Source organism: Pristis pectinata, chromosome 28 (genome assembly GCF_009764475.1).
Source record: "Pristis pectinata isolate sPriPec2 chromosome 28, sPriPec2.1.pri, whole genome shotgun sequence".
In the NCBI taxonomy this organism is placed as follows: Eukaryota; Metazoa; Chordata; class Chondrichthyes; order Rhinopristiformes; family Pristidae; genus Pristis; species Pristis pectinata.
This window is the reverse complement of record NC_067432.1, coordinates 31,167,079-31,311,257: the sequence shown is the minus strand read 5'-3', so window position 1 is coordinate 31,311,257 and position 144,179 is coordinate 31,167,079. Positions and strand designations below refer to the sequence as shown.

Below are 144,179 nucleotides of genomic sequence, written 5' to 3'. Positions count from 1 at the left end.
ATAAAACCCTTTTCACATAGTGTAGCAAGGTGAAAATTTTTTCTTTAAATAAATACTTATAATTTTTAGTAATTGACACCCCCAGATAGGTAAAATGATTTCTTACAATTTTAAAGGGAATGTTAATATCAAATGGTACCAAGTTATTCAAAGGAAAAAAGTTCACTCTTGTATAAGTTCAATTTGTAGCCTGAAAAATGACTAAAGCGAGAAAGTAAAGCAAGCACAGGAGGTAGTGAGACTTCAACATGAGATATAAAAAGTAATAAATCATCAACATATAGAGTAACTTTATGGTTAATACCTCTTCTGGAGATACAAAAGATATCTTTAGATTCTCAGAAATAAATAGCTAAAGGACCTAAGGCCAAATCAAAGAGCAAAAGGCTCACAGGACGTCCCTGTCTGGTTCCATGCTGAAGTTTAAAAGGTTTAGGATTTTGAAAATTAGTAAGAACTCGAGCAGAAGGGGATAAATAAAGTAATTTAATCCATTGGATAATATCAGGCCCAAAATTAAATTTCTCTAGGGTTTTAAATAAGTAATTCCATTCAATCCGATCAAAGGCCTTCTCAGCATCTAAAGGTATCACACATTCCAATATTTTCTTAGAGGGAAAATAAATAATATTCAATAAATGACGAATATTAAAATGAGAATATCGATTTTAAATAAAACCAGTCCGATCATCGGATATAATTGAAGGTATTTTCCAATCTACGAGCTAGAACTTCAGATAAAACTTTAACATCCACATCAAGTAGTGAAATTGGTCTGTATGAAGCGCATTCTGTTGAGTTCTTATTTTTCTTAAGAATGAGTGACATAGAAGCTTCATAAAAAGATTGTGGTAGTCTACCCAATTTAAAAGAATCCGAAAAGACAGCACATAAATGAGGTATACGTAAAGAGGAAAATTCTCCAGGAATTCCATCCGGACCCGGGGTCTTTCCAGAATGTAAAGATTGCACAGCCTTGGCAATTTCCTCGTATGTAATAGATTGATCCAACTGTTTTCAATTTTCAGTGGAAAGTGTAGGAACATTTAATTGGTCAAAGAAGTTATCCATTACAGTATTATCTTTCAGAAAATTAGAACTGTAAAGTTTAGAATAGAATTCTCTAAAAGTATCATTTATTTCTAAAAGATCAGTTGTCGTTTCGCCATTGGTTTTCGAAATTTCTTTAATTGGCTGTCTAGCTCTGGAATTTTTTATTGGTTAGCCAGTAATTTACCTGTTTTATCCCCATGAATATAAAATTGACTTTTATCTTTTAAAAGTTGACTTTCAATTGGATAAGTTAAAAGAAGATCATATTTAGTCTTAATTTCAACTCGCCTTTTACATAAAACCGGATCCGAAGCATATTTTTGATCTAATAGTTTCAATTGATCAACTAAATCAGCTCTTTCTCTCAGCTTTTTTCCTAATGCTTGCCGTATAAGAAATAAATTGACCTATAATAAAGGCTTTGAAAGTATCCCAAACGATAAGACTAGAAATCTGTTCCGACGAATTCTCTTTAAAAAAAAGTGTTTCTCCATAAATTGGAAAAAAATTTTATCAGATAACGTTAGGTTAAAACACCAAAATCTATTTGTGAGGGAGCCCAGGGAAATTTAAACAGAGAAGCACAGGAGCATGATCTGAAAGAGCAATCTCTTTATAGTCACAGGATCGAACTGAAGAAATCATTTGGTTACCAATAAAAAAGTAATCAATACTGGAATATGTATGGTGAACATGAGAGAAAAAGGAAAATTCCTTATCCTCTGGATGCAAAAAAACCCCATGCGTCAATAACCCCAGTTTTCATTAAAAACGATTGAAGAAATAAAGCTGATTTATTAGGAACTGTTAATTTAGTAGATGATTTTTCTAATTTGGGATCTAACCAGAGATTAAAACCTCCTCTCAAGACCAAACAATAAAAGTTCAAGCCTGGTAGAAATGACAAAAATCGTTCAAAAGATCCTGGGTCATCTGTATTTGGAGCATAAATATTAGCCACTGGTCTATTATTTATTTTCCCTGATATTATAACGAAACAACCATTAGTATCAGTTATGACCTTATGTTGGTCAAATGAAACTGTCATAAGAATTGAAACCCTTCAAGATTTAGCTTGAAAAGAATGATGAAATTGAAGCCCATTCCATCGATTAAAAAAACGTGAAATATCACAATTGCGAATGTGAGTTTCTTGTAGAAAGATAATAGAGGCTTTATGTTTTTTAATATAGGCAAAAATCTTTTTTCACTTTAAAGGATGATTTAAGCCTTTCACATTAAAACTAAGTAAATTAATAACTCGATCCATCATAATATTATTTCGATGTAGGTAAAAAAAAGAATGAAGAATGAAGAAATACCGGTAAAAGGTACTACAGTAGAATTACAGATAAAGTAACTAGGCAGCAGATTTGGCTGACATCCCAGAACAGCTTCCGAAGAAAAACCCCCACCCCCCTCCCAACACCCAAAGAAACCAGTTTAGAAGCAGCTGGCAGCTACCTACAGACAGTATAACCCCAAATTATCTCTGCTAATTAACTTCAAGGTTAGTAAAGTTCCAACCCAGACATAACAATGAGATAAACAATGAAACTACAATTAACAAATGTAAAAACAAGTGTTCATAGTCCAATGCAATTTAAAATGTTGCTTTTTCTTATTTCAAGCTATATTGAAAAAAATGATTGACAAAAAGAACAAAACAGAAAAGAATAAAAAAAAGAATCATCCCAAAATTAGTAAGTGGTTACTAGAAATAAAACCCGAAAGAAGAAATATAGGAAAAAGTGTTCATAATGAGGAATGTGAAATCATTCAGTAGGAGTTTCCAGAAAAATCTGGGCTTCTTCCGATGATCAAAACCATTTTTGCGAGCCATTTATAAGTATGATCCTGAGTCTTGCCAGGCATCAAAGTGATGGCTTGTACCCTTTCTGATACAGATCCGACATAACCTTTTTGAATTTAACCCGTTCCTTCATAACCTCTGGTGACTAATCTTCAACGATTCTAATTTGACAATCTTGGAAATTAATCATCCCTCGACGACGTGCCTCCCGTATTAGAAGCTCCTTAGTGTGAAAGTCATGGAGAGAGATGATAATTGATCTGGGTTTAACTTGTGTAGGAGGTTTGAAAAAAGGTATTCTGTGTACTCAATCAAACTTAGGCAAAGATTCTAGAATACCAGGGAATAATTGAGCCAAAAACTTTGCGAAGAATTCCGTAGGTTGATTACCTTCAGTCTTCTATGGTAATCCTAGAATACGAAGATTGGATCTTCTGCTCCTGTTTTCTAAGTCAATAATGTCAGTGCCCTCCATACCACCTCAGTGGGCCCCATACCGCCTCAGTGCTTCTCTGTACCGCCTCAGTGGTCCCGATACTGCCTTAGTGCCCTCCGTAATGCCTCAGGGGCCTACGTACCACGTCAGTGCTCTCCGTACTGCCTCAGTGCGTCCCGTACCTCCTCAGTGTCCTCCATACCGCCACAGTGTGTCCCGTACCACCTCAGTGCCCTCCGTACCACCTCAGTGCGCCCCATACAGCCTCAGCGCGCCCCTTACCGCCTCAGCGTACTCCGTACTGCCTCAGTCGGCCCCGTACCATCTCAGTGCCCTCCGTACTGCCTCAGTGTTTCCCCAACTGCCTCAATGCCCTCCGTATCCCCTCATTTCACCCTGTACCACCTCAGTGCCCTCCATACCACCTCCGTAACCTCCGTGCTGATTCAGTGTGCCCTGTACCACCTCAGTGCCCTCCGTACTGCCTCAGTGCATCCCGTACTGACTCAGTGGCTCCCGTGCCACCTCAGTGCACCCCATATCCCCTGAGTGCGTCCCGTACCAGTTCAGTGTCCTTGGTACCAAGTCAGTGTGCTCCGTACTGCCTCAGTGCGCCCCGTACCGCATCAGTACGTCCTATACCGACTCAGTGGCTCCCGTGTCGCCTCAGTCCCCTCCGTACCGATTCAGTGGATCCCGTGCCATCTCAGTGCCCTCCGTACCACTTCAGTGCACCCCGTATCCCTTATGTGCAACCCGTACTGCCTCAGTGCAACCACTCGCGCCTCAGTGCATCCTGTACCTCCTAAGTGCACCCCGTACCACCTCAGTGCGTCGCGTACCACCTCAGTGCACCCCGTAATGCCTCAGATCATCCCGTACAGCTTCAGTGTGACCCGCACCTCCTCATTGTGCTCCGTACCGCCTCAGTGCCCTCCATACAGCCTCAGTGTGCCCCGTACTGCCTCAGTGTACTCCGTACAGCTCAGTGCATTCCGTACCGCCTCCGTGACTTCCGTACGGCCTCAGGGCCCACTGTACCGCCTCAGTACACTCCATACCACTTCAGTGCACCCCGTACCACCTCAGTGCCCTCCGTACTGGCTCAGTAGGTCCCGTATTGCCTCAGTGCCCTCCGTACAACCTCCGTGCCCCCCGTACTGCTTCAGTGCGCCCAATACCACCTCATTACCCTCCATACCGCCCTGGTGCCCTCCGTACTGCCTCAGTGCATCCCGTACCCCCTCAGTGCCTTCATACCGACTCAGTGCGTTCTGTACAGCCTCTGTGCCCTCTGTACCACCTCAGCGCTCTTTTTAGCGCCTCAGTGTGGTCAGTACCACCTCAGTCACCTCCATACCGCCTCAGTGCCCTCTGTACCGCCTCAGTGGGCCCCATACCGTCTCAGTTCCTTCTATACCATCTGTGCGGCCATATTGCCTCAGTGACCTCCGTACCGCCTCAGTGCTCTTCCGACCACCTCAGATTCCCCGTTCCACCTCAGTGCCCTCTGTACTGCCTTACTGCTCTCCATACTGCTTCAGTGCACCCCGTACCACCTCAGTGTGTCTTGTACCACCTCAGTGCCTTCCGTACCACTTCAGTGCACCCCGTACTGTCTCAGTGCCCTCCATACCACCTCCGTGCACTCCGTACTGCTTCAGTGCACTCCATACCCCCTCATTGCCCTCCGTACCGCCTCAGTGCGCTCCCTATCATATCATTGACCTCCATACCGACTCAGTGCATCCCGTACTGCCTCAGTGCTTTCTGTACCGCATCAGTGTCCTCCGTACAGCATCGGTTCACCCCATATTACCTCAGTGCGTCCCGTACCGCCTCAGTGTGTCCCGTACCGCCTCAGTGCGCCCCGTACCTCCTCAATGCACCCCGTACCGCCTCAGTGTGCCCCGTACCACCTCAGTGCCTTCCGTACCACTTCTGTGCGCCTCGTACAGCTTCAGTGCATTCCGTACCATCTCCGTGCCTTCCAGATGACCTCAGGGCCGTCTGTACAGCCTCAGTACCCACCATACCACTTCAGTGCACCCCGTACCGCCTCCGTGCCTTCCTTACCGCCTCAGGGCACCCTGTATCACCTCAGTGCCCTCTGAACAGCCTCAGTGCATCCCGCACCACCACAGTGCCTTCACACCGCATCAGTGTGTCCCATACCGACAGAGTGCCTCCGTACCGACTCAGTGCGTCCTGTATAGCCTCTGTGCCTCTGTACCACCTCAGTGCTCTTCTTACCGCCTCAGTGTGCCCCGTACAATCTCAGTGCCCTCCATACCGTCTCAGTGCCCTCTGTACCGCCTCAGTGGGCACTATACTGCCTCAGTGCCCTCCGTACAAACTCAGTGCATTCGTACCGCCTCAGTGTCCTCCGTACCACCTCAGTTCTCTTCCTACCGCCTCAGTGGGCCCCATACCGCCTCAGTGCCCTCCGTACCACCTCTGTGCCAGATGTACTGACTCAGCACCTCCCGTACCACCTCAGTGGGCTCCATACCGCCTCCGTGCCCTCCGTAATGCCTCAGTGTATCCTGTAACACCTCAGTGCCTTCCATGCTGCCTCAGTGAGCCCCGTATCCCCTAGGTGCATCCCATACCGCCTCGTTGCCCTCCATACTGACTCAGTGCGCTCCATACCGCCTCATCGACCTCCCTACCGACTTACTGTGCCCCGTACCACTTCGGTGCATCCCATATCGCCTCAGTGCCTTCTGTACCGCCTCAGTGCCCGCCGTAAAACACCAGTGCACCCCATACTACCTCAGTGCGCCCCGTACCAACTCAGTGCCCTCCGAACTGCCTCAGTGCGCCCCATACCATCTCAGTGCCCTAGGTACCACCTCAGTGCATCCCGTACCGCCTCAGTGCCTTCCGTGCTGCCTCAGTGCGCCCCATACCGCATCAGTGCATCCCATACCGACTCAGTGGCTCCCGTGCCGCCTCAGTGCCCTCCGTACCGCTTCAGTGCACCCCGTATCCGCTAAGTGCATCCCGTACCGCCTCAGTGACATTGGTACCAACTCAATGCGCTCCGTACCGCCTCATTGCCCTCTGTACTGACTCAGTGCACTCCATACTGCCTCATTGATCTCCGTACCGACTCAGTGCACTCCGTACCACGTCATTGATCTCCGTACCGACTCAGTGCATCCCGTACCGCCTCGGTGCGTCCCGTACTGCCTCAGCGACCTTGGTGCCAACTCAGTGCACTCCGTACCGCCTCAGTGCACTCTGTACAGCCTCATTGCCCTCCGTACTGACTCAGTGCACTCCGTACCACCTCATTGATCTCCGTACCGACTCAGTGCACCCCGTACCGCCTCGGTGCATCCCGTATCGCCTCAGTGCCTTCTGTACCGCCTCAGTGCCCTCTGTACAGCATCAGTGCACTCCATACTACCTCAGTGCGTCCCGTACAGCCTCAGTGCACCCCGTACCGCCTCAGCACCCTCCGTACCACCTTAGTGCACCCCGTTCCACTTCAGCGCCCTCCGTACCGCCTAAATGCGCCCCTTTCCAGTGGGAGAGGGTAGTGGATCTCAGCTCACTGTGTGTGGGGGTCCCAGTGGACGAGGTGAGGTGATCTCAGTTCACTCTGTGCGTGGGACCCCAGTGGGGGAGGGGGGTGATCTCAGCGCACTGTGTTTGGGGGTCCCAGTGGGGGAGGGGAGTGGATCACAGCTCATTGTAGGTGTGGGTCCCAGTGGGGAGGGGAGGGGATCTCAGCTCAACGTGTGTTGGAGTCCTAGTGGGGGAGGGGTGGGGATCTCAGCTACTGAGTGGGGATCCTAGTGCGGTAGGGAGGGCTTCTCAGCCCACTGTGCGTGGGGGTCCCAGTGGGGGAGCGGAGGCGAGGGGATCTGAGCTCACTGTGTGTGGAGTCTCAGTAGGGGAGGGAAGGGGATCTCAGCGCACTGTGTGTGTGTGGCCCCACTGGGGGAGGGGAGGTGATCTCAACTCACTGTGTGGTGGTCCCAGTGGGGGAGGGGAGCGTATCTCAGCTCAATGTGTGTAGGGGTCCCAGTGAGGGATGGGAGGAAAGGGGACCTCAGCTTACTGTGTGTGGGTTACCCAGTGAGGGAGTATTGGGGTTCTCAGCTCACAGAGATTGTGGGGTCCCACTGGAGGAGGGGAATGGATCTCAGTTGTGTGTGTGGGGGTCCCAGTGGGGGAGTGGATTTGATCTCAGCTCACTGTGTGCGTGGGTCCCAGTGTGGAGGGGACAGTATCTCAGCTCACTGTGTGTGAGGGTCCCTGTGGGTGGCCAGCAAACTGGCAGGAGTTGGGGGCGAAAGTCTCCGCCCCGCTGGGGTGCTGGTCGGGTCTGCTCTGGGCGATCTCGTACCGGGGCAGGGCGCTGGTCATCAACCAGTTGGTGGCCTCCATGCTGTGGTACCGGCTGGCGACGCTGGTGCCGCCCAACGTTTTCATCGCCACCACCCAGAGGAGGTCGACGCACTTCTTCTGGGGCGGCCAGAGGCACTGGGTCTCCGCGGCGGTCCTGAGTCTGCCATTGGCGGAGGGTGGTCAGTCGCTGGTGTGCGTGTGCACCCAGCTGGTGGCCCTCTGCCTCCGGGTGCTGCAGAGGTACCTGTACACGGAGCAGCCCCTGTGGTGGCACGCGCTGGCCACCTACTTCCTCTGCCGGGGATGCTGCCTCCGGGAGGAGGCGCGTCTCCCAGCGGCAGGCGTCAGCCGTGCCGCTCTGCAGGAGCTACCCGGGTTCTACCGGGATCTGATGCAGGTGTGCGGTGCGGTGTCGTGCGGCAAGCGCGTGGCCACTCCCCCTCCAGTCGCGGCGGGTGCCAGGGGGTTCCCGGCTGCGCTGGTGCCGGCCCTGCCAGAGTTGCTGGTCGGGCCCAGGGCCCGGCGTCTCTTGCGGGAGGCGGCGCGGCACAACCCGAGCTGCCTGGCGGACACACTGAAGGTGCCGTTCCGCGAGGCGCCGAGGCAGTTCTTGTACGGGCTGCTCCTGCACACCTTTCACTTCCTCACCCTGGTCTGCCAGCTGGACACACCGTGGCAGTCCGTCTTGCCGGTGGGCGGTGAGGGCGGTCCCCGGTGGGGGTCTGTCTATGCAGGAGTCCTCCCGCTGTACTTCGGGGACCTGGGGTGGAGGGTGTTGCACCGGGCCGTGCCGTGCAACCGATTTTTGAGCCAGTTCACTGACACCCCGGCCACCTGTCACTTCTGTGGCCGGGAGGAGACGGTGTACCACGCGTACGCAGAGTGCGAGAGGTTGCAGCCCCTCTTCGAGTATCTGTGGGGGCTGCTGCTGAAGTTCTGGTTGCACTTCAGCCCGGCGCTGTTGGTTTACGGGCACCCGGTGCGGCGCGGGGAGGGGCGCGTGGCGGATCTCCTGGTGGGTCTCCTGCTGGGCCTGGCCAAGCTGGCCATCCACGGGATGCAGCGGCGGGCAGCCGAGGGTACCGGCAGGTCTGCCTGCCTGCCCGTCTTCCGCGCTTACGTGCGCGTACGGGTGCATTTAGAGAGGGAGCACGCAGTTTCCGCAGGCACCCTAGCTGAGTTCCGCGCTCGATGGGCCCCTCAGGTGTGTCGTGGACGGTACGAACGCGATTCTTATTTGAAGTGTCGCGTGTCGCGTTAACGGGTGTAGCGTCGCGTGTGTGTTTCGTTAGTATTAGTTTGCATTCTCTACCGTAGTATGTTGTTGCTTAGTTTCTTCTTTTCTGTATTAGATGTAGTGTATTGACACTGGTTGTGTTTTGTAGTTCTTTTAGTGAATAAACGTTTATTATTAAAAAAAAAGGTCCCAGTTGGGGAGGGGTGCGGAGGGGATCTCAGATAACTGTGTGTGGGGTGACAATAGGGGTGTGAAGGGGATATCAGCTCACTGTTTGCGCGTGTCCCAGTGAGGGAGGGTTGGGGATCTCAGCTTATACTGTGGCGGGGGGGTCCCAATGGAGGAGGGGAGGGGACTCAGCTCATTGTGTGTTTGAGGTCCCACTGTGGGAGGTGTTGGGATCTCAGCTCACTGTGTGTGGAGGTCCCAGTGTGGGAGGGGAGAGGATTTCAGCTCACTGTGATTGTGGTTCCCAGTGGAGTAGGGTGTGCATCTCTACTTACTGTGTGTGGGGTTTCGTAGTGCGGGAGGGGAGTGGATCTCAGCTCACTCTACGTGGGGTCCCAGTGGGGGAGTGCAGGCGATCTCATCTCACTGTGTGTGTGGGTCTCAGTGGGTGAGGGAAGGAGATCTCAGTTCACTGCATGTGTGAATCCCAGTGGGGGAGCGAAGGGGATCTCAGCTCACAGTATTTGTGCAGTCCCACTGGGGGAGGGGAGTGGATGTCAGCTCACTGTGTGTATGGGTCCCAGTGGGGGAGGGGAGTCGATCTCAGCTCACTGTGTGTATGGGTCCCAGTGGGGGAGGTGAGTCGATCTCAGCTCACTGTGTGTGGGTCCCAGTGGGGAGGGGAGGGCATTTCAGCTCACTGTGTGTGGGGGTCCAAGTGGGGGAGGGGTGTGAAGGGGATCTCAGCTCACTGTGTGTGGGAGTCCCAATGGGTGAGGGGAGTAGTTCTCAGCTTACTGTATGTGGGGTTCCCAGTGAGGTAGTGAAGGTGATCTCAGCTCACAGTATTTGGGGGTCCCTGTGGGGGACAGGAAGGGAGCTCAGGTCACTGTGTGTGTGTGTGTGGGGGGGGGGGGTTCCCAGTGGGGGAGGGGAGGGGATGTCAGAACCGTGGGGGATCCCAGTGGGGTAGGGAGGGGATCTCAGCCTCAATGTGTGTGTGTGGGTCCCAGTGGGGGATGGGAGGGGATGGGATCTCAGCTCTGTGTGTGGGGTGCCAGTAGGGGTGTGAAGGGGATCTGAGCTCACTGTGTGTGGGAGTCCAGTGGGGGAGTGAAGGGGATCTCAGCTTACAGTGTGTGGGGATCCCAGTGGGGGAGGGCCACGGTGGGGATCTCAGCTCACCAGGTGTGGATTTCCCACTGGGGGACGGGAGCGGATCACAGTTCACTGTGTCAGGGGGTCCCAGTGAGGGAGGGGAGGGAAGGGGACCTCAGCTCATTATATGTGGGTGTCCCTGTGAGGAAGGGGAAGGGGTCTCAGCTTACTGTGTTGGGGGTCCCAGTGAGGGAGGGGAGGAATCCTAGCTCCCTGTGTGTGGGAGTCCCAGTGAGGGAGGGGTTGGTATCTCAGCTCACTCTGTGCGGGTGTCCCAGTGGAGGAGGGTAGAGGATCTCAGCTGACTGTGTGTTGGGTCCCACTGGGGGAGGGGTTTGTATCTCAGTCACTGTTTGTGGGGGTCCCAGTGTGGGAGGGGAGGGGATCTCAGGTCACAGTTAAGGAGATTCCCAGTGAGGTAGGGTGGGGATTTCAGCTCTCTGTGTGTGGGGTTCCCTGTGGTGGTCAGGAGGGGATCTCAGTTTACTGTATGTGGGGTCCCAGTGGGGGAAGGGTGGGGATCTCATCTAACTGTGTGGGCATCCCAGTGGGGTAGGGCGTGGATCTCAGCTCACTGTGTGTCCGGTTTGTAGTGGGGAGGGCAGGGCTGGGGATCTCAGATCACCGTGTGTGGGTTTCCCAGTGCGGAACTGGAGGGGATCTCAGGTCACTGTGTGGTGGGGTCCCAGTGGATGAGGGGAGGGGTTCTCTGCTAACTGTATTTGGGGCCCCAGTGGGGGAGTGGAGAGGATCTCAGCTCACCTTGTGGGATGGTCCCAGTGAGGGACAGGAGGGAAGGGGATCTTAGTTCACTGTGTGTGGGTGTCCCAATGGTGGAAGGAAGCGGATCTCAGCTATCTGTGTATGGGGGTACCAGTGTGAGAGGGAGGCGGATCTCAGCTTACTGTGTGTGGGGTTGCAGTGGTGGAGGGGAGGGGATTTCTGATCACTGTGTGTGGGAGTCCCAGTGGGGGAAGAGAGGGATCTCAGCTCACTGTGCGGGGTCCCAGTGGGAGAGGGAAGGGGATCTCAGCTGACTGTGTGTGTGCGTCCCATGTGGGAGAGGTAAGGAAATCTCAGCTCACTGTGTGTGGACATCCCAATGGGGGAGCGGTGAGAATCAGTTAACCGTGTGTGGGGGTCCCAGTGGAGGAGAGCAGGGGGTCTCAGCTCACTGTGTGCGCGGGTTCCAGTGGGAGAGTGAAGGCAATCTCAGCTGACCGTGTGTGGGTTTCCCGTGGGGGACGGGAGGGGACCTCATGTCATTGTGTGTGGCGGTCCCAGTGGGGGAGCGAAGGGGATCTCAGCTCACTCTGTGTGGGTCCCTTTTGGGGGTGTGAGAGGGATCATCTCACTGTGTGTGTGTGTGTCCCAGTGGGGGAGTGGAGGGGATTTCAGCTCACAGTGTGGGAATCTCATTGGGGGGTGGGAGGGAGATCAGTCCACTGTGTGTGGTGGTACGTGAGGGGGTGCGGAGGGCAGGGGATCTCAATTCACTGTGTGTCGATCCCAGTGGGGGAGGGGAGGGGATCTCTGCTCACTGTGTGGTGTCCCAGTGGCGCCCCCACCACCCTCACACACACTGATCACCATCACACACACTGATCACCCTCAGACAGAGGCACCTCTCACCAAAACACACCCCTCACCCTCACACACACACAGCCCTCACACACCCCTCACCCTCACTGACCGGTAACTCACTCCCCCTCCCGCGCTCACCTGCAGCGACCGGTAAAAACGGCCTCCCATGGGGCACGCGCAGATTAACCTGCGTTGCGACGTCACCGGGTGCAGCGGGCGGGCGGCTCTTCAACCGATTGGTCCGGAGAAACGTCAGTCATGGTGGGGGAGGAGCCGACGAATGTAGGGGTTGGGGCGTGGGGGGCAGCGAGTTTGTGGGTAGCAATTTGGGGGTAGTGAGCGTGGGGGCAATTTGGGGCTAGAGGCAAATTTGGGAGTAGGGAGGATAAACTGCACCAACCCAGCACTGTGTCAGAGACGGTGAGAGAGGGACCGTCCACAGGATAAATCCCCTTACACCACCTCTCCCATCCCAGGAGATGTCTCCGGGTGCCCACGGTCTTCCACATTCTGCTTCATAGCCGCTGATCCCTCACAACGCTCCCTCTCCCCCACGCCTCTCGCACCACCTCTTCCTCTCCTTCCACTTCTACCTCACACCTCTCGCTCTGCCTCCAGCTTTACCTGACCCTCCACCTCCCCATCCGCCATACCTCTCCCTAGTCACACACCTCTCCCAACACCTCTTCCTCCCCTTCTTCCTACCCCCACACCTCTCTCCCCTCTCCCTACCCCGACACCTCTCCCTACCCCACCTCTCCCTCCCCCTCACGCTAGCCCCACACCTCTCCTTAACCCGTCACCTCTCCCGCCCCCTCGCCTTACCCCGTCACCTCTCCCGCCCCCCTCCCTCCCTCCCCTCTCCCTACACCCACATCTCTCCCTCCCCTTCTCCCTACACATCACCCTACCCCCAAACCTCCCCCTCTGCCTCTCCCTACACCTCTCCCTACCCTCTCCCTACCCCCACACCTCTCCCGCCCCCCTCCCTACCCCCACACCTCTCCCTACACATCACCCTACCCCCAAACCTCCCCCTCTGCCTCTCCCTATACCTCTCCCTCCCCTCTCCCTACCCCCACACCTCTCCTTCCACCTCTCCTTACCCTGCATCTCACCCTCACATCACATCTCTCACGACACCTCTCGCTCCCCTCTCCCTAACCATAACACCACCCTCCCTACCCACAAATTATCCCATCCTCCATCCCCTACCAACCACCCACCCCGCTGCCCTCAAATTACCTCACCCCCAAATTACCCCCAGCACCCATATTCCTTCCCCACGCTCCGCACACGCTCATGCGGCGGCTCCGCCCCCACTATAACTGACGTGTCTTCAGACCAATCGGGTGAAGATCCGTCCGCTGCGCCCTGTGACGTCACAGCGCAGGTGAATCCGCGCGCCCCCTGTTGGAGGCGGTTTTTACCGGTCGCTGATGGTGGGTGGGGGAGGGGGAGAGGGGGGAGAGGGGGAGTGAATTACAGGTCGTTGAGGGTGAGGGAGGTGTGAGTTACCGGTCGGTGAGGGGGAGGGGGGAGGGAGAGTGAGTTACCGGTCAGTGAGGGGGGATGGGGGAGTGAGTTACAGGTCATTGAGGGTGAGGGGGGTGTGAGTTACCGGTCGGTGAGGGTGGGAGGGGGAGTGAGTTACCGGTCTGTGAGGGGGAGGGGGGTTGTTTTTGAGGTTGAGGGGTGTGTGAGGTTGACGAGTGTGTGAGGGATATTTGAGAGTGAGGGGTGTGGGTGTGATGGTGAGGTTGTGTGTGTGTTTGTGTGAGGGTGAGTGGGATGTGTGTGAGGGTGTGTGAGGGTGACGGGTTGTTTGTATGAGGGGAGGGCAGTGTGTGAGTGCGGGTAAGGATGTGTGTATGAGGGGGAGGGATGTGTGTGAGGGCGAGAGTTATGTGAGTGAGGGGGTTGTGAGTGAGGGGGTTGTGTGTGAGGGTGAGGGGGGTGGGTGTGATGGTGAGGCTGATTGTGTGTTTGTGTGAGGGTGTGGGGCTGTAGTTCAAGGTTAGGGGTGTGTATGTTCGTGAGGGTGAGGGGTGTTTTGAGGCTTTGGCGTGTGTGAGGTTGAGGAGTGTGTGAGGGGTATTTGAGGGTGAGGGGGGTAGGTGTGATGGTGAGGGTGTGTGTGTTTTTGTGTAAAGGTGAGAGGGATGTGTGTGAGGGTGTGGGGATGTGAGTGTGAGGTGTGTGTGAGGGTGAGGGGTGAGTGTGACACTGAGGGGTGTTTGAGTGTGGGGGAGGGCGGTGGGTGAGTGCTGGTGAGGGTTGTGTGTATGATGGTGAGTGGGTTGAGAGTGATGGCTGTGTTTTTGAGGGTGGGGTGTGTGATTTTGAGGAGGGTGAGGGGGTGGGTATGAGGGTGAGGGGGCTGTGAGTGAGGGCGAGGGTTGTCTATGTGAGGGTGAGGTTTGTGAGGGTGAAGGGGGTGTTGTGAGGATGAGGCGTGTGTGAGTGAGTGTAAGTTGTGTGTGTGTGTTAGGGTGAGGGGTGTGTGAGGGCGATTGGGTTGAAGGTGTGGGTGTGAGGGGAGTGAGGAAGAGGGGATGAGAGGGTGTGGGAGGTTTAGGGGTGTGTGAAGGTGTGAGGGGGGTTTGTGAGGGAGGTAAGGGGGTGTGAGCGGGCTGAAGGTGGGCGTGGGAGAGTGGGGTGTGAGGATGAGGGTGTGTGAGAGTGAAGGGGTGTGTGAAGATGAGGGAGTGGTAGTATGGGTGACGGGGTGTGTGAGTGAGAGGAGGTGTGAGTGTTGGGGAGGGTTGAGTATGTGTGAGGATGAGGGTATGTGGTCGAAGGGTTCGGGGGTGTGAGTCGGAGGTTTGTGTGAGGATGACAGTGTGTCTGAGGGTAAGGGTGTGTGTGAGTGAGAGTGGTATGCGGTGTGAGTGGGCTGAAGGTGGGGGAGTGGGGAGTGTGAGCATGAGGGTGTCTGAGGCTGAGGGTTTTCTGAGTTAGGGAAGTAAGCGGATGTGATGGGGCTCTAGGGTGGGGGAGGGAGGTGTGTGGATGAGGGTGTGAGAGAGTGAGGGTGGGTGAGAGGAGGGACAGTGTGAGGGGGTGGCGGTAAGGGTGTCGGGTTGTGTGAGTGATCGGGGGGATGGTAGGAGTGTGAGAGGATGTGGGTATGTGGTGGGGAGGGTTAAGGGGTGTGTGAGGCTGAGTGGCTGTGGCTGTAATGGCACGAGGGTCTGTATGCAGGTGAGGGGGGATGTGGGTGTGAAGGTGAGAGGGAAAGGTGAGGGTGGGCTGGTCTTACCAGAGGGAGGGCCTGAGGTGGGTCCGAGGCGAGGGAGGGTCTTTGGGTGAGGGAGAACCCGGAGTACGAGGGACTGAGGGTGAGGGATGGCCAGGAGGAGGGTCAGGAAGGGGAGGGTCCTGCGGTGATGGGTGGGCCTGGGGCTTGGGACTGAAGGTGAGGGTCTTGGGGAGCAGGACGTTCCGGAGGAGGAGGATGGGGGTCTCAGGTCGGGAAGGCCTGGAGAACGAGTAAGGGGGCAAATTCAGTTTCACAGGGAGGGGGAGTTGAGGAAGTGAGAGCATGGCAGACTATTATCCCTGGAATGAGCTGATGGAACAGATTGACTGGGGAAGGGGGAGTGGGGGGTACATTTCCAGGTGGGTCATTGGGGCAAGTTACTGACGTCATCACCCAACACTGACACAGTGCTGGTGTGGGGGGATTTATCCTGTGTACGGTCCCTCTCGCACCCTCTCTGCCCATTATATTCCTGTACACACAGCCCAGTGTCCTGCTGGAGGAGGAAGTGAAGGGGCCAACAGACTGGCTGTGATGTTGGCCTGATCTGGCTGGTGTTATGTTATAAATTCTAAATAACTCTTACTAACTCCCGTTTCACTCTGCTGATCAACGCTGGCCGATACATGAAGTCATGTTTGTTAGATGCAGCAATGGATTTTACTTTTCAGAGGCACAAGTAACAGACTGGAAGTTGATACTGAGCAATGTATGGAAACAAAAAGGGAAGATTGGGTGAGTGTTGTGGAAGGATGTGCTACTGCAAGAGCAGCAGATAAGAGAGAGAGAAAGCATAGACGACACCTTTAAGGAAGAGACATGATGTTTCCTGGTTGTCAATTCCCTTCATAGGCTCATCCCTGCTGATGTCTGCAACCTTCTCCAATTGCTTTAAGTCTTCGAGTTATCTGAGCTCATCCAATTCTGGCCACTTGATAAATCCACAAACTTATTGGCTTCACAAGTGGCAATTGTGCCAAGGCCCCATATGCTGTCTGTATGTCTTAATCCCAGAGCACAGGTACCAATGTCCAATGATGACACATCTTTGAAAAAATAATGATCTTGTTCCTTTTCCAGCCCTCTCTGTTCACAATGCAGTTGAGTTCCCAGCACTGCCATGTTGCAGGAAGTAGGTGTGGAGCATAAAATCTGTCATACAGCACGGGAACAGGCCCTTCGGCCCAACGAGTTCATGCCGACCAAGATGACCATCTCTGCTTGTTCCTTTTGGCCTGCGTTTAGCCTATATCCCTCAACCTTTCCTGTCTGTGTACCTGCCCAAGTAACCACATCCCCTGGCATATATTGCCCCTCAGGTTAAATATCTCCACGTAAACCAATGCCTTCTGGTTCTTGATTCCCCAACCCTGGGAAAAAGACTGTGTGCGTCCATCCTATCTATGCCTCTCATGATTTGATACACCTCCAGAAGATCACCCCTTTTACTCCTACACTCCAATGAATAGAGTCAGAGCCTGCTCAGCCTGTCTCTATAACTCGGGCCCTCGAGTCTTGGCAACATTCTTGTAAATCTTCTTTGCACACTTTCCAGTTTAATGGCATCTCACCTGTAGCAGTGCAACCAAAACTGAACACAATATTCCAACTGCAGCCTCACCGACATCTTGTGCAACTACAACGTAACGTCTCAACTTCTGCACTCTCTTTGTCCCTCCCAAACACCCCTCTGCCACCCCAAGCCCTCTTAAGTGCACGAAAGTCTGACTTCTGCTCCTTTGTCTTCTGGTCTTCTGATCGACCTGTCCAGCTTCCTCCGAAGTGCAAGTCATGGAATTTAAATAATTTTCAAGGAAGAAATGTGTCAGTGTTGGTCAAATGGCTGTATACTGGACAGTGTGTTTGGGGAGGACATTCACAAGATAAATCCCACCAGGTTCCATAATCGCAGAATTTGTCAGGTGCATACAAGGGGGTTTCTTGAATCAGTATGCACATAGTCCAAAGAGAGGAGAGGCCATGCTGGACCTAGTGTTGGGAAATGAGCCTGGCCGGTTGACTGACCTTTCAGTGGGAGAACAGTTAGGGAACAGTGACCACAATTCCTTATGTACTAAAGTAGCTGCAGATAAGTCTGGACCTTGCAGGAGAGTATTAATTTGGAGCAGGGAAAATTACGAAATTGGAAGGTATTGGTTTATTATTGTCACTTGTACTGAGGTACAGTGAAAAGCTTGTCTTACAATCCGATCATATAGGTCAATTCATTACAAAGTGTAGTTACATTGAGTTAGTACAGAGTGCATTGATGTAGTACAGGTAAAACAATAACAGTACAGAGTAAAGTGTCACAGCTACAGAGAAAGTGCAGTGCAATAAGGTGCAAGGTCACAACAAGGTAGATCGTGAGGTCATAGTCCATCTCATTGTATAAGGGAGCTGTTAAATAGTCTTATCACAGTGGGGTAGAAGCTGTCTTTAAGTCTTGTGGTACGTGCTTTCAGGCTCCTGTATCTTCTACCCAATGGAAGAGGAGAGAAGAGAGAATGTCCTGGGTGGGTGGGGTCTTTGATTATACTGGCTGCTTCACCAAGACAGCGAGAGGTAAAGACAGAATCCAAGGAGGGGAGGCTGGTGTCCGTAATGCGCTGGGCTGTGTCCACAACTCTCTGCAGTTTCTTGCAGTCCTGGGAAGAGCAGTTGCCATACCAAGCCGTGATACATCCAGATAGGATGCTTTCTATGGTGCATCAGTAAAAGTTGGTGAGAGTCAAAGGGGACAAACCAAATTTCTTTAGCCTCCTGAGGAAGTAGAGGCGCTGGTGAGCTTTCTTGGCCGTGGTTTCTACATGATTTGACCAGGACAGGCTGTTGGTGATGTTCACTCCCAGGAACTTGAAGCTCTCAACCCTCTCGACCTCAGCACCATCGATGTAGACAGGTGCATGTACACCGCCCTCTTTCCTGAAGTCAATGACCAGCTCTTTTGTTGACATTGAGGGCAAGGTTGTTGCCATGACACCATTCCACTAAGCTCTTTATCTCCTTGCAGTACTCCAACTTATCGCTGTTTGGGATACAGCCTACAACGGTGGTATCATCTGCAAACTTGTAGATAGAGTTAGAGCAGAATCTGGCCATGAGGAAGTGAAGGGTTAAGAATTGCAACCATACCTATAACTGGCAAACAAAATATATATATGCATTTATATTTCTTTAGCAAGGACCACTAGTTAGGTTGGAATGTTAAGTATGTTAACTGCCTTTGTTTCGGGTAACAAACCATTCTGATATGTCAGACGGTGGAGATACTGAGTGTAATTAACATCGAGGTGAAGACTTGGTCTGAACAATGAAGGGTGATACCTACCTTTGAAAGCCTTGATTATAACTCAATTATACTAAGACAAAAGGTGTGATAGCTGTCTCGGGACTGTTTGCATGGGATGTGCGTGACAATTCCTGTATAAATGTCTGTCTGCCCTTTGTTCGGAGAGAACTCGGGAAGCGACTCTTAGTGAGTGCTGAAGAGAATTCTCCTAGCGGTGCACTGCTAATAAAAGTATTTGTTCGAATCGACCTCGTGGCACTGTGTTATTTACAGCAGACGGAAAGGGAAACTGATTTCGGGACGACAGCCACACAGTCATGAGTGTATAGGGAGTAGAGTAGAGGGCTGAGGATGCAACCTTGTGGGGCACCAGTGTTGAGAATAATCGTACCGGACGTATTGCTGCCTATCCTCACCGATTGCGGTCTGTTTGTTAGTCAAGGATCCAGTTACAGAGTCCTAGGTCTCAGAGTTTGGTGACAAGCTTACTTGGGATTATTGTATTGAAGGCAGAGCTGAAGTCAATAAAAAATAGTCTAACATAGGTGTCTTTACTGTCCAGATGCTCCAGAGCTGAGCGTAGCGCCAGGGAGATGGCATCCGCTGTAGACCTGTTTTGGCGATAGGCAAATTGCAATGGGTCCAGGTTGTCAAAGCACTTCATGGTGGTGGATGTCAGAGCCACTGGTCGGTAGTCATTGAGGCACGTTACCTTGCTTTTCTTTGGTACCAGGATGATGGTGGTCTTCTTAAAACAGGTGGGAACCTGAGCTTGGAGCAGGGAGAGGTTAAATATGTACACAAATACTTCTGCCAGCTGATCAGCACAAGATCTGAGCACACGGCCAGGGACACCATCTGGGCCAGGTGATTTCCTCATGTTCACTCTCCAGAAGACTGATCTTATGTCCTCCACTGTGATCACAGGTTCAACTTCATTGGTGGCTGTCAGGGTGGATGGTGACAATCCACTTCCCTTCTGTTCAAAACGCGCATAGAATGCGTTAAGTTCATCTGGAAGGGATGCGCTGTTGTTAGCTATGCAGCCCGACTTCGTCTTGTAGCCTGCCATAACTGATGGCTGGTCAGGGCCTCTATTTTGAGCCGGTATTGCCTCTCAGCATCCCTGATAGCTTTCTGAAGGTCATACCTCGGTTTCTTGTACAGACCAGGATCACCAGATTTATGTGCAGCAGTCCTCTCCTTCAGTAGGGTGTGAATCTCTCAGTTCATCCATGGTTTCCTGTTTGGGAACACCCGTATTATCTTCTTTGGAACACAGTCCGCCACACACTTGCTGATAAAGTCTGTGATGGTGGTGGCATACTCATCAAGGCTGACAGCTGAGTCTTTGAACTTGGACCAGCCCACTGTCTCAAAGCAGTCACGTAGGAGCTCATCTGTTTCCTCAGACCAGCACTGCACGACTCTCTGTACCGAATCCTCCTGCTTCAGTTGCTGCTTGTATGCAGGGAGGAGGAGCACAGCCTGGTGGTCTGATTTCCCAAAGTGAGGACGAGGGGTGGCTCGAAAGGCATCTTTGGTTGTATCGCAGTGGTCAAGGGTGTTGGCGCCCCTGGTGGAGGAGATGTGCTGATAGTATTTTGGTAACACACTCTTGAGGTTCCCCTGCAATGATGAAGAGGGCCTCAGGATATCCTGTCTCAAGGTTGTTGACTACGGAGTATAGCTCATTGAGTGCAGGCTTCATGACTGTCTGTGGTGGGATGTAGACTGCCATCAGGATAGCTGAAGTGCCTCCGCTAACCGTATGATTGCCTTTGTTACCTTAATGTCCAAACAATCCATTTTGCTTAAATGGAAGGATCCAATACGCCCTACTACTTTTCAATGGTTCTCTCAAACTATATCATGTTTAAACTTGGAAAAGGTTAGGAGTGGTACTGTTGATCCTTCGCTTAAATTTGAGGGTTTGGAGTCCATTTATTCAATATTTTCACATGATATAGATCCCCTTGTAATAACCTTTCAACTCAGAGGAATGGAGTTGACGACATAATATTGCTCTGTTTCTACTGAGAAATTTTAGTCCAGTTTTTTTTCCGTATATTTTTTTTGATTTTTTTTTTCCTTAGCTTAGTTTGGTTTGATATACTGTTTATAAATTTTCTTGTTGTTTTGGGGATTTTTTTCTTTCTTTTATATTTTATAATAAATCTTTTTCTTTCCTTTCATATTATATTCATTCACTAAGAGATCATTGGATTTACAGATTTTTTATGCACTTTATTGTTTTTTATGATTATCCATGCCATGATTATTCTCCTGATGTCTTTGTATTACATGTACAAACATTGATGTTATATATTAAACTGTATTAATTTGAAAACTAATAAAAATATTGAAAAAGAAAGGGTAGCTGAAGTGAACTCCCTTGGCAGATAGAATGTTCAACACTTCACCGTTAGATATTCCAGGCTGGGTGAGCAGGAGTTCACCAGGACCGTCACGTCCGAGCACCATAAGTTACTGATTAAGAAGCACTCCTCTGCCTTTAACTTTGCCTGAGGATTGAGAAGGTTGTATAGCACAGTCAGGTGAGGCAGGTATGAGCCACGTTTCAGTGAAACATAGTCCCTCAGTTCACTTTGGTAGGTCAGTCTTGCCCTTAGTTCATCAACTTTGTTCTCAATGGACTGGATGTTAGCTAGTAGTATGCTTGGGGGGGGGGGGCGGGGGGGGGTCATGTATCCACATTGTTTCAGCCTCGCCTGCAGCCCAGCCCTCTTGCGACGTTTCTGAGATATGTGGCGGAGACTCTTCGTTCTTGAAGTAGAGCCACCAGGCAAGTTATTGTTTAGGGTCAGACCTGTAAGACCTGGAGTGGATTCAGTTGGACTGGGTGGTAAGTACCTTTTCCTTGCTAGACTTTGAGGACCTGGAGCGGATTCACCTGGACTGGTAGGTGATTGCCAATGAACAGACTTGGAAGACCTGGAGTGGATCTACCTGGACTGGGGGGTAAGCTTGGAAGACCTGGAGTGGATTCTGCTGTCTTGTGAGGTAAGTTGTTGCTTCCACACAGGTTTAAGTGACCTGAAGTGCCTCATCAGGTAAGTGCGGTCATCTAGGGGGGCATCGGCATCGGGATTCAGCCCCGAGTGCTCCGTAGGGTTAGGTTTCCAATCTGGAGGTGCCCTGATGTTAATTGGGAACAGCTGTTTTCGGGCAAGTCCACATCTGACATTGGTATTGGTTTATTATTGTCACTTGTACCGAGGTACAGTGAAAAACTTGTCCTGCATACCGTTCGTACAGATCAATTCATTACACAGTGCAGATACACTTGAGTTTCTCCAGAGTGCCCTGAGTTGGCGCGTGGTGGACTGAGGCAGGACGGAGTGGAATGAGTTAGTACGGAGTGGACTGAGGTAATACAGGGTGCACTGAGGTAGTGTAGCGGGTTGTACCAAGGGCATTGAGGTAGTACTGAGGGCACTGAGGTGGCGCAGGGTGCACTTTGCTATTACCGAGTGCATTGAGGTAGCACAGGCTGCGTTCTGGTAGCACAGAAGGCACTGTGGTAGCATAGAGTGCATTGATGTCGTACAGAAGGGTTTGATGTAGTACAGGATGCACTAAGGTACTGCAGCGTATAGCACCGAGGGCACGGAGGTAGGACGGTGCATTGAGTTTGTGCAGGGTGCGTTGATGTTATCCAGTGTGCCCTGAGTTTGTACAGAGCGGATTGGGTAAGTACAGGGTGCATTGAGTTAGTTCAGTGCGCACTGTGGCAGCGCAGGGCGCAATGATTTGTGAGTGTGTGTATGCAAGTGAGTATTTGTGTGTGGGGGTATATGTGTTACTGTTTGTGTAGGTGTGTGTGGGGGGTGAGTGAATGCATGTGGGTGTGTGTGCATGGGTGAATATGGTTGAGTGTGTATGTGTGTGTGCATGTGTGTATGCACGTTTGTGGGTGAGTGTATGTGAGAGTGAGGGTGTGGGTGGTTGAGTTTGTGTGGGCATGTGTGTGTATACGTGTGGGTGTGTGCGTGAGTGTGGGGGTTTTTGTGTGTGTGTGAGACTGGGTGTGTGAGCATGTGTGTCTGAGTGTGTGAAAGTGTATATGTGTGAGTGCGTATGTGTCTGGATGAGTGTGTGAGTGAATGTGTTGTGTGCGTGTGTGAGTTCATTTGTGTGGGGCGGGATTGTGTGTGATTGGGTCTATGTGATGTGTGTGTGTGTTTGTGGATGTGTATGCATTTGGGTGTGTGGGTGAGCATGAGTGTGTGTGAGACTGAGTGTATGTGTGATTGTGTGTGGGGGGGGTTGTGAGTGTAGGTGTATGAATGTGTGGGAGTAAATGAGTTTGTGTGGGCGGGTGTGAGTGTGTGCTTGTGGGTGAGTGTGGGTGTTTGGGTGGGTGTGAATAAGTGTCTGTGGTTGTGTGAGTCCATGTGTGTGTAAGTGTGAGTGTGCGAGCTGGTGACTGCATGTGAGTAGGGGTTGAGTGTGTGCGTGTATGTGTGTGAGTGAGTTTGTGGGGCGGCAGTGTATGTGTGGGTTTGTGTGTGAAGGTGTGTGTGCGTTTGTGTGGATGTGTATAGGTTTTTGAGTGTGTGTGTGTGCAGGAGTGTGTGTCTGTGTTTGGGGTGAATGTGTGAGGGGGAGTGTGTGTGGGTGTGGTTGATCATGAGTGAGAGTGACTGTAGGTGAGTGTGAGTGGGGGGTGTATGTGTTATGGTTTGTGTAGGTGTGTGAGTGTGTGTGGGTGAGTGAATGCATGTGTGGGTGTGTGTGCATGGGTGAATATGGTTGAGTGTGTATGTACAATGGCATGCAAAAGTTTGGGCACCTCTGGTCAAAATTTCTGTTACTGTGAATAGCTAAGTGAGTAAAAGATGACCTGATTTCCAAAAGGCAGAAAGTTAAAGATGACACATTTCTTTAATATTTTAAACACGATTACTTTTTTATTTCTATCTTTTACAGTTTCAAAATAACAAAAAAAGGAAAAGGGCCTAAAGCAAAGGTTTGGGCACCCTGCATGGTCAGTACCTAGTAACACCCCCTTTGGCAAATATCACAGCTTGTAAATGCTCTCTGTAGCCAGCTAAGAGTCTTTCAATTCTTGTTTGGGGGATTTTCGCCCATTCTTCCTTGCAAACGGCTTCTAGTTCTGTGAGATTCTTGCATGCACTACTCTTTTGAGGTCTATCCACAGATTGTCGACGAGGTTTAGGTCAGGGGACTGTAAGGGCCATGGCAAAACCTTCAGCTTGTGCCTCTTGAGGTAATCCATTGTGGATTTTGAAGTGTGTTTAGGATTGTTGTCTTGTTGTAGAAGCCATCCTCTTTTCATCTTCAGCTTTTTACAGACGGTGTGATGTTTGCTTCCAGAATTTGCTGGTATTTAATTGAATTCATTCTTCCTTCTACTAGTGAAATGTTCCCTATGCCACTGGCTGCAACACAAGCCCAAAGCATGGTAGATCCATCCCCATGCTTAACAGTTGGAGAGGTGTTCTTCTCATGAAATTCTGCACACTTTTTTCTCCAAACTTTCCTGCGTCCTCACCACAAAATTCAGCGTCAGAAGTTTGCAAAGGAACATCTGAACAAGCCTGATGCAGTTTGGAAACAAGTCCTATGGACTGATGAAGTTAAAATAGAACTTTTTGGCTGCAATGAGCAAAGGTATGTTTGGAGGAAAAAGGGTGCAGAATTTCATGAAGAGGAGAGGAGAGAGAATATCCTGGGTGGGTGGGGTCTTTGATTATACTGGCTGCTTCACCAAGACAATGCAAGGTAAAGACAGAGTCCTCTGGGCTGTGTCCACAACTCTCTGCAGTTTCTTGAGGTCCTGGACAGAGCAGTTGCCATACCAAGCCGTGATGCATCCAGATAGGATGCTTTCTATGGTGCATCGGTAAAAGTTGGTGAGAGTCAAAGGGGACAAACCAAATTTCTTTAGCCTCCTGAGGAAGTAGAGGCGCTGGTAAGGTTTCTTGGCTGTGGCTTCTACGTGATTTGACCAGGACAGGCTGTTGGTGATGTTCACTCCCAGAAACCTGAAGCTCTCAACCCTCTCGACCTCAGCACCATTGATGTAGACAGGTGCATGTACACCACCCCCTTTCCTGAAGTCAATGACCAGCTCTTTTGTTTTGTTGACATTGAGGGAAAGGTTGTTGTCATGACACCATTCTACTAAGCTCTGTATCTCCTTCCTGTACTCAGACTCATCGCTGTTTGAGATATGGTCTTCAACAGCGGTATCATCTGCAAACTTGGAGTTAGAGCAGAATATGGCCACACAGTCATGAGTGTTTAGGGAGCAGAGGGCTGAGGACGCAGCCTTGTGGGGCACCAGTGTTTGAATGTGCGTTAGTGTGTGTGAGTCTGAGTGTGCGTATGTGTCTGGATGTGTGTGTGAGTGCGTGCGTGGGTGTTGAGTGTTTGTGCGTGGATGTGTCTGTGGGTGAGTGTATGTGTGCATTTTTGTGTGCATGTGTATAGGCTTATGGGTGTGAGTGTGTGTGGGGGTGAATGAGTGGGGAGTGGGTGTGGGTGAGTGTGTGTGTGACTGTGGGTAAGTGCGTGAGTGTATTTGCGAGTGAATGTTTGTGTGGGTATATGTTACTGTTTCTGTAGGTGTGTGTGGGTGAGTGAATGTGTGTGTGTGGGTGAATATGGATGAGTGCATGTGAGTGAGCTTGTATGTGTGTGTGTTGGTGAGTGTGGGAAGTTTGAGCGTGTTTGTGGGTGTGCGTGTGGGTGCATGTGTGTGTGGGTGAGTATGGGTGTTGGGGGGATGAATGTGTGTGTGTGAGTGGCTCGGGGATGATGTGGGTGTGTGGGATGTGAGTGGGTCTGTGGTTGTGAGTCTGTATGAGTGTGAGTGGGGGTATTTGTCGGCGTGTGAGTATGTGTATGTTGGAGTGTAAGTATGTATGGAGTGAGTGTGGGTGTTGGTGTGTATGTGTGGGTGAGTTTGTGTGCGTGCCTGTGTGTCGGTGAGTGTGGTTGTGTGTGGGTTTGGGTGTGTGAATTTGTGTGTGAGTGTGTTTGATTGTGTGGGGTGAGTGGGAAGTGTGAGTCTGTGGGTGTATGTGTGCGTGTCTGTGGGTGAGAGTGTACTTGTGGGTGTGAGTTTATGCATGCATGTGTGTGAGCGTGTGTGTGTGTTTTTGTGTGTGTGTGTGTGGGTGTGTTGGTGAGGGTGGGTGAGTTTGTGTGTGCATGTCTGTGTCGGTAAGTGTGGTTGTGAGAGTGTGTGAATGTGTGGGTGTGCGAATATGTGAGTGTGTGGGGGTGAGTGGGAAGTGTGTGTTTGTGGCTGTGTGTGTGCATGTGAGTTTGTACATGTGTGTGTAAGAGTGCATGTGTTGTGCGCGTGGGTGTGAGTTTGAGTGCGTGTGTGTGAGTGGGTTTGTGACTGAGCATGTGTATATGTATTACTGTGTGTGTATGTGGGTGTGTTGGTGAGTGTGGGTGAGTGTGTGTGTGAATGTGTGGTGTGTGTATGTTTGGGTGTGGCTTTGCGTGGGTGTGCGAATTTGTGTGTGGGGGTGAGTGGGAAGTGTGTTTGTGGCTGGGTGTATGAGTGTGGGTGAGTGTGAGTGTGCGTGTGGGGGTGAGTTTGTGCATATGAGTGTTTGTGTGTGTTGGTGAGTGTATGGTGTACGAATGTGTGCAAGCGTGTGTGTGTCTGAGTATGTGTGAGTGTGCGTAAGTGTCTTGATGAGTGTGGGAGAGTGAGTGTGTGCGAGGGGTGAGTGTGTGAGTGGGGCTTGACTGTGTGTGAGTGTCTGTGTGTGTATGTATGTGTGATTGTGGGGGGTGTGAGTGAGTGGGTGTTTAAGTATGGGTGTGTGTGATTGTATGTGCGTGGTTGTGTTTGTGTGGCAGGAGTGTGTGTGAGTTGGTGTGTGTGAACGTGTGCGTTTGTGTGGATGTGTGTGGGTATTTGTGTGCGGGAGTGTGTGAGTTTGAGTGTGTGTGGGGGGAGTGGGTGAGCGTGAGTCAGTGTGTGACTGTCAGTGTGTGTGTGAGAGTATGTGTGATTGTGTATGTGTGTGGAGGGGGTGCAAGTGTGGGTGTATGAATGTGTGGGTGTTTGTGGGTGTGGGAGTGTAAGTGTGTGGGGGGTGTGTGCTTGTGGGTGTGTGGGTGTTGTGTGTTAGTGTGTATGGGTGTGTGAATATGTGTGGGTGTGAGTCTGTGTCTGGATGAGTGGGTGGGGGCTGAGTGCGTGGATGTATGTGTGTGTGAGTTTGTGGGGCGGGAGTGTGTGAGTGGGTATGTGTGAGGTTGACTGTGCGTTTGTGTGGATGTGTTTAGGCTTTTGGGTGTGTGTGCATGGGGGGTGAATGTGTAAGTGGGGAGTGGGTGTGGGTGAGTGTGTGACCGTAGGTAAGTATGCCTGTGTGTGTGTGGGTATATGCATTACTGTTTGTGTTAGGTGTGTGAGCATGTGCGTGAGTGGATGTGTGCGTCTGGGTGAATATGGATGAGTGTGTATGTATGTGTTTGTGTGTGCATGTGTGTGTATGTGCATGTTTCTGGGTGAGCGTGTGAGTGAGGGTGTGGGTGGGTGAGTTTCTCTGAGTGTCCCAATGTGATTGTGTGATATTGGGTTTGAGTGTGTGCGATTGTGTGTGGGTATGTGAGTTGGTGAGTGTGTGTGAAGTGAGTGATAGTGTGTGAGGGGGTTTGTGAGTGTGTCTGAGTATGTATGTGTGTGGGGAATGTGAGTGTGTACAGGCCTGTGTGTGAATGGGTCTGTGTTGGGGATGAATGTGTGTGTGGGGGGATGACTGCGAGTGGGTGAGTGTGTGTGTGGGGTGTGTGAGACGGTCTGTGTGGGGGGGGGGACTGTGTGTCCATGAGTGTGCATGGGGGGTATTTGTTGGCGTGTATGTTGGGGTGTGAGTGTATGAGAGTTTGCGTGTGTACGTGCATGTATATGCATGTGTGTGTGTTGGTGAGTGGGTGAGTTTGTGTGTGCGTACCAGTGTGTCAGTGAGTGTGGTTGTGTGTGTGAATGTGTATGCGTCATGTATGTGTGTGGGTGTGTGAATTTGAGTGTGTGTATGGGTGTGAGTGCATGGGTTTGAGTGTGAATATTAGTGTCAGTATGTGTACGCGTGTGTGTGTGCATGTGGGAGTGTGCATGTGTCTGGATGAGTGTGAGAGAACGTGTGTGTGAGGTTGGTGCGGGTGTGAGTGGGGGTGAGTGTGTGTGCATGGGTGTGAGTGAACGAGTTTGTGTGTGGGGCGCGAGTGTGTGTGAATGGGTCTGTGTTTGGGGGTGTTGGTGTGTGGGAGGGTTTGTGTGTGAGTGAGTGATTGTGTGTGGTGTGTGTGTGTGTGTGTTTCTGGGTCTATTAGTGGGTGTGTGTGGGTACATGAGTGGGTGAGAGTCGCTCTTTCATTTTGTATTTGTGCGTGTGAGGGGTGTGAGAGTGTGTGTGTGAGTGAATGTGTGTGGGGGGTGAGTGCATGTGTGGGTGTTAGTGCGGGTTAAGTGTGTACGTATGTCTTTTAGTGTGTGGGGGGATGACTGTGTGTGGGTATGTGTCGGCCTGTGAGTACGTGTATGATGGGGTGTGGGTGTTTGAGTTTGTGTGAATGGCTCATTGAGTGTGTGAGAGTATGAGTGTGTGTAAGATGGTATGTGCATGTATATGCAGGTATGAGTGTGTCTGGGTGTGTGTGAGTTTGTGTATGTGTGCCTGTGTGTGTCAGTGAGTGTGTGAATATGTTTGTGGGTGTGTGTTTGTGTGGGTGTCTGTGTTTTTGAGTGCTTGAGTTGTGTGTATGGGTGTGAATGTGTGTGTGAATATTTGTATGTGTGCATGTTTGTGCATTGGTGTGTGGATGAGTGTGTGTGGGATTTGAGTGTGTTTGCAGGTGTGTGTATGTGTGTTTTAGTGTGTGGGGGATGAATCTGTGTGTGGGTTGTGTGTGGGTGCGTGGGAGTGATTGTGTGGTGTGGGTCGGTGAGTGTGTTTGTGTGAGTGTGCGTGAATGAGTTTGGGTGTGAGTTGGTGTGTGTTTTTGTGTGTATGTATGGGTGTGTGTGTGAATATGTGCATGTGGTTGTGTGAGTCTGAGTATGCGTGTGTCTGGATGAGTGCATGTGTGAGGGGTTGAATGCTTGTGAATGGGGGTGTTTATGGGTGTGAGTGGGTCTGTATGTGTGGGGGGGGGTTACACGTGTGTGTGAACATGAGCGTTTGTGTGGTTGTGTAGGCATTTGAGTGTGTGTATGAGTGTGTGTGTTACTTTTAGCGTAGGTGAGTGAGGGGGTGGGTGAGTGTGTGTGGGTGCATGTGTGTGGGTGTTTGAGTGCGTGTCTGGGTGTGAGGGGGGTGAGTGAGTTTGTGTGTGGGCCAGGATTGCATGTGTGTGGATCTGTTTGTGTGTGTGTGTGAGTGAGTGAGCATATTAACTTGCTGAAAATCAATTTAGTTTATGTATTTGATGCTGTTGAGTCATTTGGTAGCATTTATTTGAAAGTCCAACTTAACCCTGAAAAGTTAATGCCAATGGTATCACAAAACTTCCAAATCAGCCAAAACAGTGTTTTCAGTGGACAATTCATTGCATTGCCACTTTCTACAAGAAATCTATGCAGTAACTTGTTAAAATATACTTTATTTTCTGTATTTGATGGTGGCTGAGGGGACACCTGATAGACATTTTTAAAATTATGAGAGAATCTTTTCCCCAGGGTAGAAATGTTAAACACCAGAGGACATGCTTTTAAGGATTTGGGTGGGGTGGGGGGGGGGGGGCGGTGTGGGGGTGAGGGGAAGGGGAGTTTAAAGGTGACGTGAGGGGAATGGGTTACCCAGGATAGCAGTGGAAGCAGGCAGTTTGATGATGGAGTTTAAGAGGCTTTTAGACAGACACATGAATATGGAGGGATATGGATGATGCACAGGAGGAGAACATTTAGTATAAATTGGCATCAAGAGTGGCACAACATTGTGGGCCAAACTGCCTGTCCAGTGCTGGACTGTTCAGTGTAAGAGCTGCAACATCTGCCCTTTGTTGGTGCATTTAGTATTTATTAAGGCTTCCAACATTATTTCAGAGTAAAGCAGTGATTTCTTCCACTAACCAAACTGACTCACTGTATTTGTTGATAATGATGCTGCCTCCTGCACCCTGGAAAGATCAAATGCAGACCAGACAATTGCTTTGTAGTGTACCTCTCTTGCCTTCAAGAGTGCCCTGCGTTTCAAGTCATCCCTCATCTAATTCTTTGAACCTCTTCTCCTACACTGGTCCAGTGAAGCTCAAGGAACAACATCTCATATTGAATTACATTACCTCAATGTACTGATGTGATGAAATGATTTTCACTGTACCTCAGTACATGTGACAATAATAAACCAATTTACCATCCAGCCAGATTCCTGCCTTCCAGATTAAACAGTGAGTTCAGGAATTTCAGATAACGAGCAGAGTCTGAGGAAACAGATGAGCTCCCTCGTGATTGCTTTGAGATAGTGGACTGGTCCATGTTCAAAGACTCAGCTGCCAGCCTTGATGAGTATGCCACCACCATCACAGACTTTATCAGCCAGTGTGTGGCGGACTGTGCACCAAAGAAGATAATACGGGTGTTCCCAAACAGGAAACTATGGATGAACCAACAGATCCACTCCCTACTGAAGGAGAGGACTGCTGCACACAAATCTAATGATCCTGATCTGTACAAGAAATCAAGGTATGACCTTCGGAAAGCTAACAGGGATGCTAAGAGGCAATACCGACTCAAAATAGAGTTCCTGACCAGCCGTCAGTTATGGCAGGGCTTACATGCCATAACAGGCTACAAGACGAAGTCAGTCTGCAGAGCTAACAACAGAACTTAACACATTCTATGCGCATTTTGAACAGAAGTGAAGTGGATTATCACCATCCACCCTGATAGCCACCAATGAAGCTGAACCTGTGATCACAGTGGAGGACGTAAGATCAGTCTTCCAGAGAGTGAACACAAGGAAATCACCTGGCCCAGATGGTGTCCCTGGCCGTGTGCTCAGATCTTGTGCTGATCAGCTGGCAGAAATATTTGCAGACATATTTAACCCCTCCCTGCTTCAAGCTCAGGTTCCCACCTGTTTTAAGACCACCATCATCCCGGTACTGAAGAAAAGCAAGGTAACGTGCTTCTATGACTACCGACCAGTGGCTCTGACATCCACCACCATGAAGTGCTTTGAGAGGTTGGTCATGGCACGCATCAACTCCAGCCTATCAGACAACCTAGACCCATTGCAATTCGCCTATCGCCGGAACAGGTCTACAGCGGATGCCATCTCCCTGGCCCTACACTCAGCTCTGGAGCATCTGGACAGTAAAGACACCTACGTTAGACTTACCATAGAACCATTCAGCACAAAACAGGCCCTTCAGCCCACCATGTTGTGCCATCCATCAAACCACCCTCACACTACCTAACCCCTTCCTCCCGCATATCCCCCCATCCCACACTCCTCCATATGCCTATCCAACAAGCTCTTGAACCTGTCCAATGTATCTGCCTCCACCACCACCCCAGGCAGTCCATTCCATGCACCAACCACTCTCTGGGTGAAAAACCTCCCCCTGACATCTCCCCTGAACCTCCCACCCGTGAACTTAAAGCCATGACCTCTCGTCTTGAGCATTGGTGCCCTGGGAAGGATGCGCTGACTGTCTACTCTATCTAATCCTCTCAATATTTTATATACCTCTATCATGTCTCCTCTCCTCCTTTCCAGTGAATAAGGCCCTAGCACCTTAAGCCTCTCCTCATATTCAATACTCTCTAATCCAGGCAGCATCCTGGTAAATCTCCTCTGCACCCTCTCCAATGCCTCCACATCCTTCCCATAAATGAGGCGACCAGAACTGAACACAGTACTCTAAGTGTGGCCTAACTAGAGTTTTGTAAAGCTGCATCATCACCTCGCGGCTCTTAAACTCAATCCCGCAATTTATGAAAGCCAACATCCCATTGGCCTTCTTAAGTGCTCTTTCCACCCGTGAGGCAACTTTCAATGAACTGTGAATATGAACCCCCAGATCCCTCTGCTCCTCCACACTGCCAAGTACCTTGCCATTTACCCAGTACTCTGCCCTGGAGTTTGTCCTTCCAAAGTGTACCACCTCACACTTCTCCGGATTGAACTCCATCTGCCACTTGTCAGCCCAGCTCTGCATCCCATCAATATCCCTCTGTAAGCTCCGACAGCCCTCCACACTATCCACAACACCGCCGATCTTAGTGTCGTCCGCAAACTTACTAACCCAGCCCTCCACCCCCTCATCTAAGTCATCTATAAATATCACAAAAAGTAGAGGTCCCAGAACCGATCCCTGCAGGACACCACTAGTCACTGCCTTCCAATCCGAGGGCACTCCTTCCACCACAACCCTCTGCTTTCCACATGCAAGCCAATTCCTAATCCACACAGCCAAGCTTCCTTGGATCCCTTGGCCTCTGACCTGAAGAAGCCTACCATAAGGAACCTTATCAAACGCCTTACTAAAATCCATGTAAACCACATCGACCGCACTGCCCTCATCAATCTTCCTGGTCACCTCCTCAAAGAACTCTATCAGGCTTGTGAGGCAAGATCTTCCCTTCACAAAGCCATGCTGGCTGTCCCTAATCAGCCCATGATTCTCTAGGTGTCATAAATCCTATCCCTTAGAATCCTTTCTAACAGCTTACCCACCACAGACGTGAGACTCACCGGTCTATAATTCCCTGGCCTATCCCTATTACCTTTTTTGAACAAGGGGACATTTGCAACCCTCCAATCCTCTGGCACCATCCCTGTGGACAACAAGGACTCAAAGATCCTTACCAGCGGTTCAACAATCTCCTCCCTAGCCTCTCGAAGCAGCCTGGGGAAAATCCCATCAGGCCCCATGTCTTAATATTATTTAACAACTTCAACACATCCTCTCTCTTGATATCTACAACCTTGAGAACATTACCCCTACCAGCACTCCCTTCCGCGTCATCAAGACCCCTCTCCCTGGTGAATACTGAAGAGAAGTACTCATTGAGAACTTCTCCCACTTCTGCCGCCTCCAGGCAAATTCTCCCACCTTTGTCCTTAATCGGACCTACCTTTACCCTAGCCATCCTCCTACCCTTCACGTACTTGAAAAAGGCCTTGGGATTTTCCTTAACCCTACTAGCCAATGCCTTTTCATGTCCCCTTCTAGCTCTCCTCAGCCCTTTAAGTTCCTTCCTCACTACCCTATATTCCTCATGGGCCCTGTCTGAACCTTGCTGCTTATACCTCATGTATGCTACCTTCTTCTCCCTAGCAAGTCGTTCCACCTCTCTCGTCACCCACGGTTCCTTCACCCTGCCATTCCTTCTCCGCCTCACCAGGACATATTTATCCCTAGCATCCTGCATAAGATCCCTTGTTTATTGACTTCAGCTCTGCCTTCAATACAATAATCCCAAGTAAGCTTGTCACCAAACTCTGAGACCTAGGACTCAACACCTCCCTCTGTAACTGGATCCTTGACTTCCTAACAAACAGACCACAGTCAGTGAGGATAGGCAGCAATACCACTGGCATGATTATTCTCAACACTGGTGCCCCACAAGGCTGCGTCCTCAGCCCTCTACTCTACTTCCTATACACTCATGACTGTGTGGCCAGATTCTGCTCTAACTCCATCTACAAGTTTGCAGATGATACCACCGTTGTAGGCCGTATCTCAAACAGCGATGAGGCGGAGTACAGGAAGGAGATACAGAGCTTAGTGGAATGGTATCATGACAACAACCTTTCCCTCAATGTCAACAAAAGAGCTGGTCATTGACTTCAGGAAAGGGGGTGGTGTACATGCACCTGTCTACATCAATGGTGCTGAGGTTGAAAGGGTTGACAGCTTCAAGTTCCTGGGAATGAACATCACCAACAGCCTGTTCTGGTCAAATCACGTAGAAGCCACAGCCAAGAAAGCTCACCAGTGCCTCTACTTCCTCACGAGGCTAAAGAAATTTGGTTTGTCCTCTTTGACTCTCACTAACTTTTACCGATATAGCATAGAAAGCATCCTATCTGGATGCATCACGGCTTAGTGCAGCAACTGCTTTGCCCAGGACCGCAAGAAACTGCAGAGAGTTGTGGACACAGCCCAGTGCATTACAGACACCAGCCTTCCCTCCTTGGACTCTGATAATACTGGCTGCTTCACCAAGACAGCGAGAGATAAAGACAAAGACCCCACCCACCCAGGACATTCTCTCTTCCATCAGGTAGAAGATACAGGAGCCTAAAGGCACCTACCACCAGACTTAGGGACAGCTTCTACCCTACTGTGATAAGACTACTGAACGGTTCCCTTATCCAATGAGGTGGACTATGACCTCATGATCTACATTGTTGTGACCTTGCACCTTATTGCACTGCACTTTCTCTGTAGCTGTGACACTTTGTACTGTTATTGTTTTTACCTGTACTACATCAATGCACTCTGTACTGACTCAATGTAACTGCACTGTGTAATGAATTGACCTGTATGATCGGTTTGTAAGACAAGTTTTTTCACTGTACCTCAGTACAAGTGACAATAATAAACCAATATCAATATAGCTATACAGCATGGAAACAGGCCCTTCAGCCCAACTCATCCATGCTTACTAATGTGCCTACTCTAAGCTAGTCCCATTTGCCCATGTTTGGCCCAAATCCTCTAGGCCTTTTTGATCCACATACCTGTCCAAATTCCTGTTAAACATTATAATTCTATGTGCTGCTACATCTTCCTCTGGCAGCTCGTTCCTGCACTCACCACCCTCTGTGTGAATAAGTTTCCCCTCAGAACCCTTTAAAGTTGTTTCCCCTTTCACCTTAAACCTACGCCCACTAGTTTTAGGCAATGCTACACTGGGAAAAAGACTGCAACAATCCACCTTATCTCCCCCACTTGTGATTTTATAAAATTCTATAAGGCCACCCCTCAGCTGCCTAATTTCAGATTTCCAATATCAACAGTATTTTCTTTTTTTAATTTCAGGTATTGGTTCTTTTGTTTCCACCTCCACTTGTTCCATTGCTATCCTCTTCATACTGTATTGCTGAATCTTTTGTTCTTTCCTCACCTTCAGACTTTTACTGCATCTCAAAACTAGTTTCCCTCAAACTTTTTCCCAACCTGATGAAAAAGTTAATTTAAGATTTTAACTCTGGCTATGTACCCATAAAAGTTGTCAGACATGCTGTATATAATAAAAACAGAAAGTGCTGGAAAGAAAACACATTACAGGAATTTAACCACATTAGAATTACATGGTTAGACAATCTCTCAATAGTTCCAATTAGAAGTTTCCAATTCAGATTTGTGGATGACAACAACGTAGACCATTAAAAAAAAGAATCAAATCTAAAACAAATGGACCTTTTTAAAAGAATTAATGACAACAAAAGAGCAGTAGCTGCTGAATTAGAGAAATATCAACTAATTGCTTCCAAAGGAAGTTATCTTTTAAAAACAGAACACTTTATTAGCAAAGTATCATAAAAGAAACATTTTCCCCAAAAACACCCAAATATACAAATTGAAGAAACATAAATCATAGTTTGTAATACAAAAATAGATTTTAGAAAAATCTGCAAATACATGATGACACATACAACCTTTACATCAGGTAAAATTTAACTAGCAAATTAATGAGTCAAAGAATAGCGCCAAGTTACTCAAAATATCTGCACAAAAGGTTCAGTGGCATTAAAACATCTAAAAGATTAAGGCAGTAGCTTTTGACTAATGAAAATTAAGGAATGGACTATCAAATCCACTGTCATGTTGAACATTGCCTATATTTTGCGGCATGGATGATGGATGCTTCTTTTGAATACAGTCTTTAGTTAGGTACAAGATACCTGTCTCTGTCCTTGTGCCCAACTGGTCCCTGTTATTTGTTGCAGGGACAGTTTCCGAAACTTCTTGCACTTGTTCAGTGTGTAATCTTGAAATAGCTGGGATTATTTTCTTCAAAAAACAAGCATTTTCATCATCAGAAAGAGAACTAATGTCAGAGGCTGCAGAGGAAATGGAGGGACATACTTGTGCAGTACCGTTTGGCATAGAAACTGATTTATGTTGCATGTTTGTAGATGAAAGGGGTGTAGACGTACCACTTGACTTTGAACATTTAATTGGAATACTATAATCATCTAGATGACAATCTTTTCTGTCTGTCTGTCTAAAATTGAAAGTGTCCATTTTACAGGAGTTAGAAGCTTCAGGGTTGAGGACACAATTATCTTCATCTCTCTCAGGAGTTTCACAGATGTCAGAAGATGCCCTGGTCAAAGCTTCAGGGCAGATATACTCTTCTGAGTAATGCTTTGAAGATGGGATACTATTCTGATTGCATGCCATTTGTAAATGTACAAATTCTTCTGAGGGTGTGAGCCTATTCTGTCTGTATGTCCTTTGTAACGGTGCTCTGTCAGAAAGACTATCAATACAGCTGAATATATGTGCTTTGCCAAGAGATGTATGGGATAGAAACTTGGCTGAATTTTGACAATGGGCTACACTAGTAGCTTTGGGATACTTTGATTCTGACATGGCATCATCTGACAAGGAAGAAGCATCCTTGAGGGAAATGCCAGGTATTCCTTTCTGTTTATGAACATCATGAACGTTGAATTTTCGGATTCGGCCTTCGCTGGAGGAGGATTTCTTGCTTTGGTTTCCCTGCATGTGTGCAGATGCTGGGCCCCCTCCATTGTTGTCAGAAACTTTTGGAGCTGGTTCTGAACTTTTTTTAGTTAGTTGTGCTTTGAACAGAAAGATACTAGTAATAAAAATGTTACGCAAAGAAAAACTCATCCAAGTGTTACAAATAGACTGCAAAGTACTGGCACTGACTAACAAAAAAATCAGTGACTAGTTCAGAAAGATATCAAATGCAATATGAAAGTTTGTGCAGAAGATTAATTATTTAACTCCATGTTGTAATTATTAAATAGCAACTCTTTTGAAAAAAGTAGTTCATTATTAAATAGATTGCTGTAATGGTAAAAATTAATTTGAGACTAGAACTAGGGACATAGCCTCAAGATTCGGGGGAGTAGATTTAGGACAGAGTTTAGGAGGAACTGCTTTTCCCCAGACAGTAGTGAATTCTGTGGAATTCTCTACCCAGGGAAGCAGCAGAGGCTACCTCATTAAATATATTTAAGACAGATAGATTTTTTGCAATAGTAGGGGAATTAAGGGTTATGGGGAAAAGGCAGGAAGGTGGAGCTAAGTCCACGGACAGATCAGCCATGATTTTATCGAATGGCGGAGCAGGATTGATGGGCCAAATATCCTGCACCTGCTCCTAATTTTATATTCTTAATTAGTCACAATTCAAAAAAAAACCTGAACATTCCTTTTAAAACATTTGGATGTCCCATTATGCTTCAAAACTACTGAGTTACCATTGGCACCATATCCTTTCCTTCTGGTGCACACAGAACACATTTTAACTGTAAAAAATTTGATTTAAGTCACTGCTGATCTTAAGATCTTGTGCATTTACCCTGATCAATCATACCCATCTAACACTTCACATCATCATTTCCCTTTGTAGCCTATTCAAAATTCATTAAAAAGTTACTTCAAACAGAATAATGTTTCCACATGCAATGTTAAAGGGATAACATTTCCATAATAATGACAAGGAAGAATGTTATGGTATGATAATCAGTGCTAGTATGTTAATTGAAATTTACAAACTCAAATTACATCCAGAAAAAATACCATTTTTATCCCAACTTCTAGGCAGGTAGGTCAAGCAATCATTTCCCATTTTGTTATCTGCCATTATTGACTACAAAGATTATTAAGTCATTAGAGAAACAAAGGACTGCAGATGCTGGAATATCTAAATGAAACAACTCTTCCATAGCTTTAAGTTCTCCGACATGCACAACCTCATCTTCACTGTGGGCACCCCATGGTCGAATTTCTGTTACTGTGAATAGTTAAGTGAGTAGAAGATGAACTGATCTCCAAAAGTCATAAAGTTAAAGATGAAACATTCTTTTCAACATTTTAAGCAAGATGAGTGTATTATTTTTGTGTTGTACAATTTTAGAGTGAAAAAGGAAAGGAGCACCATGCAAAAATTTGGGCACCCCAAGAGATTTGAGCTCTCAGATAACTTTTACCAAGGTCTCAGACTTGTTAGGGCTATGGCTTGTTCACAGTCATCGTTAGGAAAGGCCAGGTGATGCAAATTTCAAAGCTTTATAAATACCCTGACTCCTCAACCTTGTCCCAACAATCAGCAGCCATGGGCTCCTCTAAGCAGCTGCCTAGCACTCTGAAAATTAAAATAAATGATGCCCACAAAGCAGGAGAAGGCTATAAGAAGATAGCGAAGCGTTTTCAGGTAGACGTTTCCTCAGTTCGTAATGTAATTAAGAAATGGCAGTTAACAGGAATGGTAGAGGTCAAGTTGAGATCTGGAAGACCAAGAAAACTTTCTGAGGGAACTGCTCGTAGGATTGCTAGAAAGGCAAATCAAAACCCCCGTTTGACTGCAAAAGACCTTCAGGAAGATTTAGCAGACTCTGGAGTGGTGGTGCACTGTTCTACTGTGCAGCGACACCTGCACAAATATGACCTTCATGGAAGAGTCATCAGAAGAAAACCTTTCCTGCATCCTCACCACAAAATTCAGCGTCAGAAGTTTGCAAAGGAACATCTAAACAAGCCTGATGCATTTTGGAAACAAGTCCTGTGGACCGATGAAGTTCAAATAGAACTTTTTGGATGCAATGAGCAAAGGTATGTTTGGAGAAAAAAGGGTGCAGGATTTCATGAGAAGAACACCTCTCCAAACTGTAAGCATGCTTTGGGCTTGTGTTGCAGCCAGTGGCACGTGGAACATTTCACTGGTAGAGGGAAGAATGAATTCAATTAAATACCAGCAAATTCTGGAAGCAAACATCACACCGTCTGTAAAAAAAAAGCTGAAGATGAAAAGAGGATTGCTTCTACAACAGGATAACAATCCTAAACACTTCAAAATCCACAATGGACTACCTCAAGAGGCACAAGCTGAAGGTTTTGCCATGGTCCTCATAGTCCCCCGACCTAAACCTCGTCGACAATCTGTGGATAGACCTCAAAAGAGCAGTGCATGCAAGACGGCCCAAGAATCTCTCAGAACTAGAAGCCTTTTGCAAGGAAGAATGGGTGAAAATCCCACAAACAAGAATTGAAAGACTCTTAGCTGGCTACAGAAAGTGTTTACAAGCTGTGATATTTGCCAAAGGGGGTGTTACTAAGTACTGACCATGCAGGGTGCCCAAACCTTTGCTTCGGGCCCTTTTCCTTTTTTGTTATTTTGAAACTGTAAAAGATGGAAATAAAGAAGTAATCTTGTTAAAAATATTAAAGAAATGTGTCATCTTTAACTTTCTGCCTTTTGGAAATCAGGTCATCTTTTACTCACTTAGCTATTCACAGTAACAGAAATTTTGACCAGGGGTGCCCAAACTTTTGCATGCCACTGTATCTCCATTTCCTATCATGACGCCCTCAGTGCCCTCCGCTTCTTTCTTGACCAGAGAGAACCAGTCCCCTTCCACAAACCTCTCCTCCCTCTGGCTGAACTTTTCCTCACTATAAACAATTTAACTTTCGACTCCCCACACTTTCCACAGACTAAGGGCGTAGCCATGGGCACTCGCATGGGCCCCAGCTATGCTCGCCTCTTCGTTGGCTACGTTGAACATTCTCTGTTCCAAGACTAGTCCAGCCCCATTCCTCAACTCTTTCTCCACTATATCAACAACTGCATTGGTGCCACCTCTTGCACCCGTGCGGAACTCGACAGTTTCATAAATTATGCCACTAATTTTCCTCCTGCTCTCCAATTCACTTGGACTATCACTGACACCTCCCTCTCCTTCCTTGATCTTTCCATCTCCATCTCAGGAGATTCCTTATCCACCAACATCTTCAACAAACCCACTGATGCCCACAGCGACCTTGATTGCAGCTCCTCTCATCCTGTTTATTGCAAGGACGCGATCCCTTTTTCTCAGTTTCTCTGCCTCCGCCCCCATGAGGAGTCTTTCCACTCCAGGACATCCAAGATGTCCAACTTCTTTACTAACCGTGGCTTCCCACCTACTGTGGTTGAGAGAGCTCGCACCCACATCTCTGCCATTTCCCGCACCTCTGCTCTCACCCCCACCTTTCCCAGACCCAACAGGGATAGGGTCCCCCTTGTCCTCACATTTCATCCCATCAGCCTAGGTATCAAACACATCATTCTCCGCCACTTCTACTGTCTCCAACGGGACCCCACCACCAAGCATATCTTCCCCTTGCTACCCTTCCTGCCTTTCACAGGGGCCGCTCTCCCCACAACTCCCTAGTTCACTCCTCCCTCCCCACACATCCCGATCCCAGCCTGGGAACTTTCCACTGACCCGCCCATAGGTGCAACACCTGCCCCTACACCACCTCCATCCAGGGACCCAAACAGTCCTTTCAGGTGAGAGAGAGATTCACCTGCACCTCCATTAATATCATCTACTGCATTCGGTGTTCCAAGTGTGGCCTCCTCTACATTAATGAGACCAAACTCAGACTAGGTGACCATTTCGCAGTAACGCTTGCGATCCATCCGTAACCAAGACCCGCATCTCCCCATTGCCAGTCACTTCAGCTCTCCCTCCCACTCCATCACAGATATGCCAGTCCTCAGCCTCCTCCATTGCCAGGAGAATTCCTAGCGCAAAACTGGAGGAACAGCACCTCATCTTCCATCTTGGAACTTTGCAGCCTAACAGCATGAACATTGAATTCTCCCACTTGAAGTAATCCCCTCAAACCCAACCCACCCCCCACCCCGCCACCACCACCTCCAACCATGCCTCTTCTTTTTTCCTCCTTACCTTGGACCCATCCCCCAGTGGATCTGCTCTCCCCTCCTCCCCAGCACCTGCTTATCACTATCTCTTACCTGCATCTACCTATCACCACCTTGTGCCCACTCCGCTTCCCCTCTCCTCTTTTGTCCACCTATCACTGCTCTGCATTTCCCTCCTATGTATTAGGCTTCTCCTTTTCCTATCTTCAGTCCTGAAGAAGGGTCCTGACCCGAAACTCCAAAGAAAACAATCTAAGTTTGTCCAACCTCTCCTTATAGCACGTGCCCTCTAATCCAGGCAACAACCTGGTAAACCGTTTCTGCACCCTCTCCAAAGCCTCCACATTCTTCCTGTAATAAGGCGACCAGAACTGCATGCAATACTCCAAAGTGTGACCTGACCAAAGTTTTGTACAACAGCATCGTGACTTCCTGCCTCTTGTACTCTATGCCCCTAGCGATGAAGGCAAGCATACCATATGTCTCCTTTACCACTCTATCTACTTGCATTGCCACTTTCAGGGCGTGTGGATTTAGACCCCAAGATCCCTCTCTATGCGTCCTGACATTAACTGTGTACTGCCCCTTTACATTTGACCTCCCAATGTGCAACACCTCACACTTGCCCGGATTAAACTCTATCTGCCATTTCTCTGCCCATAACTGTAACTGATCAATTTCCTGCTGCATCATTTAACGATCTTCTTCACTGTCCGTAACTCCACCAATTTTGATGTTGTCTGCAATCTTACTAATCAGCACATCTATGTTTTCATCCAAGTCATTTATTTATATATATACACATATATATATCACAAACAACAGAGGTCCTAGAACTGATCCCTTTGGCCACAGACCTCCAGCCAGAATAACACTCTTCCACCACTACCCTCTGTCTTCAACGGGCAAACCAATTCTGAACCAAGTCACTGTGGATCCCATACATCTTAATTTTCCTGAACAACCTACCATGAGGGACCTCGTCAAACACCTTGCTGAAGTCCATGTATACACATGGACTACATGCATCCACAGCTCTACCCTCATCAATCACCTTGATTGAATTTTTTTTTGAGGAGGTGACCAAGTTTGTAAGACATGAGCTGCCCTCACAAAGCTAAAAATCAGAATGTTACATACAATTTTGCAAACTGTCATACATACCAGGGTGGATTTCAGCTTTATCACGCTTTCGATTTGGAAGAGGTGTTTCTATAGCTTTGGCTATTGCAGCCAATTTGCTAGCAGCATTCATGATCCTCTTTTCAGCACTGTAAAGAATTTCAGTTTCAATGTAAACTACCAGTGTCCTTAAACAGATACTTGAGCCCATAAATTCTAAATCATCCAATTCCTATTTCAGCAATGAATTCTTACAGAATCATACAGCACGGAAATGGACCCTTCTTACCCACCATGTCCATGCTAACAATGATGTCCATCTATGTTAATCCCATTTGGCCCATATCCATTTATACCTTTCCTATCCAAGTACCTGTCAAAAAGCTTTTAAAATGATGTAATTTTATCTGCCTCTACCTCTTCCTCTGGCAGCTCGATCCAGATATTCACCACCCCGTGTGAAAAAAGTTGTCCCTCAAAAATCCTTCAACCTTCTCCCCTCTCATTTTAAGCCTTGATTCTCATGGGAAAAAGACTCTAACTACCTATCCGATCTCTTCTTATAACTATTGCCCTCTGTTTCCAGGCAACATCCTGGAGAATCTCTTCTACACCCTATTGATACCACATCCTTCCTGTAGTGTGGCAACCAGAACTGTACATAATACTCCAAGTGCCATCTAAAGAACATTTTGCACAACTGTTGCATGGCATCCCAACTCTTAAATTAAATGCCTCAGCATACAAAAGCAAGCATAGCAAAAGCCTTCTTTATTACCCTATCTGCCGTGTCACCATTTTCAGGGAGCTGTGGATTTGATCCCTAAGGCCCCTCTGTACATCAACACGAAGGTCCCTGCCATTTACTCTATATGTACGACCAGAATTTGACTTCACAAATTGCATTACCTCATACTTGTCTGGATTAAATTCCATCTGGTATTACTTCTCCCAACTTTCCAGCTGATCTATGTTCTGCTGTATCCTTAGACAACCTTCTTTGCTATCCAGGACCCCACCAACTATCATGTTGTCTGCAAACTTATTAATCAGAGCAACTATATTCTCATCCAAGTAATTTACTTATATAACAAAAGTCCCAGTCCTGATCCCTGCAATACACCTCTTGTTGCAGACTTCCAGTCAGAAAAAAAACACACCCACCATTACCCTATGCCCTGCATCAGCAAGCCAATTTTGAATCCAGTTTCCAATACTCCTCAGATCCCTTGGCCTTAAACTTTTGTATCAGTCTATTATGCGGGACCATGTCAAAAGCTTTACTAAAGTACACGTAAACCATGTCTATTGCTCTACCCTCATCAATCTTCTTCATCAGTTTCTTAGTTAAAAGGATCAGATTATTACCAAGGAGAGCAGTTGTCAGGAACAAATAAATGGGCTGAATCTGGCTTTATAGCTAGTAGTTCCACAGGGAGTCACCAGTTGTCAGTAGCTCATGGGTCAGCTCATCTCAGACTTCAGCGTTTGACTGAGCATACGAGTATAAGCTGGAGGTCAAGTGCTGGTGAACCTGGTCTCCTACTTTGCCACTGCACTCTCCACTAAGTGCAACATCAGAGAAATGCTAGCTGAAAAGAGTGTTCACATATACATCACACCGAGCTCTATGCTACACTGGTCAGTGGCTCTGTGGTAAAGTTAAGTACAGGCATGAGTTCAAGCTGTTAAGTTCGAGACTTTTAAAAATATTTAAATTTGTATGGTATTTAGTTCTGAGAATCAAAGTGGTAACGCTCTGGATCGGGCTATCATTAAAGCCTTGACTGTAGATAACATTATTCCTTTAACAAGGCTTTGTATTGTTTCATATCTCCACAATTTCTTCAAATAAGCGTTGCAGTCTTTAATTTACTGGTAATCACATCAAACAATATTCTGATAGAAACTGCCACATTTTTACCCTTCATTCTTTCCACCATCAGCCAGGAGTTGATGGAGACAGGTCAAATAGTACTTCCGCATTTTTCGTGCAGTCTGTTGACGTTCTCTTAATACTTCTGCACGAATCATTTCAGCTGCTCGTACCTTGCTCTCCTGAATGTAGCACAGCATATCTTCTGGAAAAAGCAAGCAAATCTCTCAGGATACAGGGTCAAATTATCCCAAAATCTATAAATGTCAATCTCAGAAAAAAATGCATTCATACAGTACCTATTACAAGGTCAAGACATTCCAAAGTGTTACACATTCAATGACATATCTTCAGATCATATTCATTGCTAACATGAAAACACCCAAAGTGCATATTGCAAGATCCGCTAAAGGACTGACATGATCTGCTTTTCGTGACACGGTTTGAGAGATTAACATGAACTGGGAGAACTTGACTACTCTCCTGCTCTTCCATGAAGGTGCCTAGGTATCTTTAATGCCAAACCGACAAGACAGTTACAACCCAGAATTAGCATTGGCATAATTCCTACTGGTACTGCACTGAAAGGTCAATCTGAAAATATGCCTCTGGAGTAGGGCTTGAACTTGCAATCACCTCAGAAATCAGAGTTCCAATACTTTAATATACAATAAGCTAAATCTGCCACTTACTGAATGAAAGCTAAATTTGTTTTCATAAAGCATTTTACTATGTTGAAAGATCTTTAAGAATACCACATTGACTTATTTTTGAAATACTGCCATGTTTTATCACTAAATGTGCACTTATTTTCAAATGAGGTCCCAGAAACATAATTTGCTAAGTATTGTTCAGGTGCTCCTACTACAGTACTCTGATTTGAGCCACTTGAAGAACTGTGCCTCAAACAACTGGTAAGATGTCTGTTCAAGATTGGATATGGAGTTGAACTCAGGTTCATATCTACATAAGAAAATACTTCCAATGCAGATAAATTTAAATACTGAAATATTTTGGAAAAATAGAAGATTACTTGGTAATGCTCTTCAAAAATTGCCAGTGTTCAAATTTACCTTCACCACAGAAAATTAGGAAGGAAACATAAGAAATCTAAAAAGTGTTTGGTAAATTACATCTAAAATGATTTGATCACTCACTATTATTATAACAATGTCAATACGCTGAACTACAATTATGGCCAACAAAATACACTTCGAAGTAAACTGTGTAGTTTGGAATTTGTTGCATAGTGCCCACTTACATGGTCATCCATCCAGTAAATAAATATAAAATTTAAGATATTGACTACAGCATTTCAACTAAATGATTTATTTTAAAAAGCAACATGAAATGTTAAATCAATATATTGCAAATATTAAACCCATTTTAACGATTATGTAATGACAATTCACTTGATAACCATTAGTCAGCAACTGCATTATCGTTCTATTATACAACAAGCAGAATGACTCAAGGCAAACTAATGCCTTTTTTTGATTACTAGTCTTCCTCTTACCAAGATGAGGACACAAATTAAATTTAAGGTAGATACCTCTAATTTTGTCCACAGCCCTCAAATACTGATGACGAATTTCTTCCAATCCTTTTGTAGAGATCAACTTTGATGAATTTTTAGAACTCCACTTTTGCTGTAAACTGAAATCAAGCAAAAAAAAGTCAAATCCATCTCAATTAATGTTACACAGAACAAGGAGGCATGAAAACTATAAATGGTGTTCAGGTCATTTTCAAACTCCTCGTAGGTGATCTGATCACATCTGCCAGAACCAAATTTTAAACACAATTCTTCTGGTGGAATATGGAAATTAGCACTTCTGTGATCTGACCATAAGCATCTAGTAGCAGCTTCGATGTTACAGTCTAAGCAGACAATTGACCTTATCTTTGCCGGCATCTGCATTGAGTACACCAATTGCACTAGTTATTGCTTGGAATAAGATTTCCCAAAACTTACCACTTAGAGTCATACAGCATGGAAACAGGCCCTTTGGCCCAACTTGTGCATGCTGACTGTGTTGCCCAGACAGCTCGTCCCATCTGCCGGCATTTGGCTCATAGCCCTCTAAACCTCTCCTACCCCTGTACTTATATAGATGTTGCTAAACGTTGCTATTGTGCCCACATCAATCACTATTTCTCACAGCTCATTCCAAATACACACCATCCATTGAATGAAGCAGCTGCCTCGATGTCCCTTTTAAATCTCTTGCCTCTGATCTTAAACCTATGCCCTCGTTTTCAGCATCCCCTCCCTTGGAAAAAGACTATGTGCTGTCATCCTGTTTATATCCCTCATGATCTTATATACCTTTATCAGGTGGCCCCTCAATCTCCTACGTTCCAGGAAATAAAGTCCTAGTCTATGCAACCTCTCCTTGTAATTCAGGCCCCCAAGTCCAGGCAACATCTTGGTAAATCTTTTCTGGCAATCTTTCTAGTTTAATAACATCTTTCATACAGCTCCTGACTATGGAAGCCTCAACTTAAAAAAAACTGAAAACTTAATGAAAAACATCTGGAGATTATCTGCAAATTATTGTGGTTGAACAATATATTTTCAATTTAGTACAAGAATAATCTCACATGATGGTTAAACATTGCCAGTCACAATTAGAATTGCATGTGTAAGAGTTCCCTCTCAAACGTTCGGCTGGCTATTGTGCAAGCGTGGGGATATAGCTTGCATAACTGAGCAACCTTAACTCATGTTGTTAACTAGGTAGAGTGGCTGATGAAATTACTGCTTTCCCATCAAAGAAATGGGAAGAAGTTTGTCCCACTAATCAGCACGTTGCTTATTTCAAACATGTTGCACTGCAGTGATGCAGGAAGTGCACGAGATAGATTGTTATCCACATAACACAAAGGACAAGTATTAAAATATGCAAATTATATCTGGAAAACCTATCAGGATAAGATTAAAATCATAGAACAGTACAGCTTCCTATGTTTATCAGAAGCTTCAATACTATATATTATCATTCATATATTGGTTCCTATCCAAAATCTTATACAAACTTTCCCTTGCAGGATATAAAGAGGAAACATGTTCATCATTGGATGTATGCCTTCAACTTGCAAAGTTCCGGAATACTCTCGGTATAGAGAGCTGATAATAAACATATGTTGGGAAGTCAGTATAGCTAACACATATAATCCTGGAGTCTATCAACAAAATAGGAGCTGGAATCAAGGAAAACAGGTATTGAACAAACAGCTGCCATACACTGAAACTAATTCTAATCCAGGCTCTCTGAATTATTGCAAGTCCGTTAATTTCTCTCTGTTGAGGTCATGTAGAGCTAAATAAACTTATCATTCCGTATAGGCAAAGATAAAAGGAAGCTCCGATCCAGCCCAAAGTCTTGCAGACTCTGCTCCCCCTCCACCCTGCAAAAAATCTGTTTTGGCAAATTAATCATAGAATCATAGCACAATACAGGCCCTTCAGCCCACAATGTTGTGCCGACCTTTAAACCTCGTCTAAAACAAACTAACCCCTTCCTCCCACATATCCCTCTATTTTAAATTCCTCCATATGCTTATCTAGCAATCTCTTAAATTTGACTCCACCACAACCCCAGGCAGCGTATTCCATGCCCCAACCACTCTCTGGGTAAAAAACCTTCCTCTGATATCTCCCTTGAACTTCCCACCTATTACTTTAAAGCCATGCCCTCTTGTATTGAGCATTGGTGCCCTGGGAAGGAGGCGCTGGCTGTCTACTCTTATCTATACATCTTAATATTTTGTACATCTCTATCATGTCTCCTCTCATCCTTTCTCTCCAAAGAGTAAAGCCTTAGCTCCCTTAGTCTTTCCTCATAATGCATACTCTCTAAACCAGGCAGCATCCTGGTAAATCTCCTCTGCACCCTTTCCAATGCTTCCACATCCTTCCTATGAGGTGACCAGAACTGGACACAGTACTCTTAAGTGTGGTCTAACCAGAGTTTTGTAGAGCTGCATCATTACCTTGCGGCTCTTAAACTCGATCCCACGACTTATAAATGTTAACATCCTGATTGTGTTAAGAAGCTTTCTTAACTACCCTATCCACCTGTGAGGCAACTTCCAGGGATCTGTGGATATGAACCCCCAGATCCCTCTGCTCCTCCACAATCCCCAGAATCCTGCCATTAACTTTGTACTCCTCCCTGGAGTTTGTCCATCCAAAGTGTACCACCTCACACTTCTCCAGATTGAATTCTATCTGTCACCTCTCAGCCCAGCTCTGCGTCCTATCAATGCCCCTCTGCAATCTTCAACAATCCTCCACACTATCCACAGCACCACCAACCTTTGTGTCGTCTGCAAACTTGCCAACCCACCCTTCTATCCCCTCATCCAAGTCATTAATAAAAATCACGAAAAGCAGAGGTCCCAGCACCGATCCTTGTGGGACACCACTAGTCACAGCCCTCCAATCTGAATGCACTCCCTCCACCACAACCCTCTGCTTTCTACAGGCAAGCCAATTCTGAATCCACACGGCCAAGCTTCCCTGGGTCCCATGCCCTCTGACCTTCTGAAGCAGCCTACCATGTGGAACCTTGTCAAACGCCTTACTAAAATCCATGTAGACCACATTTACTGCACTACCCTCATCAATCTGCCTGGTCACCTCCTCAAAGAACACAATCAGGCTTGTGAGACATGATCTGCCCTTTACAAAGCCTTGCTGGCTGTCCCTAATCAGACCATGATTCTCTAAATGCCCATAGATTCTATCTCTAAGAGTCCTTTCCAACAGCTTACCCACCATAGACGCAAGGCTCACTGGTCTATAATTCCCTGGACTATCCCTACTACCTTTTTTGAATAAGGGGACAACATTTGCCACCCTCCAATCCTCCGGTACCATTCCCGTGGACAACAAGGACTCAAAGATCCTAGCCAATGGTTCAGCAACCTCCTCCCTCACCTCGTGGAGCAGCCTGGGGAATATTCCGTCAGGCCCCGGGGACTTATCGGTCCTAATATTTTCTAACAGCTCCAACATATCCTCTTTCTTGATATCCACATGCATTAACCTTACCAATACTGTCCTCAGCGTCATCAATGCCCCTCTCCTTGGTGAATACTGAAGAGAAGTATTCATTGAGGACATCACCCACTTCCACAGCTTCCAGGCACATCTTCCCACCTTTGTCTCTAATTGGTCCTACCTTTACTCTCGTCATCCTTCTGCTCTTCACAAGTCATTTTGAACAAAGAAGCTAAAACATAAATTTTGCAAAGCAAAATCCACAATAATACATAAAAAAGATGGGAATTTTTTTGAGAGAAAAATAACATGGCATCAAAATGTCTAGGTTGAGCGAGGATGGTCATCAACTTTATAGAAACTGGTTTTATTATAAAACGAACCTGTGAAGTAATAAAACACTCAGCAAATTAACATTGCAATGTTTTCTAAGAAAGATAATGCATTGGTTTACAAACATACCTAGAATTTGTTTTAATAGTGATTGATTTGTTTTCTTTCAATCTTTTCAAAAGATCATCCTTTTCATTTTGCATGAGCTTTATTGTTCTTTCATGTTCTTCTGTGAAATGTTACAGAAGAATTCCAGAATTCATTTTTGATCAAAACACAGGGTCATATACTTTTTTGTGAACTTATGTCTATAAAATAAATTAAAATTAGTAACTCAAGTGAAAAGTCTACTAAAAATTAATTTCTTAACTGCATAAAGCCAGATTTGTTTGCTCAAAGCTGCAGAAAATAAGTCACATTCTTGTCATTTTCTTACACAAGGCTGTGCAAACTGTGGCGTTGTCACTTACTAAGAATCAAGAGTGGTGAATTTGTTGACGTTAAAAAAAATCTGAAGCCAAAATGATACATCAGTTGGTCAATTTTCTCAAGGCACCAGTATCTTCCTTATGTATATAGTATTCTTTAAATATCTGCCATTTTACAGAATATAGAACAATACAGCACTGGAACAGGCCCTTCGGCCCACAATGTCTGTGCCAAACACAATTTCAAATTAACCCAAATCTCTTCTGCCTGTACGTGATCCATATCCCTCCATTCCCTGCAGAGTCATGTGTCTAACAGCTTCTTAAATGCAAAGGGATAAATCTTGCTTATCAAGTTAGTGTATGGCTATTTTCTCAAGTTGGTGTATTTTCCAACAAAGCATCTAGGCCAAAGACCGGACAGGCAGAGGCAGCGGTAATTAATATCTCCAAAGAATATCTGTAGAAACAATAAAGTAGTGGGGATATCGTGGTGTGATATTTTCCCTAATATACTATTAGCCTAGCCACTCAAATTGATTAAAACATCAATTCTCTGGAAAAGATTGCTAGTTGCATCAGGTAATTCAGCTGTTGTGAAGTTTTAACATACTGATCACATTAATTTCCATTTAATAACCAGTAACAGAATTAAACATTTCGTAACATGGCGCAGGAGCATTACTAAATAAAGTTTGACTTCAAGCAAGATCAGGCGCTAATCAGGAAAGATGACCAAGAACATTGATCAAAGAGTTCGGTTTTGAGGTTCATCTAAAAGGAGGTAAGAGACAGTAAGGAGCACCATTTAGGGAAGGAATTCCAGAACATGGGAAAAACTAATGCTAATGCATTTTCATTGGGAAGCACTCATGAAATAATTTTGAAATCAGTAAATGATACTGACTCAATACTGCAAAGGAATTAAGTACAAACAGATCTTAATTTGCTAAAACTCAGGTACAACAACAACAACCAGTGTATGGAAATTACTGGATGCAAGAACCGAACTTTCAAAACTTTGCTCAGACTATCCCTGACATATTGCAAGCAGAATTGTATACGTGGGAAGCACCAACACAGTGTGAATTTGTAGCTCCCGCTGCGGACAATCTAAAGCCCCAAGAGAAATAACCAGGGAACTTCAATGAAAACAGTGGAAAGTAAATATAGAGACCTCAATAACCCAATGGTTGTACATACTTCTCCCACCTCCTCAGTATCAGCAACTCCAGTCTCAAGTGAATGAGACTTGCAACTGACCTTTAAGGTGTCGTACATCGATTTTGTGTTCATCAACAGTGAGCTGAAGCTGCTGACCCATTTTATCCAGCTTTTCCTTGAGCTGCTGACATTCTTGTTGCAATTTCTTTACCTGCAGGTTGCTTTGTTTCTCACATGGCTGATATTCAGGATTTAAGTTTTGCTTTCCAGAAACTTGATCTGTACGATAAATTTTCAATAGGAAAAATTCACGAATTTTCACTACTATTTTTAAAAGAAACTGCACCTTTTAGCTTTTGGATCATTTTCTTATACAAGTATTCATTAAATCCACAAGGTTAAAAGCACAGCTACAACTCTGAGATGGATAAGAGTGCAATTTAATTTCTTTTAAATACACCCTAAACTTTTGTTCTCATGGTGAGAGCACAAACAATGGAACTTCTCCATTGCTCTTCAGATATTCTATATTTTAACTTGGAGTCAGATGTCATGAAAATCTTTGTCTCACTGAAACAAATCAAATGGGCTCTTTGACAAGATGAACAGTTGTATTAAAATATTAACCATTTTTAATTGTTGAATAAAAATAACTGAAATACCGCATTTGATTTCCTTCTGCTGGGTGGTGGTGTTCAACTTGTACTGCAAATGATCTAGTTCTTGTTTGAGCTGAAATTCTGATAACTCAAGTTTCCTGAGCTGTGCCTCCTTTTCAGTTTTATATTCTTTATGTTGCTTTTCTATTTCTCTTAATGTATTTTGCAGATCCAATTTATTCTCCTGAAGGAAACAAGGCATTCAAAGTATAAATAATTTTACATATTTTACGTTAGAATTAGAAATATACACACAAACTCTCTTTTTGCCATCTTAAAGTCCATATCTGAAAGGGACAAATTAACATGATGCCTCGCACAGTCTGTCACAAATATGTAAACATACTTACTAACAGTAATGCTTTCAATACAGGAAACATCATTGTGATTTTCTAAGTGTGAAGGGAGATTGGAAGTGAAATCAGCAAACACAACAAACCTTGCAAAACCACTCCATCGGGGTGTGCAACGGGGCGTTCCTTTGGCAGGAAAAACAGCAAGCCCCAGTGATGTTTTTAAGAAAACTCATTTAGGGTACAACATTTTCCGAATTGTCTACATAAAGTTACTTTGCATTACCTCTTTGTGTACAGTCTCTAGGATCTCTTGAACCAGTTTCATACAAACTTTTTGGAGCCGGCCCTTCACCTTATCAATCTGTGCAGGTATGGGCTTGATGCGGTTACAATATTCCTCTATTCTAAAATAGGCAGTCTCAGATTTTATAACAAAATGTTTTGAGATCTGCCTCAGATAAAGCTCAATTTCAGCAACAAGCTCAGATTCATACTGCTGTTTTACATGCTTAATCTGCTCCTCTTGGTGAGCTGACCATTCCTTTTGTTTCTCCAGGATACACAGATTTAATTCTGCATCCTTTTGTGCAAGTAGCTCGTTTCTCTGCCTTGTAAAGTCCTCCTTAGCTGCTTTAAGAACTTCATTAAGTTTATTTCTATGCTCATCTAAGAAGGTTCGATAATCATTCTCATTTAACTCATGAATTCTGTTGATCTCTTCTTGTTTTTCCTTATTCCATTGGGCTTGAACTTTGGCTAGTTCAGTTTTAATAACCGCTGATGCTTCTTCTTTCTGAAGTTCTAATTCACGTTCAAGAATATCTATTTTTTCTTGCAATTCTGCAACTTTAATGCTAGATCCAGCTTTCTCAATTTCTTCCAATGCATATTTCTTCCATTTCTCCTCATTTTCTCTCACTACTGCTGCAATCTGTAAATAACAAGGATCGATCAAATTAACAAATCCATCTTAATAATAAATCAATACATCTTTACTCCTACCCATCAATGCAATTTATCTAATAATGACACTTTTCAAAGTTCTTTCCCTCCTCATTGCCCTCCTTCACATAATGAATGTAATCTCAACAGTTACATGGTATTTTCCATTGGATTTTAAGTTCATGAAAGCATAGCAATTCATGGCAGTGAAAGGCCACTCCACCTATTTTGGACAAAAAGCGCTAATTATGTTAAACCTATTTTTCAGCTCTCAGTACATAGTCTTGTAGATTATAGGTTCTTGAGTGTTCATCTAAATACTTTCCAAACACACTGAGGGTTTCCACCTCCATCACCTTTCCGGGAGGAAATTCCAGACAACACTACTGGTTGAAAATATTTTTCCTCAGCGTCCTCCTCTGCTGCCTTCCCCTAACACACCAGCCTCTGCCATCAATTAAATCTATCGACACTAGTTGTTGACCACACTGCTAAGGAAAATAGATTGTTACTGTTCACCCTGTCTCCACCTTTCAATTTTATAAATGTCAATTCAACCTTCTGTCCACCTCCTTTATTCAGGCTTGCTACATAACTAAACTTTCCCAACCCTGCAACTTCCTTAGTATTTTCATGTCTTTCCTATAGTACAGTGACCAGAAACGCATCAAACATTTTATGTAATTCTAGCCTGGCCTCCCAGCTCTAGTCTCTTATATTCCTTATCAAGGAAATGTGGACACACACTCCAAGATCCCTGTGTTTCTCAACACATTTTAGAACTGGCCCATTTATCATGCATTTCTTTCCCTTGTTGCCTTCCTCAAATGCACTTCTTGATGCCATCTAATCAATCCACTGGTATCTTCTGGAAGCCTACAATTTCTCTCCTAACTATCTACCATCCTGCTAATTTTAGTATAGTGCCCAATCTAGTCATTACAATCTAGATCTTTCATACTGTAAAAAGGGTTCTGGTATTGAACCCTGCATAACACTACTATAACAGAGTCTGCCAGAGTATTATTTCAAAAACTCTAAATCTGGGAACTAATTCATGAGCTCTAATAATAAATCTGTTATGTTGAACGTGCATCTAGTACAATGCAAATACTCATTGCTGAAGGAATGAATGTCTGCTCTATGTTTGGCATATCTCTTCAAATTGACCAAGTGAAAGTGTTGCCTTTGCTCTAGATTTGCAATAATTTTCAAGAATCTATGCCTACAGCCTCACTGTTCCATTTACCTGGTCCTGACCTAAACACTGTTCTAAATCACTTACTTCGACTGATACGGCTAAACACACTATCAAGAGAAAACAGCACAATTTCCACCGTCTCTGAAACTCCATTCTGCTGAAATCATTGGAAGTAAGTTTTGAAGGAAGAGTGGGATGTGTTGCATTCAATAAAACACATTCACAACAACTGACCAGATTAATTTCTAGATAAAGGTTATTTAATCATACAAATTAAGGAGAATTCACATTGCAGACTTTAAAAATATTCTGAGTGATCAACAATGAATAGAAATGGAGAAAAGCACATTGGAAATATCCAGTTACAAGTGGAGGATGAATTGCCATCCTTTTGTATTTTCTGCTTCTGTTTCTACATTTCAAACACAAATCACCATCTTGCTGAGAGCTAAAGCAAATTAACATGACAAAATTTCACATTTGAACATGGCTTACAGCATTTGTACTTTTTTTTCCCCTTATAGCAGACACCTCAACATGAATTTCAATAATGAATTTCTCTTCAAACTTACCTTTGTAGTCATGTAGTCATGCAGTCATAGTCATAAAGCTTGGAAACAGGCCCTTCAGCCCAACTGGTCCATGCCAACCAAGGTTCCCATCTAAGCCAGTCCCATTTGCCCCCATTTGTCCCATCTCCCTCTAAACCCTTCCTATCCATGTACCTGTCCAAGTGCCTTTTAAATGTGTTAATGTACCTGCCTCAACCACTTCCTCTGGCAGTTCATTCCATAAACTGACCACCCTTCGGGTGAAAAAGTTGCCTCTCAGGTTCCTACAAAATCTCTCTCCTCTCATCACAAAACTATGTCCTCTAGTTCTTAATTCCCCAAATGTTGGAAAAAGAATGTGCACATTGACCCTATCTATGCTTCTCATGATTTTATACACGTCTGTCAGATCACCTCTCAGTCTCCTACATCCCAAGGAATAAAGTCCCAGCCTGTCCAACTTCTCCCTGTAACTCAGTCCTTCGAGTCCTGGCAACATCCTTTACTGCACTCTTTCCAGTTTAATAACAGCTTTCCTATAGCCAAGCTGACAGGTACAGGACTACTGCCAGCTTATATTTCAGCATGACATTCACCATCACTTTCAGCATTCAGGATTCAGGATTCAAAATTGGCTTGGCCATAGAAGCATAGAGTGGAGAAGGTAACGGTGGAGAGGTGTTATTGTGACTGGAGTGCTGTGACCAGTGGTGCTCTGCAGGGATCACTGCTGGGACATCTATTTAAATGATCTGGGTGAAAATGCAGGTGGGCTCATTAGTGAGTTTGCAAACACACACAAAAAAAATTGGCAGAGTCGTTGATCATGTTGGACACAAGATTGGAGAGGTTGGACAAACTTGGATTGTTTTCTTAGGAGCATCAGAGGTTGAGGGGAGACCTGATAGAAGTTTATAAAATTATGAGAGGCATAGATAGGGTAGACCATCAAAATCTTTTTCCCACGATAACAATACCAAATAAGAGAGGACATGCATTTAAGGTCAGAGAGGGAACGTTTAAGTGAGATGTGCGGGGCAATCACTTTTTTGAAAACATAGTGGTTGAAGCAGATATGATAGTTATGATAGTAGTGTTTAAGAGGCTTTTAGATAGCCTTAGATTTATACATGACAAGCATAGATAGGGTGAATGCACACAGTCATTTTCCCAGGTTTGGGGAATCAAGAACTAGAGGGCATAAGTTTAAAGTGAGAGGGGACAGATTTAACAGGAATCTGAAAGAAACATTTTCACCCAGAGGGTGGTACGTATATGGTATGAGCTACCAGGGGAAGTGGTTGAAGCAGGTACATTAACAAGATTTCAAAGGACAGGTATGTAGATAGGAAAGGGTCAGAGGCATATGTGCCAAACATGGGCAAATGGGACTAGCTTAGGTGGGTATCTTGGACTGGTTGGGCTGAAGGGCCTGTTTCCATGCTGTACTGTCCTATGTAAACTGGTGAATTGGTTTATTATTGTCACATGTACTGAGATACAGTGAAAAGCTTTTGCATGCCATCCATACAGATCATCTCATCACATCAGTGCATTGAGGCAGTACAAGGGAAAATAATAACAGAATGCAGAATATAGTGTTACAGTTACAGAAAAATTGCAGTGCAGGCAGACAAGAGGTATGCTGGCTGCTTTCCCGAGGCAGTGAGACATACAGAGTCCATTGAGGGGAAGCTGGTTTCCGTGATGTGCTGAGCTGCGTCCACATCTCACTGTAATTTCTTGTGGTCCCAGGCAGAGCAGTTGCCATACCAAGCCGTGGTGCATCCAAATAGGATGCTTCCTATGGTGCATCGAAAGAAGTTGGGTTAGGGTTAAGGGGACATGCCAAATTTCTTTAGCCTCCTGAGGAAGTAGAGGCACTGGTGAGCTTTTTTGGCAGTGGCATCTACATGGTTGGACCAGGACCAATGTTCACTCCTAGGAAGCTCTCAGCCCTCTCGATGTCATCACCGTTCATGTATACAGGTGTATATGCACCGCCCCCCTTCCTGAAGTCAATGACCTGCTCTCTTGTTTTGCTGACATTGAAGGAAAGGATGTTGTCATGACACCGTGTCACTAAGCTCTCTATCTCCTTCCTGTATTCCCACTCATTGTTATTTGAGATACGGCCCACTTCGGTGGTATCATCTACAAACTCGGAGATGGAGTTAAAGCAGAATCTGGCCAGGCAGTCATGAGTGTATAGGGTGCAGAGTAGGGGGCTGTAGGGCGCAGCCTTGTGGGGCACCAGTGCTGAGAATAAGTGTGCTGGAGGTGCTGCTGCCTATCCTCACTGACTGTGGTCTGTCGGTCAGGAAGTCAAGGATCCAGTTGCAGAGGGAGGTGTTGAGTCCTAGGTCTTGGAGTTTGGTGATGAGTTTACTTGGAATTATAGTATTAAAAGCAGAGCTGTAGTCAATAAACAATAACCTAACGCAGCTGTCTTTACTGTCCAGATGCTCCAGGGCTGGGTGTAGGGCCAGGGAGATGTTGTCCGCTGTAGACCTGTTTCGGCGATAGGCGAATTGCAGTGGGTCGAGGTTGTCTGGGAGGCTGGAGTTAATGCATGCCATGACCAACCTCTCAAAGCACTTCATGATTGTGGATGTCAGAGCCACTGATCGGTAGTCATTGAGGCATGTTACCTTGCTTTTCTTCGGTACCGGGATGATAGTGGTATAGCAGTGGACTCTAGTAAGGCATTTGATGGGGTTCTCCATGATCATTCAAAAGGTCAGGGGGTATGGGATCCAGGGAAGCTTGGCTGTGTGGATTCGGAATTGGCTTTCCCATAGGAGGCAGAGGGTGGTTGTAGATGAAGCGTATTCTGTCTGGAGGTCGGTGACCAGTGATGTTCCGCAGGGATCTGTTCTGGGACTTCTGCTGTTTATGATCTTTATAAATGACTTGGATGAGGAAGTGGAAGGGTGGGTTAGCAAGTTTGCAGCTGACACGAAGGTTGGTGGTGATAGTTGTTGATAGTGTAGAAGGTTGTCAAAGGTTACAACGGGACATTGATAGGATGCAAAGCTGGGCCGAGAAGTGGCAGATGGAGTTCAACCTAGAAAAGTGTGAAGTGATTCACTTTGGACGGTTGAATTTGAAGGCAGAATACAGGGTTAATAGCAGGATTCTTAGCAGTGTGGAGGAACAGAGGGATCTTGGGGCCCACATCCATAGATCGGTCCAAGTTGCTGTGCAAGTTGAAAGGGTTTTTAAGGCGGCGTATGGCATGTTGGCCTTCATTAGTCGGGGGATCGAGTTCAAGAGCCACGAGGTAATGTTGCAACTCTTTAAAACCCTGATTAGACCACACTTAGAATATTGTGTTCAGTTCTGGTTGCCTCACAAGGGAAGGATGTGGAAGCTTCAGAAAGGGTGCAGAGATTTACCAGGATGCTACCCGGATTATGAGGATAGGTTGAACAAGCTAAGACTTTTCTCTTTGCAGTGAAGGAGGATGAGAGGTGACCTGATAGAGATATAAAAGATGATAAGCGGCATAGATCGAGTGGATAACCAGAGACTTTTTCCCACGGCTGAAATAGCTAACACAATTTTAAGGTGATTGCAGGCATAATTTTAAGGTGATTGGAGGAAAGTACAGGGGGGATATCAGAGGCAAGTTTTTTTTTACACACAGAGTGGTGGGTGCGTGGAACGTGCTGCTAGTAGAGGCAGATACATTATGGACATTTAAGAGACTCTTAGATAGATACATGGATGATAGAAAAATGGAGGGGTATGTGGGGGGGAAGGGTTAGATAGATCTTAGAGTAGCTAAAGTGTTGGCACAACATTGTGGGCCGAAGGGCCTGTACTGTGCTGCAATGTTCTATGTTCTATTGCTTATTTTTCACACTCAGCGAATGGCAGGTGGCTGGACCTCACTGCCAGGAGAGGTGGTGGAAGCAGGTTGTGTGGTAAATAGTGAAATGGTTGTTAAAGGAAAGCATTATCCTGGACTAACCTTCATTGAAGACTTACAAACTATGAGCACATTGCACTGAGATTGGTAATGAGATGCCAATTAAGGGGTTTCTACTCTGACGAAGCTGTCTTGCACACAGCATCTGCCAGTTGTTTCCAATAATCAACATGTCTAAAATATCATCACAATGCACAACAGAGCTCTGTGCTGCAATTTCTATCTCAATGATCATCCCATGTTTCACAACATGTAGACTCACATCATGATGGATACTTGCAAGGAGGACGCCCACACATTTCCTCCCTCCTCTGTATTTTCCCTCGGCTCCACTGCACCATGTTTTGTAGCTATTTAGCAGCTACTAAGGGGAGAGCTCCTTTAAAGGTCTGACATCCTTCCTAATGACCAGCATAGCAAAGATGTAGCAGTCAGGAGCTAGAGAGTGCTAAATCACCATAGTACAATTTTTAACACCAATTTTGAATAGGATGCTAGTGCTATATGCAATACATGTTTAGCATAACAAGGGGGAAAGATTCCAGGCATGTCAAGTATGAATGATTAGAAGTAAAATTTTAGTACATGTTGCAGTAAAACTCAACATCTCTGAATAAAATAAGCTTTCAAAAAAATTTTAGCTCCATCTTACTTAGACTTCTAAAATTGAAAAAAAATTACTCGTAGCAGATAGTCTGGGTAAAATGGTAAGCCTGAAACATTTTACCTGTGTTGCTACACCTTCTTCATGCTTTCTCTCCCATTTCAGTTCCACAATGTGTAAATTAGCTCTGTACTCAGGCAGGTTAGTCAATTCTTCCAACCAACGTTCATGAGCTTTTGTTAATGCTATTTCAACCTTAAAAAAACAAATTTTACCATTTTTACTTTAACCTTTTTTTCTCCAAAATATTGCTCTTTAAATCAGTTTAAAAAAGAACAAAGTTTCCTTCAAACAAAATATAATGATTCATAAAATATCATGATCCATAAAACTTTTTTAAAAACTTGCTCAATAACCTGTCTTCAAATCTAAGCTATGGCTGATCCACCACAGAATTAGGATTTTAGTGCAAAATGGTTAATAGTCATGATAAATTTCTTGGATTTGCAGTGTCAGTTTCAATTTCTGAAATATCTTTGCAAAAACATAAATCGTTCATTTCCTCCCACAACTTTTGAACTCCTATCTCACTGTGCAGATGTTAATAAGACAGAATGATTTATTTTAAGTAATATAAATAAAGGAGCAAAAAAAAATGACACTATGATTAAAGTCATATCTTTCTCTTCCATAGTAGTGTTGCTCACAGGTAGAGTGTGATACGATGTTGACGCAAGAGACTGCAGATGCTGTAATCCAGAGCAAAGAACAATCTGCTGGAGGAACTCAACAGGTCAGGGAGCAACTGTGGAGACGGGGGATTGGTTGGTGTTTCGGGTTGAGACCCAGCACCACAATATGCTGTTCATTTGATAATTAACCAATTTCATCATTAAGACCAGTGGAGCAGTACATGGGTCAAAATTATCTTGGCAAGGGCACAGCAGATAGGAGGAAGTAAAAGAGAAACATACTGGTTCAGGGCCAGGACAGGGAGAGGTTTGCTTGATTGACAAGTGGAAGTGGGTGGAGGCAGTATAGACAGCTGATTCTCTTCCAACAAGAAGCTGGAGGAACTCAGTGGGTCAGGCAGCATCTGTGGAGGGAAACAAGTAGTCGATGTTTCGGGTTGAGATGCTTCATTTGGACTGAAAGATAGAGGGGAGATAAAGATGTGAGGAGAAGGGATGGGGCAAGAGCTAGCAAGTGATAGGTGGATCCAGGTGAGGAGTGGTAGGCAGATGGAGGAGGGGAGAGTAGAAATAACAACAGAGGCTGGGAAGTGGTAAGTAGAGGCAACAAAGAGCTGCAGGTGATGGAATCTAATAGGAAAGGAGAAGCATAGAATCAAATAAGGGAGGTGGGGTGAGCAGATGGGAATAGTGGGGGAGGGGAATCAGTGGAAAGTGTGTGTGGGTGATGGGCAGATGGAGTGGGTGGAGATGGGGAAAGAAACATGGTGATGGGGAGTGGGGTGGGTGTAGGAGGAACTAGGTAGATCAGGAGTGAGAAAAGGAAGAGCAGAGGGAGAGCAGTTTACTGGAAGTTAGAGAATTCAATGTTCATGCCATCGGGTTGTAGATTACTCAAACGGAATATGAGGTGCTGTTCTTCTAGTTTGTGTTTAGCCTCACCCTGGCAGTAGAGGAGGCCGGGGACAGACAGGTCTGTTTGGAAATGGGGAGAGGAATTAAAATGGCTGGCAACCGGGAGCTCCAGATGGCCATGGTGAACAAAGCGCAGGTGCTCTGCAAAGCAGTAGGCTAGTCTGCGCCTGGTCTCAACAATGGCTGATTCTCTTCAGTTGCAGAATTGTTTATAAGAATTTAGGAGAAAGGTGACCTCAATGAAATATACAAAACTGGATAAATACAGAAATGACGTTTCTCCTGGCAGAACTACGGGAACCCCAAAATGGGGTTGGCCACTGAGGCATGAAAGAAAAATTCCTCTACGCAAAGGATGCTGACTCTTTGGAATATCTACTCAAGTGGACTATGGAAGCTCAATCATTGATTGTTTTGAAACTAGACATAGACAGAATTATGGGTATTGGAGGAATCAAAGGGTGTGTGTATAGGGCAGAAAAAATGAGGTGGAAGATCAACCATAATTTTGCCGAATGGTGGAGCAGGCTCATGGGACCAAAAGGCGGACTCTTGTTCTTATGTTCTTCATTCAATTGCTCTTTATGGGATCCTCTCCCACATTAAAATGGCTACCACATTTGCACTATTCATAATAACTTCTGTGTGAAACACTGTCCCAAAATTGATGAGACATTAAATGATAAGACACGCTTCAAATGTTTTCCAAATAATGATCTTTTTAAAGCACTACTTGTCATGGATTATCATATTTTATGCTGGCACAATATTTCACATCTTACTTGTCTGGCCACATTATCTTCATGCTTTTTCTGCAGTTCTAGTTCAAGTTTCTGTAATGCCTTGCCAACCACCACAATTTTTTCCTCCTTAGCTTGCTGCTCCATTGCCAGCTTTAGGTTTGCAAGTGGAGCTTCTAACTCTTGGCAGGTATAAAACTCTCTGTCAATGGATTCCTTATTTTGACAAATTTCCTCTCTCTTTGAAGTCTTTTGCTGTACAGCCATATGGAGACAAAGCTGCCACTCTGTTTCAACTGCACATATTGCTTGTTCTGTAACCTAAAATCAAGAAAACAATACCTGGAATTAGAAGACCCTCAGGTTTGATTTTAATGAAAGATCAGTTATGTATGCTGGTATTCAATAGATATTTAGCAATTACATATACTCCCTGAATGTTAATCTAGAATAAGTGCTAGCACAACTACTTGCATCACAAAGTACCTTATCAATTCCCCAGTGCCTGAACTGTTCATTTCCGTATTACATGCAATGAACAGAAATTATGCAGTCTAAGAACGTTTAACATCAGGAAAAAGGATGAGGAAATGCCAATCTGTGCAGTCACAATACCTACAAATAGCAGAGATGCATTCTCACAGTCACACAGCATGGAAATGGGCCATTCAGCTCACCACGTCCAAGCCGACTGATGGGCATCCATTCTGTCTAATGCAATCATAAAAGGGCTTTAATCCTGACAGCTACATCTTAGAAGTTCTCATTCCTTCAGTTCTTTGGGCTCAGAGTTTTTCTACACTAAAAGCAATCAGCATTGTAAAACACTGCCCCCTCAGATAGATGTACAAGATCCTACACCATTAACGAGAAAGAGCAGGATTCCCCCAATTTCATTCCCAGTATTTATTTCTCAACCAAAAGAAAAGACTAAAAAAACACAACTTGAACTGAAAATTATTGTCATTGCTGTTCTGCCACTTCTGGAAGTTTCCTGTGTATATTTTGGTGGCCATGTTATCCCATGCTGCAACAATGACACTTCAGAGTACTGAATTAGTTACAAAGCACAGTAGGCTATCATGAGATGGCAATATCCCCACATAAATATTATCCTAAATTCCAAGCTTCTCTGACTTCATAATGGAAGCTGGAGCATTTACATAATTCTACAATTCAGAACAAATACTGTAACACTTCATTCTGTTATTGTTTCCCCTTGTACTACCTGAATGCACTGATGGAATGAAACTATCTGTATGGATGGCATGCAAAACAAAGATTTTCACTGCACGTTACAATAATAAACCAATTTACCAAATACATAACACAGGAAATTGGGACTAGTTGGGTGAGCACTGTGGTCAGCATGGACTCATCAGACCAAAGGGCCTGTATCCGTGCTATACTGCTCTATGACAGTAATAAAATGTAAAGCTTTACAATTAATGGAGAATATTTAAAATAAAATCTACTGTGAAGTATTTTCTATTGGTAGAGAGGAAGTAGTTCAGAAAAACAAATTCCAAAATTCCAAAAAAATACACAATTATTAAAATATAAATCAATCAATAAAAACAAAATTAAGTAAAAAGCATCAAAGATTTTTTAAAGAAATACCAGGAAATCTTGAGTATATAAAAGATTTATCGATTTATACCCTCTGCAAGGCTCAGCATAGAATTACATTTTCCCTACATTCATATTAATTGCCAAGGGTATTACTTTTTGTTGTTCTTCTTGCCACTGTGCTTTGGCTAGCTCTAACTGGCTCTCAACTTGCAACTTGATGTCGGTTTCTTTTTCTCTCATCCATTGTTGTTTTGTAGTTTCCATTGCAGTCTCGTGCTTTTCATGAAGCTCATTCAAACTCTCTTGCAATTCTTCTAAAAATGTCCTTTTCAACTGAAAAATTGAAATTCATAATTCATTTGCTGCACCAATTATATTTAAGACCAAGTGCAAATACTCCTTCTCTAACTAGTAAGAGTGTTCAGACTGAAAAATAAAGCCTCTGTCAAAAACTTACTTGTCTACCAAATGTTTTGAGCTTGGCGTACTGGCTGTTAGGGCACTGGGCCACAGGAATTTACGTTATTCTGTCAGTATCTTTTTTCTTGTATTGTGTTGAAAGATGTTTTAATGAAATGACAATATACTACATTTCGTTAAGCAACATTGTATTTTAAATTTAAGTCAGGAAAAGTGGCAGCCTGCTAATGTTTTCTCACATGCATGACAATATTTCCAGTGGGATATTTCTACTTCGCAAAGTAAATTTATCCACCAGTGGATAAGAAACTATTAAAAGGAGTTGAGAAATCTCATCATAATGGTTTTAACTTAGGGTCATTTTTTTTATCTCATCAAATTTGGCTGAACTTGAACTCTGGTTTTAATAGGTAAAGGAACTGTATAGTAAATAAATACAGTAACTGGACACTCTGGAAATTCCATTTCTACTACATGATTTTTCTTTGTAAGTTTTCTCTGTACCTCATTCAAGGGAAGGCACTTAAAGCAGTGCATAAATAACAAAAACTAAAAACAAGCAAAATATCTGAAGCATTAAGTACATACTAACTGTTAGTGACAAGTGAAAATTAAAGGTAGCCACTTGATTAAATGCAAAAACTACTCCACAAGCCGTATAAAAAAATATTAGTGCCCCTCAAGTCTAATGTCAAAGCAAAGTTAGAAGTCATTAAAACCAACTCAAAGCTCTGCTGAAGTATCTTTCAACAGCTGGATTTAGTAAGCTTGGGTAATTTTCCATTCAATATTCAGCCAGTCTTATAAACCAACACTAGCATGAGGCTTATTCAATGTAAACAAAAAATATAGTGTGCAATGTAAGACAAAATGTAATGCTGTCTCTAAAGTGTCAATAACCATATGAATTTACACCCCAAAGAGGTACATATAAAAAAATCCAGTAACACGAATAAAAAGATTTTTCACTAACTTCCTGTTCTGTTGTTGTTAACTTGAGGGACATTTCCTCCCTTAACCGGCTCTCCAAGGAGTCTTTTTCTTTACAGACAGTAATGTAACACTCCTGCACTCCTGACATTTCTTGATTCAGCTGTTCCAGCTGAGTACTAATACATGAAAAAAAGGAAAAAAAGGAAAACTAGTTCAGTGAAAACAGAAGAAAAAAAATATAATTCTATCTTTTGTTTGATCAACGTTAATATTTCAACAAATTACACTGGACTTCAAAGTTTATTATATTGTGCAAATATATTCGTATACTCGTTTGAAATTCATGTGGTCATGTCCATTGCTGTACTTTGTTGAATTGCTTTCTGATTAGTAAATAAAAAAAATCAGGGTATTTTTTTACTGGGCATGTGATCTCAATAACTCTCTCTGAATGGCATATAGATGTGTACTTTAAGCCGTGTGAGCTTTGAAAACAATATGATGAAAAGTACATTAGTCAAGTGGCCATTGTTTCATAGAATTATCATATAACGGGCAGGCACTGTAGTGTAGCTGTTAGCATAACGCTATTACAGCGCCAGCAACCTGGGTTCAATTCCGGCCACTGCCTGTAAGGAGTTTGTACGTTCTCCCTGTGTCTGCGTGGATTTCCTCCAGATGCTCCGGTTTCCTCCCACATTCCAAAGACGTACAGGTTAGGAAGTTGTGGGCATGTTATGTTGGCGCCGGAGGCACAGCGACACTTGTGGCTGCCCCCAGAACACTACGCAAAAGATGCATTCCACTGTGTGTTTCGATGTACATGTGACTAATAAAGATCTTATCTTATCAATTCCCTTAGATTCTACTACACATCTACACACTAGGGTCAATTTACAGTGGCTAATTCCTACCAACCCACATGCCTTTGTTTCTATGGCCGCCAGCATGACTCCAGGATGGTGTGTTGCCTCCCTAGTGCCAAAGCCAATGATGTCACTGAGCAAGTGCAGAACATTCTGAAAGAGGATGGTGAACAGCCAGAAGTCATGGTCCACGTTAGTACTAACAACATAGGTAAGGAGAGAGAAGTGGTCCTGCAAAAGGAATCCTGGGAGCTAGGTAAAAAGTTGAAAACAGGATGGCTAAGGTGGTGATCTCAGGATTACTCCAAAGTGAGTTTAGAAATAGGACGATAGAAAATCTAGCATGGCTAAGGAGCTGGTGCGGGAGTAGGGCTTCAGATATTTAGGTAATTCCCCCTCTTCTCATTCAGGAGTGACCTGTACCAGAAGCAAGGGTTGCACCCAAACTGAAGGGGGACCAATATCCTAACAAAGAGTTTTGCCAGTGCTACCCAGGAGAGTTTAAACCAGCGACATAGGAGCATGGGACCCAAAATGAGAGTGTAGCAGGAAGGGAGAGAAGCATATGTAGTAAATGGAGAAGGCAAGTCTGGTCAGAGCAGCCAGAGATAGGTAGGGGAGCATAAGAGGGCTGATAGGCTTTACTGCATTTACTTTAATACAGGAGCCTTTCAGGTAAGACAGACCAGTTGAGAGGTCGATCACCATGTGGGATTATGATACTGTGGCAATCATGGAAACGTGGCTGAGGGAAAGGTAAGACTGACAACTATGTTCTTGAGTATAGTGGGGGTGGGGGATCCAATAAAAAACAAAGGGAGAAGATCGGGGGAACATTACAGCACGACCCGGGGGTTGGGGGGGGGGGGGGTGGTTATTCCGCAAATGAAGCTATATGGGTAGAATTTATAAACATGAAGGGGGTAATCATTTCGATGGGATTATATTATAGGCCTCCAAATAGTCAGCGGGATTTGGAAGAACAAACAACAGTAGGATGTAAAAGCAGAGTTGTAGGAGTGGATTATTTTAACTTTCCCAATATCGTCTGGGGTTGCCTTAAGGTAAAAAGCCTACATAGGGTGGAATTTGCTGAATGTATCCAGGTAGGGTTAAAGCTATTCTTTTAGTATTAAAAAGCAGTTCTACTAGTGAGGGAGCTGTACTCGATCTTGTTTACAGCAATACACATAGGCAGGTGGTGGAAGTATCTGTGGAGGAACCTTTGCAAACAGTGACCACAATTCAGTAATACTAGAGAAACAAAGGACTGCAGATGCTGGAATCTAAATGAAAAACACAATGATGCTGGAGGAACTCAGCAGGCCAGGCAGCATCCGTGGAGAAAAGCAGCAGTCAACGTTTCAGGTCAGGACCCTTCTTTAGGACTCAAGGAGGAAGAAGGGTCCTGAGCCTAAATGTTGACCGCTTGCTTTTCTCCACGGATGCTGCCTGGCCTGCTGAGTTCCTCCAGCATCATGTTTTTCACCACAATTCGGTAGGCTGCAAGATAGTAATGGAAGAGGATGAAGGTTAGATCACATGGGATCCAGGCGAGCAAGCCAATTGGATACTAAATTCACTTGGCACTGGGAGTCAGGGGGTAGTAGTGGAGGGTTGTTATTCAGATTGGAGGCCTGAGACCAGTGTTAGCATTGGCGCAGGGACCACAGCTGTTTGTTATCTATATTAACAATTTGGACGACAATGCTGGTAATTTTAGGGATGACACCAAATTCAGTGGTGTAGTGGACAGTGACGATCTTATGATTTCAAGAGTCAGAAAGTCATGTTGCAGCTGTATAAAACTTAGGTTAGGCCACATTTGGAGTACTGTCTGCAGTTTTGGTCACCCCATTACAGGAAGGATGTGGACACCAGGATGCTGCCTGGAGTTTTACCTTAAAGGAGAAGTTAGACGAACTTGGATTGCTTTTTCTGGAAACTGAGAGGAGACTTTATGAGAGGCATATTCAGTGTCAAGTACCAGAGGACAAAGCTTTAAGCTGAGAGGGGGTAAGTTTAAAGGAGAGTGGTAGGTGCCTGGAATGCCTGCCAGGGGTGGTGGTGGAAGCATACATGATAGCGGCATTGAAAAGGCACTTAGACAAGCACACAAATATGTATGGAATAAAGCATCATGGTCAGCACAGACATCATGGGCTGAAGTGCCCGTTCCTGTACTGTACTGTTCTATGTTCTAAGAAGCCAGTGGTGATAAGCTAGGAAACCACGGGCTGGTGAGTCTTATATCAGTGGTAAGGAAGCTATTGGAAAAAATTCATAGAGATACGACATATGATCACTTGGAAAGGTAGAGACTGACTGGGGGGAGTCGGCATAGTTTAACTGAGTTTTTTTTTGAGGAGATAACTAAGAAAATTGATAAAGGCAAGGCAGTAGACATGGCTTACGTGGACCTTAGCAAGGCTTTCTACAAGGTCCTGCATAGTAGGTTGGTCCAAAAAGTTAGGGAATGTGGGATCCAAGATGTATTGGCAAGCTGGATCCAAAATTGTCTTGATGATAGGAAGTGGGGGTAGTGGTGGAGAGTTGTTTTTCTGACGAGACGGTAACTAGAAGTGTACCACAGGGATCGGTGTGGGACCTTTGTTGTGTGTCAAATGGATGAGAATGTAGGTGCTCTGATAAGTAAGTTTGCTAACAACATGAAGATTGGTGAAGCTGTAGATAGTGAGGATGATTGCCTGAGATACAGAGGGTCAGAGATCAGCTGGAAAGTTGGGCAGAGTGATGGCAGATGGAAGTTAACACAGACAAGTGTGAGGTAATGTACTTTGGATTATTAAATGCCAGACGGACATACAACGTGTACAGCAGGAACCTTAGAAGCATTGTTCCAGAAGGACCCTGGGGTGCCATTTCACAGCTCACTAAAAATGGCCATATAGATGGATAGGGTAGTGAAGAAGGCATTTCGCTTACTTGCCTTCATAGGGAGGGTTATTGAGTATAAGAGTTGGGATATCATGTTGCAGCTGTACAAGACATTGATTGGGCCACACTTGGAATATAGCGTGCAGTTCTGGTCACCACACTACAGAAAGGATGTAGTAGAGCTGGAAAGAGTGCAGAAGAGATTCAGCAAAATGTTGCTTGGAATGGAGGCTGTAGTTCAAAGGAGAGATTAAATAGGCTGGGATTGTTCTCACTGAAGCACAGGAGGTTGAGGGGTGATTTATGGAGGTTTATAAAATTATGATGGACATAGATATGGTAGAAAGTCACAGTCTTCTTCCAATGGTAGGGGAGTCTTAAACTAGAGGACATCGGTTTAAGGTGAGAGGGGAGAAAGTTAAAGGAGATCTGGGGGCAATATTTGCCACACAGAGGGTGGTGGATACATGGAACAAGCTGCCAGAGGTGGTGGTTTAAAAATCACAGCATTTAAAAAGTATTTGGACATGTACGTGGATAGGAAAGGAACAAAGGGCCACATGCAGGAAACTGAGTTAGAGTAGATGGGCATCTTGATTGGCAAAGATGAATCAGGCCAAAGGGCCTGTTTCTGTGCTGTGCGACTCTAACTGTGGGAAGAACCAGAGCACCTGGAGGAAACCCATACTGTCACAGGGAAAACATGCAAACTCCACACAGACAGTACTGAAGGTCAGGATTGAATCTATGACTATTGAATGGTGAAAGATGCTTGTTAGGTAAATATACATGAAAATATGTTTCTCAGTACCTACATTGAGTAGTATTTATAATAGTATAATAATATAGTATAGTATTTTCCATTAAAGCGAATAAACATTCTGAAGGTAGTGTTGCCAATGATCACTCCTATGTTCAGTTAACAATTTCTGTTCTTAATTCAATAACTGAGAATTACTTCATGGAGATTTTAAAACTCACTTAACTTGAGTGATCTGCTGTTTATAAAACTGCGTCAGCTGAGTTTTCTCCAATTCATGCTGTTCCATCAGCTCCTGCTTAAGGCGACATTTGGAATCCTCATGAAGTTGCCGATGAATTCGCTCACATCTACAGCCACATGTCACATAAAAAAAGTATGAAGTTGTTTGTTTTGCTCCAATTGGACCTAACTAAAATTTTTAGTACAACAGTACAGCCCTTTGACCCACGATGTCTGTATTGAACACAATGCCAAATTAAACTAAAACTAAATCTCTTCTGCCTGCACATGATCCATATCCTTCCATTCCTTATGTGTTCACGTGTCTGTCCAAAAGACTCTTAAAACAAGCACTATTGTATCTGCTTCCACCACTACTCCCGGCAGCTGGCTCCAGGCACCTACCAAAAGTATTTGCCCTGCACATCTCTTTTAAACTTTCTTCATCTCACCTTTAATGCATGTCCTCCAGGAATTGACATTTCTACCTTGGGAAAAAGATTGTTACTGTCGAACCTATGCCTCTCACTGTTTTACAATCTTCTATCAGGTCTCCCCACAGCACTCAACACTCCAGAGAAAACAACCCAAGTTTGTCCAAACTCTTTACAGCTCATACCCTTTAATCCAGGTGGCATCCTAGTAAACCTCTTCTGTACCCTTTCACATCCACATCCAACACATCCATATCTTCCCTGTAACCAGAATTGCACACAATTGCTACCTAACCAAAGTTTTATGTAGCTGCAATATGACTTCCTTACTCTTATACACAATGCCCTGACCAAATGAATGCAAGAAGGTTTCGTGGGTTTCGCTTCGGCTGATGTCGGGACTTCAGGACAAATAAGTTTTTCTTTTTTTATATAGGGTTTTTATTATAAAGGTTTAGTTTTACAAGGTTCTTTTTTTTATATATGTTTTAATCGGGAATAGTGGGGACTGGACTGTGCAGGACTGTGTGTCAGCAGGTAAGGCGCGGGCAGTTTAAAAAGCAAACTGCCATATCCAGCGGGCAGCATCGGAGCGGGCAGCGGAGTGAGAGGTAGCAGAGTATTTTGGGCTTTGGCTCAAGGGGTGAGGAAAGGTAGGTGACTTGAGTTAAGGAAGGGGTATGAGTGCAGTTTCCTGTACTCGGTGTAAGATGTGGGAGTTCCTGGAGTCTCCCTGCCTCCAGGAAGGCTACATCTGCACCAGGTGTGTTGAGCTGCAGCTCCTGAGGGACCGTGTTAGGGAACTGGAGATGCAGCTCGATGACCTTCGTCTGGTCAGGGAGAACGAGGAGGTGATAGGAAGGAGTTAGAGGCAGGTGGTCACACCGGGACCACGGGAGTCGGGCAAGTGGGTCACAGTCAGGAGGGGGAAGGGGAAGAGTCAGGTACCAGAGAGTACCCCTGTGGCTGTACCCCTTGACAATAAGTACTCCTGCTTGAGTACTGTTGGGGGAGACAGCCTACCTGGGGGAAAGCAACAGTGGCAGTGTCTCTGGCACAGAGCCCGGCCCTGTGGCTCAGAAGGGTAGGGAAGGAGAGAGGAGGGCACTAGTGATAGGGGACTCTATAGTTAGGTGGGCAGACAAGCGATTCTGTGGATGCAGGAAAGAAACTCGGAAGGTAGTTTGCCTCCCAGGTGCCAGGGTCCAGGATGTTTCAGATCGCGTCCAAGATATCCTGAAGGGGGAGGGAGAACAGCCAGAGGTCGTGGTACATATTGGTACCAATGACATAGGTAGGGAAAGGAATGAGGTTCTGAAAAAAGACTATAGAGAATTAGGAAGGAAGTTGAGGAGGACCTCAAAAGGTAGTAATTTCCGGATTACTGCCTGTGCTAAGTGACAGTGGGTATAGGAACAGAATGAGGAGGAGGTTAAATGTGTGGCTAAGGGATTGGAGTAAGGAGCAGGGATTCAGATTTCTGGATCATTAGGGCCTCTTTTGGGGCAGGTATGACCTGTTCAAAGAAGACGGGTTGCACTTGAATCCCAGGGGGACCAATATCCTGGCGGGGAGGTTTGCTAAGGCTACTCGGGAGAGTTTAAACTAGAATTGTTGCGGGGTGGGATCCAAACGAGAGACTGGGGAAGAGGTGCTTGGCTCTCAAATAGAGAAAGCTAGTAGTAGGTACGATAGGCAGGTGATAGAGAAGGGACGTGCTCAGACAGGTTTGAGACGTGTCTATTTTAACGCAAGGAGTATTGTGAACAAGGTGGATGAGCTTAGAGCTTGGATCAATACTTGGAGCTATGATGTGGTGGCCATTACTGAGACTTGGATGGCTCAGAGACTGGAATGGTTGCTTCAAGTGCCAGGTTTTAGATGTTTCAGAAAGGACAGGGAGGGAGGCAAAAGAGGTGGAGGAGTGGCACTGTTGATCAGAGATAGTGTCACGGCTATGGAAAAGGTGGACGTCGTGGAGGGACTGTCTACGGAGTCTCTGTGGGTGGAGGTTAGGAACAGGAAGGGGTCAATAACTTTACTGGGTGTTTTTTTATAGGCCGCCCAATAGTAACAGGGATATTGAGGAGCAGATAGGGAAGCAGATCTTAAAAAGGTGTGAGAATAACAGAGTTGTTGTGATGGGGGATATTAGTTTCCCAAACATCGATTGGAATCTCCAGACAGTGAGGGGTTTAGATGGGGTGGAGTTTGTTAGGTGTGTTCAGGAAGGATTCTTGACACAATATGTAGATAGGCCTACAAGAGGAGAGGTTGTGCTTGATTTGGTATTGGGAAATGAACCTGGTCAGGTGTCAGATCTCTCAGTGGGTGAACATTTTGGTGATAGCACTGGAGAGAGATGGGAACAGACAGACTAGAAAGGCATTTACTTGGAGTAAAGGGAATTATGAGGCTCTCAGGCAGGAAATTGGAAGATTAGATTGGGAACAGATGTTCTCAGGGAAAAGTACGGCTGAAATATGGCAAATATTCAGGGGATATTTGTGTGGAGTTCTGCATAGGCATGTTCCAATGACAGGGGAGTCACGAGAGGATACAGGAACCGTGGTGTACAAAGGCTATAATAAATCTAGTCAAAAGGAAAAGAAAAGCTTACAAAAGGTACAGAGAACTAGGTAATGTTAGAGATCTGGAAGAGTATTAGGGTAATAGGAAGGAGCTTAAGAAGGAGATTAGGAGAGCCAGAAGGGGGCATGAGAAGGCCTTGGCGGGCAGGATTAAGGAAGACCCCAAGGCATTCTACAAGTATGTGAAGAGCAAGAGGATAAGATGCAAAAGAATAGGGCCTGTCAAGTGCAGCAGTGGGAACGTGTGTATGGATCTGGAAGAAATAGCGGAGGTACTTAATGAATACGTTACGTCAGTATTCGCTACGGAAAAAGATCTGGGGGATTGTAGTGGGGGATTATAGTGGGGACTTGCAGTGGGCTGAAAAGCTTGAGCATGTAGATATTAGGAAAGAGGAGGTGCTGAAACTTTTGGAAAGCATCAAGTTGGATAAGTCGCCGAGACCGGATGAGATGTACCCCAGGTTGCTGTGGGAGGCGAGGGAAGAGATTGCAGAGCCTCTGACGATGATCTTTGCATCATCGATGGAGACAGGAGAGGTTCCGGAAGATTGGAGGGTTGCGGATGTTGTTCCCTTATTCAAGAAAGGGAGTAGGGATAGCCCAGGGAATTATAGACCAGTGAGTCTTACCTCAGTGGTTGGTAAGCTAATGGAGAAGATTTATGAACATTTGGAGAGGTATAATATGATTAGGAATAGTCAGCATGGCTTTGTCAAGGGCAGGTCCTGCCTTACGAGCCTGATTGAATTTTTTGAGGATGTGACTAAAGACATCGATGAAGGGAGAGTAGTAGATGTAGTGTATATGGATTTCAGCAAAGCATTTGATAAGGTACCCCACACAAGGCTTATTGAGAAAGTAAGGAGGCATGGGATCCAAGGGGACATTGCAGTGTGGATCCAGAACTGGCTGGCCCACAGAAGGCAAAGGGTGGTTGTTGAAGGGTCGTATTCTGCATGTAGATTGGTGACCAATGGTGTACCTCAGGGATCTGTACTGGGACCCTTGCTCTTTGTGATTTTTATAAACGACCTGGATGAGGAAGTGGAGGGGTGTGTTAGTAAGTTTGCAGATGACACAAAGGTTGGGGGTGTTGTGGATAGTTTGGAGGGCTGTCAGAGGTTACAGCGGGACATAGATAGGATGCAAAGTTGGGCTGAGAAGTGGCAGATGCAGTTCAACCCAGATAAGTGTGAAGTGGTTCATTCTGGTAGGTCAAATATGATGGCAGAATATAGTATTAATGGTAGGACTCTTGGCAGTGTGGAGGATCAGAGGGATCTTGGGGTCAATGTCCATAGGACGCTCAAAGTGGCTGCGCAGGTTGACTCTGTGGTTAAGAAGGCATATGGTGTATTGTCCTTCATCAATCGGGGAATTGAATTTAGGAGCTGAGAAGTATTGTTGCAGCTATATAGGTCCCTGGTCAGACCCCACTTGGAGTACTGTGCTCAGTTCTGGTCACCCCACTATAGGAAGGATGTGGAAGCCATAGAAAGGGTGCAGAGGAGATTTACAAGGATGCTGCCTGGAATATGGAGCATGCCTTATGAAAGCAGATTGAGGGAACACAGCCTTTTTTCCTTGGAGCGACGGAGGATGAGGGGGGATCTGATAGAGGTATATAAGATGATGAGAGGTATTGATTGGGTAGATAGTCAGAGGCTTTTCCCCAGGGCTGAAATGGTGGCCACAAGAGGACATAGGTTTAAGGTGGTGGGGAGTAGGTATAGAGGAGATGTCAGGGGTAAGTTTTTTTTACTCAGAGAGTGGTGAGTGCGTGGAATGGGCTGCCGGCAACAGTGGTGGAGGCGGATACGATAGGGTCTTTTGAGAGACTGTTGGATAGGTACATGGAGCTGAGAAAAATAGAGGGCTATGGGTAAGCCTAGTAATTTCTAGGGTAGGGACATGTTTGGCACAGCTTTGTGAGCTGAAAGGCCTGAAATGTGCTATAGTTTTTCTATGTTCTATGTTCTAAGAATGCCATATGCCTTATTTACCACCCTATCTACTTGCATGGCCACTTTCAGGGAGCGGTGAACTGAGGGAAGGGTAGGACTGGCAGCTCAATGTTCCGGGATATAGATGATACAGATGTGACAGAGGTGCAGGAAGAGTTGCCTTCTTGATGAAAGAGTACATAACAGTCATTAGAGGGGATATTCTTTGGGGGATCATCAAGTGAGGCCATATCAGTACAACTCAGAAACAAGAAGGGGATGGTCACTCTGATAGGATTGTATTTTAGGCCCTCCAATAGTCAGCGGGAATTAGAGGAGCAGATACATAGAGAGACTGCAGCTGGTTGTCAACATGATAGGGCAGTATTAGTGGGAGATTTTAACTTCCCTAATATTGACTGAGCCAACCATCGTGTAAAAGGCTTGGATGGAGTGGAATTTGTGAAATGTGTACAAGAAAGCTTCCTTTATCAATATATAGAGGGAACTACAAGAGAGGGTGCAACACTGCACCTCCTCCTGGGGAATGAGGTAGGTCAGGTGGCGGAAGTGTCTGTCGGCGAGCACTTTGGGTCCAGTGACCAAAATTCTATTAGTTTTAAAATAGCTATGGAGAAGGATACAACCGGTTCACAGGTCAGGGTCCTGAAATGGGGCAGAGCAAATTTTGGAGCCATTAGGTGGGATCTTGCAGAGGTTGGTGGGTGAGATTGTTTGCAGGGAAAGGAGTGTCTGCCAAGTGGGAGGCCTTTAAAAGTGTGATGTCAAGAGTTCAGGGCCTGAATATTCCTGTTGGGGTGAAGGGCAAGGCTGGCAGGTTTCGGTAACCCTGGTTGATGAGGGATATTGAGGCTCTGGTTAAGAAAAAGAGGGAGGCATACACTGTGCATAAGCAATTGTGAATGTGTGAATCTATTGGTGACTACAAGTGCAGGAGTGCACTTGAGAGAAGTTAGGAGGTTTAAAAACAAAAGAGGACGTGAGAAGGATCTGGCAGGAAAGGCGAGGCAAAATCCCAAGAGATTCTATTGGTATATTAAAGGTAAAAAGATGGCTAGGGAGAGAATAGGTCCCCTTAAAGATCAGCAAGGCCATCCGTGTGTGGAACCAAAGGAAATGGGTGAGATTTTTAATGAATATTTCTCTTTAGTTTTTACTGTGGAATACTAAGGAAATGGGGGAAATGAATGGTGATGTTTTGGATCAGGTACAAATCAGCAGGGAAGAGGCATTAAGGTGGATAATTCCCCAGGGTCTGACTTGGTGCATTCTCGGACCTTGTGGGAGGCTCGAGAAGAAATTGCGAGGCCCTTGCAGAGATTTTTGCTTCATCTCTGGCCAAAGGCGAGGTTCTGGAGGGTTCGAGAGAGGCTAATGTTCAAAAAGGGTGGCAAAAACAAGCCAAGAACCTACAGGCTATTGAGCCTGACATCAGTGGGGGCTAAACTGCTAGAGGGGATTTTGAGGGACAGGATCTACCAACATTTGGAGAGACAGGGTCTGATTCAGGATAGTCAACACGACTGTGTGTGGGAAGTCGTGTATGACACATCTCTTGGAGATCTGCGAGATGGTAACCAATAGGGAAGATGAGGGTAGGGCAGTGGATATCGTCTATATGGACTTTAGCGAGGCCTTTGACAATGTCCCTCATGGCAGGCTAATCTGGAAGGTTAGATTGCATGGGATCCAGGGGAGATAGCAGATTGGATACATAATTGGCTCAGTGCTAGAAAGCAGAGGGTGATGGTCGAGGGTTGTTTCTCAGATTGGAGACCTGTGTGCGACAGGGGTTGGTGTTGGGACCTTTGTTGTTTGCAACTTAAATAAATGATTTGGATGTGAACGTAGAAGGTACAACTAAGTTTGTGAATGATACTAAAATAGGTGGCGTTGTAGATAGTGTAAAAGGTTATTGAAAAATTACAGGGGGGTCTTGATTAGCTAGGTATGTGGGCTGAGGATTGGCAAATGGCTTTCCATCCAGATAAATGTGAAGTACTGCATTTTGGGAGATTAAATCAGGGTAGGACTTATACAGTGAATGGTAGGGCCCTGGGGAGTGTCATGGAACAGAGGGACCTAGGAGTGTAAATGCAGAGTTCGCTGAAAGCGGCATCACGGGTAAGTAGGATGGTAAAGACAGTATTTGGCACACTGACCTTCATCAGTCAGGGCACCGAGTATACGATTTGGGAAGTTATATTGCAGTTATATAAGATGCTGGTGAGGCCGCACTTGAAGTATTATGTTTTTATTCACCCTGTTATAGTAAAGATGTTATTAAACTGGAAAGAGTGCAGAAAGGATTTACCAGGACGTTGCCTGGACTTGGGGACACTTCCTGAACTACAAGGAGAGGTTGCGTAGACTAGGACTTTATTCCCCGAAACATAGGGGCCACAAGAAAGACTGCAGATGCTGGAGGGGTGACCAGATAGAGGTATGAGGGGCATAGAAAGGGTGAAAGCACATAGTCTTTTTCCCAGGGAGGGGATGCTAAAAACAAGAGTCACAGGTTTAAGATCAGAGGTGAGAGATTTAAAAGGGACATCAGGGGCAGCTTCTTCACACAGGTGGTGCGTATTTGGAATGTGCTGCCAGAAATAGTGGTTGAAATGGGCACATTGTTTAAAAGCCACCTAGGTAAGTACATGATGATATTTTATAAAACGACAGAGGTCCAGTACAGATCCCTGCAGAACACCACTGGTCACAGCCAGAATAACAGCCATCCACCACTACCATCTGTCTTCCATGGGCAAGCCAATTCTGAATTCAAACTACCAAGTCTCTGCAAATCTTATGCATTTTAATCTCCTTGATCAATCCAACACACTAATGGACAACAGAATGGAACATACTGACACCTAGCCTGCAGTTTGACAGGAATGTATTAGAGAATGCATCTGCAAGTGACTCCTCATTCAGTTTCTGCTTACATCAGCATTTATAATCTTTATGATTCCATAACTTGTTGAGCTATGAGCCAGGTTAGTTTTGCAACTGGCCCCTCAGGTTCACACCAGTGATTGCTTGTGCATCAGTTGAATGTCGTTGCCCACTCTCACTGGAAAGACAAGTTTAGGAAAGTTTTTTTTCTTTATATTGCAGTATATTTACATTTTACTTTATTAGCAGTGATTTGTTTTCTTAAATAAGTTAACATTTTTTTAAAATGTTTTTCAAACTTAAAAAAAATGTATTTCAATAATTTTTCAACTAATTCCAAATGTCCCTGATTTTCAAGGAAATCTGTGGACAGGACCTAAAGATGAATTGATTAAGCCTTTCCTGCCACTTGCAGATCCTTGTACATTGCAGAACACTTACAGTAACTGGAGCTGTGTGATTTTAATTGCAGCCACGGGGCCACAGCAGGCAAGCAAAAATGTTTATTTTCTTATATATCACTGTTCACTTCAGCACATTAAGTGCTTCACCCTGTACCTGTCAATTGCCTCTTGCTTATCCTGTTCAAAATCCTGGATCATCTGGCGCATTTCATTGTACAATTCTTGGTTTGCTTCTTTAAACTGTTTTTCGCTACTGGTTAGCTTTTCAATTTCTTGTTGCTTACCCTGAACAAGAAACCAGACTGGTTTAAAAATAGGCATCAAATTGAGACGTGCACTCATCGGGCTGCGCACACACACTGCACTCACACACGCCTACCGCAGTCTCTCACACACACCGCACACTTGCACAGAACACACACACGATTTCCATTTTGAGCAAAGGTTCGAATTTCACCTCAATTTCTATACGTAGAGCCCGAGTCTCACACCGTAGCTGCTCAACTTCGTCTCGAAGGGCCTTTTCTGGAGCAGATCCTATTGTTTCCAGCTGCTTTTCTAAAGAAATGGCTCTTACCTGATGCAGACAATCAAATTCAGTTATGTTGCTTTGAATCATTCCACTATTAGCCGATTTGGTGAGCACACTATTATGATGTGAAAAAACTTACTGATAAAAAACATTAATATTTCACTGGAATGAAATCTACAATGAAGTTACATCTACAAAGAAACTTTCAGTAACCAGCTGAGTAAATATAAGAAAGAGAGTTGAGGTGAATGTCTGATTAATAAAGATAACCAAAACAATAAATCTAGAACACAAGGTCTCAGTATGGAAATAGGAATGTGTCTTCTTGAGCTAGTCCCATTTTCCTGCATTTGGCCTATATCTTTCTAACTCTTTCCTATCCACGAATCTGCCCAAAATTTCTTAAAATGTTGTAATTGCACCCACCTCTACAGCTTCCTCTGGCAGCTCATTCTATACACCCACCTCCCCCTGTGTGGAAAACCTTGCTTCTCAGGACTGGAAGGCTTGAGTTATAAGAAGAGACTGGATAGGCTGGGACTGTTTTCGTTAAATCTTTCCCCTCTCACCTGATACCTATGCCCTCAAATTTCAGACTCCTCCACCCTGGAAGACAGACTGTGACCATTCACCTTATTTATGCCCCTCATGATTTTACTAACCTCTGTAAGGTCACCCCTCAGCCTCCTTTGCTCCAGGGAAAACAGTCCCAGCCGATCCAGTCTCTCCTTATAATTCAAGCCTTCCAGTCCCAGCAACATCCTTGTGAATCTCTTCTGCACTATCTATAACTTAGTAACATCCTTCCTATTGTACGGCACACAGTTGAATTGAAATTTATAGAAAGGAAGTCCAGCTTCTCTAGTAACAACAGAAAGTGTAGGAAACACTTAGCAGGTAAGGTAACATTCCCCCAGGTCAGGGCCCTTTGTGCTGCTGGACATGCTGAGTGCTTCCAGCACATTTTGTTCTTATTTCATATTTCCAGATTCTCAAGAATATGGAAAACAGGAGAAAAATAAGAATAAATAAATGCAAACACAAGGAGTCATTTCTCTAAGTATACAACTCAAGTAAATACAGCCACAGTCTAGGTTTCCACAAAGATACTTTATCTAGAACTTATCAAGATGTCTTTAGTGCAAAAACAGAAGCATTCTGAGGCACTTCACAACCAAATTTAATCAAGTTGAAAGGATGCCAAACCATTTGGGAAGGATAAATAAAACATGTATAGAGAGATGGCAGGCAACGTAATTGAAAAAGATGGAGACATTAAAAGTTGAGCCATAGTGCCTCCAATAAGGAGCACACAGAAGAGTAAACTGTGGTTAGAAAACAGGACTCCAGGTAATTGTACTGATGGTGTGGGGCAAGAAGTTGAAAGAATCTGAGGTAAAGTATATTAAAATTTAATGAACTGGGGAATAGAGCAGTAAAGGCGAACAAAGTTATAAGACAAATGGATGGGCAACAGACTTCTGTAAGAAAATGGAATTTATGGAGAGATCCAGCAGAAATTCCAAAAACTTTGGAAGAATTTTGAAGACAAAGAATGGTAACATTGCAGAAATACAGTCAGTCATATAGTAATATAGCAGGGAAGTAGGCCCTTCAGCCCAAATTGTCCATGCCAACCAAGGTGCCCATGTCTGGCCCATAACCTTCTATCCAGGTACTTGTTTACGATCTATGTTGATGATTTAGATGAAGGCATTGTGAATAACATTAGCAAGTTTGCTGATGATACAAAGTTGGGTGGCAGTGCGACATGTGAAGAGGAAGTTAGGAGAATTCAAGGTGATTTGGATAGGTTGGGTAAGTGGGCAGATACTTGGCAGATGAAGTTTAATGTGGATAAGTGTGAGGTTATCCACTTTGGGAGCAGGAACAGGAAGGCGGATTATTATCTGAATGGTGTGGAGTTAGGTAAGGGGGAAATACAAAGGGATCTAGGAGTCCTTGTTCATCAGTCACTGAAAGTGAATGAGCAAGTGCAGCAGGCAGTGATGAAGGCTAATGGAATGTTGGCCTGTATTACAAGAGGAATTGAGTACAAAAGCAAAGAGATTCTTTTGCATTTGTACAGGGCCCTGGTGAGACCACTCCTGGAGTATTGTGTACAGTTTTGGTCTCCAGGGTTAAGGAAGGATATCCTGGCTATAGAGGGCGTGCAGCGTAGGTTTACGAGGTTAATTCCGGGGATGTCGGGACTGTCTTATGCTGAGAGGTTGGAGAGACTGGGATTGTACATGCTGGAATTGAGAAGATTGAGAGGGGATCTGATTGAAACATACAGGATTATTAAGGGATTGGACAGGATAGAGACAGGAAATATGTTCCAGATGTTGGGGAAGTCCAGGACCAGGGGGGCATGATTTAAGAATAAGGGCTAGGCCATTTAGGACAGAGGGGAGGAAAAACTTCTTCTCCCAGAGGGTTGTGAATTTGTGGAATGCACTGCCTCAGAGGGCAGCGGAGGCCAATTCTCTGGGCACTTTCAAGAAGGAGCTAGATAGGTTTCTTATAGATAGGGGAATCAAGGGATATGGGGACAAGGCAGGAACAGGATATTGATTGTTGAGGATCAGCCATGATCTCAAAATGGCGGTGCAGACTCGAAGGGCCGAATGGTCTACTTCTGCTCCTATTCTCTATTGTCTATTATCCAAATGTCATTTAAATGTTATTAGTGTTCCTGCCTTAAATATTTTCTCTGGCAGATCATTCTATGTACGCACCACCCTCTGCATGAAGAATTTGCCCCTCAGGTCCCTTTTAAATCATTCCGTTCTCACCTTAAACCTATGCCCTCCAGTTTTTGGTTCCCTTTCCCTGGGAAAAAGACTGTGTGCATTCACCCTATCTATGCCCACATGATTTTATACACCTTTCTAAGGTCACCCCTCAGTCTCCTATATTCCAAGGAACAAAGTCCTAGCCTGCCCAACCTCTCCCTGTAACTCAGGCCCTCAAGTCCTGGCAACATTCTCACAGATCTTCTTTGCACTCTTTCCAGCTTAATAACATCTTTCCCATAACAGGGTAACCAAAACTGTATACAATACTCCAACTGCAACATAACTTCCCAACTCTAAGACTCAATGCAATACACAAGATGCTGGAGGAACTGAATGGGTCAGGCAGCACCTATCGAGGGAAATGGGCAGTCAACATTTCAGGCAGAGACCCTTCATCTGGACTGAAACAGAAGGGAGATTGTCATTATAAAAAGTTGGAGGTAAGCAGTTTCACTGGTTCCCCTCCACCACTGTTCCCATCTGCCCTCCCCACCTTCCTCTATCAGAATCCATCACCTTTAGCTCTTTGTCACCTCCACCTCTCAGCTCCCAGCTTCTGGTGCTATTTCCACTCTCCCCTCCTCCATTTGCCTATTACCCCTCCTCACCTGGATCCATCTATTGCTAGCAAACTCTTGCTCCACCCCTTCCCTCCACCTTTTTATGGCCATCTCCCCTCCATCTTTCAATCCAGATGAAGAGTCTCGATCCAAGACATCAACTGTCCATTTCTCTCCACAGATGCTGCCTGACTTGTTGAGTTCCTCCAGCATCTTGTGTGTTGCTCCAGATTCCAGCATCTGCAGTCTCCTGTCCTCAATGCCCTGGCTGACGAAGGCCAGTGTGCCAAACACCTTCTTCGCCACTGTCAACCCGTGACGCCACTTTCAGTGAACTATGTACTTGTACTCCTAGGTCCCTCCATCCACAATATTCCCCAGGGCCCCATAATCGTACAACTCTACAAGTCCTACCCTGGTTTGACTTACCAAAATGCAACACCTCGCACTTCTGAATTGAAAGCCATTTGTCAATCCTTGGCCCACTTACCTAGCTGATCAAGACCCCACCGCACCACCCCTGTAAGTTTTAACAAATATCTTTACTGTGTATGATCCCACCTACATCAGTATCATCTGCCAAATTAGTAATCAAGCCTTGTACATTCTCATCCAAATCATTTTGTATAAATGATGAACAACAAAGGTCCACACCACAAGTCACAGGCCTGCAGTCTGAGAAACAACCTTTCATCATCACTCTCTGCTTTCTACCATCAAGCCAATTATGAATCCAGTTAGCCCGCTCCCCCAGATCCCATGAAACCTAACCTTCCAGACTAGCCTACCATGCGGGACCTCATCAAGGGCCTTGCTAAAGTTCACATAGATAACATTCATTGCCCTGTCCTCATCTATCTTCTTGGTTACCTCTTGGAAAAACTAGCAGATTTTTGTCAGACACGATTTCCCACACATAAGGCTGAGCTGATAATCCCTAATTAGACCTCATCTGTCCAAATGCTGGATGATCCTGTCCTTCAGAATCCCATCCAGTGACTTAGTGAGGTCAGGCTCACCAGCCTGTAGTTTCCTGGCTTGTCTTTGCAATCCTTCCTATTAGACAATAGGATACAACATTAAGCACCCTCCAGTCTTCCAGAACTTCACCTGTGGCTAAGGAATCTGAAACGTTAACTGCTTTTCCCTCCACAGCCTTTTGGTTTTTATTTCATATTTACAGCATCTGTTGTGTATTCTTCTATTGCCGAGTTAGACCGCCAATGAACTGAAGCCAACATGTTTTCTTCATATAATCATCACAATTATGTAGGGAGGAAAATTTAAATATATAAGGAAACCCTGCTACTCAAGATTGCTGAATATTAGTAATTCAAATAATCACAAGGACTCAGGTCCCTAAATGCATAACAAGTTTGCTTTGTCATTTGGCTTCCAGTAGCAATGTATGGCCATACAGTGCTAAGCATGGAATCCAACAAAACCTTTCAAAATCTGTTCACATGAGCAACTAAAACATGAAGGCATTTATTTTCAGTATTCCCTATTTAAGATAAATTCAACTGACCTCATGATTTCTCGCCAACTTTTCAGCATTTTGTAACATTCCCTTCAGATCAGCTATACATCTTTGACTTTCTTTCATTTCATTCTGAAGTTGAGCCACTTGATGGCGCTTTGCTCTGATGTTGCTTAGTGATCTTTCCAGTTCAGTCTTCAGTTCTCGTATTACATCATCCTTGCACAAGGTCTTATCTGAATCTCCCTGACACAATAAACTTGAACTGGTAGAAAGTGGGAAAGAGAAATACTATCAAGTATATCATAGAATTACTGAACAATATGCACAGAAAGAAACAAAGATTTTATTCAATCTGCATCAAACTCCCAAAGCTTCCCTAATCCTAACAAATTATTCATTGCTAAAAATGCTTTTTCTTGCATTGCCTCTAGTTCTTGGTCAATCCCTATATAACGGTGCAGTGCAATTATTGCCTCTTCAGCCTCTGAAAACAGTTTCTTGGTATATAAAGAACGCTGGAAAATTTTAGTATTTGCGATTTCTTGACAGTGGCCCTCACTAACTCAAAATATACCCATTAAATAATCTCTGGATCTCAGTTGATCACATATTTGTCCCCAACTTCTAGTCCTTATTCTCTATTTATTGCAAATAAGGGAAAAGAAAGGTATTACTCACGATACTTCATTCAGAGTATAGAAATAACAGATAACTTTAAATCAAAAGCTGAAACTTCAAATGTTGATTGAATAAACCAACTTAAATATTGAATGCACGCAAGTGCAATTAACATGATGAAAATCAATGTAAACATAATTAAAATATAAATTAATAATATAAATATCCCAATAGGCCATAGCAGAATGATAAGTTTTCAAAAGATAAAGAGGATTTTGCAAAATTGCTGTGAAACAAGAAATACAAAATAATGCACAATAAAAGGCTGCAATTAAAACTTTGCAAGTCCAATCATGAAAAACATTTCAATTTCTACCTTTGTAACCTGGGCAATTTCAGGTTCTCATTCTTAATGCAGAGGCCCATGTATGAATCTGATAATGGAACTTCTGCTTCTTCTGGTACTTCTTTAATGATGGCATTGACCTTAGCAGCAGATTCATACAGAGTAATCTGTTCTTTCAAGTCAGTCAGTTCTTCCTAAAAATAAACAAGTAAGCCTGCTTAGCTTTAATTTACACAGGATTTGTGATGAGACCAATTTAGAGATGAATGGAAGTATGTCGCTCCAAAGCAAAGCAAATAACTACTTCTGTCGTGTTTCGGAAAAATAACCTGGAGCAACGTAAACAGGACAGCAGAAATTTCATGCTGAGAATTCAATGACCACAAACAGATCAAACAAGATTCTACCATATGTGGTTCTACCATATGTTCATAGTAAAATAGAGTGCAAATACTTCCTCAATTCTCAGGTCTAAAGAAATAAAGTACAACAGCCTTGGAGGAGTCATTTATCCTTGTTTGCTTTATTCCTTTATCAATTCTTGCAGTTTGTTCCACTCCATCTCTTGAAATTTTATTTCAGCTGTACTTACAAATATGCAGAAAATCAAATTTGCACCCTTACCCAGATGTGTTAGCAATTTTAAAAAATGAGATTTGGACAATTACTACATTAAGTAGAAATAATGACTACATGATGACCTGTAAAGCTTTATTCATGTTGTCACTGATTATTCCTGGTAGACTGGACTTGCTGAAGTTGGATCCGAAGTTGAGTGATCTCCTGCATTGAACCTGAAACACCCACAGTATTGTTAATTACCCACAAATTTTGTATTAAAACACAAATTACTCTATCACTTGTATAAAATGTCCATCACGTTTTCAAACGAGGTTTTGATTTGCATCTGCTTGAAATAATTACTGGGTAGGAATGTGATTTCTGTGACTCAGCACCTGCTAAATATGAGCTTTGCAAAGTTTCAATATCCAAACTCCATACCATATCTGCAGATGATATGAAATTGCAACAATCAACCAATGATAGTTATCTCCGCAGGAAATGCTGACTGGGAAATGCGGTCTATTACAGGTTTAAAAAAAGCAAAAAATTCTGCTTGACAGAAATGAAGAAAAAAATTCTTTACATGAGCTGCCAGAAATAGTAACTGAGGCAGGCACATTAGCAACATTTAAAAGCCATCCAGATAAGAACATGAATAGGAGGGGTATGGAGAGCTATAGGCCAAATGCAAGCAGAAGGGACTAGTTCACTGGGTGATACAGTTGACGTGGACGAGCTGGGCTGAAGGGCCTGTTTCCATGTTGTATGACAGTTTTGATGCTGCAGATTTTTTTTAAGTTCATCAGTGTATTTCAAAAACCATGCATAATTAAAATTGAGAATATAGTCCTAAGTCAGATTCAATGGAATCCAGAATCAAGAACATGGAGTATGGTTTTTATTATTAAAGTCACAGAAATCACATACGTACCGAGGAGTTATTTCAAGCATATGCAAATCAATTTGCTAACTGGAAACATAAATGCTTTTTCATGTTCAATATTTATTTTTCCTCAAATAAGAGATCATCACTATAAATGCCAGCTAGTAATTAGAATCATAGAACTGTACAGCACAAAAATGGGCCCACGCGCCCAGTCCTCGTCCATGCCGACCATGATGCCTTTCTATGCTAATCCCATTTGCCTACATCCGTCTACTCCTTTCCTAGCCAAGTACCTGTTCAAATGCCTTTTAAATGTTGTGATAGTATCTGCCTTCACTACCTCCTCTGGCAACTCATTCCAGGTAATCACCACCCTGTGTGTGGAAAAACTTACCCCTTCAGACATCCTTCAAATTTCTCTTCTCTCATCTTATACCCATGCCCTCTAGTTTTAGAGCCCCTTCCCTAGAAGAAAGATTCTGGCTATATATCCCATCTATGCCCCTCATGATTTTGTAAACCTCTGGGTCACCCTTAAGCCTCCTCTACGTTCCAATGAGAATAAACCCAGCCTATCCAATCTCTCCTTTATTAATATAGCCCTCCATTTCTGGAAACATCCCGGGGAATCTCTTCTGCACTACCTAATGGTAATTTAAATAAATTTCCACAACAGTGCGTACAGCAGATTAGAATAGTGAATTAGAATTTCTCCTCCAACCTGTTTGCAGTAATCCCTGCACAGCTGCTGGCTTGCCTCTAAACTTTTTGTCAGACCATTAATTATGTCTGCTTTCTCCACTTTGGCTTCTTCCTGCTCTCGTTGTAACCGCTTTACTTGTTCCTCAAGTCGTTTAGAATTCTCTTTCTTACAGAAAAGGCAAATGAGAAAAAAAAGATTATTCGATTTTTAAACTGTAAAATTACACACACAGTAGTTAAATGTTTAACTTTCTCAAATTAAATATTTATGGATTTCTAAACATTGCATATGTTTCAAGTCTGTTGTCAGAACATTTTTTTCCTTCCAATTATTCACAGGAAAACATTTCTTTCAAATGGTTTTCATCCAGCTTCTACTGTACTAACACAAGATATCTTATAAGATTATATTTTTTGAATCGTTGACAGCAAACTTTACAAATGTAGCAAAAGTATACTAATTCTAACCTCTTCTTCCAAAGAGATACTAGTTGCATCAAGTGTCTGCTGCATTGCCAAGATAATTTTCCTCATGTTTTTCTTAAGTGCGCCAACAATATTCTCATGTTGTTCTCTAGCACGAGTAAGAGATTCTGATCGACTGAGTTCTGATAGTTGCTGCTGCATGCTTTCCATGGCTGCCTCAGCAATTTTCTGATTCTTCAGTGCCTGCACAGAAAACCAAAAAACACGCACAATTTTAAAACAGAGAATATAATTATTATTCGAGTTCCTTTGAATCTGAATCAAGAAGAGTATGGTTTTTATTATTAGTCACAGAAAACATAGGTATCCAGGAGTTCCTTGGAATGTAGGAGACTGAGGGGTGACCCTTATAGAGGTGCATAAAATCATGAGGGCATAGAGTGAATGCACAGTCTTTTTCCCCAGGGAAAGGGAACCCAAAAACTGGAGAGCATAGGCTTGTGAGAAGGAAAAGATTTAAAAGGAACTTGAGGGGCTAGTTTTTCCACACAGAGGGTGGTGCATACGTGGAACAAGCTGCCAGGGAAAGTAGTTTTGTACGTATACAATGAAGACATTTAAAAGATATTTGGATAAGTGCATTAATAGGAAAGGTTTAGAGGGATACGGGCCATACATAGGCAAATGGAACGCTTAGGTAGGCACCTTAGTCGGCATGGACATATTTGACCAAAGGGCTTGTTCCGTGCTGTATTACTCTATGACTTCTGAGTTATTTCAAACAGATGCAAATCAGTTGGCCAACTATCAACACAAGTGCTTTTTCATGCAATATGATTTTTATTTGCCTGAATAAGAGATCAAAACTACAAATACCAGCTAGTAATTGTAAATTTAAACAAATTATTCCCATCCGATCGACAATGAATTGGAATTTTCTCCTTCACACATGAGCACAAATCCAACTCGGATCTGCCAATTTTCTTCCCACTCTCAACTGTAATAAAGCCAATATAATTTTCAGTAAGAGTAAAATTTCCAAATAGAGAAGACAAATCAGTTAACCTAAATAATGACTTAACACTTGTTTGCAGTAAGATCTTGATTTTGTGTGATTAAAATTAATTACACTGATGAAGAGCTCAGGTGTGTGGAAATGCAGTTTTTAAGATAACAGCCCTTTTTAGATATTAAGGGAATCAAGGGAGAAGGAGTTAGTGCAGGAAAGTATCACTGAGGTAAAGTATCAGCCATAATCTTGTTGAACGATGAAGCAGGCATGAGGAGCAGACAGACCAACTGTTATTTCCAACATAATTATGTATATGTTGCCCCAGTCTGGTCTCTAGTGGGCATGGGAGCATGATGTAAAACTGCCACATAACTAACATTGCTCAACGACATCACTCAAACATACCCAAAGGTAGCGAGTTGTCAGGGAAGTTGGAAAGCAGTGTCTCATGGGTGCAACAGTGAATAATGAACTTCGGCACATGGTGGAGCAGAGAAGAGCTATGCCCATCTTAAATGCTACACTGACATTAGGTTCCTGCAATGGAAAACACTCCTGTTTTTTGCATTAACAACTCTCACAACTGAAAGAAAATTTAAGTACAAAATCCTGTGAACACTCTAGAACTAGTTTCTGCAGATGAAGATCAAGATAGTGAAGAAGTCCTTTATGTTGCATTGTTAATATAAAGAACACAATTAACAGAAGCAGGAATAGGCCATTCAAAACGATTGTGGTTTACCTTATACATCAGCATTACTTTCCTTCACTGTCCCCATACCTTTCAATTCCTTTAACACAGACCTAACTCTTGAAGGAAAAAATCCTCACTTTACAGACAAAAGATATTGGTTTTATTCAGTAAAACTGGGAAAATGTCCAAATATAAAGGCAAATAAGTTCACCTGAATAATGACTTAATACCTGCAGTAAGCACTTAATTTTAAGGGATTAAAATTGGTTACACTGATGAAGAGTTACAGGAATCTGGAAATCTAATGTTATTTATGCTTGCCTCTTCTTCACTTGCACTCAGGTCTTGAATTCTGGACTCCAATGCTTTAATTTGGCCTTCCAGTTGAACTTCACGTTCTTTAGCATCTTGAAGTAACTTCTGTAATTCCTGATAACTAATAGCTATACCTTCTTTTTCTCCTGCAAAGCAATACACTTTAGTGAAAAAGTATTCACTTACCAACCAATTGTATTAAAATCCATTAGTACTAGCGTTAGGGTACAGTCAGACTGTCAATCGTGCCCCATTTCAGGATATAATTTTTGCTAGCATTTCATATTAGTACTTTGTATTGTTGGATGTGCTTAGTAAACAGCATGTTAAATTGGGACTCTGCTTACACTAATGAATGACAAAAAACTGTAGTCTGGTTCAATGTGCAATGATGTTCTTCCACTGACATGGGCATCATTTACTGCTGTACCACTAGATGCTCACTTGTTGTTCATCCCCCTGTGGCTTGTGAAAGTTCCCTGCTGTGTTTGCTTACTTACATTTCTACAACAGTAACAGTGAGTACACTACAAATGTAATTAACTGACAAAGACTAGCCCAAGTATGCAAGTTCTTTTTCTCTTCACAGCATTGTGCAAATGAATCAATTTAATTATTTCTTAATATTGATTTGCTGTGTCTTCCCTAAACTAAGTATTACTTTTTCACCCAGTCAAAATCATAACTAGAATTTTACAGCACAGAAACCACTCCTTCACCCCCCATGCCCACGCTGACCATCAAGTACACATCCATGCTCATCCTATTTATCAGCACTTGGTCTGTAGTCTTCTATGCCTTGGCAATTCAAGTGCTTGTCTAGATACCCCTTAAATATCGAGAGAGTACCTGCCTCTAATGTGCACTCTAGCGTGTTCCAGATTCCAGCCACCCTCCGAGTAAAAAAGTTTTTCCCCACATCCCCTCTAAACTCCTACTCCTCATCCTAAACCCATATCCCCTAGTTTTAGATAGCTCTGCTATGGTGAAAAGTCTCCTACTATCTATGCTCCTCATAATTTTTTAAACCTTAATCAGGTTCCCCTTCAGCCTCCTCCATTCTTTTCTCATCAGATTCCAGCATCTGCAACCTCCTGTGTCTCCATTCATCACCTTCCAGCCTTTGTTTCTAGCTCCGCCTTCCCCCGAATGCTGAAAGTAAAGTCAATTAGCAACTTCCAATATCAAATTTATTTCAAAAAGACTAAGATTCTGTTCTCTAAGTTTGGAAGCCATGAAGAGAATTCATTGGTACCCCAGCTAGCACCCCACAGAGCACAGATTTATCATGGCAAATCTCAACACTCACCAGTGAGAACCCACCTGTACCTTAAAAAGACATCATCTTGAGTCGTGTGCGACCACTTCCCCTCTCCTGCAATGGAAGCCCAAGTGCTGAGCATCTGACATGAACAGTGCTCTCTGCTGACACATCAGCAGTAAACAAAAACAGTAGAAGTTGCCTCTCGTGCTGGCGTTGAGCACACCAGGCTCAGCAGTGAGCTGCAATCTGGGGCTCAGAGCTGCACCACTGGCCAGCAGTAGCTGCTCCTGTTGTTGACAGACCACCCAAAACTCAGTCTTTCACCATCTTCTCTGGCACAGAGCTGTCTCTCCCTCTCTTTGTTTGGCTGCACAGCACTCTCCAACCTGAAGATTCCGCCTATCGTAACAAGCTCACTTGTGGTCTGTGAACCCAAGGGAACTGCGCCAGCTTCCCAGTACAGCAGCATATATCGACAGGAAGGGCAGAGGTTCACGCCAGATTTGCAGCACAGCAGACAAGTTAGCAAGGATTTGGGGGTTTGCTCTCAGTTCCCAGTGCAGCAGCACTGTTAGTAATGAATGTCTATCTGTGTATATAGTGTTAAAATGTAGTGCCGATTCCACTAGCATTTTCATTCCTGGGAATTCACCATGAGCGCTGAGTGAGGCACCAGCATAATGCTAATAACCAAGAACACTGGACAATCTTACTTAAAAATACAATTCAATATCTACTGAATATTAAAGTTTTCCTGTTACCTTTAGTCATTGCCAGCTGATGATTCAAATATCTGATTTCACGGGCACACTCCTCTTGTTTGTGTTGCATTTCTTCTAACTTTCTTCCCCGTGCATTATAAAGTATTTGTAACTGTGCAAACCGATGGGCTTCCGTGGAACCTATAGAAGAAGTCATCGTTTACATATTCAAACAAATGAGACCATTAAGATAGACAAATACTAGTCTTTTTTGAAAATTCATGTATTTGAAAACAGCTGTAAAAAGAAAAAATATTAAACAATAATGCAAGGTATTTACCCTTATTTTAGGAAAATTTAACCCTGATCTTTCTTACTCTACTTTGCCTAAAATACATGACATTCATACTGCAATAATGGTCATTCAAACTCAAACGTGTATTTATCAGGATGAACAGCGTATCTCAATTTACCAAAGTTAATTGCCGAAGTTCCTAATGAGGCAATTAAAACCAGATCATATTTTCACTGTATTTGGCACACATTAAAAATATAAATTCTTTGATTATGAAAAGAAAAAAAAATGTTTAATTTATGGTTTAAGACCTACAAGCAACAGCCTAAATGTATATCAGTGAGGATAGGCAGCAACACCTTGAGCACGATTATTCTTAACACGGGTGCCCCACAAGGCTGCGCCCTCAGCCCTCTACTCTGTACTGTAGTGGGCCGCATCTCAAATAACAATGAGTTGGAGTACAGGAAGGAGATAGAAAGATTAGTGACATGGTGTCATGACAATCTTTCCCTCAATGTCAGCAAAACAAAAGAGCTGGACATTGACTTCAGGAAAGGGGGCAGTGTACATGTACCTGTCTACATCAATGGTGTTGAGGTCGAGGGGGTTGAGAACTTCAAGTTCCTTGGAGTGAACCTCATCAATAACCACGGCTAAGAAAGCTCACCAGTGCCTCTACTTCCTCAGGAGGTGAAAGAAATTTGGTATGTCCCCTTTGACACTTTTATTGATGCACCATAGAAAGCATCCTATCTGGATGCATCATGGCTTGGTACAGCAACTGCTCTGCCCGGGACCGCAGGAAACTGCAGAGAGTTGTGGACACAGCCCAGCACATTACAGAAACCAGCCTCCCCTCCATGGACTCTCTCTATACCTCTCGCTGCCTTGGTGAAGCAGCCAGCATAATCACCTCACCCACCCAGGTCATTCTTTCTTCTCCCCTCTCCCATTAGGTAGAAAATACAGGAGCCTGAGGGCACATACAACCAGGCTCAAGGATAGCTTCTATCCCACTGCGATAAGACTATTGAACAGTTTCCTTATACGATGAGATGGACTCTTGACTTCACAATCTACCTTGTTATGACCTTGCACATTATTGTCTACCTGCACTGCACTTCCCTGTAGCTGTGACACTCTACTCTGTATTCTGTTATTGTTTTTACCCTGTATTACCTCAATGCACTGTGTAATGAATTGATCTGCATGAACGGTATGCAAGACAAGTTTTTCCACTGTACCTTGGTACAAGTGACAATAATAAACCAATATCCATACCAATATAATAAACATTGTGGGACTGTAAAAATGTTGCATAACTACTAAGACAACTAAATTTGAGCAAAGCACTGAGCTCCATTTATTGTGCAGGAGTAAGTGTAGGTACTTTATATTAAAAGCAGGATCCCTTACACAAAAATTTAACTTGTGAAAATAATTAGTTTTTTTACAAATACCTTGATACACATTTTAAAAAGTTTAACTCCAAGTACAACTTCAAATGCTTGATAAGCTAGTGTTCGCTCAGCCAAGAGAGATTTTTCTGGAGCACAGAAACAGGCCCTTCAGCTGGCTCTGCCTGTGCCAATCATCAAGTACCTGTCTACACCAATCCCATTTACCAACACTTGGTCCGTAACCTTCTACCCCTTGGCAATTCAAGTGCTTGTCTACATACTTCTTAAATGTGAGCTTCTGCTTCCAGTTGTACAAAACAAATGCAGCCATACAAATGCAACTGCACAAAATATTGATTAGACCGTGCTTAGAGTGTAGTGTACAATTCTGGTCACCACACTACAGGAAGAATGTGGTAGCAATACAGAGAATGCAGAACTGATTCACCAGGACATTTGCTGGAATGGAGGGCTATAGTTTGAAAGAGATTGGATAGGCTGGGTTTATTTTCACTGGAACATATGAAGCAGAGGGGTGACCTTCTCAAGGCTTATAAAATTGTGAGGGGCATAAATAGAATAGGTAGTCAGAATCTTTTTCCCCATGGTAGAGGAGTCTAGAACTAAGGGCATGGGTTTAAGGTGGGAGGGGAGGAATGTAAGAAATCTGACAGGTAAAATGTTTCACACAGAGATCTGGATTGAGCTGCCAGAAGAGATGGTTGAGGCAGAAACAATTACAACATTTAAAAAGCACTTGGACAGGTACTTGGATAGGAAATACAGAGGGATACAGGCCTAATACAGGCAAATGGGATTAACATAAATAGGCATCAAGTTCGGCATGTGGGAGATGATCTGAAAGGGCCCATTTCTGTGCTGTACGATTCTATGAAACACTTTTGTCTATTTGCACACAGCAAGCTCGCACAAACAGCAACATGTATGTCAAGAGGTAAGTGGCTTCTTCCACTTTTTCCTTAACTCATTTGTAGGCGTCTGAATAATATTAGAAATATGCAAAGCTCTATGATCATCATTTAAAATGCAAAAAGCACATAAAATCAGAGGAACTGTTTCTGACCTTCTCCACTATCCAGGAACTTTTGCTCCAATCTGTTGTCTGTACCTTGGATTTCATCCGTTTCAAAAGGCCCTCGAGATGGATGAGCAGCAGGATAAGGGTTATATTTCACTTTGTATAGCTCAGCATTCTCATTTGTAATAAAATGCTGTGGGAGGTATGCAAGCAAAATGTTAAAATTTTCCATATTATTATAAATAATTCTACAAATCCTACTTTGCAAATTTGGCTACATCTTTGACCAATAAAACAGCTCATTTGGTTATTTTTTTCTAAACAATGCTGCAAGTATTTAAAGAATACAAAGAATAAGAACAACAGCTCAAGTGGTCATGAATCAACAGAATAAATTTAGCAAAAATAAGTAATTGAAAATATATCAAATATTCAAATCTTTAATTTGCAAATGCAACTGTTTCATGGTGGTCTCAGTGGATTATGTCTCAATGCAACTGTGATGTAATCATTGTAAATTTAGAGTAAGACACATTCTGCAATGATTTTCAGAAATAACGTCAAACTACAGTGCAAGACATAAGCAAAAAAGAATAGAAGCTGACACAATGTAGATATCAGAAAGCAAAGCAACCAACGATGAGGCAAAAGGTGTGGAGAGAAGGGCTGCACAAAAGAACAAATGGAGAAAAATCAAGAGCCGCAAAACTTGAGGCTGCAGGGACAGAATGGAGTGAAGCCATGGAGGGATCTGAACACATGGGAATTTTAAATATGAAGCACTGATCAAGAGGGACTTGCAGGATGCCAGTATATGGATGGCAGAATTTAGATTTACTCAAGTTTATGGATGGAGAAAATGCGATGCCAGTCAGGAAATAACTTGAAGAGGCTGAATGTAACAAGATCAAAAATAAGGATTTCCACCAATGACAGGTTATGGCGTTTTTGTGAAAAAAAGAAACATTATGAAGGAGGAGATACATCAGATCCTAACCTCAATGCTGCAAAACATGATCCACTGAGACCACCACAGGTAGGTTAATTTGGGTTTAAAATGGGTGGCGCGGACTCGTTGGGCCGGAAGGGCCTGTTACCACGCTGTAAATAAAATTTTAATTTAAATTTAATTTTAAAAAAGTTACAAGAATAGAATCACAAAATGGTACAGCACAGGTGGCAATTGGCCCACTCCTCTGTCCGTTCTCCATATCCTGTAACTTTCTTCTCTTTCAAGTATTTATCTAATTCGCTTTTGAATATTATAACTAAATCTCTTTCAACCAAACTTTCAGGCAGTGCATTTCATATATACTAATCCTTTTCCAGATACTTCAAAAGAAAATTAACGAAGACCATTTGCAGCAAAATTTATTCAACAAGCATCAAACCACATTGCAGCTCCCAAGATGCGCTTGTTGATGCTCAAACCCCACTGATCAAAGTACAAACCTACAAAAAGGTCCACCTACCTAAAGGTGACAGCTGTCACCAAATTAGAATAGGTGAAAAAAGAGAGTAAAAGACCTGCCAATAAAGAAAATGAGAAAAGATATAGATTGTAATTGTGGAAATGTGGAAGTTATCACAAGGTACTGTACATTGCCAGAAATTTGCAGCAAGAAGTTAAACTGAAAGGTGAAAGATAAAATGGAAGTTAAAAGTTAAATGGCATCTATGGGCTTTATTTAAAAACAGGTATAGGCAACTGGAATCAAGGGAGTCTCGAAGAGTAATTGTGTAGGAGTGAATTTAGGAAAGAAATTAGAAGGATAAATAGGGGTCATGAAATAGATTTGGCAAGCAAGATTAAGGAGAACGCCAGAACATTCTACAAATAAATCAGAAGCAAAAGGGTAGCCAGGGAAAGAGTAGATGCCCTTGGGGACCCAAGTGGTACCCTAAGTGTGGTGCTGTGGTCCTAAATGAATACTACTCATTTGTATTCACCAAGGAGGGGTGGAAGGCAGCGAGTTCAGGGAGGGATACATGGATAATCTGGATTAGATCAGTATTAAGGAGGAGATAGCAGATGTCATGGGATGCACAAGGGTTGATAAATCACCAGGGCCAGATGAGATCTATTCTGGGTAGCTATGGAAGCAAGGGAAAAGATCACTGGGGCCCTGACGGACATTTTTGCATTTTCACTGGCCACAGGTGGAGTGCTACAGGGCTGCAGGATAGCTGATGATGTCCCTTTATTTAAGAAGGGCAGTAGAGATAAACCAGGTAACTTCAGGCTGGCTGGTGAACCTTGCATCAGTGGTAGGAAAACTATTGCAGAAAATCATACAGGATTTGTATTCATTTGGAAAATTAGGGGCTGATCAGGGAGAGTGAGCATGGTCTTGTCGGGGGTAAATCCTGTCTCAACAATTTGAATTTTTTTTTGAAGAGGTAATTAAGAATGATAAAGGCAGGGAGGTAGATATCTTTCCAAAGTCCATACAGACAAAGTCCCACATGTAAGATTGGCCCAGAAAGTTAAGGCACATGGGATCCAAAGTGAGCTGTCTAACTACATCCAAAATTGGCTTGGGGATAACAGGCAGAGATTAGTGATGAAAGGATGCTTTTCTGATTGGAAGACTGTGACCAGTGGTGTACCACAGAGATTGGTACAAGGACCCTTGTTGTTTGCGATATATATTAACCACTTGGATGTGAATGTAGCAAGTTTGCAAATGATGCAAAAGTTGATGGTGTTGTGGATAGGATTAAGGTTGTCTAAGGCTACAACAGGATACAGATCAGATGGAAAGTTAGGCAGATGGAATTTAATCCTGACAAGTGAAGTAATTTGGGAAATCAAGGGAATAGCAGATGTATAGTAAATGGTAAGGAATGTTAATGAACGGAGGGATTCAAATCCACAGTTCCTTAAAAGTGGCAACACAGGTGGATGGGGTGAAGAAGGCATATGGCAAGCTTGCCTTCATATGTCAGGGCATAAAATGCAAAAGTCAGGACATTATGTTACAACTGCACAGAACAAAGGTTAGACTGGACTTGGAATATTGTGTACAGTTCTGGTTGCCACATTGCAGGAAGGATGTGAATGCACGAGAGAGGCTGCAGAGGAGATTCACCAGGATATTCTGTGGATCAGAGGACTTTAGTTATGGGGTGAGATTGGAAAGACTGGAATTATTTTCCCTGAGCTGCCTGTGCCTCAGGTGACATGACATAAAATTATAAGTAGCAAAGAAAAGGGAGATGATCAGAATCTTTTACCCCATGGTACAGGTATCAGGAACAAGAGGGCATAACTTTTAAGGTGAGAGGAAGGTGAATTGAGGGGAAAGTAATTCCCCACCCCCCCCCCCAGAGAGGTTGATATCTGGAACCCGCTGTCAGAGAAAGTGGTGGAATCAAGTACATTTAAGAGACACTTAACCAGGCAGTTAAATAGGCAAAGCACAGAAGGATACAATGCTAATGCAACAAATGGGATTACTGTGGATGGGCAAAATGTTCGGCACAGGCATGATGGGCCGAAGGGCCCACTTCTGCGCTGTGCTGTGATTCTCGTGTATTTATGCTTTGGAATGTTTTATATATAGGATGACAAGCTTTGCTTTACCAGCACATCAACTAATATTTTGGGGCACTTTATTTTTAAGAATAATAGTTTCATACATTTTCTCTCCCTAAATTAATACAGTTTTAATTCTAACTCAAATGTGTGCAGTTATAGAATTCATTTACCAAGAACACATTGCAATTCTCTTATCTAACATTTTGTGCTGTTTTCCAGTTGAAACTCCACTGTATTTTGGAATTGTCAGTTTATTTTGTTTAAAACTATTACAAATTCATGCACAGAGCAAAGTAAGTAAAACATTTCTATAGGAATATAATATTCACAACTGCCAAAAGTGAAATAAAAATCATAAACAAGACTTGCATAATAGAACTGGAGAAATTTCTATATTATGATAACATAACTGCTGTTCATACATTACTGCTTCATCTGAAATTCAAGTTACCTTAAAAAAAATCAGTAATTGGATTCAATGTGCTGTCTTAAAACCAAAGCAGCTATTACTCAAACACCAGAGATAATTGATTAGATCAGAAAAATCCACATGACCCAACAAATGTCCCATTTGACTGGAATCTTTTAGAAGTATAATTCAATGATTCAACTTCATTCTACAATGATTTCTAAGGCTAGGGTGGTTAAAGAGTGACGAGTTTTCAAAGAGTACAATGCCACATATGGGTTAAACTGCTGGTAGGGGAGCCTGCAATTATGAGTTAGCAACATAAGAATTATAGGGCGAAGGGAAAAGGAATTAAAACAAAAACTCTTTACAACCATGGGATCCAGGGCAAGTTGGTGAATTGGAGACAAAATTGCCTTGACAATAGGATACAGAGGATAATGGTCGATGGTTGATTTTGAGATTCGAAGCTTTTGACCTGTGGTGTACTACAGAAATCAATGCTGAGACCCTTACCGTCCATTAAATCCTGCATTTTGATTGAGTTTTGAGGAGCTGAAGGTGGTAAAGGGAGAGCTATGGATGTTGTCTACATGTATTTTAGTAAGGCGTTTGACAAAGTCCTTCATGGTAGGCTCATCCAGAAGATTAAGATGCATAAGATTCACAGTGACTTGGCCATTTGGATTCAGAATTGGCTTGCCCATAGAAGACAGAGGGTAGTGGTTGATGGGATTTATTCTGGCTAGAGGTTTGTGACTCGTGGTGGTCTGCAGGGATCCATACTGGGACCTCTGCCGTTTGTGATATATAGAAATGACTTGGAGGAAAGTGTGGATGGGTGTGTTAGTAAGTTCGCAGATGATCCAAAGATTGGTGGCGCTGCATGTAGAAGATTGCCAAAGGATACAGTGGGATATAGATCAGTTGCAGATATGGACAGATAAGTGGTAGATGGAGTTTAATCTGGCCGAGTGTAAGATTTGCACTTTGGGAGATCAAATACTGTATAAAGTGACAACACAGTTAATGGCAGGAACCTTAACAGCATTGACGTACAGAAGGAGCCTGGGGTCCAAGTCCATAGCTCCCTGAAAATGGCTGCACAGGTTGATAAGGTGGTAAAGGCAGTGTATGGCATGCTTGCCTTTACTAGTCAAGGCAGTAAGTTCTAGATTCAGGAAGTTATGTGGCAGCTTTATAAGACTCTGGTTAGGCCGCATCTAGAGTATGGCATTCAATTCTGGTTGCCCCATTACAGGAAAGACGTGGAGGCTTTGAAGACAGTGCAGAAGAGGTTTAACGGGATGCTGCCTGGATTAGAGGGCATGAGTTTGGACAAACTTGGACTGTTTTCTCTGGAGCGTCAGAGACTGAAGAGAGACCTGATAGAAGTTTATAAGATTATGAGAGGCACAGATAGACAGGCAGTATCCTTTTCCCCCATGGTCAAAATGTCTAGTACTGGAGGGCATGCATTTAAGGTGAGAGGATGCAAGTCCAAAGGAGGTGTGCAGCGCAAGCTTCTCTTGTACACACACAGTGGTGGGTGCCTGGAATGTGCTCCCAGGGTTGTTGGTGGTGGCAAGTACGATAAAGGCATTTAAGAGGCTCTTACATGGGCACATGGATGTGCAAAAAAATGGAGGGATATGGACATTGTGTAGGCAGAAGGGATTAGTTCAGTTTGGCATTTAATTACTGGTTTAATTAGTTTGGCACAACATCATGGGCCGAAGGGCCTGTCCCTGTGCTGTAGTGTTCTATGTTTTATGTTTCTATCCCGATCGTCGATGATTAAGTTTGCAGATGATGCGAAAATTAATAGTGCTGTCGATAGTGAGAAAGGTAGTGTTAGACTACAGAATGATACTGATGAGTTGGTAAAATGTGCAGAGGCAGATGGAATTTAATACTGAAAAATGAGGTGATGTATTTTGAGAGGACTAGTAAGGATAGGATATATTGAATCGTAGGACCTCAGAAGATATATTAATTTGCAGATATATAACACTTCGTTTAGGCCACACTCGGGAGTATTGTGCGCAATTCTGGTCGCCCCATTGCAGGAAGGATATGGAAGCTTTGGTAAGGGTGCAGAAGAGGTTTACCAGGATGCTGCCTGGATTAGAGGGTATGAGCTATAAGGAGAGATTGGACAAACTTGGGTTGTTTTCTCTGGACCATTGGAGGCTGAGGGGAGACCTGATAGAAGTTTATAAAATAGACAGGGTAGACAGTCAATTTTTTTCCTCCAGGGTAGAAATGTCAAATACAAGAGGACATGCATTTAAGGTGAGAGGGGGAAAGTTTAAAGGAGATGTGCAGGGCACAGTTTTACACAGACAGTGGTATATACCTACAGCACACTGCATTGGACCAAAGGCTTTATCCGTGCTGTATCACTCATTGACATACATGTCAGATAAATGGTTAAATTCAATTTATGCAGCCTCAGCAACATAGCTTCAACTTTTCAGGACATCCTTATCAACCAGTACAGTAACTGCACACTAAATGCAGAGGATGACTATTGCACTCGTTATTTTGGGATTGAGTTTAATCCACATCTTGGAGAATCCATTGAACACTCTTACTCTCTCCTTCAAATGCCCTTACCTAACTGTCGAAATAGTTACAAATACAACTGGGTTTTTCATAATGATGAAATGCACCTAGACAGAACATACAATATAGAACAGTGCAACATAGGAACAGGCTCTTCAGCCCACAGTGTCTGTGCAGAGCGTGATAACAATTTAAATTGGATACCTGCCTGCATATGGTCTATATCCCTCCATTCCTTGCCTGTTCATGTGCATGTCTGAATGCCTCTTAAACACCTCTACTGGCAGCATGTCCCAGGCACCTATCATTCTATGGAAGAGAAACTTGCCATGTAAATCTCCTTTAAGCTCTACCCCTCTCACCATAAACATATTCCCTCTATTAATTGATAGTTCCACCCTCAGAAAAAGTCTTATCTACCTTATCTATGCCTCTCATAGTTTTATGTACTCCAATCAGGTCGCTTCTAAGCCTCTGATGCTTCAGAGAAAAGCATCCAGGTTTGTCCAGCCTCTGCTTATAGCTAATCCTGTCTAATCCAGGCAACATTCTGGTAAACCTTCTTTGCACCCTCTCCAAGGATTCCACGTCTTTCCTGTAATGCAGTGACCAGAAAATGCACACAATACTCTGAATGTGGCCTAACCAAAGTTTATACAGCTGCAATATGCCTTCCCAATTTTTACATTCAATGCTCCAAGCGACAGATACAAGCACACTGTACGCCTTCTTTACCACCCTTTCAGGGAGCTATGGACTGGCACCCCAAGATCCCTCAGTACTTCAATGCCCCTAAGGGTGATGCCATTTACTATACATTTCCTCTCACATTTGACCTCCCAAGGTGCAACAACTCACACATGTCCGGATTAAACCCCATCTGCCATTTCTCTGCCCACGTTTCCAAATGATTTATTTCCCACTGTATCTTTTGACAACCTTTCTCACTATCCACAACTCTGATAAGCTTAGTGTCATTTGCAAACTTACTAATCAGTCCACCTACATTCTCATCCAAATAATTTACATACATCACAAACAGAGGTCCCGGCAATGATCCCTGCAGAACACCACTGGTCACAGACCTCCACTCAGAATAACACCCCCACCACTACCCTGTCTTCTATGGCTTAGGCAATTTAGAATCCAATCTACCAAGTTACCATGCCTTAATCATTTGGATCTTAATTATTACTTAAACAAAGTTATCAATGTTGCAAATGAACAAAAATTTGAAAGTTGAACTACCTGTAAATGTTCTGCTTGGTCCCTTTCACTTCGAGGGTACTCGGGCATTTCCTCCAATCGGTCATGGAACTCCTCAACTGGTCCATTAACATAGCCATGATAATCAGACGGAGAACAGGAAATGGGTGGTTGGCAATAATCTGATTCGTATCTTTTCTCACTTACATAGTGCTCTTCAACGATACTCTCATTAGTCTCCACACAAGGGAAATCGTAACCCTTGCTTTTATATGTGTACTGATGCTCATGTATTCTGTGGTTTTGATTCCACCCATTGAGATACGGCTCGCTCTCAACCTGTTGTTCATGATCTCTCGTTTGTTCGTATTCAGCTTTGCAGAGATAATCCCTTTTGTATTGATCATGTTCACCATTTTCATTGTAGCCCTACCCATAAAGCACATTTCAGGATAACATAATTCATGCATTTAAGTCCAGAACCTTTACTGCAATTTACAATAAATCCCAATCTTCACAAAAGGGACAAAAACTATTAGGGACCAATTTATTTTGATGAAAACACTTGTATACCATCATTAAAATAAGACAGGACTAGCAAAGGTACACTGGGATCATCTGCTTGCAATGAAGTCTACATCTGCACAGTGGGAAGTATTCAAAGGAGAAATAGCGAGGATTCAGGGCCACCATGTTCCTGTAAGGGTGAAAGCAGAGGGTAACAAGCACAGGGAGCCCTGAATGTCAATGGATATCAAGGGTTGGATACACAGAAAGGGAAGCATATTGCAGGTAGAGGGAACTAAAGGTGGGAAGATCTGTCAAGAGAATAAAAATTGTAAGGGGGCACTTATTTCCTTGATATGGACCATGTGTAGGCTGAAGGGATTAGGTTTCATTAGCTTAATTAGTTCAGCACAACATCATGGACCTGTTCCTGTGCTGTACTGTTCTATATTCCATCACTGGCAGACAGGATAAAGGTAAATACGAAGATACAAAGCACAACCAGTGAAAGGGTAGGGCCCATTAAGGAAAATAAGCATATTGTGTGTGTGGAACCAGATGAGGTCATAAATGAATACTTTTCATTGGTATTCACAAAGGAAATGGAGTTGGTAGTTGAAGGATTCACTGAAGGGGAAGGTGAATTTCAAGCGCAAGTCTCCATAAATAGAGAAGGTACACGACACCTTAGCAGGCCTAAAGGTGGATGAATCCTTGGGTCCAAATGAGATTTGTCCCAGACTACCATAGGAAGCAAGGGAAGAGACTGCTGCAGCTCTGGCTGAGATTTTTAAACTTTCACAGGTTATAAAGTACCAGATGACTGGAGGGGGGAAAATGTGGTCCCCTTTTCAAGAAGCGCAGCAGGGAAAAGCCTGTTAATTGCAGACCTGTGAGCCTAACATCAGTAGTAGGGAAAAATTTCTGATGGACAGGATTAATGATCACTTGGAAAGGCAGGGACTAATTAGAGACAGCCAACATGGATTTGTCAAGGGCAGATCCTGTTTGACCAATCTGACTAAAATTTTTTGAAGAGATAATTAAGTGTATTGATGAGCGTACTGCAGTAGACATGGTTTATATGGACTTCAGCAAGGCCTTCAACAAGGTCCCACATTGGAGACTGGTCCAAAAGGTTAGGGCCCATGGGATCCGGAGCAAACTGAATCCAAAAATTGGCTTGGTAATAGGAGGGTGATGGCAGAGGGTTGTTTTTGTGATTGGATGACTGTGACAAATGGTGCTCCACAGGGATCAGTGCCAGGACCCCTGCTGTTTGTTACGTGAATGATTTGGATGTTGATGCAAGAGGCATGACAAGTTAGCAGATGACATGAAGATTGGTGGAGTTGTTGACAGTGTGGAGGGTAGTATTGGGCTCCAGAGTTATATTGTTGTGTCGGTAAAATGGGCTGAGAAATAGTAGATGAAGTTTAATTCAGATAAACATGAGGTGATGCATTTTAGGAGAACTAATGAAGACTAAGACATACTCAATGAAAGGAATGTTGAAGAACAATAAGACCTTGGTGTACAGGTCCAAATATCCTTGAAGGTGACAGCACTGGAGCGGGTGCAGGGGAGATTCACCAGGATGTTGCTTGAGATGGAGTATTTTAGTTACGTGGAAAGACCAGAGAGCCTGGGCCTGTTTTCCTTGGAACAGAGAAGGTTACGGGTGCATGACTGAGCAATAAAAAATTATAAGGGGTGTGGATAGAATAGACTGCAAGAAACTTTTCCCTGTATCAGAGATGAATAGAAATGGAGGACATAGATTTTGGGAAGGGGGGCAAGAGATTTAGATGCAACCTGATGGGGACCTTCAGATTGGCCAGTACCTGGAACACACTGCTGGAAAGAGTGGTGGAAGCAGAGTCACTGACAGCATTTAAGAAGTATCTAGATAAGCACTTTAATCACTTATGTAGAGGCAGCTAGGAGCCAAGTGCTGGAAGGTGGGATTAATACAGATGGGTGCCCACTGGTTGGTGTGAATCTGGTGGGCCGAATGGCCTCTCCATGCTATATAACTCTACTTAGTTTGAGAGTTGCACAAGAGATAATGGGCTAGACTTCAATTTGTTGTTCATTTGATGATGAAAGTGAAGTGAACATTTGAATCTTGATTCCGCTGTTACAGGAATAAACAAGTAGTTGTCAAACTAAATAGTAGGATCAATCTCTGCATTACACAATGGCAGAGCAATTCACATAAGGAAAATACTTACAATTTGTTACAACCTTGATTTAAGTTAACAGGTTACAGATCTGCGCAGCATCTGTTCCATGTATGAAGAATAAACAAAATGTGCCCAAATTCTTACGCAGATCCAAAGTTTCTAAATTCAGCACACTGAAATAAATGAATTTTACAGAAGGGACATAACTTACTCTGTTCTGCCCATTATGTACTGGATTTTCTGCAGAATAACTAACTTTATCTGTTGGACTGTTGTTTGCATCCTGATCATTCCAATCTCCTTTCTGTTCCCAGATTTGCTCTCCTCTGGAAGAAACAGTTAAATACAAAAAATAAAACAAACATTTTCAGATAATAGATGGATAAGAAAGATTTATGGATAGGAAAGGTTCAGAGGGTAATAGGCCAAACTCTGGTAAATGGGAGTAGCTTAGCTGGGCATCTGGGTTGGCATGGACCAGTTGGGCTGAAGGGCCTGTTTCTGTGCTGTATTACTCTATGACCCTAATACATGTTGGCCTGATGTTTCCTGGATAATGGAGAAACCTGCTAGTTTTGCAGATATCTGGGGCAGATTCCCTGCAGGAACTTCCTGAATAACATTTTTGCTCCCAACAGGCCTAGTAGTGGATCGAAGAAAGAAAGGAGCTGTTTAAAAAGAGCTGAACTCCAGCAGAGTGGCCATTTTGGAGCAGCCAGTGTGAGAATGGCTATTGCGAGGTTGAAGTGATGTGTTTGAAGTATAGGTACTGAGGCTTCGGCGAGGTGGATGAGCATTGGTAATATAAGATCTTTTACTTTCCTCTGTAATCTTAGTGGCTTAAGAGATGGCAAGTCAAGCAGTTCTGCCTGATCACAGAGCACAGCTAGAGCTACAACTGGACTGACTGAGGTGCATCCACAATGCTGAGAGCATCACAGACAGGAGCTTTAGTGAGGTCAATCCAAAAGTACGGGCAACAAGTAGCTGGGTGACCACCCAGGAAAGGAAGTGATAGAATGGAGTGCAGCATTTCTGTCGCCACTCCTTTTAGGAGCAGGTAATTCGATTTGATATAGTTGCGGGGGGTGGGAGGGGTGGAAGGAGGGTGATGGCCTTTTAGAGGAAAGCAACAGAAGCTGCCAAGTTTGTGGCACCACTGGCTCTGATATGTGACATGGAAGCAAGGAGAGATGTAGTGTTTGGGGGAAACTGCAGAGTTGTGGACACAGCCCAGTGCATCACGGACACCAGCCTCCCCTCCTTGGACTCTGTCTTTACCTCTTACTGTCTTGGTGAAGCAGCCAGCATAATCAAAGGCCCCACCCACCCAGGTTATTCTCTCTTCCCTCCTCTTCCATCAGGTAGAAGATACAGAAGCCTGAAGGCACGTACCACCAGGCTTAAGGACAGCTTCTATTCCACTGTGATAAGACTATTGAACGGTTCCCTTATACGATGAGATGGACTATGACCTCATGATCTACCTTGTTGTGACCTTGCATCTTATTGCACTGCACTTTCTCTGTAGCTGTGACACTTTACTCTGTACTGTTATTGTTTTTACCTGTACTACATCAATGCACTCTATACTAAGCAATGGAACTGCACTGTGTATGATCAGTATGCAACACAAGTTTTTCACTGTACCTCGGTACAAGTGACAATATTAAACGAATACCAATACTCAGTAGTTAGGGGAACAGCCAGCAGATTCTGTGGCTGCAAATGAGACTCCAGGTGCGTTGCCTCCCTGTTGCCAAGGTCATGGATGTCTCTGAGTGGCTGCAGAGCATTCTCAAGAGGGAGGGCAAGCAGCCAGAGATCATTGTACACAATGACATAGGTGGATAAAGGGATGAGGTCCCTTCATGCATATGGGGAGTTAAGAAAAGGTTAAAGAAACAGGACCGCTGAGGTTGTAATCTCTGAATTACTCCCTCTGCCACACACTAGTGAGTGTACGAATAGGAGAGGCCAGATGAATATATGGCTGAAGAGCTGGTGCAGGAGGGAGGGATACAGGTTCTTGGACCATTGGGATCTCTTCCAGGGCAGAGGTGACCTGTACAAGAGGGACAGATTGCATCTGAACTGGAAGGGGGACCGATGACTTGCAGAGGTTTACTAAAGCTACCCAAGAGGTTTAAACAAGTCTGGAGAGGGATAGGACCCAAAGTAATAGATGAGAACATTGAAGCAAATACTGATTTTAAATTGAGCAAGTCAAGTAGGCAGGCCAGGCAGGGGCAGGACAGGGAGCAAGGTCAGGCTGAGAAGCTAATTGCATTTATTTTAATGCAAGAAGCCTGACAGGTCAGGTAGATGAACTAGGGGATTGTGACGTTGTCGCTATTAGGGAAACATGGCCGAGGGATGGGCAGGTCTGGCAGTTCAACGTTCCAGGGTACAGATGCTACAGGCATGGTAGAGGTTGGACATAAGAGAGGAGCAGGACTTGCTTTTCTGATTAGGGAGAACATCACAGCAGTACTTCAAGGGGATATTCCTGGGGGACTATCCAGTGAAGCTACAAGGAAAGAAAATAAATGTGATCACATTGATGAGATCATACTGTAGGTCCCCCTCCTCCCCCAATAATCAGCAGGAATTAGAGGAACAAACATGTAGGGAAATCACAGATAGGTGTAGGAATAGTAGGGTTGTAACAGTAGGTGACTTTAACTTCCATAATGTTGACTGGGACTGCCAAGGTGCTAAGGGATTAGATGGGGGAGAATTTGTTAACTGTGTCCAGGAATGTTTTCCGAGAACTCTCTGCCTCTACCACCAAGCCAATTGGCCTGCTCACCCTGGATCACGTATTCTAACCTTCCAGACCAACCTACCATGCAGGGCCTTGGCAAAGGCCTTGTTTTCAACATCTACTGTCCTGCCCTCTATCCTCTTGGTCACCTCTTCAAACGACAATCAAATTTGTGAGACATATGATTTCCCATGCACAAAGCCATGTTGTCTGTTCCTGGTCAGTCGCCCTTCCAAATACAAATAAATCCTGTCTCTCAGAAGCTGAACGTTCCTCTTCTTTGGAAATGAGCCTTCGACTTCATCTTCAGAAATGAGGTTGTGCAAGTGGCTGATGTATCAGTGGAGAATGCACTTTGAGACCAGTGACCATATTTCTATTAGCTTTAAAATAGTAAACAATAATCAGTAGAGCAGGGCTCGATGCAGCGCTTTGACCTGAAACGTTGACAATTCCTCTCCCTCCACAGATGCTGCTCGAACTGCGGAGTCCCTCTGGCAGATTGTTTGTTGCTCCAACTTGCAAAGGTTGATTTCGAGAGGCTGTTAGCAGGCAAAGGAATATCTGACAAGTGGGAGGATTTTAAAAGTGAAATAGGGAGAGTTCAAGGCCGGTATGTTCCTGTTACAGTGAAGGGCAAGGCTGGCAGAATTAAGGAACCCTCTTTGATGAGGGATATTGAAGCTCTCATCAGGAAAAAGGAGGCATGTCAGATTTAGGCAGCTGAGATCAAGCAAATCCCTTGTGGAGTGCAAGGGATGTAGGAGTACACTAAATAAGCAAATGAGGGGAAAATAAAAGGAAGTGAGATATATCCCACAGATAAAGGAGAATCCTAAAAGCTTCTATTAAGTATATGAGGAACAAAAGGATTACGGGGGAGAGAAGAGGTCCCCTTAAGGATCCGAGACACAGAAGATGAGCGAGGTCTTGAATGAATTCTTCTCCATGGTAAATACAAATGAGGAGGACATGTAAGCTACTGAATTCAGGGAATAGAACAGTAATACCCTAAAACATACTGGCATTACAAAAGAGGAGATGCTGGCAATCTTGAAGTGCACAAAGGTGAATCCCCAGGGCTTTACCAGGTCAATGCTAGGAAGTTGTGGGAAGCAAGAGAAGAAATTGCAGGGGCCCTGGCAGAGATTTTTATATCTTCGTTAGCCACTGGTGAGGTACCAGAAGACTGAAGTAACATTGTATCTTCTTCTAAGGGCTGCAAGGACAAGCCAGGGAACTGCAGGCCAGTGAGCCTTACATCAGTGGTGGGAAAGTCACTGCAAGGGATTCCAATTTATTTGCATTTGGATAAGATAGCTTTATTAGTCACGTGTACATCGAAACACACAGTGAAATGCATCTTTTGTGTAGTGTTCTGGGGGCAGCCCGCAAAGGCCAGCACTGAAGAGGGATAGAGAGCATGGCTTTGTGTGTGGGTATGTCTCACAAATTTGATTTTTGAGGTTTTTTTTTCCCTGAAGAAGTGACCAAGAGGATTGACCATGGCAGGGCAGTAGATGTTGTCATCAAGGCTTTTGCCAAGGTCCTGCATGGTAGGCTTGTCTGGAAGGTGAGAGCACATGGGATCCAGGGTGAGTTACCCATTGGATACAAAACCGGCTTGGTGGTAGGAGGCAGAGGGTGGCAGTGACCAGTGGTGTGCCACTCAGATTGGTGGTGTGCCCCTTGTTGTTTGTTTTACATTAATGATTTGGATGACTCTTGCTATTTCCCTTTTGAAAGCTTCCTACTGTACACATGTAGATTTCTTTGCAAATAGATGCTCCCAGGGACCTTCACCAAATCATGTCTTATTTTAGTGAAACTGGCCTTCCCCCATTTTAAGACCTTTATTCCTGGTCTACCCTATCTTCTTCCAAAACCACAGTTTATGGTCACCACCTCCAGAACGCTCCCCCAATAACATTCCTTCCACTTGACCAGCTACTTTCCCCAAGTTTTGATGTTCCAAGGAATGGCTCAAATTGGTTGAAGACTGGCTTCTACAATGATATGGATCACAGAGGTAAGCCAGGATAAATGATCTATTTTGCACTTCTGGCTGAATATGGTTGAGAATGCTTCAGCCTCGTCTGTAGTACTCACCTACTCGGTCCTGCCTTTGTTGAGGACAGGGATGTTACAGAGTCATGGAGTTGTACAGCATGGAAAAAGGCCCTTCAACCCATTCATGTCCACGCCGACCAAGATGTGGATTCAAGCTAATCCCATTTCCCAGAATTGGCCCATGTCCCTCTAAACTCTTGTCATTCACATGTGTCCACATACTGCTTAAATGTATCTAATGTACCTGCCTCACCCACTTCCTCTGACAGCTGGTTCCATCTATCTACCACGCACTGTGTAAAAAAAAGTTGCCCCTCAGGTTCTTATCAAGCCTTTCACCTCCAACCTTAAAACTATGTCCTTTAGTTTTCAATTCCCCAACCCTGGAAAAAAGACCGATCACCCTATCATTGCCCCTCATGATTTGATATACCTCTTTGAGATCACCCCTCAGTCTCCTACACTCCAAGGCACTAACCTCTCCCTATAACTCAGTCCCTCAAGTCCTGGCAACATCTTTGTAAATCTTTTTTGCACTCTTTCCAGTTTAATTACATCTTTCCAGAACAGGGTGACCAAAACTGAACACAATACTGTAAATATGGCCTAACTAAAGTCTTGCACAATCACAACATAACCTCCCAACTTCTATACTCAATGCCCTGAATGAAGGTCAGCATGCCAAAAGCCTTCTTCACTGCCCTGTCTACCTGTGATTCCACTTTAAGGGAACTATGCACATTACTTCAAGGACCCTCTGTTCTCCAACAGTACTCAGGGCCCTTCTGTTCAATGTAAAAGTCCTACCCTGTTTTGTCCTTCCAAAGTGTAACATTTCACACATTTGAATTAAATTCCATTTGCCATTCCTCAGCCCACCTACCCAGCTGATCAAGATTCCACCACAATTCTTGATACTCCTCTTCACGGTCCTACGACACCACCTATTTAGTGTTATCTGCAAACTTACTAACTATTCCTTGTATATTCTCACCTAAGTCATTAAGATAGATGACAAATAACAATGGGCCCAGCATTGACCCTTGGGGCACACCACTAATCACAGACCTCCAGTCTAACAAAACATTCTTCCACCATCACCGTTTCCTACCGTCCAGCCAATTTTGAATCCAGTTTGCTAGCTCTCCTTGGATGCCATGTGATCTAACAGTGCTGGATCTTCTGAAAAGCATCAAGGTGGATAAGTCCCCCGGGCCTGATGGCATATATCCCAGAACATTGAAGGAAGCAAGTGAGGGGATTGCTGGGGCTTTGACAAAGATCTGTGTGTCCTCATTAGCAACAGGCGAAGTCCCAGAGGACTGGAAAGTAGCAAACGTTGTGCCTTTGTTCATGAAGGGAAATAGAGATAACCCTGGTAATTGTAGGCCAGTGAGCCTCACATTAGTGAGGACACTATTGGAGAGAATACTTAGGAATAGGATTTATGCACATTGGGAAAGGCATGGCCTGCTTCGAGACAGGTCATATCTTACAAACTTGATTGAGATCTTTGAGGAGGTGACAAAGGTACTTGCTGAGGATAAGGCAGTGGGCATTATCTACATGGACTTTAGTAAGGCAGTTGATGAGGTCCCTCATTGACTTTAGTAAGGCATTTGATAAGGTCCCTCACGGTAGGTTGATTCAGAAGATAAAGATGCATGGGATCCATCGTGAAGTGCAAGTTTGGATTCAGAAAGTCAGACAGTGGGGTGGAAGGTTGTTATTCTGGCTGGAGATCCGTGACCGGTGGTGTTCCACAAGGATCAGTGCTGGGACCTCTGTTGTTTGTGATATATATCAACAACTTGGATGATAAATCCCTCAAAGTAGACACGCAAGTTGATCGTGTGGTTAAAAAGGTGTATGGTGTACTGGCCTTCTTTAGCCGGGGGACTGAGTTCAAGAGCAGAGAGGTAATGTTGCAGCTCTATAAGACCCTGGTTAGACCACATCTGGAATACTGTGTTCAGTTCTGGTCACCACATTATAGGAAGGATGTGGAAGCTTTGGAGAGGGTGCAGAAGGACTGATATGATAGAGTCATTTAATAGACTCTTAGATAGGCACATGGATGAAAGAAAAATAGAGGTTTTGGGAGGTGAAGTAGAGAGGGGTATAGATAGAACGTGGATAAGGTTTATATAGATTGGCACAACATCGTGGGCCGAAGGACCCGTACTGTGCTGGACTGTTCGACATTCTCTGAAAATGTAGGTGGGTGGATTAGCAAGTTTGTGGATGACACCAAGAGTCGTGGAGTTGTGGACAGTGTAAAGGACTATCAAAGAATACAGCAGAATATAGATCAGTTACAGATGTGGGCAGAGAAGTGGTATATGCAGTTTAATCCTGGCAAGTGTGAGGTGTTGCACTTTGGGAAGTCAAACGAAAGGAGAAAGTATACAGTTAAGATACAGAGGGATCTTGGGGTCCAGTTCCATAGTTCACTAAAAGTGGCTATGCAAGTGGATAAGCTGGTAAAGGCAGCATATGGCATGCTTGCCTTCATTGATAGAGGTGTTGAGTATAAGCATAAGGAAGTCATGCTGCAGCTGTACAAAACTTTAGTCAGACCACACTTGGGGTATTATGTGCAGTTCTGGTCACCCCATTACAGGAAAGACATGGAAGCTGTGTAAAGGGTGCAAAAGAGGTTTACCAGGATGCTGCCTGGATTAGAAGGCATGAGCTATTAGGAAAGGTTGGACAAACTTGGGTTGTTCTCCCTAGAGCATCGGAGGCTGAGGGGAGACCTGATAGAGGCTTTTAAAATTATGAGAAGAATAGGGTAGACTGTCAGAATCTTTTCCCCAGGGTAGAAGTGTCAAATACCAGAGAACATGCTTTGAAGGTTAGAAGGGGAAAGTATAAAAGCAATGTGAGGTGCAATTTTTTTTTTAAAATGCAGAGTGGTAGGTGCCTGGAATGGGTTGCCACGGGTAGTAGTAGAAGCAGGCAGTTTAAAGGAGTTTAAGAGACTTTTGGATAGACACGGTATGAATTGGCACCAAGATCAGCACAGCATCATGGGCTGAATGGCTGTCCAGTGCTCTATTTTGCGTGTTCTAACCTTCCAGAGCAGCCATCATTGCGGAACCTTCTTAAAAGTCTGAATGAAATCCATATGTACTCTGTCTACCACCCTCCCCTCGTCAACTTTCCTTGTCACTTCATCAAAAAAAACACTCATTCAAATAAGACCAGATCTCCCACACATGAAGTTATGCTGAACATCCCTGAACAACTGCCATTCTCCAGTCTTCCAGCACCTCACCAGAGGATAGTGATGTTGCAAATATCTCAGCCAGGGCTCCCGCAATTTCTTCTCCAGCTTCCCAGTGTCCTTGGATAATACCTCATCCAGACCTGGAGATTTGTCTACTTTCATACATCTTAACACATGCAACACCTCTTTGATTGTAATAATGGACTGCTCCCAAAACACCTCCGTTAACTTTGCCAGTTCCCAAGTCATCATATCTTTCTCCATGGTAAAAACAGAGGAGAAATAATCAGAGAGCTCTGCCCACATCCAGCAGCTTCACAAACAGATTTCCATCTGAGTCTTTGAGAGGCCCTATTCTCTCCCTTGAACTTAAAAAAAAGAGGATTCTCCTTAATTTTCTCTGCTAAATCCATCTCATTTCCCTGCTTGGCCCTCCCAATTTCCTTCTTGAGTATACTCCAGCATTATCTATATACATCCAGTGGTTTATTTGGTCCCAGCTGCCTGTATCTGACCCAAGCCACCTCCAGTTTCTTAACCAGAGTTACAATATACCTTGACATCCAGGGTTTCCAACTCCCAGCAGCTTTGCCTTTTACTTTAACAGGAACATGTAGTCCTTGAACACTTGCTATTTCACTTTTAAAAACCTCCCACTTGCCAGAGGTCCCTTTGCCTGCAAACAACCTAGCCCAATCAACCTCTGCAAGTTCCTATCTAATACCGTCAAAATTCACCTTGTCCCAATTCAGAATTCAAACCTGTGAACCAGTTCTGTCCCTTTCCATAACTAACAGAACCACAGTCACTGATCCCAAGGTGCTCCCCTACCATGACCTCATTTCCCAGGAGTAGATCAAGCTTCAGGAACATCATCTCCAACTACTGCTATGATGTCCCCCTTAATCAAAAAAGCAACTCCCCCTCCTCTCTTCCCTCCACCTCTACCAGGCCTAAACAACCTGTATCCCAGATCATAAAGTGTAGACCTCAGGGACACTGCAAGTCTTACTGATCTCCACATCCTGCAGGAGGAGCATACCACTGCTCTGACTAGCATGCTGCCCACTTCAAAGTACAAAAAGTTAAAAGTAACAGACCTTACCTGTCACTCTTCTCGCTGAAGCCTCGGAAGCAGAAGCCTCAAATACCTGCCATTCTACCACTGTCCTTGGAGACTCCTATTACCTGTTTTATTGCCCACCAAGAATCACAACCAGACGTGGTGGAATTTCAGCATTTTGATCTGATCTGCTAGTTGTGAGACTTTTTTGCTCTCTATTACATGTTGTTTGTCACACATCAAACATAGAACAGTACAGCACAGGAATAAGCCCTGCAGCCCATGACATCTGCACCAACCATGATGCTACTCAAGCCAATCCCAATTACATAGAACATAGAAAAACTACTTCGGCCCACAAACATGTCCCTACCCTAGAAATTACTAGGCTTACCCGTAGCCCTCTATTTTTCTCAGCTCCATGTACCTATCCAACAGTCTCTTAAAAGACCCTATCGTATCCGCCTCCACCACCGTTGCCAGCAGCCCATTCCACGCACTCACCACTCTGAGTAAAAAACTTACCCCTGACATCTCCTCTATACCTACTCCCCAGCACCTTAAACTTATGTCCTCTTGTGGCCACCACTTCAGCCCTGGGGAAAAGCCTCTGACTATCTACCCATACATTGCCTAATTGCCTGTACATCTAATTGCCTGTACATGATCCACATCCCTCCATTCCCTGCCTGTTAACACTGTCTAAATGCATCTAAGATGTTGCTATCGTATCCGCTGTCACCACCTTCACTGGCAGCCCATTCCAGTACCAACCACACCTTGTAAAAATAAAACTCACCTCACACATCTCCTTTAAATGTTCCCCTTCTCACCTTAAGCCAAGACACTCTAGTATTTGACATTTTCATCCTGGGAAAAGAACTGACTGTCTACCCTATCCATGCATCTTGTGATTTTATATACTTCTACAAGTTCGCACCTCAGCCTTCGACGCTCCAGAGAAAACAGATATCAACAAGTTTGTCCAACCTCTCTGCGAAGCTAATACTCTCCAATTCAGGTGACATCTTGGCTAAACTCTTCTGCACCCTTTCCAAAGCCTCCACATCCTTTCTGTAACATGATGACAGAATTACACACAATACTCCAAATGTGGCCTCACCAAATTTTTGTTTTGCCTCCTTCAGGGAGCTATGGACTTACACACTAAGATCCCCCTGTATATCAATGCCCTTAAGGGTCCTGGCATTTATCTTTTGCATTTGGCATTCCAAACTGCAACACCTTAAATGTGTCCAGATCAAACTCCATCTAGCATTTCTCTGCTCAAATTTCCAACTGATCTGTATCCTGCTGTATCCTTTGACAACCTTCCTCACTATCCACAACTCTGCCAATTTTATGTTGTCTGCAATTTTACTAATCAGACCACCTACATTTTCATCCACATGGTGGTCCTGTGTCACAGCTTCAACAAGTTGCTACCTTTCCTCCCCCACTAAATGTTTCCACTTTTTTAGTTGAGGAAGGGTTTGCTGACCTGAAACTATGACTTTCTCAGTCCAGTCATGCTGCCTGACCTATTTCCAGCAGTTTTTGTTTAAATTTCCAGCACTCCATTTTTTGATTTATATACTATTTGATATCAAAGTGTTCTGCAGATATACATCTGAATAATCATATTGTTTAACTCATTAGTTACGCTGCAAATTGACCAAGCTTATCTCGATTGTTCTGTTCCTTCTTACACTTCTGCTTCAGTTTTTAAATAATTTTTATATTTCTTGTTATTTATATGCCTGTTATATTAATTTTAGTCACTTCTTATTGGTTTCTTATTCCCCATACCCCGGCTTCTTCATTTAATCAATGCAAAAATCTGAGGAGGTTCACAAATGATCAGAGGACCAGGGTCAGAGGTTGGTAAAGGTGTGGGTTGTGGCAGGAGAAGAATGCAGAATGATAAAAACCAAGTCAGGACTTAAAGGCAATAGTGTCAATCCATCAATTATCACCCCCAGGCAACGCAATTCTAGAAAGCCTTTTGTGACAGAATTTCAAAGCAACTGCCCATTTCTCACACAGAAGAGAAAAACTCCATGGCATAAAAATAATATTGCAAGAGTGGTAGTATTAAAAAGATATTTAATCCTTAAAAACCACAGAAACTCCCTCGTGAAAATCAAAAGATGCTGGAAATCTAAAATAAGAACAGAAAATGCTGGTAATACTCAAGAGTATCTGTGGAAAGAGAAACAGAGTCAACAGTTCAGGTCAGTATTGAACAACAATTCTGAACAAGTGCCTTCACCTTGAAAAGATTGATCCTGTTTCTTTTACCCGCAGATGTGTCCTGACCTGCCCTGGCCGTGTGCTCAGATCTTGTGCTGATCAGCTGGCAGAAGTATTTGCGGACATACTTAACCTCTCCCTGCTTCAAGCTCAGGTTTCCACCTGTTTTAAGAAGACCACCATCATCCCAGTACCAAAGAAAAGCAAGGTAACATGCCTCAATGACTACCGACCAGTGGCTCTAACATCCACCACCATGAAGTGCTTTGAGACGTTGGTCATGGTATGCATCAACTCTAGCCTACCAGACAACCTGGACCCATTGCAATTTGCCTATCGCCGAAACAGGTCTACAGCGGATGCCATCTCCCTGGCCCTACACTCAGCTCTGAAGCATCTGGACAGTAAAGACACCTACGTTAGACTATTGTTTATTGACTACAGCTCTGCCTTCAATACAATAATCCCAAGTAAGCTTGTCACCAAACTCCGAGACCTAGGACTCTGTAACTGGATCCTCAACTAACAAACAGACCGCAATCAGTGAGGATAGGCAGCAATACCTCTGGCACGATTATTCTCAACACTGGTGCCCCACAAGGCTGTGTCCTCAGCCCTCTACTCCCTATACACTCATGACTGTGTGGCCAGATTCTGCTCTAACTCCATCTACAAGTTTGCAGATGATACCACCATTGTAGGCCATATCTCAAACAGCGATGAGGCGGAATACAGGAAAGAGATACAGAGCTTAGTGGAATGGTGTCATGACAACACCCTCAATGTCAACAAAAGAGCTGGTCATGACTTCAGGAAAGGGGGTGGTGTACATGCACTTGTCTGCATCAATGGTGCTGAGGCCAAGAGGGTTGAGAGCTTCAAGTTCCTAGGAATGAACATCACCAACAGCCTGTCCTGGTCAAATCACGTAGAACCCACAGCCAAGAAAGCTCACCAGCGCCTCTACTTCCTCAGGAGGCTAAAGAAATTTGGTTTGTCCCCTTTGACTCTCACCAACTTTTACCGATGCATCATAGATCACAAGATCACAAGACAGGGGAGCAGAAGTAGGCCATTCAGCCCATGGAGTCTGCTCCATGAGCTAAAGAAAAGGAAAAAAAGGAAAAGGAAAAAGAAAAAAAAGAATCATAGAAAGCATTCTATCTGGATGTATCACGGCTTGGTACGGCAACTGCTCTGCCCAGGACCGCAAGAAACTGCAGAGTGTTGTGGACACAGCCCAGTGCATTACAGACACCAGCCTTCCCTCCTTGGACTGTCTTTACCTCTCACTGTCTTGGTGAAGCAGCCAGCATAATCAAAGACCCCACCCACCCAGGACATTCTCTCTTCTCTCCTCTTCCATTGGGTAGAAGATACAGGAGCCTGAAGGATACAGACTTAAGGACAGCTTCTACCCCACTGTGATAAGACTATTGAACAGTTCGCTTATACAATGAGATGGACTATGACGTCACGATCTACCTTGTTGTGACCTCGCACCTTATTGCACTGCACTCTCTCTGTAGCTGTGACACTTTACTCTGTACTGTTATTGTTTTTACCTGTACTACATCAATGCAGTCTGTACTGACTCAATGTAACCGCACTGTGTACGTGTAATTGACCTGTACCATCGGTTTGTAAGACAAGCTTTTCATTGTACCTCAGTACAAGCGACAATAATAAACCAATACCAATACCTAGCATGTTCTGTTGTTGTTACTTGGACTTCCCTTTTGCTTTTCTTTATGAATGTCAGTGAAGTTAGGAAATTGATGTAGTAGTGGCTCCGGCATTTGTGCAAGCTAAACATGTCCTCCTAACAGATACACCAAACCACATTTTCAGGAACAAAACCCTTTGCTTTTGCTGCAAATCAAATATCATACAATCAAAGACACATTAATGCAAGGAACTACAACTTTTTACCTATTTTATCCCTTTGTTTAGCCCATCCTGACTGCACCCATCCATTTCCCCTGAACCTTAGAAAATGTTTAACTATTCCCAGTTCTGATGAAATTGCTGCTCAGTTCAATAATGCAACTTGACCTCGTGAGCATTTCTCATATTTTCTGCTTTTATTTCAGATTTCCAGCATCCACAGGATTTTGCTTTGTATTAATTTACTGGCACTTCTCTTCCAGGAATGCCTACTTTGAGGAAGTTTTGTCTTCTTTTCAATAGGAGTTTCATTTGTCTTATTCAAGTGCATTGCTTTCCATATTCTTTCAAGTCTTTGACCTACCAAAATTAATTTTTTTACAGCAACATCACTTTTGATAACAACTACATTGACATCTCTGGCCATAAGTGGATAACCACATTCAATGCCACGTGCTAGGACATGTATGTACTCAATAACTGCATTATCCAATGGATTGAGCAAGAACAGCTAATGCTTTCCGTAATCTTTTAGGCTTAAAAAAATCTAATTAATATTGAATGCTGGAAGAACTTAGCAGGTCAAGCAGCATGTGTGGAGGCAAAAGATGCAAGTCGAAAGTTTGGGTCAAAACTCTACATTGGGACAGAAGAGGGAAGAGTGAAGATTGCCAATATATAGCAGTATGGGACCAAGTCAAAGTTGATTTTGTCAAAAACTCACTTGCAACAGCATCACAGTCACATAGCATTATATAAACAACACTTACAAGAAAAACAAACTATATGCAACTTTTACAAGACAGAATACAATTGTAACAAAAAAAAAGTCCATTTGAGTGCAAAGTGATCAAAGTGGTCATGGTGTTGCTAACCTGTAGTGATTAGGGTCGTTCCAGTTGGTTCAAGAACCAAATGGTTGAAGGGAAATAGCTGTCCCTGAAACTGGTGGGGTGGGACTTCAGGCTTCTGTACCACCTGCCTGATGGTGAGGGAGGTGTTGGGAAAGGTGAACAAAAGAAGAAAACTAGGTCAATAGGTGAGTGCGTGGGGAGCTCCCCCACCTGCCCATCATCCCCTCCCCACTTGGTTCCACCTATCACCTACCAGCATCTATCCTACCCCTCCCTCATAATATTGTATACTAGCAATCTCTCCACTTCCCTCTCAGTCTGATGCAGGATCTTGACCCAAACTGTCAACTTTTGCCTCCACAGATGCCGCTTCACCCACTGAGTTTCTTCCAGCATTCTGTTTTTAGTTCCAGATTCCAGCATCTGCAGTCTCTTTCTTCTAATCAATATTGACACTGATATCAGAATGACCTTTATCACACTGGACTTTCAGTGGTTTGTTGGTTTGTTATGTTTTACTATTCAAACCTGGATCTTGGTTTGTTATGTTTTACTATTCATTACTTTTTTCCTCCCCTCTAGTTCATAATTGTATCCATTGTAAATATTGTCCATTATACGACTTTCCCACCTTTCCAACCCCATAATAAATGAATTACAGTGGCATGCAAAAGTTAGGGCACCCCTGGTCAAAATTTCTGTTACTGTGAATAGCTAAGCAAGTAAAAGATGACCTGATTTCCAAAAGGCTGAAAGTTAAAATATTAAAGTAATGTGTCATCTTTAAACAAGATTACTTTTTTTATTTCCATCTTTTACAGTTTCAAAATAACAAAAGGAAAAGGGCCCGAAGCAAAGGTTTGGGCACCCTGCATGGTCAGTACTTAGTAACACCCCCTTTGGCAAGTATCACAGCTTGTAAACGCTTTCTGTAGCCAGCTAAGTGTCTTTCAATTCTTGTTTGTGGGATTTTCGCTCATTCTTCCTTGCAAAAGCCTTCTCATTCTGTGAGATTCTTGGGCTGTCATGCATGCTTTGCTCTTTTGAGGTCTATCCACAGATTTTCGATGATGCTTAGGTCGGGGGACTGTGAGGCCCATGGCAAAACCTTCAGCTTGTGCCTCTTGAGGTAGTCCATTGTGGACTTTGAAGTGTGTTTAGGGTCATTATCCCGTTGTAGAAGCAATCCTCTTCATCTTCAGCTTTTTTTTTTACAGACGGTGTGATGTTTGCTTCCAGAATTTGCTGGTATTTAATCAAATTCATTCTTCCCTCTACCAGTGAAATGTTCCCCGTGCCACTGGCTGCAACACAAGCCCAAAGCATGATCGATCCACCCCCGTGCTTAACAGTTGGAGGGGTGTTCTTTTCATGAAATTCTGCACCCTTTTTTCTCCAAACATACCTTTGCTCATTGTGGCCAAAAAGTTCTATTTGAACTTCATCAGTCCACAGGACTTGTTTCCAAAATGCATCAGGCTTGTTTAGATATTCATTTGCAAACTTCTGACACTGAATTTTGTGAAGAGGACGCAGGAAAGGTTTTCTTCTGATGACTCTTCCATGAAGGTCATATTTGTGCAGGTGTCGCTGCACAGTAGAACAGTGCACCACCACTCCAGAGTCTGCTAAATCTTCCTGAAGGTCTTTTGCAGTCAAACAGGGATTTTGATTTGCCTTTCTAGCAATCCTACGAGCAGTTCTCTCAGAAAGTTTTCTTGGTCTTCCAGACCTCAACTGCCATTTCCTGTTAACTGCCATTTCTTAATTACATTACGAACTAAGGAAACAGCTACCTGAAAGTGCTTTGCTATCTTCTTATAGCCTTCTCCTGCTTTGTGGGCATCATTTATTTTAATTTTCAGAGTGCTAGGCAGCTGCTTAAAGGAGCCCATGGCTGCTGATCGTTGGGACAAGGTTTGAGGAGGCAGGGTATTTATAAAGCTTTGAAATTTGCATCACCTGGCCTTTCCTAATGATGACTGAACAAGCCATAGCCCTAACAAGCTAATGAAGGTCTGAGAACTTGGTTAAAGTTATCTGAGAGCTCAAATCTCTTGGGGTGCCCAAACTTTTGCATGGTGCTCCTTTCTATTTTTTCACTCTAGAATTGTACAAAACAAAAATAAGACACTAATCTTGCTTAAAATGTGACTTTTGGAGATCAGTTCATCTTCTACTCACTTAACTATTCACAGTAACAGAAATTTTGACCAGGGGTGTCCAAACTTTTGCATGCCACTGTACATCTTCATACTAGCAATACATGTAGATCTTTAAAAAAACACGTTTTTTAAAAAACCTGTTATTAGCACTGCAGCCAGAGTAATTCAGCTCTGGAGAAGAAATGTCTCTGCTGTCCTCCAGCATATCATCAGGAAGACCGGTCATCAACAACTGGTGTAGCTGAGTACAAAATAAACAAATAAAACATTAGTACCATAATTAAATAGACCTGCACCCAATACTATGGCTTGTTCCTTTAATGTACAATGCTTGTGTTCAGAACAGAATGCTTTTCTACCTTTGACACCAAAAAACAACACATGAAGTCAAATGTCCACTAATCACATCTTTAAATGAGGTCCATTTAATGGTGTCTGACCCACAGAGTTAACTTCAGACATCACATTCTATGATGATACAATACTGGAAACATACAATTCTATGTCAATCTACAATAATTCTATACCCAATTTTCATGAGTGGAAATGCCTTTGCATGTTTTTTTTTGAAACATGGACGGACAGGTACTTGGATGGGAATGGCAGAGTGGGCCTAATGCAGGTAAATGAGATTAGTGTAGATAGGCATTACAGTCAGTATGGACCAGGTGGGCTGAAAGGACCCATTTCTATGCTGTACATTTCTATGATTCTATGTGTCGTGGGTTTGTCACAAGAGTCAGCATTATGCAAACAAGACCCACACTCTTCAGTTCAGAAGAATGAGAAGTGATCTCATTCAAATGTATACAATTCAATATTCCCAAGGCTTGACAAAGTAGATGTGGAGCTGAGGATTCCTCTGGCTATGTTATATATTATGCTAGGAGGCAGTCTCAAAGGTAAGGTATCAGGCATTCAGGACAGAGAAGTGAAGAAATTTCTTCACCCAGAAGGCTGTGAAGAGTCAGTCACAATAGATAGATTCAATAGATTTTTTAGATATTAAGGGAATCAAGAGATATGAGATGAACAGAAGAAAGTGGTGATCAGGTAAAAGATCAGCTGTGTTCATAATCAATTGCAGAGTAGGCACAAGGGAGCAAGTAGCTTGCTCTTGAATCTTAAATTTTTAAGTTTGCATGCACGTGTACGCAGGGACTGGGGGACACAATATGCAACACATGTATGCAAGCAATTTTGTGCCTTCCCCACCCCGCCCCTGCCACCCCACCCCCCACAAGAACCCCTCCCTTCTTTAGTTTCCTTCCCTTCTGGCTTCCACCCCCTTCCCTCTTGGTCCCTTCCATTTTCTTTTCCCTCTCTATCCCCCACCTCAGCCCACCCACCTGCACCTGGCCTCCCCCGACTTTCCAAATGCCGGTTAATTACTCTCTACTAGTGTAGGGCTACATCAGACCACTGAATCTTGCTCTCTCCAGAGTAAATGCCCAATTGCCCTCCAAGCACCCAACAACTGCACAGCTCAAGACTCGCAGCCAAATCTGGTAAACTGACTTCTCTGCACTGGTCAGGCCACAGCCTCAGTACTATGGGAAAAACTGGAGAAACTTGGGTTGCGTACTATGGAACAGAGAAGGCTGTCAGGACACTTAATTGAGGGATACAAAGTTATGAGGGTCTAGTCACAGCACTGAAAAACTCCAGTCCACTATCTGACAATTTGGAAATCCCAATGAACAGCACCTGGCTCACCAGGTGATATTTCCCTTCACTCTCTTGAAATTTGTTGACCTGCCAAATTTCAACTCACTCTACGTTAATTGGCCACTGTAAATTGTCCCTGGTGTGTAGGTGAGTGGTAGAATCTTGGGGGTGGGGTTGATGAGAATATGGACAGCATAAAAATGGGATTAATGTAGGATTAGTGTAAACAGGTGGTTGCTGGTCGGCACAGAGTCAATGGCTGACGGGTCTGTTTCCATGCTCTCGCTCTCTCTGACTGTGGAGTCCCAGTTGCCATGCTCACCAGGACATGGTTTCCCACATCCCTTTGAAGCTCACTGGGGCCCCCACTCCCCTCAAACTGACCAAGGCCCAGTTTTTCATGCTCCCTTGAAAATGACCAGGTCCCTGCTTCCCAGCATTCTTTATATTCACCAGGGCCCTGTTTCTTGCTCTCCCATTAAACATAGCAGGTACACCAGAAAATTTACTACAACACTCAATAATATCTTAAAAAGTGAATTAGAAGTGTCCAGTAGTCTAGAAATTCTGCCAGTTCAGCACTACCGAAGTCCCAAGTATGCAGATTATTAATTTTACTGCAAATAGGAAGAATCTGTCTCCCTCAGTGGAGTACTCAAAAAGTAGGCCACATAGATTTAAAGAAAATGGGAGAAGGTTTAAAAGGGAAGACGAGTAAAGTTTTCTTCCATGGAGCTAGTTAGGGAGGGTGGGATTACTTTGAGAAACACAACTGCCCTAGAGGAGGTGGTGGAACCAGACAACTACTATTTTAAAGAGGCCTTCAGACAGATACTTGAATAGGCAAGGCATAGGAGGATACATGGAGTCAGAGTAACACAGCACAGAAACAGGCTCAACTTATCCATGCTGACCATGCTGCACCTGAACTGATGGGGGACCAATATCCTGGGAGGGAGATTTGCTGGTGCTACTCGGATGGTTTTAAACTAAATTTGCAGGGGGCTGAGTGGTACAGAGGCAGATGAGAAAATCAGGGGCAAATACTGCAGTCAATGAGAGCAAGTTTAGCGAATTTAAGCTGAAAAGATCAAGCTAGAAAGAGTGGAGAAAAGTCAGCTCAGCTCTGTGTGGGCAATCGTCTCTGACAAATCTCTTGAGAGTTTTTTTTTGAAGAGGTAACCGAGAAGATAGACGAGGGCAGGGTGGCGGACATTGTCTATATTGACTTTACCAAGGCCTTTGACAAGGACCTGCATGGTAGGCAAGTCTGGAAGTTTAGATTGCATGGGATCCAGGGAGAGCTAGCTTAATGGATTCGTAATCAGCTCGAAAGTGGAAAGCAGAGGATGTTGGAAGGTTATTTCTTGGACCGGTGGTATTATAGACAGTGAAGAAAGTTATCAAAAATTACAGGGGTACCTTGATCAGCTAGGCAAGTGGGCCGAGGATTGGCAAATAGCCTTTAATTCGGTTAAGTGGGAGGTGTTGCATTTTGGGAAGACAAACCAGGGTAGGACTTTCACAATGAATGGTAGGGCCCTGGAGAATGCTATGGAACAGAGGGACTTAGTAGTTCATTACATTGAAGCATCAGTTCAGATATTTGTGGTTAAGAACCACAAATTTAGAGGCTGGAGTTCCATCAACTGAACCAGATGACACTAATGATAACCAAATAGATAATTAACCTCCCTGTTCTCAACTAGCTGACACCTGCAACTTCACTTGATCCCTTTACTGCAGTGTCATCATACCTACTTTTGAAGAATACGTTAGTCCCTAAATGGAATCTAAAAAGATCTGGTCTCCTAAAATAAGAAAAGCTTGGAAAACAAGATTAGCTAAATCAGTTCAGTATTCATGTAACTTGCAGTGGTTAATACATAATTTCATCATTCAGTATTTCAGTCTACATATTTAATTTAAATATACAATGCAAAGTATCAATAATGGAAAAGGTTTTGGCAGTGCAGACTATGCTTGAACATAAAAATGTTGAAGTTGGCACACAGTGATACTATTTGCAGCAGATAGTTCCATCGGGAATCAGATCTGCTCAACTCAGCTGAAATGCAAGTTGGAGAAGACAAAGGAAGAAGAGTATCTGGATCTCCATACCTTGTAGGATTGGATCAGGTTGAAAGGTGGTGGGGATAGGGGAGGGGGGGGGGTGGGTGGTAAAGGAAGGAGAGCAACTATATACCATAAAGATTAAGGGGAAGAAGCCAAGTTTCATAGTGAAAGGGATCCTTATCCAACAGGTACAAACTACTGTTCTGTGTGCAGATGGGGACAATGACTGTTGGAAGGACAGTCATAAAACTAACAGCAACAGCGCAGCTCTCCAGGGGGAGAGGAGCAGCAGAGGCTGTCAGTAGCTGGAAAAGGAGAATCACACGGTATTGTTTTGGGGAATTCCTGAATTAGGAGGATAGGCAACATTTTTTGCAAATAGAATTACAAGCCCCATACAGTTTGCTTCCTACCTATTGCCAGGGTGCAACTGGTATCTTGAACTAGGTCGTAAAGATATTGGACAGAGAAATAAAAAAGGACCCAGCTGTGGAAGCAAATTACATTGGTAGGAATAGGCAAGAGGTCCATTTTAAGACCACCAGGTCAAGAAGCCAAATTTAAAAATAGCATATCCATGGTTACAATTTCTCAGTTATCATCCAAGTCATTTGCAAATTAGTAGAGATAAGCATATTAGGTTGACTATGGCGGCTGATTGAGGGGTTCCAATAATATGGGACACTAAAACCAGGAACTATACACTAGGATAGGGTCCACATGAACTGGGCTAAGCTCAGGGTCTCAGTAAAAGGACAAAAAGGATAGTCAAACTGTAAATTATGAGCAAGTATAAAATCAGATCTTGTGGGAAGGTACTAAATTAGGAGGGTGGGCAAATTATGACAGGATAAGACAGGAGCTAAGGGGTGTTGATTGGGAGCAGCTGCTGTCAGACAAGTCCACGTCTGACGTGCGGGAGTTGTTTAAAGACCAGCTGATCAGAATTCAGGATCGCATGTTCCAGTAAGGAGCAAGGACAACAATGGTAAGTTAAGGGAAGCTTGGATAACCTGAGAGGTCCTAAATTTAGTCAGAAAGAAAAAGAAAGCATACGCAAGGTTTAGGAAGCTAAAATCAGACTAGGCCCTTGTAGAATATAAAGAGAGCAGGAAAGTACTCAAGCAGGTGATTAGGAACGCCAAAAGGGGCCACAAAATGACCATGGCGAGCAGGACCAAGGAGAATCCAAAGGCATTTTATACTTTTATTAAGAGAAAGAGGATAACCAAGGAGAGGGTAAGTCCACTGAAGGATAATGGAGGGACGTTGTGCTTGGAGTCACGTTGTGCTTGGAGTCAGAGCACATGGCTGAGGTAGTAAATGAGTACTTTGTGTCAGTATTTACCAAGAAGGATTTGGAGGATAGTGAAGACAGGATGGGGCATGCTAATGTGCTGGGACATTTTGAGATTAAGGAGGTAGTGCTGGGTCTTTTGAAAAGCATCAAGGTGGATAAGTCCCAAGGGCCTGATGCCATATATCCCAGAATACTGAAAGCAGTAAGTGAAGAGATTGCTGGAGTTTGACAAAGATCCTCACTAGCAGCAAGCGAGGTCCCAGAGGACTGGAGAGCAACAAATGTTGTGCCTTTATTCAAGGAAGGAAATAGGGACAATCCAGGTAAATACCCAGTGAGCCTCACATCAGTGGATACTGAGGGATAGCATTTATCAACATTTGGAAAGGCATGGCCTGCTTAAGGACAGACTTTGTCTGGGGCAGATCATGCCTTACAAACTTGGCGATGACCTGCCCAAAGTTTATTTTGACAAAGGAATTTGATGAGGGTAAGGCAGTGGACATTAGCTACATGGACTTTAGTAAGACATTTGGTAAGGTCCTTCATGGTAGGTTGATTCAGAAGATAAAGATGCATGGGATCCAGGAACATTTGGATTAGGAAATGTCTTACCCATAGAAATCAGAAAGTAGGGGTGGAAGGCTGTTATTGTGGCTAGAGGCCCATGACCAGTAGTGTTCCACAAGGATTGGAGCCGGGACCTCCGCAGTTTATGATATATATCAATGATTTGGATGAAAATGTAGATGGGTAGATTAGCAAGTTTGCAGATGACACCAAGATTAGTGGACACTATTAATCACAGACCTCCAGTCTAAGAAACATTCTTCCACCATCACCCGCTGTTTCCTACCATCCAGCCAATTTTGAATCCAGTTTGCTAGCTCTCCTTGGATGCCATGCAATCTAACAGTGCTGGATCTTCTGAAAAGCATTAAGGTGGATAAATCCCCCGGGCCTGATGGCATATATCCCAGAATATCGAAGGAAGCAAGTGAGAGGATTGCTGGGGCTTTGACAAAGATCTTTGTGTCCTCACTAGCAAGAGTCGAGGTCCCAGAAGACTGGAGAATAGCAAACGTTGCGCCTTTGTTCATGAAGGGAAATAGAGATAACCCCGGTAATTGTAGGCCAGTGAGCCTCACGTCGGCGAGGACACTATTGGAGAGAATACTTGGCAATAGGATTTATGCGCTTTTGGAAAGGCATGGCCTGCTTTGGGACAGGTCATACCTTACAAACTTGATTGAGATTTTTGAGGAGATGACAAAGGTGCTTGCTAAGGATAAGGCAGTGGGCATTATCTACATGGACTCTAGTAAGGCATTTGATAAGGTCCCTCATGGTAGGTTGATTCAGAAGATAAAGATGCATGGCATCCAGGGTGAACTGCAAGTTTGGATTCAGAAATGGCTTGCCCATAGAAGTCAGAGAGTAGGGGTGAAAGGCTGTTATTCTGGCTGGAGGCCCATGACCAGTGGTGTCCCGCAAGGACCAGTGCTAGGACCTCTTGTTTGTAATACATATCAATGACTTGGATGATGGATCCCTCAAAGTTGACACACAAGTTGATTGTGTGGTTAAAAAGGCATATGGTGTGCTGGCCTTCATTAGCGTGGGATTGAGTTCAAGAGCAAAGAGGTAATGTTGCAGCTCTACAAGATCCTGGTTAGACTACATCTGGAATATTGTGCTCAGTTCCGATCATCATATTATAGGAAGGATGTGGAAGCTTTGGAGAGGGTGCAGAGGAGATTTACAAGAATGCTGTCTGGATTGGAGAACGTCTTATGAGGAGAGGCTGAGCAAGTTGGGGCTTTTCTCCTTGGGGAGACGGAGGATGAGACAAGACTTAACAGGAGGTATATAAGAGGCATAGACAGAGTGGACAGCTAGCATCTTTTCTCCAAGGCAGTAATGGCCAATACTAGAGGTCACCTGTTTAGGGTGTGTGGAGGATGTCAGAGGTAGATTCTTTTTTTGAAAAACATAAAGTGGTGGGTGCCTGGAATGCACTGCCGGAGAGGTGGTAGGGGCTGATACAATAGGGTCATTTAAGAGACTCTTAGATAGGCACATGGATGAAAGAAAAATAGAGGGTTTTGGGAGGTGAAGTGGAGAGGGGTATAGATAGAATGTGGATAAGGTTTATAAAGATCGGCACAACATCGTGGGCTGAAGGGCCCATACTGTGCTGGACTGTTCGATGTTTATGAAAATGCAGATGGGTGGATTAGCAAGTTTGTGGATGACACCAAGACTGGTGGAGTTGTGGACAGTGTAAAGGACTGTCAAACAAATACAGCAGGATATAGATCAGTTACAGGTATAGGCAGAGAAGTAAATGGAGCTTAATCCAGGCAAGTGTGAGGTGTTGTACTTTAAGAAGAAAGGAGAAAGTATACAGTTCATGGTAGGCCCCTTAATAGCATTGAGGTACAGAGGGATCTTGGGGTCCAGTTCATTGAAAGTGGCTGCGCAAGTGGATAAGCTGGTAAAGAAGGCGTATGGCATGATTGTTGAGTACAAGAGTAAGGAAGTGGTGAGAGAAGGGGAAGGGCACTGTGGTCAAAGGCTCAGGTACAAAATATGGTTAGAATAATAGGTACAGAACAAAAAATAATGGAGAAATCCAAACAACGTAAAGTAATTAACACACAAGGAAAACAAACCCAGCCTCAGAAGTGAACCATTCCATCCCAGGCAACATCCTGGTGAATCTCCTCTGCACTCTCCCCAGTTCATCAAACAATTAAACTCTGATTGACCAGAGGTTTTATTTTGTCAGTTGCATGTAATGGCTTTAAAGTGACCATAAAGTTATCCAATGTTGTGCATTACATAAAGAAAATCGTTTAACAACATACAAAAGACACTTGGACACATGGATAAGAAATGTTTGGAGGGATATGGGCCAAATAGGACTCGCTTAGTGGGCAGAATGGTCAGCATGGATGAGTTGGGCCAAAAAGCTGTGTCATTCTATGGCTCTATGACAAGAGAAAAAAATGTGCAAGTAAAATAATATGGAATGATAGATTAAAATGAGTGGCAAAAACAAGGGTCCTTTATACAACTAAGAGAAATAAATTGAGCAAATTTGGAAAGCAAAATACAATAAATGCTACTGAGAAATGGCTGTAAGATCGCAGATCTGGAATAGGTGGGCCAGTTCAAAGTGGCGTTACCATTGAGGCACATAATCTCAGGTGATGAGAATAACAAACCTTAGAGGGACAACTGACGATTTGGAAGAGGGGACCGAGTGTAGGGTATCAAAGTTTGCTGATGACACTGTATTGAGTGAAAAAGCAAACTGAGCAGAGGATGCAGAGAGATATAAATAGATTAAGTGAGTGAGCAAGGGTCTGGCAGATGGAGTACAACACTGGTAAATGCGAGATCATCCACTTTGGAAGGAAAAAAATAGAAGATCAGATTATTATTTAAATGCAAGATTGCAGCATGCTGTTGTGCAGAGAGACTTGGGAGTGCTTGTGCATGAATCACAAGAGGTTGGTTTGTAGGTGCAACAGGTTATCACGAAGATAGTTGGAATGTTGGCCTTCATTGCTAGGGGGATTAAATTTAAGAGCAGGGAGGTTATGCTGCAACTGTACAGGGTACTGGTGAGGCCGCACCTGGAGTACCACATGCAGAGGTGGTTCACCAGGTTGAATCCAGAGATGAGCGGGTTAGCCGACGAGGAGAGATTGAATCGCCTGGGACTATACTCATTGGAATTCAGAGAATACGTGGGGATGTATTGAGGAGGTTGTGGCTGTCGTGTGACAACACTGCCCCTATCTGGTCAGAAGACACACCACTGTCAATGAAGGCCCAACTCCACCCCACCCATCAAGTGCACACCTGATGATTGGTCTTTTAAGCACCTTTGTACTGAGCCATTGGCCCTTTTGAACTACCTGGGCTGGACCACCCCCAGCCCTCCAGCACTATAAAGAGTGCCACATGTGCTTGGTTCTCTCTCTTTTTTGTCTCAGAGGGATGTCAAGGTAAGCTGTGCACTGCTTAAGAGAAATTAGTTAGGATATCCCTCTAGCATAGAGCCGTGCCTGCACTGAATCAAGGTGGCAGGTATCGTATTGACTGTTCCTTGATTGTACGTACCCAGTTCGTTGTGTGTGTATATCTTACCCTTGTTGTGATTCCCCCACGCTCGCTATCACGTGTGTGTGTGTGTGTGTGTGTGTGTGTGTGTGTGTTTCCCCCATTACTCTTCCCAGCGTTTGTCTTTGTAAATAAGTCATTTTAACTCCAAACACTGTGCCCAGAGTCCTTGCCCTTAGAGACCTATCGAACTTGTTTCACAACAGGGGATCTTATAGAAACATAAAATTAAAAAAGGGATAAATAAGATAGAGGCAGGAAGGTTGTTTCCACTGGTAGGAGAGACTAAAACTAGGGCACATAACCTCAAGGTTCAGGGGAATAGATTTAGGGCAGAGATGAGGAGAAACTGCTTTTCCCAGAGAATAGTGAATCTGGAATTCTCTCCCAGGGAAGCAGTAGAGGCTACCTCAATAAATATATTTAAGCCACAGTTAGATAGATTTTTGCACAGTAAGAGAATTAAGGGTTATGGGGAAAAGGTGGTTAGGTGGAGCTGAGTCCACAGTCAGATCAGTCATGATCTTATTGAAGCAGGCTCAATGGGCCAGATGGCCTACTCCTGCTCCTATTTCTTATGTTCTTATGACAATTGTCCTGTTGTCCACAAACTGATACCATAAAAGTAATTTTAGGGAAATGATAACGGTAGATTAACAAAGTCACAACAATGATTAGACAATGTAATCAGGCAATGAAGACATAGGAAAATAATTCGACCAATAATTATTTTATGCATTCATAACTAATTAAGCTAAAGTCACGTGTAGGTTCCTGGGTAGAAGCAAAAGTGGCAGAAGGAAAAAATATAGAAATTAGAAGTGCTTTCTTGGCCACAGTGTCTACATGGTTGGACCAGGATGGGCTATTGGCAACAATCATTCCTAGAAACTTGAAGATCTCAACCCTGTCGACCTCAGCACCGTTGATGTGAATATGACGTTATGAACCACCCCCGTTCATGATGTCAGTGACCAGCTCTTGTTTTGTTAACACTGAGGGTAAGGTTGTTGTACTTCCCGTACTCCAACTCATTGTTATTTGAGATTCAGCCCACCACGGTGGTGTCAATTCCAAACTTGTAGATGGAGTTAGAGCAGAATCTGGCCACGCAGTCGTGAGCGTATAGGGAGTAGAGTAAATGGCTGAGGATGCAGCATTGCAGGGCACCAGTGTTGAGGATAATTGTGGCGGAGATGTTGCTGCCTATCTTTGCCGATTGTGGTCTAATTAGGGACAGTCAGCATGGTTTTGTGAGGGGCAGGACACGTCTAACTAATCTGATCGAGTTTTTTTTTGAAGAGGTAACAAAAGTGATTGATGAAGGTAGAGAAGTGGATGTTGTATACGTGGATTTTAGTAAGGCATTCGACAAGGTCCCACATGGTAGGCTCATCCTGAAAATGAGGATGCATGGGATCCTCAGACTTAGCTGATTGGATACAAAATTGGCTTACCCATAGAAGACAGAGGGTAGTGGTGCATGGCTCTTATTCTGGATGGAGGTCTGTGACTAGTGGTGTTCCACAGGGATCTGTACTGGGACCTCTGTTGTTTGTCATATAAATGATTTGTTTGAAAATGCCGTAGGGTGGGTGAGCAAGTTTGCAGACGACACAAAGATTGTTGCTGACGTTGTGGATTGCATAGAAGATTGCCAAATAGGATAGAGATCAGTTGAAGATATAGGCAGAGAAGTGGCAGATGGAGTTTAATCTAGGCAAGTGCGAGGTGCTGCACTTTGGGAGATCCAAAATAAAAGGAGAGTACACAGTTAATGGCAGCATCCTCAACAGCGCTGATGAACAGAGGGATCTTGTGGCCCAGATACATGGCTCCCTAAAAGTGGCTGTACAGTTTGATAGAGTTGTAAAGGCGGCATATTGCATGCTTGCCTTTGTGAAAGAGAGCTGGGAACGAAAGGGTTAATGATTGGCAGTGTAAGGGTTAATAGCATGCTTTTTCGTATGGTTCTCACTGTGAAAGGATTTTCAAGGTAAAGAATTACTTCTTTATGGTGTGATTTAGTTATGTCTAGTTTAAATAGCAGGTGCAAGTGGGAAGAAGTAGTTTTTATACCTATATCTCGTGATGTTCAAACTTTATGTAAACATTTGCCTGTGTAAGGAGTAGTTTCTCACCTACTGTTCCCACGAAAAAGGGTATAAAAAATAAGCTGTAGCCGAGGCCTTCTTTGAGTGGGTTTCGGTATAGAGTTAGAGTTACGTGGTTACTGTCTCTGTATTTTTCTCACTCCTGCTAGTGAAAGCTAATAAAGCATTTATTCTAAGTTCTTTGGTTCTGCTGCTGTCTGATTCTTTCCAGAAGCGCGGGTCGACTTTGACGCCTTCATTACTCAAGGCATTGAGTCCAAGAGCCGGGAAGTTACGTTACAGCTTTATAAAACTAATTAGGGCACATTTAGCATATTTGGTAAATTCTGGTTGCCTCATTACAGGAAGGATGTGGAGGCTTTGGAAAGGGTGCAGAGGAAGTTTACCAGGATGCTGCATGGTTTGGAGGACAGTGCTATGAGGAGAAGTTGGAGAAGCTGGGGCTGTTTTCTCTAGAGCGGCGGAGGCTGAGGGAAGATTTTGATAGTTTATTGAATTATGTGAGGCATAGATAGAGTAGACAATGGGTATCTTTTTCTCAGGATTGAAATGTTTAGTACTAGAAGGCATGTATTTAAGGTGAGAGGTGGAAAGTACAAAGGAGATGTGAGAGGTAAGTTTTTTATATATATATATACACGCACACAGTGGCGGGGGCCTGGAATGCACTGCCCAGGGGTGGTGGGGGAGGCAGATAGCATCGGAGCATTTAAGAGACTCTTTGATAGGCCCATGATTATGCGGAGAAGGGAGGGATATGGTCAATGTGTGGGGAAGAGGGATTAGATTAATTAGTTAGCCTCAACATCATGAGCCAAAGGGCCTGTTCTGTGCTGTACTGTTCTATGTTCTACATCAGAGGACTGTGGATGCTCCGCTAAGTATATTCAAGGTAGGGGTATTAAGATTTTAGGATATTAGAGGCATCAGAAGGTACAGGGCTCCGGCAGGGAAGTGGACTTGAGGCACGGGATAAGCCATTATATTACTGAATATCAAGAAATCTTGAAACATCACAAATAATGATGTAAAAGGCCGTACACATACAAATGTTAATTAAACCAAAATGGATCTGAAAACAAAAGATAGGAACGGTGGCAGACAGAGAAGCAGTTTGGTGTTTACCTCCTGTTCTCGCTCATAATCTTCTTTGTCATACTCTTCATCTTCAAGCTGGGTTGGAAAAGTTGCACTGTCAAAGTCCATAGACATCTTCAGATGACTTAGTGAAACAAACCTAACAACGTAATAAAATTCAAATCATAAACCACATCCCTGCTCAACAGAATATCAAGAAAGAATTTGAAGTTTATAACTATAGTAACATTTATTGTACAAGTTTGCATGTTGTAACAGAATAAACTCAGCCATCAGTCAGTGAAACATTCATCCATGGTTTTAATCACATTCAAATGTCTCTCTAAACACCCTCCCATGCTTCACCCTCCATGAACTTCAGTTCATTTCAGATTACATCCTATTTGTAATTTAGCCCCATCCTCCATTCACTACAGGTTTGCAAATGACTCAAATTCAAAATCTGAGTTTAAATTGCCCCTTTGGCCTCAACTCCTTTTCTGTAACCATCTCCAACATCAAAAATCACTACCATCATTACTCTGACTCTATGTAAACACAGGTATTCATGAGAACATTCCAAGCTAAAATGTTCTGAACTACCAGTTTTTGTCCACATAAACTTGTGGATGTTTGGGACTACAATCAAAGGCTCAAACTTCCACTTAATTGACAGCCATTAATTGGATCACTGTGCTCTGCCATTGGTCTCCTCAAGGTCCACTGGAGCAAGCACAAACATTCAAACTCATAGCATTTAGGCTGGGAAATCAATCCTGGTTATCTTGGCACAAGTGCTTGGTCTTCATGGAGAATGAAGGGCAATTCCAACCAGTTTTCTTAACTAATCAAGTTGAGTTAAATACATTTAAATCATTCACAAACACTTTATGTTTGCCAACTTACATCAGCCAGTGATCTGGCACAGGCAAAGGAAGGTTAAATGTCTTCAAAGACATTCTGGGTAAGAGCCTGACAGTTTTAAATGGAAAGACTATCCACAGAATTTGGCCTTATTGATCATCTCAGACCCAGCTTCCCAGCAAAGATTGACTGCAGAGGCCAACTCCAAGCAAAAGCTGATTGAGGACACATGATTGGCAGGCTCTGTCTTGCCATCAGAAGATTCAGATCATTGTTGTTGAGTCTCTCCCTACACTCTCGTGTCTGTGATTCAGAAATCAAATCGCATACACACAACAAAAGCAAATACAAAAACTATTTTGTAGTATGATGGTAGAGGTTGGCGTAACGCTATTACAGCACCAGTGACCTGGGTTCAATTCCAGCCGCTGTCTGTAAAGAGTTTGTACGTTCTCCCCATGTCTGCGTGGGTTTCCTCCGACATTCCAATGACATACAGGTTAGAAAGTTGTGGGCATGCTATGTTGGTGCCGGAAGCGTGGCGACACTTGTGGGCTGCCCCCAGAACACTCTACGCAAAGATGCATTTCACTGTGTGTTTCGATGTACATGTGACTAATAAAGGTACCTTATCTTAGTTATGCTGCATCTGTACATAGTACCCCAGTGATCAAGAACCCATTCTTAAGTTGTTGCTTTGGTTAAAATACTATCTGTTCTGGGACCCTTACTCTTCATGATTTTTATAAATGACCTGGATGAGAAAGTAGAGGGATGGGTTAGTAGGTCTGCTGATGACACAAAGGTTGGAGATGTTGCGGATAGTGTGGAGGGCTGCCAGAGGTTACAGCGGGACATAGATAGGATGCAAAACTGGGCTGAGAAAGTGGCAGATGGAGTTCAACCCCAGATAAGTGTGAAGTGGTTCATTTTGGTCTGTCAAACATGATGACAGAATATAGTATTAATGGTAGGACTCTTGGCAGTGTGGAGGATCAGAGGGATCTTGGGGTCTGAGTCCATAGGACGCTCAAAGCAGCAGCACAGGTTGACTCTGTGGTGAAGAAGGCACATGGTGTATTGTCCTTCATCAATCATGGAATTGAATTTAGGAGCCGAGAGCTAATGTTGCAGCTATATAGGATCCTGGTCAGACCCCACTTGGAGTACTGTGCTCATTTCTGGTCACCTCACTACAGGAAGGATGTGGAAGCCATAGAAAGGGTGCAGAAGAGATTTAAAAGGATGTTGCCTGGATTGGGAAGCATGCCTTATGAAAACAGTTGAGTGAATTTGGCCTTTTCTCCTTGGAGCAACAGAGGATGAGAGGTGACCTGATAAAGGTATATAGGATTGTGTATATAGGCATTGATTGTGTGGATAGTCAGAGGCTTTTTCCTAGGGCTGAAATGGTTGCCACAAGAGGACACAGTTTTAAGGTGCTGCAGAGTAGGTTACAGAGGAGATGTCAGGTAAGTTTTTTTTACTCAGTGAGTGGTGAGTGCGTGGAATGGGCTGCTGGCAATGGTGGTGGAGGCAGATACAATAGGGTCTTTTAAGAGACTTTTGGATAGGTACATGGAGCTTAGAAAAAGAGAGGTCTATGGGTAAGCCTAGTAATTTCTAAGGTAGGGACATGTTCAGCACAACTTTGTGGGCTGAAGGGCCTGTATTGTGCTGTAGGCTTTCTATGTTTCTTTGTTCTAATATTATTTTAAAACATGACTTTAGTTAAGATGAATAGGGAGAAAAATACTTCAGGTATGTGCCAAAAGTGCTAAACAGCCAACTTTAGTTATTTAACCTGTCTTTTTATTCTACTCTCATAAATATTGCTCCAATCAAAACTCCTTAAAATGATTATTTTTTGTTCATAACCTTAAGTTATAACTAAAACTCCTTGATCATAAATCATAACATGTCACAAGGTTAGCTATTAGAACTGCAAGACCACAGTTTAAAGTAGAGGTTGATTTTCCATAAAAAATAAAATGATACACAGCAATTTTATGCACTTGTTTGCATCATATAACCCGATCTTATGCCTTCATGATCAGATCATGGTTGGCTAGGCCAGCTTTAAAGACATTACCATCAAGGAGCTGCAGTGGTCTGCTCAGGCAGCTTTGGGGAAAGTACTCACCCTTTTGCTGAAGTATGAGTAAATTGATTATGTTTCACAAACCTATAGCAGTCATCAGAACACAATACCTCTCTTGTCCCTGAGCCACTCAGAGCTATTATTCCTCTCTTTAATATAATGAATATTTACCACTTCAGCATTTCCAATCTTGGCAAACATTAATCAAAAAGCTAACATTGCTGCCAAATTACAGCTGTCCAAGGGTTTCCACAAAAACAACTCATTGATCCCTAGAGTCATACAGCAAGGACACAGGCCCTTTGGCTCAACTCAACCATGCCGACCAAGGTGCCCACCTAAGCTAGTCCCACTTGCCTGCATTTGGCCCATATCCCTTTCCTACCAATACACTGATTCAGAAGTTTTTTGAATATCGTTATTGCACCTGCCTCAACGACTATCTCTGGCAGCTCGATCCACATACACACCACCCTTTGTATGAAGAAGTTGCCCCTCACATCCCTTTTAAATCTTTCCCCTTTCACCCTTAACCTATTTTAAGAGTTTTTGGTTCCCTTTCCCTGGGAAAAAGACTGCATTCACCGTATCTATGCCTCTCACGATTTTATACAACTCAAAAACATCACCCTTCCAGCCTCCTATACTCTCGGGGAAATCAGTCCCAGCCTTTCATGCTTCTACTCCTGGACCTGGTTCTACTTCTAGTCCTGGAATCCTCAAATCTTTTTTGCACCCTATCCAATTTAACGACAAGAAAAGGGAAAGAGGTCCTGCACAGTGAGTATAGGGAGTTAAGAAAGAGCCTGAAGAGCAGGGCCTTGAAGGTAGTAATTTCTGGATTACTCCTGGTGCCACGTACTAAATAGGAAGACTGAACAGATGAATGAGTGGCTGAGGAACCAGCGCAGGGGGCAGGGTTTCAGGTTCTTGGATCATTGGAACCTCTTCTGGGGCAGGGGTGTCCTGTACAAGAGGGACAGGTTGCACTTCAACTGGAGAGGAACCAATATCCTGGCCAGGAAGTTCACTAGTGCTACTCAGGAGGGTTCAAACCAGTTTGACAGGAGGATGGGAGCACCAGGTCAAAAAGTGGAGGTATTGTGAGGAAGGTAGATGTCAGGACCAGTAAAAACAGGCAGGAGCAAAGTAATAGACACAATGGGACAGATGGATTGAAGATAGATAGATAAGATAGAAATCTTTATTAATCACGTGTACATCAAAACACACAATGAAATGCATCTTTTGCGTCAAATATTCTGGGTGCAGCCTGCAAGTGTCGCCACACTTCTGGCACCAACAATAGCGTGCCCACAACTTCCTAACCAGTATGTCTTTGGAATGTGGGAGGAAACCGGAGCACCCAGAGGAAACCCACACAGACACGGGGAGAACGTACAAACTCCTTACAGACAGCGGTGGGAATTGAACCCAGGTCACTGGCACTGTAATAGCATTACGCTAACCACTACACTACTGTGCCTGCCGACAGGGTGTGTATTTTAATGCTGGGAGAGTTATGGGCAAGGGTGATGAACTTACAGCATGGATCAGTACATGGAACAATGATGATGTGGCTATAATAGAGATTTTGTTGAGAGTGGGACAGGAATGGATGTTTCACGTTCCAGGGTTTTCAATGCCCAATATTTTAGAAAAGATAGAGACGGTGGGGGGGGGGGGGGGGGTTGTTGGTGGGAAGAGTTGCACTATTAATCAGGGACAATATCACTGCTGCACTCAGAGCGGACATAATGGAGGGCTCATCCACAGAGTCTATAACTCAATAAGAAATACAATCACTCTGATGGGATTATACTACAGACCCCCCAGTAGCCACCAGGACACTGGAACAGATAATGCAGCCAGATTAGGTAAAGGTTAAAATCAACAAGGTTGTTGTAGTGGGCGGACTTCAACTTCCTAAATATAAACTGGGACCTCCTAAGTGCAGGAGGTTTAGATGGGGCAAAATTTGTTTGGTGCATCCAGGAGAGTTTATTAAATCAATACGCAGATAGTCCAACAAGAGAAGGGGCTGTACTAGACCTGGTGTTGGGTAACAAGCCTGGGCAAGTGACTGACCTTTCAGTGGGAGAACAGTTAGGGAACAGTGACCACAACTACTAAAGTTTAAGATAGCTATAGACAAGGATAAGTATGGACATTGCAGGAGAGTATTAAATTGGAGCAGGGCAAATAATAAGAACGTTAGGCAGGAACTAGGGAGAGTTAATTGGGGACAGCTGTTTATGGCAAGTTCACATCTGACATGTGGAGGGTGTTTAAAGACCAACTGCACAGAGTACAGGACAGGTATGTTCCAGTAAGAAGGAAGGACAACAATGTCAAGAGAGTTGGTGAATTTAGTCAAGAAGCAAAAGGAAATGTATGTAAAGCTTAGGAAGCTAAGATCAAACAGAGCTCTTGAGGAATATAAAGAATCCAGAAAAGAACTCAAAAAGGGAATTAGGAAAGCCAGGAGGGGTCATGAAAAGTCCTTGGAAGTGGGATTAAAGAGAATCCCAAGGCATTTTATACATACATCAAGAACAAGAGGATAACTAGGGAGTAGGACCACTCAAGGATAAAGGAGAGAACATGTGCTCAGAAGCAGAGGGTGACGTCCTAAATGAGTACTTTGCATCAGTATTTACCAAGGAGAAGGATGTGGAGGATTGTGACATCAGTGTGGAGCATGCTAATTTGCTAGGCATTTCGAGTCAAAGGAGGTAGTGTTGGGTCTCTTAAAAAACATTAAGGTGGATGTCCCCAGGGCCTGATGGGATATACCCCAGGTTATTGAGAGAGGCAAGAGATGATATTGCTGGGGTCTTGACCAATATCTTCGTGTCCTCTCTGGACAAGATCAACGTTCAGAGGACTGGAAAGTAACTAATGTTAATCCATTATTCAAGAAGGGAAACAGGGCTAATCCTGGAAACTATAGACAGATGAGTCTCACATCAGTGGTAGGGTAAATACTGGACAGGAATCTTAGGATAGGATTTATGAGCATTGGAAAACCATGGCCTCATTAGGGACAGTCAGCATGGGTTTGTATTGGTATTGGTTTGTTATTGTCACTTGAACCGAGGTACAGTGGAAAACTTGTCTTACATACAGGTCAATTCACTACACAGTGCAGTTAAAGTGAGTTAGTACAGAGTGCATTGCGGCAGTACAGATAAAAACAATAACAGTACAAAGTGTTACAGCTACAGAGCAAGTGCAGGTAGACAATAAGGTGCAAAGTCACAAGGTAGATCGTGAGGTCAGAGTCCAGCTCATCACATAAGGGAACCGTTCAATAGTCTTATCACAGTGGGATAGAAGATTAAGCCTGGTGGTATGTGTACTCAGGCTCCTGTATTTTCTACCCAAAGAAAGAGGAGAGAAGAGAGAATGACCCGGGTGGGTGGGGTCTTTGATTATGCTGGCTGCTCCACCAAGGCAGCGAGAGGTAAAGACAGGGGAGACTGGTTTCCGTTACGTGCTGGGCTGTGTCCACAACTCTCTGCAGTTTCTTGTGGTCCTGCGCAGAAACAGTTTGCCGCACCAAGCCACGATGCATCCAGATAGGATGCTTTCTATGGTGCATCGATAAAACTTGGTGAGTGTCAAAGGGGGCATACCAAATTTATTTAGCCTCCTGAGGAAGTAGTGGCGCTGGTGAGCTTTCTTGGCCGTGCATCTACATGGTTTTGACCAGGACAGTCGGGGCAAGTCATGTCTTACAAACTTGATTGAGTTTTCTTTTTGAGGAGGTGACAAAGGTGATTGATGAAGGTAGGGCTGTGGATGTTGTCTACATGGATTTTAGTAAGGCGTTTGACAAGGTCCCTCATGGTAGGCTCAATGCAGAACATTAAGATGCATGGGGTTCATGGAGAATTGGCCATTTGGATTCAGAATCGGCTTGCCTGTAGAAGACAGAGGGCAATGGTTGATGGGACTTATTTCTGGCTGGAGGTCTGTGACTGGTGGTGTTCCCCAGGGATCCGTACTGGGACCTCTGCTGTTTGCAATGTATATAAATGACCTCGATGAAAATGTACATGGGTGGGTTAGTAAGTTTGCAGTCTTCTACGCTATCCAGAACACCACCGATCTTTGTATCATCTGCAAAGGATACAGGTGGATCTCAATCAGTTGCAGACATGGTGCAGAAATGGCAGATGGAGTTTAATCTGGCCAAATGCGAAGTATTGCACCTTGGGAGATCAAATGTAAAGAGGAATACACTGTTATTGGCAAGACCCTTAACAGTGTTGATGAGCAGAGGGATCCTGGGGTCCAAGTTTATAGCTCCTTGAAAGTGGCTAAACAGGTTGATAGGGTGGTAAAGGCGGCATATGGCATGCTTGCCTTATTAGTCGAGGCATTGAGTTCAAGAGTCAGGAAGTTATGCTGCAGCTTTATAAAACTCAACTGAGGTTGCATCTGGAGTACTGCATTCAGTTCTGGTTGCTCCATTATAGGAAGGATGTCGAGAGGGTGTAGAAAGGTTTACCAGGATGCTGCCTGGATTAGAGGGCATGTGCTACAAGGACAGGTTGGACAAACTTGGGTTGTTTTCTCCCCTCTGCCTCCACTGCCCCAGAGATCTGATATAAGATTATGAGAGGCATAGATAAAGTGGACAGCCAGTATCTTTTTCCTCCAGGGTTGAAATATCTAATATCAGAGGCATGCATTTAAGGTGAGAGGGGGAAGTTGAGAGAGTGGTGGGTGCCTGGAATGCGCTGCCTGGGGTGGTTGTGGAAGCAAATACGATAGGGGCATTCAAGAGGCTCTTAGATAAGCACATGAATATGCAGGAAATGGAAGGATATGAACATTGTGTAGGCAGAAGGGTTTAGGTGGGCATTTGATTAGTTACACAACATTGAACAACACGCTTAGACAAAACATTGTGGGTCAAAGAGCCAGTTCCTGTGCTGTAGTGTTCTATGTTCCATCCTTGCTGTAGCAGCTTGTGACAAACTATTTGGAGCCTGTGATATAAACTATTTGATTAAATCATAACCTTTGTTATAATTACTTTAAGTAGCAGAGCAACCAGAAATTAATACAGCACTCCAAATCTGGCCTTACCAACATCTTGTACAGCTGTAATGGGACACCCAACTCTTGTACTCAATATTCTGACTGATGAAGGCAACCATGCCAAACACCTTCTTCACCACCCTTTCTACTTGTGTCTTCACTTTCCAGGAACTGTGTACCTGTACCCACCTGTCTCTCTGTTCTACAACACTCCCGAGGGCCCTAACATTTACTGTAGTCCTGCCTTTTGTCTGAGCAAAATGCAACACCTTGCATTTATCCAAATTAAACTCTGGCCCAGTTGATCAAGATCCCCTTGTAATCTTAGACAACCTTCTCCATTGTCCACTATACCACCAATTTTAGTGTCATCTGCAAACTTACTAACCATGCCATCTACATTCTCACCCAAATCGTTAATATAAATGATAAACAACAATGGGTCCAGCACAGATCCCTGCGACATACCACTGTCACAGCCCTCCAGTCTGTGAAACAACCCTCAACTGCAACCCTGGGCAAATCATCAAGCAAATTTTGTATCCAATTAGCTAGTTCACCCTGGATCCAATGTGATCTAACTTTCCAGACTGGCCTACCTTATGGGACCTTGTCAAAGACCTTGCTAAGGTCAATGTACACAACGTTCTCTGCCCTCATCTTCTTGGTCACCTCTTCAAAAAAAACTCAACCAAATTCGTGAGACACAATTTCCCACACACAAATCTATCCCTAACCAGTCCTTGCCTTTCCAAATGTTAGCAGATCGTGTCCCTTAGAATCCCCTCCAATAACTTACCCACCATTGACATTAGGCTCACTGGTCTGTAGTTCCCATGCTTTTCCTTGCAGACGTTCCTTGCATGATGATAGCTTTACAGTGAAATGCATATTTTGCATAGAATGTTGGGGCAGCCGGCAAGTGTCGCCAACATAGTACGCCCACAACTTCCTAACCTGTACCTTTTTGGAATGTGGGAGGAAACCGGAGCACCCGGAGGAAACCCACGCAGACACGGGGAGAACGTACAGGGCACTGGCGCTGTAAAGCGTGCCTGCCCATGGCTCAAGACGATACAAATATCTCCGCAATGGTCCCTTGCAATCTCTTCCCTGGCTTCACACAATGTCCTACAATCTTTATCTGATCTTAATAATTATTTTTAGACCAGCAACAGTCCAATCAAAATATCAAAAAACATTCAGCTGATGACGAGTGATGTCTAAAATGAGAAAATATTAAACTGGGCATTGCTGCTGTTTGGGACTGTCGGCCCGAGCTGGTGACTGCCACTGCTGACACTTGATTTGTGCAAACTTTATTGTTCTGTTTTATACTGTAAATGAGTCTGTAACTGCATGACAAGTACACAGAACTACTTTTACTTTCAATGAGTGGCATACACCTGAAGATAATATTTTACAAACAGAGGAAGTGGTTACAAAAACACTGACCCCCCTCCTTGGTCTCCGTCCACAACTTTCCATCACACTCTCAGCAAGTCCAGCAACGTGACGCTGGATTAAAATACACGTTCTGGAGTGTCAACTCGGTGAGCAGCTTCCCCGGAGCCCGGGCTGCTGGTGACGTCGTGAACACTCAGCCGCGGGCCGCGGGCACCAGGCACTCGGACACCGGGGGCGGGTGCCGCGGGTCGGTGAAATAACTGAAACTTACCACCTGTTAAGGTGAACAGTGCGGGTGAGAAGATCACACGGCGACAACTCCCAGCGACCGCACTTCACTCCCCATCAGCACCCACAGCCCGAACAACAGCCACCAGGTCAATCTAACCGGCAAACCTCACGTCAATGACGTTACATGATTGACATCCGGCAGAGTCACGAACAGGGCAGGACCAAGATTTGAAATGGACGATTCTCAAATCAGATCCCGGAAGGCGGGACTTCCGGCGACGGGATCCGTTGCGCAGCAGGGCCGCTGACAAAGTGATGGAACTGGCGCTCAAGCGCCGCGGGAAAAGAGCGGCCGCCCATTGGCCGGATCTTATCAAAAGAGTAGCCGCCTATTGGCCGGATCTCATCTAAAGTATGACCGTCCATTGGCGGGATCTTATCTAAAGGGCGGCCCCCATTGGCCGGATCTCATCCAAAGAGTGGCCGCCCAATGGCCGGATCTTATCTAAAATGTGGCCGCCGCTGGGCGAATTTCATATGAAGGACGGGCACCCATTGGCTGGATCTCATCTAAAGCCAACAAATGGTGGAAACGGGTGGCCTGAGGGCAGTGACGTGGGGACGACGCTGCAGCGTCTACAAAGTGAAGTAGGCAGGTTGAAGAGCCTTTGTGGGAAAGAGGGACAGGACGTGTGTGTGTGTGTGTGTTGGGAGCCCTGTGGGGATGTGCTGTGCAGCTCCTCCAGTTAATGATGAGATGGGGGGTGGGGGGAAATACAACAGCAGAGAAGATGGGATGGGACAGGGTAGACTGTGCTGGGCGGGGGAAGGAGACACTGGCTATTTGCCATAAACCAAGGGGAAGTTATGATTTAAGGATCATGGCTTGTTCAAAGCCTCCTTTAAAGAGTGCAATGTCTCTGTTGATCCCATGATCAATCGGAATGGAGAAGGAGCATTCAGGATGGAGATGAGAATGTCGAGCACTTTGCTTTGTAAGCACATAGAAGCCTTCTGTAAACATAGATGGAGCACACCCCCAAACAAACTAGCCACTCACTGTCTCCGGCGTATTTTTCTTGCTGCCTGACCTGCTGAGTTCCTCAAGCAGTTTGGGTTTTGCTCCAAGATTCCAGCGTTTGCAGTCTCTTGTGTCACGACTCGCTGGTGTGGTCAAACACCTTGCTCATCTTTGGGAGAGCATGAGGTCCCACATTGGCCTCATCAGTCACTTTGGAATCCACAGCCAGAATAGAAGCAAGTCATCCTTGATCCTGAGAGCTGCCCAAGAAGATTAAAGGGAAATGACTGCAGCCACAAACAGGATGTGAAACAGGAAAATGTAGGGCACAGAAGGAAGCTCTGGTGTTCATGCTGTCAATTAAGGGTGCAGTTGAGCCTGCTTTCCAGCTGCTGTCTGCTAATCTTGCTCATTCTAGTACTTTATAAATAATGAGAGGGCCCACCACCCTCTCGGGTGTTAAGTTCCAGACCCACTTCCATTCTTTGGGTGAAAGAAATGTCAGTTGATTTACCAATACGTTAATTCTATGATGTTCAATTATTTGTTTCACCTCTAGGGATAATAGGTTCTTCCTGTTATGCCATGCAATAGAACATAGAAAACCTACAGCACAATTCAGGCCCTTGGGCCCACAACGTTGTTCCGAACATGTCCCTACCTTAGAAATTACTAGGCTTACCCATAGACCTCTCTTCTTCTCAGCTCCATGTACCTATCCAAAAGTTTCTTAAAAGACACTATCGTATCCGCCTCCACCACCATCGCTGGCAGCCCATTCCACGCACTCACCACTCTCTGAGTAAAAAACTTACCCCTGGCATCTCCTCTATATGTACTCCCCAGCACCTTAAAGCTATGTCCTCTAGTGGCCACCAATTCAGCCCTGGAGAAAAGCCTCTGACTATCTACCCGATCAATACCTCTCATTATCTTATACAACTCTATCAGGTCCCCTGTCATCCTCTGTCCCTCCAAGGGGAAAAGGCCGAGTTCCCTCAACCTGCTGTCATAAAGTATGCTCGGCATCCCAGGCAGCATCCTTGTAAATCTCCTCTGCACCCTCTCTATGGCTTCCACATCTTTCCTGTAGTGAGGCGACCAGAACTGAGCACAGTACTCCAAGTGGGGTCTGACCAGGGACCTATATAGCTGCAACAATACCTCCCGGCTCCTAAATTCAATTCCCCGATTGATGAAGGACAATCCACCATATTGCCTTCTTAACCACAGAGTCAATCTGTGCAGCCGCTTTGAGCGTCCTGTGGACTCGGACCCCAAGATCCCTCTGATGCTCCACACTGCCAAGAGTCCTACCATTAAGACTATATTCCGCCAACATATTTGACCTACCAAAATGAACCACTTCACACTTATCTGGGTTGAACTGCATCTGCCACTTACTCCAACTAAATGCCTTTCTCATCTGTCTGTTCCTATCTCTCTCCAATGCTATTGTAAAGGAGATAGAATTATGATCACTATCTCCAAAATGCTCTCCTACTGAGAGATCTGACACCTGACCAGGTTAATTTCCCAATACCAAATCAAGCACAGCTTGTAGGCCTATCTACATATTGTGTCAAGAATCCTTCCTGAACACACTTAACAAACTCCACCCCATCTAAACCCCTTGCTGTATGGAGATGCCAATCGATATTTGGGAAATTAAAATCTCCCATCACAACAACTCTGTTATTATCACACCTTTCTAGGATCTGTTTCCCTATCTGCTCCTCGATATCCCTGTTCCTATTAGGTTGCCTATAAAAAACACCCAGTGAAGTTATTGACCCCTTCCTGTTCCTAACTTCCACCCACAGAGACTCTGTAGACAGTCCCTCCATGACGTCCACTTTATCTGCAGCCATGACACTGTCTCTGATCAACAGTGCCACTCCTCCACTGTCGAATTCAGTTGGAGAGAAGACTCAGAAGACCACTGTTCTCGTTCAATCTCTTTATTACTTGATCCGAGGAGAGAGCACCAAGCCAGGCACCTACATCCCGGACCGGGTGGTCTCTGAGATAAATTGATCTACATACATTCTTATACTTTTTCAGAGGTGCAAATAATTACCATACAAGGAATGATCATGCATTAGTC

The 144,179-nt window shown here is 44.1% G+C and overlaps 1 protein-coding gene across 1 annotated transcript; it reads right to left on the bottom strand.

Annotated features, from left to right (window-relative positions):
• Positions 1-35,190: 35,190 nt before the first annotated feature.
• Positions 35,191-141,208, bottom strand: cep152 (centrosomal protein 152). Its single transcript, XM_052040432.1, has 28 exons — positions 141,092-141,208; positions 131,445-131,556; positions 119,165-119,268; positions 102,948-103,062; positions 100,086-100,472; positions 92,365-92,512; positions 89,643-89,783; positions 87,624-87,763; positions 85,639-85,839; positions 85,190-85,336; positions 83,720-83,812; positions 83,049-83,212; positions 82,100-82,316; positions 77,136-77,255; positions 76,833-76,963; positions 68,390-68,518; positions 63,685-63,820; positions 62,445-62,624; positions 60,762-61,040; positions 58,496-58,627; positions 51,424-52,071; positions 50,848-51,028; positions 50,285-50,464; positions 48,723-48,822; positions 44,805-44,908; positions 43,301-43,457; positions 41,419-41,525; positions 35,191-35,357 (listed from the first exon to the last, which is right to left on the bottom strand). The coding sequence occupies exons 2-28, from the start codon at positions 131,529-131,531 to the stop codon at positions 35,323-35,325; spliced, it is 4,563 nt and encodes a 1,520-aa protein (XP_051896392.1). The 5' UTR covers positions 131,532-131,556; positions 141,092-141,208; the 3' UTR covers positions 35,191-35,322.
• Positions 141,209-144,179: the final 2,971 nt, after the last annotated feature.

What these genes read in the sequence shown, in the direction of transcription:
- cep152 (XM_052040432.1), bottom strand. Translation starts at nt 131,531, where the DNA reads ATGTCTATGGACTTTGACAGTGCAACTTTTCCAACCCAGCTTGAAGAT. An exon ending in GCAGAAGGAAATCAAATGCG is followed by an intron (nt 50,465 to 50,847) that starts GTATTTCAGTTA and finishes TTTATCGTACAG; the next exon opens with ATCAAGTTTCTGGAAAGCAA. An exon ending in GATGGTGGAAAGAATGAAGG is followed by an intron (nt 41,526 to 43,300) that starts GTAAAAATGTGG and finishes AATTCTTTACAG; the next exon opens with TGCTGAAAAGAGGATCATGA.